The 133,236-nt window shown below is 42.2% G+C and overlaps 1 protein-coding gene across 1 annotated transcript; it reads right to left on the bottom strand.

Moving 5' to 3' along the window:
* Positions 1–13,140: 13,140 nt before the first annotated feature.
* Positions 13,141–60,940, bottom strand: KLHDC8A (kelch domain containing 8A). Its single transcript, XM_075850707.1, has 6 exons — positions 60,663–60,940; positions 23,139–23,565; positions 22,437–22,601; positions 19,093–19,308; positions 15,754–15,855; positions 13,141–15,269 (listed from the first exon to the last, which is right to left on the bottom strand). The coding sequence occupies exons 2-6, from the start codon at positions 23,512–23,514 to the stop codon at positions 15,076–15,078; spliced, it is 1,053 nt and encodes a 350-aa protein (XP_075706822.1). The 5' UTR covers positions 23,515–23,565; positions 60,663–60,940; the 3' UTR covers positions 13,141–15,075.
* Between the last annotated feature and the right edge of the window lie 72,296 nt (positions 60,941–133,236).

Genomic DNA, 133,236 nt, shown 5'->3' on the forward strand with positions numbered 1-133,236 from the left:
GATGATAATCTGCAGACCGCCTATGTAGAACTGGTATCTGACCAGTATATTGTCACTATATGGCTGTAAAATTAGTTGTATTGGTCTTTGTATAGTGGTAGTATACACTTCTCCCTGACTATAAGAGCGAGAGTACGCCTGTCCCTGACTGTGTGATTAGATGTTCTACTTTTATTTTCTTCTCGTATTGATGGTATGGCTTACATACACTATATGGACAAAAGTATTGAGACACCTGCACGTTACACATATGGGAGCTTTTATGACATCCATTTCTAAATACATAGGCATTAATATGGAGTTTTCCTTTGCAGCTAAAACAGCTTATGCTCCTCTGGGAGGGCTTTCCACAAGATTTTGGAGCGTGTCTGTAAAAGTTTTGCCCATTCATTCGAAAGAGCATTTGTGAGGTCAGACACTGATATTTGATGAGAAGGCCTGGCTTGCAATCTCCATGCCAGTTCATCCCAAAGGTGTTCAAAGTGGTTGAGGTCAGGACTTCACTTATTCCACACCAAACTCATCCAACCATCTCTTTATAGTTCCTGCTTTGTGCGCTGGGGCACAGTCATGTTGGATCAGATAAGGGCCTTCCCCAAACTGTTCCCACAAACTTGGAAGCATCCAATTGTCCAAAATGTCTAGGTATGTCTGAATTAATGTCTGAAGCATTAATATTTCCCTTCACTGGAACTAAGGGGCCTAGGCCAACTCCTGAAAAACAACCCCATAGCATTATCCCTCCTCCACCAAACTGTACAGTTGGCATAATGCAGGTAATGTTCTCTTGGCATTTACCAAACCCAGACTTGTCCATCAAACTACGTTTCCACTGCTCCAGAGTCCGGTGGCGGTGTGCTCTTCACCACTCCATCCAATGCTTGGCATTGTGCTTGGTGATATAACTTGGTGACTTTTATGCACTATGTGCCTCAGCACTTGGCGACCCTTCTCTGTAACTTTGTGTGGTCTGCCACTTTGTGGCTGAGTTGCTGTGGTTCCTAAACACTTCCACTTTACAATAACACTCAAAGTGAAATGGGAAATATCTCGAAAGGAAGACATTTTACAAACTGACTTGTTGCAATGGTGGCACCACCTTCATATTCAGTGAGCTCTTCAGAACGACTCATTCTTTTGCACATGTTTGTAAAGGCGACTGCATGGCTAGATGCTGGATTTTATACACCTGTTGCAATGGGACTGAATGAAACACCTGAATTCAATGATTAAGAGCTGTGTCCCAATACTTTTGTCCATATAGTGTATTTGAGAAAGTGTCCAGAAGCATAACCAAACATAGAACAATCTGTTTTGGGGGCGCTTACGTGCCGAGACTTTCACATGTGAATACACATAAACATATGTCTCTCAGAACAAGTTAATGGTTAGGCCATCCCTGAATAAGGCACGACGCCTCCAAGGGAAAGAACATAGTAACTTTGATAGAAACTCCTATTATCATTTGCATACAAAAGAGAAAGAAGGGAGTACTATAAATAGTATGAAAAATTTGAAAAATCTAAATTTTTATTAAATACAAAGAAACAAAGTAATATAAAATATATAGGAGGACCAAACACAATCAACTGTATAAGGGCCACACAAAGCGACAAGACATCAGTACCACGTAATTGTTGGCTATATATAAAAATACATGACAGGTGAGAAAGAGGGTGTGATTACAATAGTCTGATACAATGGGTATGGAATACCATATACAGATGGCAGGTCAATATATGAATGGTAGTACAAATACACAAACGTGGATAATGTAAATGGACAAGGTAATAGTGTCTATGTATATCCATAGTGAGAGGCAGACGGGATAGTATTTGCGATAGTATTTTTCTCTTTTGTATGCACATGTCAATACAGTCTTACTTGATTGGTGGGTAGGGGGCACATTTTTGATGTTCGCCCTATCAGCAAAAAACTGCCCTGCCTCCAGCGACGTGCGCGCCCACTTTGTAGTGCCTGGTCACCCAACATCACCGCAGCCTTCACAGCCGCCGTTGCCTCCTCATCCTCCTCTTTATTGTGCACAAATTATTTGGGTGTTAGTCATTGAAGGCTATCTGATTTTTCTCTTAGGAACTAATCTACCAATTTTACCTCATTATGTGTGGGAGACATGTCCCTTTGCGAATGTGTTTATTCCATATGGGGGAATACATGACAAGGCCCTGCTACTGCTGTATTGTGTAATTTTCATATAGTGGTAAAGCTGGTAGCCATTTTATGTGTTTCCATCATATATATTTCATAAGGATATATATTATATATGTATTTTTTTGTTTAGCATTGCTTGGAGAGGTTTCCGCTTTACCACTATTTAAAAATGTATATGGAGGGAATTTATAAATTTTCCGTCTGCTCTACCACTACAAAATAGTGGTAGAGCAGGTGGCCATTTCATGTATTGCCCCTATACTGTGTAACCGAGGGTCAAGTCTCCACTCATGAGGTAAAATTAACAATTAGTAGATTAGTTCATAAGATAATTTCTGCATGACAAAACTAAAACCCAACGTCCACCGTACCTGAAATTTATATTGGGTAGTACATGAAATAGCTGTCTACTCGACCACAATATATATTAAATATATATAGGGTAATAAATGAAATGGCCGCCTGCTCTACCACTATGTAAAATGTACATGAGGGGAGTACTACTAATAATAGTAATTGTAAAAGGGGTGGTGTAATAATAGTGGGGTTCACTGGCTCGTGTCGCCCACCACTACTACTACCTCCTTTATATCAGGGTCACTAGGGTTATGCCTATACTAATGCTTATACTAATTTCAATCTAATTGCTTTGCTACCAAGGGAGGGAATACAATTGCATAGTAAATAAAAGGTAATATTTATTATTACAAACAGTAATCACTCTTAGTTAAAATACACCAAACACAGTTCACCGTAATCACAGTATGTTATCAGTGTATCCCAGTACACATAATAACTTAATATGTACTGAATACACGGACACTACACGTGGTACAGTGTAAACACGGTATCACAACACTATTCTATACCCCCACCCGCTTATCTAAACATACATATATACGTTGCGTTACAATACATACACGCTCACTATTTCTGTTCCACTCCCACTTAAGTATTACTGTCCCTGTATACTAAGGGTTAATAAGGGATGTGGAAGATAAAGGGTTACCAGGGAAAGATGCCATCTTATCTACCACCGTAGATGCCACCTTATCTTTAAATGCATTGATCACAGCATAAGTCAGCTGTACATCAATATCATCACCATGTTTTCTCAAAACTATCACCTCCGATTGCAGCATGCATATCTGCTGATCTCTTATCTTTGGGGAATCACTAATTTCTGTGTTTTCAGGCTTCCACATCTCCTCATAAACACAGATCAGTTTAGCAAGCATGAGGAGCCGTTTAGAGGTTTTATTAAAAACGCTCTCCTTGCTAATGCACATCTTATCATGTGCATAAGCCTCGTCCATCAGAGTGGACTACAGCATTCCTACTGAATTATATGTAGTGGGTGTTACTGGGTTGAATGTACTGTTTTTGGCCAGGTGTTTAAGTGTGGAGAAGTCGATACTCACTGTTCCAGAAGTCATTTCAGTCTGTGTTGTCCTTGTCCCCCGCTGCTTTGAAATGGTCCTTTTCTTCCGGAACACCTTTTTCCGATCAGCTGGACTTCACCGGAAGGACACCGACGCCGATACTTCTGCAAACTCTTTTGTATGTGTTGCTCGCTCGCCCGACCATTCGTCGTAGAGCAGCACGTCGCAAAGTAAAATAAAAGTCGTTAATAACTAAGCCTTGAATAAAATTGTGTTACTCGTCCAAACTTCAAAAGGTCTAGGCGCACAGTACAACTTAATATGTATTGAGTACACTGACACTACACGGCACAGTATAAACAAGGTATACAATCCTAATCTATACCACCACCCACTTACCTAAACATACATATATACATTGTGTCACAATACATATACGCTCACTATTTCTGTCCCGCAACTTCCGAAATATATCTGTCCCTGTACACTAAGGGTTAACAAGGGATGTGGAGGATAAAGGGTTACCAGGGGATAATCAGGTAAAGGGTTAACTAGGGCAGGTAATGTGAGGGTTAACTAGGGACCAGGGAATGTGCAGGCAGGTGGGATAGGGGTGAAATGGTCGTTGTATAGGGGAGAAGGGGTTAAGTGTAGCTGGTGGAGTCGGGGAGCAGGAGTGATGAGGAGTCGGAGCAGGAGGCAGGAACAGGAGAGCCTGTTATTGGTGGTGTGGGGAGCGTTGAGCTGCCGTTGGTAGAGAGAGGCAGGACCCATCTGAGCTCGTTGGTGGAGTGGTGAGGGTAAGCTGCTCTGTTGAGCGTACCGACACAGGGTTATTTAAACCCTGTCTGTACTCTCGGAAATGGGGGCGAGTGGCGCTCGCCCCCGGCTAACATGGGTCGGGCGGTGATATGACGTCAGCAGCCGATACGGGGCGCGGGAGGACGCCCGCGCGTCGGAAGTTAAAAATGGAGACAGGAGATCAAAGCAGTATCTCCTGTCTCCATCGCTTTCAAACAAAGCAGGACAATAACTAATTGCCCTGCTTTGTTTGTACAACGGTTATTCATGACCAGGGCGGTGTCTCTACAGCCCTGGCTCATGAGACATTAGATATATATATATATATATATATATATCCAAAAAGAAAATTCAGCAGCACTCCAAAGATCCAAGTAAAAAAGTGAAGTTTATTGAGCCAACATGGCAATGCAACGTTTCCGTCCCACCTTGGGACCTTTCTCAAGGTGGGACGGAAACGTTGCATTGCCATGTTGGCTCAATAAACTTCACTTTTTTACTTGGATCTTTGGAGTGCTGCTGAATTTTCTTTTTGGATATACGTATGGTCTTTGGATCGGGACTATCAGCTGGCACCCTGCATTACTGGAATCTATATACTGAATTAGAGTGCTGCCGTTTTTTCTACTGGTGTATATATATATATATATATATATATATTTATTTATTTTTTTTATCTATATATGTATATACATATATATATATATATATATATATATATATGGAAAAAATAGAGCAAAGAAGCAGCACTCAATAGCAAAAAATGAAGTTTATTCACCCAACACAGCAACGTTTCACTTCCTCCATGGAAGCATTTTCAAGCAATTAGTGAAAAACACACACAGGTGTATATAGGGAGCACAAAGCTCAATTAACAAATACTCTAAATAGCAGCAATTATACAGTTCATGTTGAAAAAATGCCCCGTGTAACAGTGTATCAAAATATCATATATATGTGTAAAAGAGTCAATCATTGACAAATGGTATAAAGAACTTTAAAATTCTAACAAGTGTAATACGTGCATATAAAATAGTGTAATGCATTAATTGCATATCGATTAATAATCACATTATAATACACAATAGCTGGCACTCACCAATCTTGAGAAACAAGGACATCCTGAACAAAACATGTGTAGATTACAATTTTCGGCGTCACAAGCACCGAACTGCGCATGCCCCAACTCTATCTGTCCATTGGGTAAGGCTATCCCATGTGATCTGACTCGCCGTGACGCTGCACAGCGACGCAACAGCTGACATGATTACATCACTAGCAGAGGCCCATCGAATCGCACAGTAGTGCTAGGGTCAATGCATCATAATACGCCATGTTTGTTAAGGGCAAATCTGCCAATACTACAAACTACAGGGTAGGAATATCACTAAAATACTTATAATGAAGTCGTGAATAATGCGTTCCGCAATTCAAAACGGAGTATGTGAAAATATACAGTAGTGGGTTTTACTCAATTTAAATGCCTAATGTCCCAAGAGCCAAGAGATCGCCCGCACACATAACGTACAAGTCTCAAGTCTCACGAAGAAATACTCTACCAATGTGATGATATATCATCAACACAGAGGTGTATAGTATTACTCCTATTAAGGGATCTCTGGAGAAAGAGCAGAATCCCATACCTTCAGATCAAAACTCCCCAGTTGCGGAGCTATCATTCACGGCTCTAAAAATATACATAAAGGGTCAATAATCAACCCAAATGATAATAAACAAACATAGATGGCAGATGTGATGGAGCTGTGCATAATCAACAACATTCTAACAGTTCACATAGATAAAAATATAGAAAAACATTTTTTTAATTCAAAAACACTCTCCTTTGACAGAAAAAAGAGGCCACATGTGTACAGAATTCCTTGTTCCAGTTGGCAAGTGTCTTCCAATATCAATATCGAGACTTCAATCTATAAAAAAGAAGAAGAAGAAAGAAGAAACGGGTAAGTATATTAAAAATTATTGCAGTATAATTGCTCTCCTATTCCTATACATCAGACTATATCTAGAGAGGTGAAGGGATCATGAACAAATATCACTAGGCAAAGGAATCCCCAAGGAACGCAAAGGCCAAATCCAAAAGGCTGTACATACAGAGAATGACCTATCAAAAAAATTTGGACCACAATGTCCTAGATGTACATAAAATAATTATTTGAATACATTCAAGGGGTAATCAATGTTGAGACCGTTAGGGTGGAGGGAATTTAATCTATTGATCCACTGAACCTCCCGTTGTTTAAGGATCAATTCCCTATTTCCTCCCCGTTTAAGGGGGGGAACCCTATCAATAATGCAAAATCTAAGTTGTTGTACACTATGACCCATTTCCACAAAGTGTCGCGCTACAGGGAGTTCAACCTTCTTCGTACGTATGCTGGACTTGTGATTGTTTAAACTCAGTCTACATTCAGTTGTGGTCTCCCCCACGTAAATCAAATTACAAGGACATTGTAAAACATAAATAACATAGTCACTTCTGCATGTGTAGTAGGAGGTAATCTTATAAGCTTTACCGGTGGTGGGATGCATAAAAGAACTGCCTTTGAGAATAATCGCACAGCTATCACAGGACAGGCAGGGAAAACATCCATTCCGTGTCAAGTCCTGTTGTCTACCTCTAATCTGAATATTCCTTGCACTGACATCCGTTACGACCAGTCTATCCCTTAAATTACGGGGTCTTCTGTACGAAAATAAAGGAGGGGATTGGAATTCTACCACTTTATCATAGTAGTTACTCAAAATTCCCCAATGTTTTCTGATAATACCTGCCACATTTGGACTGCATACACTAAATGTGGAAACCATAGGGAGTCTATCCATTTTCCGCTGAGTTTTCTTCTTATCCTGACCTAGTTGGACCCTATCAACTCGTTTTACTCTTTCCAGATGTGTCTTAAGAAGACGCTCTGGATATCCTCTGTCTATAAACTTCCTTACCATCATATTGAGTTTATGGTCTAAACTAATGGGATCATCAACAATCCGTTTAACCCTCAATAGCTGACTATACGGTAGGGATTTGATCATCCCCTTAGGGTGATGACTATCAAAACTGAGTAGATTGTTGCAGTCCGTGTCTTTAACATATAGATCAGTTACAAGTTTATTGTTCTGTATGCAGACCAAGGTGTCAAGAAATTGGACATGACTATCAGAAACCACCATTGTAAATTGAATGTCGGAGTCTATCAAGTTTAAATATTCAAAAAAACTATTCAAACCAAGCAGGTCCCCTGTCCAAATGAGGAAGACGTCATCTATGTATCGCCACCACCCAAGTACCGAAGTAAAGTGGTGGGATACATAGATCGACGTCTCCTCCATATCAGCCATAACAATATTGGCATACGTAGGGGCCACATTGGACCCCATAGCTGTTCCGCGAAGTTGCATAAAATATTCATCATTGAACAGAAAGTAATTACAGGTTAGCACTATATCCAACAGGCCCATCAAAAATTCTTTGCACTCACAGGAAAATTCAGTTCCATCAAGTACTTTGCCCACACTCATCATACCCCTCGTATGGGTAATGGAAGTATACAGGCTGGTCACATCAAATGAGACCAGCAAAGCCCCATTGGGAATCTCAATATCTCTAATTCTGCTCAGAAAATGCGCCGTATCCCTTATATATGATCTAGCAGATACGGCAAAATTTCTCAAAACTTTATCAAGGAAAATGGCAGGGGGGCTAAGAAGCGACTCCCTACCTGAGACTATGGGTCTCCCTGGGGGATTGACAATACTTTTATGTATTTTGGGCAGACAGTACAGTATAGGAGTTATCGGATATGCAGGTGTTAAAAAGGTATATAAATCCCTGTCTATCATATCATTAGCAAAGGCATTGTCAACCAGCACTCTTATCCATTTCTGAATATCCTTCATAGGATCTGTCGAAATCCTCCTATATACAGCTGTGTCATTCAGCTGTCTATAGACTTCCTGTAAATAAAGGGATCGGTCCATAACAACGACCGCTCCACCTTTGTCGGCGGGTTTAATAATAAGGTCGCTGTTATGGATCAACCCCTCAAGTGCCACTTTTTCTCTAACAGATGGATTGTGCGGAGTGTGCAAAGATAGCCCAAAGCGACATTCACGTTTAAAATCTACAACATCCTTAAGGACGGAAGAGATGAATGTTTCAACCACCTGTATACAAGTTGGCGGCTGTGAACTGCTCTTATTAAACAAACCCCAACGTTTCAAGCATAATTCATATTCAGGTTCTTTATTAACAATATTCACAGGATCAGGCTGTTGGGAATACCATGTCTTGACTCTCACTGACCTGAAAAAATTATTCAGGTCAATGTCAAGCTGCAGCCAGTCCATATTTTTAATGGGGCAAAATGATAGCCCTTTACATAGAACCGACAATTCATCTGTGGACAAAACATGGCTAGAAATATTTACCACTAGTTGGTGGTCAGAGGATACTTTTTCTTCAGTTGTGCTGTTGATCTTAGATGTTTCACATTCCTTGTTTTTGAATCCTCTGTTGTACCTTCTGCCCCCTCTCCTCTGGTGTTGTTTAATTCCGGTGTAGTCGTCTCTTCCCCATAAAAATCATGTGCAGGAGAGTTCTTATTCCTTGGGTACCTTTCTTTCATATCCCTCCAAGTAGGTTTCTTCTGTTGTGGCTGCTGGTCTTTTTTCCAGTATATATTCTGCCTGTAGCATAATCATCTCTGTCTCGGAACCATTTATGGTGTTTTACTTCTTCCTGTTCTCTTTGAAATTTTTGTAAAATGCCAAGGAATTTATCATGATAAACAGAAAACTCGTCACCATCCATAAGTGTATGTAGTTTTTCTTCCAATTCAACTTTCTTAGAACTGCAGCTCTCAATCTCTTTCTGAAGAAATTCAATATTTTGTAAAATTACATCCAAGGCATACTTATTGGATAAACCCTCCAAACTAGTGCAAAAGTCCAAGTTATTTGGAAAGAGATTAGGTTGCAAGTGTGACCGTAATCCCCGTGGGATAATCTGATGTCTATAGTATTCACCCAAAATAGACAAATGCAATCTCAAATTGATATATCTACTAGACTCATACTCAAAACAGCGTTTGATGTCGATTGATGTCGACCTTGCACGTGCATACAACATGGAGCCATCGGGGGCTCTGAAAATTTCACCCAACATTTTTTCCTACACCACTGAGGATGTGAACAGGATCCTGAACGGCTCATTGGGAGATGGGACTTTCCTTGGAATTCCAGCAAAGGTCGACATCAAACGCTGTTTTGAGTATGAGTCTAGGAGATATATCAATTTGAGATTGCATTTGTCTATTTTGGGTGAATACTATAGAAACAATTTACTTTAATGGGTTCCGGCACATTTCCGCCATGGTTTCCGTCATTTTGCTAAGCATGCTGTGATGTAAATAGGACTTTAAATGTACAAAAAAAAATTCAATTCAAACATTATTTAAAAAAGAAATATATAAGGAGTCCTAAAAAGAGGTTTTATTGTTTATTCTTTCTTATAACCATACCTGTGCAGACCTAGCAGTTGAACAAGTGGTTGTCACTACCTACAGTACATCTACCTCTTTGGACCTAGTCATATAGGCTGTAGCAAGTAAATCAGTGAAAGGGTTAGTTGCCAAATGTCTTATCTAATCATCTGACCTGGGGAAAGTGATAGAAAAATAATAAGCTTTCATGTATGAAAGGGAAAGGGTTACTTGTCAAGTGTATGATCTAATTATAATTTAGATTGATGAATACATTAGCATGCAAATCTTCACATACAAAGCGTGAGAATCTCTCTTCTCACCCTCTTCCTGAGTGTCCATCTCACTTCCTCAGAGCCATGTAATAAAAAACAGATTAGCATCAATATATGTGGGAACAGGAGAGGTGCTGCTGCTTGAGGCATAATACATTAGTTGTGACAGGTGGGAAGTGAGAGCGAATGAGTGTAATAACAGGCATAAACTTGGAATCCAGAGCAACATGACATAAAGGACAGAAGAATAAGGGAGCGCTTACACGTGGCGTTGCATTGTTTTTCAGCAGCGTAAGAATATGCTGCCGAAAATGACAATGTATGCCTATGAGAAAAATACTCCGCAACTCAGACAGATTTCTCTAGTTTACGGCATTGCGGCATATTTTTCCTATTGGCATGCATATTGTAACGTTTTCCACAAAGTATGTTTACACTGCGGAAATACAATGCAAGTATGCCACATGTGAGCATATTTTGCCTCCAAACGCCTCCATATACGCCTGAAAAAAATGGTAGCTAAACGCCTACAAACATCTGCCCATTGTTCTCAATGGGAAAATCTGCATTCCGTTTAAACGGGGCATTTTTTACACAGCAGTTTTAAAAAAACGCCCCGTGAAACGGAGTATGTCACTTCTTGAGATGTTTTTGGAGCTGTCTTTCATTGTGTCAATAGAAAAACAGCTCCAAAAATGTCTAGAAAAAATGCATCAAATTTTTTTTTCAGCTTCAAAAACGACTGAAAATCAGAGGCTGTTTTCTCTGAAAACAGCTCCGTAATTTTCAGCCGTTTTTGATTCTGCGTGTGAACATGCCCTTATACTAGTGCTGTGTAACACACACTAAGGCCTTATTTACACGAACGTGTTTAACGTCCGTGTGATGGCCGTTGCAACAACAGCCGTCACCCGGACCTATATAATTCAATGTGGCCGTTCACACGGCCGTTGTTTCAACGGACTGTGTGAAGGATCCGTGAGAAAATAGGACATGTCCTATATTTTTAAGCTTCACGCATCACTCCATAGACTCTAATCCATGTGGATGCATGATATCGCATCCCGCAGCGCAGTGCACAGATGCACCTCGGACGTGAAAAACTACAGTTTTTCACGTCCGAGATGCGCAACGCCCATGTGAATCCGGCCTTAATCATATGGCATCATGGAGATCACAGACAGACACCATTTATATTCTGTTTATTTTATGGACATGTATGTGTTTGGAATGAGGCATTTGTTATTAGCTATGTGCATGTCATTTTAAGAACCACCATGTCATTCCATTCCCTCATCCTTATTGGGAGCTCTTGTGAGGGGCCCCTTCCCAGATAACAACACCAAATGCCATATCACTAGCAGGAGTACATGTTTATAAACATAAAGTGGAGTGTACAGTTGGCATTTCTGCTAAAATGACTACTACGCTATTGTTTCCGCGAATAAAATGGAAACTAACTGCAATGGAAGCATTACCATTGAAATCAATGGTAACGCAAACGGAAGCTTTGGTTTCCGTTTGTCTCTCCGTTCATCGGTTCCTCCAACCGAAAGGTCGAACGGAACCGATGAACGGAAGCCCGACGCTGATGTGAACATGCCCAAAATTGTTTCTACCATGAAATATCTAGAAATTATTCAACTAATGCAGACTTTCAAATTCACGTCTTGGTATAATATAGAATCGCTGAAAGATACTCTGGGACGCTTCAAGGTATAATTAGGAGAGGTAAATACACTGGAAATACCTTTCTTTTTTTGTACTTACCTTTTATGTACCAATTGTTATTCTACTACTGCAATTGGTCTCCTAAACAATATATGTATTGATACTGGAATATTGTACAAACGTTTCGCCAGTCTCTACCTTATTGCAGCGTTTGCCAGATTGATAATTGATAATTCTGTTGTCATCTTAAAACCATGCCGGTAGGGCCTAGCATTGTTTTACAACATTTTTCTTAGTAGAAAAGTGTCGGAAAACCATGATAAATGAATCCTGCTCTCAATGAACACCACAGCTTTTAATGTATTTACTCCAGAAAACTGGAATGCATTGACAAATCTGCCCAGTGTGTGTGTTATTCCCCCACAGAAAGAAGACTTCTTGCCTATGATACCATATGGGTATGTGCACACGATATCGTCAATTACGGCTGAAATTACGGAGCTGTTTTCAGGAGAAAACAGCTCCTGCATTTCAGACGTAATTGCTCGTACTCGCGTTTTGCGAGGCGTCAATTACGGCCGTAATTTGGAGCTGTTCTTCATTGAAGTCAATGAAAAACGGCTCAAATTACGTCACAAGAAGTGTCCTGCACTTCTTTGACGACGCTGTTATTTTACGCGCCGTCTTTTGACAGCGACGCATAAAATTACAGGTCGTCGGCACAGTACGTCGGCAAACCCATTGAAATGAATGGGCAGATGTTTGCCGACGTATATGAGCCGTGTTTTCAGGCGTAATTCGCCTGAAAATAGGTTGTGTGAACCCAGCCTATAAGTGTAGGGCTACATATAACAGAAAGGTCTTGTTCAGGCCTGCTGTATAATAATAGACATGACACCAGGGTCTTTCAAGTACGCATCAAAGTTAGCCTTCAACACCTGTAGGACAATGAGTCTAGATAATGTATTCTTCCATGCCTAGCAATCCGCATCCTCTGTACTTACAAGTGTCAATTATTGTGCATTCATATGTACTCGTTCCCATCATCGCTCTATGTAAACAGGGCAACGATCAGCCAATGAACGAGCAAACACTCATTCATTGGCTAATCGTATCGTTTATGCAGCACAAAATATTATCATTGTCGGCACCACATCTCCCTGTGTAGACATGGAGATGTGCTGCCGACATTACGGAAATCCATGGAGATGAGCGATCGTAGTAATGATCGCTCGTCCCCATACATTACTGATCGTAGCTCCTTGTGAAAGGAGCAAATGAGCGCCGATCAACGAGCTGTCTCGGTGATCGGCGCTAGTTTTTACGGCCCATTGTGTCCGGTGTAAAAGGACCCTTACTGCATCGTTTTATTGCAAACAGTGATAAATCAAGCTCTGCATTCAATAGATGTGGTAGCACTTTATTATTAAGTACACAAGAAACAGACGGCTGTGACCATTTCTATTTCTAGATCAATTTTATTAAACACACTGCCCTCATAGTTTATGTATATTTATACTGTAGAAATGGATCACATCAGGTCTCCTGTGATTATTCCTACAGTGAAGAATGACATATTTATACCTAGTTGAGAACATTGTATCAAACAAGAGAAATATATTGCAAGTTTATTTTTTATTTTTTTAAAGTACATAAAGCTACTGAAACTGTTAATACTTTATACATGGAAGTGAATAGAAGAGAACTGTCCATCAAAAGTAATAATTTAATATTGGGTCAATTAATATGGCCAATGATTATACAATTGTATATACAAAAATCAGGGCTAGCTCATTGGTATCACCTCCAATACACATTAGATGATTGTTGGCAGATCAGTAGAGAATCTAATGTTTATGTAAGCCCCCCCCCCCCCACTGTCCCCCGACTGCAGATGTTGGGGTAGACAATAATGGGGCATGTTAGATTTGTTGTCTCCCTTTTCCCATTGAATAAACATACATGCCCAGCTGAGCCAAGCGAGCATGTTTATCAGGGTCGAGGCTGACCACGATCTTATGTGTTTGGCCACCTTAAAGAGGTATTTACATCTCAAGTATAAGAGTGAATAAATAGTGTCAAGAAAAAAAATCTAAGTATCTCATATGTCATAAAATAAGGGCAAAGCCTTGTTTACACAGCGCAATTTTGTTGTCCTATTTGTGATGCAATTTTATCTAGTCAAAACAGGAGTAAATCAGAAACAGAAAAAAAACATTTTGAATCCGAGTTTTGCTGCAGAACATGCATTAGAAACTGCACTAAAAACTGCGCTGTGTAAATGTGGCTTGAGTGTGTGTGCATGTGATCTATATGCGGTTAATACAACAGTGTTAATATGTACACAACAATGGGCATAGACAGGCTACATGAACACTAGTCTGCACTTGTTTTGTTCGTCTACGTGACACTATGTGGATATTTATGATTTTGTAGACCGCAAAAAAACATCTACAGAAATGAAAACTTAAGTTTGGAATTCTCCTTCTGCTAAAACACTATTTATTCAGTTTCTTTTAATTCTTTTCTACCATCCGGTCTGACATTGGCATTGAGTTGCAGGGGGCAGGCTGGGAGGTACATAAAAAATCTTGTGCATGGCACCTATAAGAATATGAGTAATAGGGACGCTGAGTAATGTCATATAATTCTTGAAAGTAAGTATTTGCTATGGGTTGAGTTCATATCAGGTCTCGGTCTAGCTTTCGGGTTTATATTCATATAAACCATATTTATATGTGCCATGAAAATTATTGGATATAAATCTTGTATTTCGAATGGTACAAACTCTGCCCTGGTCTATCTGGGCCTTTCATGTGGTATAGGTTTGTACACAAATATGTTTGTGGTATGTAAAACTAAATTCAAATCAATATAAAAACATTTTTATGACATCACAAAAAAATTGAAACATTTAATAAGCATTTTTCGTGTTATTCAGTCACCCCCAAATCACGTGGAAGTTCTCTGAACTGATTAGGAACAGTCCTTGGTAGTAGATATTATAGACGTTGCCCTAGTTTTGCCTTTGGCAATAGCAACCTCTCTCTTCGAGCATGCACACAAATTTCAGATGCCTTGCACACATCACCAAAGACGGGTGGATGCTTTGGCATACATGGCTTGGCATTTCGAAAACAGTCTGATGCCCCCGGTATAAAATACATACACTCTGAAACTCTTTCAAACTTACTGTGTGGTACCTACAACATAATATAAATATATATATATACATATATATATATATATATATATATATATCTATAAACACCTTTGTCAAGACTCTACCAAACTCAGCATGTCTACTGCAGAGCTGGGGCCCTGGTTTACTCCCCCTATAGCATACAGCCTGTTCTTCAGGACAATAGTAGCACAGGCACATCGTGGGTTGGGCATGGGATTTATATATTCCCACCTATTCTTCAAAGGATGGTAGATCTCTGCTGTTTCCAAAACTGAAGGTTGATTTCCTGCATGATGAAGAGATACAGAATTCATTTAAGACCATGATGAAGAGATACAGAATTAATTTAGGACTTTTCATGGAATTTCTCATATAAATACACAATAGACTTGTCAATGTCCTTATTCTCAAGTGGTGACTTCTATCTCACATTAGTTAAAGTAAAGCCTTCGGGAATAATCTGGGTTCTTGTGCATATCTGAGTATTTAATGCAATCAGAATGCTGTGTTAATTCATTTGTATTAGTGTTACACCCATCGCCTCCAAACCCTGTGTATTCTATGCAGACAATCTGCATTCTGTATGATGTGCCCATCCTTCAGGCCATGAACGGAAGTATTTTGTCTATTCTTGTTATGTAATGTTAGGTTCAATGGAAACTAGATACTGCATTAGTGAAAATGTGTTTAGTATTAATCCTGTAAAGAATGCAGTGAATATTCTCCAGGATCTGATTATGATTGAATATAAAAGACATTTGTGTCCTTACCAAGACCTCCAGCCACAACAACTCTCCCATGTATTGCCCCTGAAACAAAATCAGCTCTTCTTTTTCTTAGAAAACAGGAACGATCGGTCTTCATCCAGCCCCCTAAAAATCACAGATATTTGGACTAGTAAAATATTTAGAATGATCTAGCACACAAATCTGAGAATGCTACCTATCTGGCAATTCAGAAATACCAAATATGTCTTGAATAAAGTTAGACTGAGCCCCTAGTCCAGACAGGTACACTAGTCCTTTGTATGTCATTTATACTAACTGGTTGTGGATGGATATCAAAATGTATTATTTTATAAATGTTATATATATATATATATATATATATATATATATACTGTGTGTATATATATACTATTTATACATATAAATATATACACACACACAAATATATATTTATATATACACACATATATATCTATATATATATATATATATATATATATATATATACAACGAAGTAAAAAAAATAAATAAATATATATATATATATATATATATATATATATAAAATAACCATTTTCAGTTAAATGGATCTGTCATCAAGAGACAAGGTCATGTAAAGGGGTGTTCCAGTTATATGTAAAAAAAAATTAAATAAAAATGTCTCTGTTTCAGTTCAGCAGCTTCTATTACACCATTATAAATAGAAGCTGCTCAATTCTGTTGTCAGCCTAAATCCATCAGGAAGCAGGTCAGACATCTAGGTGTACAGGGCTTCCTGTGTGCCTCTGACACCTCATCTAAGTCTAATACTGATAAAATTGAAGTAGATCAACTTTGATTTAATCAGTATGAAGTTTGCATGATGGCTCAGGAGCACACAGGAGCCACTGTCAACCCAGTTCAATGACGGATTCCGCTTTTGCAGCTTCTATGTAAAGTAGATAGGTAGAAGCTGATGAACTAAAACTGAGAATTTTTTTTCATAAAAGTATATTACAAACGTGATTTTTATGCACTAATACATATATTTTATTAATTAAAAAAAAAAAATGGTCCCTAGCTTTTAAGTAGTCCAATCCATTATGGTGCCGCCATATTGGCATGAATTAAATAATTGTCACTTTTTACCGATTGAACATGCTGATATAATTCAAAGGACCAATATGGATGATCAATAATGTTCAATTTCCCTGCAGTCTCACCACAGGGGAAATAAAGCATTACACAGTGCTGATTCAGATCAAAGGGTTCTCTGTGTAATGCAGGACAAGACAGGTCTGCCAGAGCAAGGGATGCTCTCTGTGATGTCACTCTCAGGTCCTGCATCGTGTCAGACGAGCGAGGACACCGGCACCAGAGGCTTCAGTTGATTCTGCAGCAGCATCGGCGTTTGCAGGTAAGTCGATGTAGCTACTTACCTGCAAACGCTGATGCTGCTGCAGAATCAACTGTAGCCTCTGGTGCCGGTGTCCTCGCTCGTCTGACACGATGCAGGACCTGTGAGTGACGTCACAGCGTGATCTCTCGAGAACACGGCTGTGTCTGCACTGCCAGAAGCTGGGCGTTCTGAAGAGAAGTGGATGATACTTCTCTTCAGAGCGCCCAGCTAGTAAAAGTATTAAAAACGCCCCGATGTACGCACATAATACACGCCCACTTGGACTTTTACTTTTAAACACACCCACTTGGACTTTTGCAAGCCTCATTTGCATAACTACAAAAATGGTCATAACGTGGCCAAAAATGCTCGTTTTTTAAAAATAAAAACGTTACTGTAATCTACATTGCAGCGCCTATCTGCTGCAATAGCAGATAGGGGTTGCAAAATCTGGTGACAGAGCCTCTTTAACTTAGAATATAGGGTTGATTCTGCAGCAAGCACATGGATTTCTGAGGGTTTGGAACAATTGTATTAAAGGGGTTTTCCCACGAGGGACTTTTATGACATATCCACAGGATATGCTACGCTGCTTCTGTAACTGCCACTCACTACTATGGGAGTTACGTAAACAACGCAGCTCAGCGACCTACGCTCTTTTTGTAACTCCCGACCATAAAGTCAGGAAGTGTCCGGGAGTCAGCGAGAGCAGAAGAAGGTAGAACGGGGTTTAGGGCGCCCCATTCTAGAGATAGCGCGGGTCCCAGAGGTGCGACCCTCATCTATTTCACAAATGTCATAAATGTGCCTCATGGGAAAACTCCTTTAAGTTTAGACAATCCTCTCTAAGGCCCCATGCACACGACTGTGCCCCTAATCACGGGCCGCAATTGCGGGCACGGACGTCACAGACAGCCACCCGCATTTTCAGTATGGGAGCACGGACCGTAAAAAGCAAAATATAGGACATGTCCTATATTATGCAGTACACTTCTACGGCCCAGACACCTTCCGGTAAATAAACGGGAAGGTGTCCGTGGACAATAGAAGTGAATGGGTCCATAATTGCGGACCGTAATTGCGGTCAGCAATTGCAGACGATTTTTACGAACGTCTGCATGGGGCATAAACTAAATGATTTGGACTCTAGGCTGATACATTTTACCTACAATGATACATTGTAGCAAACAATCAGGCCAGTAGAGGGAAATTCTAACCATTCAGCACTTGTTCCATTTCTACTTAGAAAGGGAAAAATATATTATAACTCCCACCTATATCTGTGGATATAAATTTCTGTTTCTGTAACCCCCTTAAACTTGAATAGCGAGAACCATGCACATGTGGTGGGTGGTGGGGGTCCAAGAGGTTGGACTAGCACCTATCAAACATTTCTGGTACATCTTGAGAATAACCACATTAAGGAGGCTTAGTTGATAAGCATTGCTATTAAATATTCTATAAAATTGGTAGTAAAGGAGGATTAGTGGTTTAAAGAGGCTCTGTCACCAGATTTTGCAACCCCTATCTGCTATTGCAGCAGATAGGCGCTGCAATGTAGATTACAGTAACATTTTTATTTTTAAAAAACGAGCATTTTTGGCCAAGTTATGACCATTTTTGTAGTTATGCAAATGAGGCTTGCAAAAGTACAACTGGGCGTGTTGAAAAGTAAAAGTCCAACTGGGCGTGTATTATGTGCGTACATCGGGGCGTTTTTACTACTTTTACTAGCTGGGCGTTCTGACGAGAAGTATCATCCACTTCTCTTTAGAACGCCCAGCTTCTGGCAGTGCAGACACAGCCGTGTTCTCGAGACATCACGCTGTGACGTCACTCACTTCCTGCCCCAGGTCCTGCATCGTGTCGGACGAGCGAGGACACATCGGCACCAGAGGCTACAGATGATTCTGCAGCAGCATCTGCGTTTGCAGGTAAGTAGAAGTTTACAAGAAATTAAAAAATTAAAAAATAATACCCTAAGTTGGTATGTTTAAACTTGCCTTGTTCCATATCAAATATATCCACAGTCTTTGTAAACTTTGGCCGACGGTATGTCCCCCCTTGTCGCAATCCTCCCAAACTGTAGAGGGACCCTTCACTTAACACATATCTTGAGTATGCCCTTTTGTTGGGAATATTGGGGAATTTGGTCCAGGAACGGGTGTCAGTATCAAAAACTTCAAAGGCATTCACCGCATACTTAGACTGCCTACCCCCTGTGGATATAGAAATATGTGTTACCTGAGATAAAAGTATAGTATGTATTAACAAAATACAATATATAACAGCACAATATGAATCAATAAAATTATTCAAATGACAGCGCTTTCCCTGTATGACCTTAGAATCACTTCAGTATCCATACCCAATATGAAACCTGGAAGAGCTCACATAAAATAAAGTCACACGAACTTTCACTGTCTCCAACAGGATGCTGGGAATGTTGCCAGCATTCCTATAATCCTTTGTGGGATAAATAAAACAATTTAGGCACATTTTGGACACCTCTTTCTGGCAATATCACATCTCTAAATAGATAACATTGGAAAATGTCCTAAAATGTTAGAGAATTTTTTATAGAATCCTTTTTTCAGTATAATCTGGAAAGTGTTAGGGCTCCTCTAAAACCAACATTTGTGAAGAGTGTACCAATAGGAAGACAGATGTTGCTGAGCTGTATAAAGTCCTGAAGCTACACGGAATGCAGAACTTCAGGTTCTGGTAGGATTATGCAGATCCACAATGCTTTATAATTCTACTCAGGTTTTATATATTACCCATGATTGCTTGCAGCTAAGCATCTCATAGACATAGGCAGATGCGTATTGTTCTAAGAAATGCTGTAGGGAATGTACCAGACAAAAAGCTGACTGCCTAATACAATAATTCTCACACGATGTAGACTGAGCAACATTCCAATACAACATCAAACCTTAGTCTAGATATTAAGATCAGGCGATCGCCACTCCCCATTCTCCTTCAGGGTCACAAAATAGTGTGCTTTTTAATGCCGCCTCTTTGTCCTTCAATTGTTATGGTATTTTATGTCACCAATTTAAGGAATGCAAGCAATGTACCAGCTTCTTGTTTAGTCTCAAGGACCTGTAAGGTATCTCTATAGAAGGCCTTGACAAAGTGTGGGTACACGCGAAACGGCCGTAGGCTTGTGCTCCACATCTATATTGCCTTGCTTTGCTGAATAAAAGAAGAATGTTCTAACTGGTTGGTGAGTCCCGTTGTTTTTTTTCTTCTCCTTTTTTGTGTTATCCTTAGGATAGACCATCAATATTAGATTGGTGTGGGTCCGAATGTCGGCCCCCCTAACAATCAGTTGTTTGAAAGGGGGAGCGCACGCTTGTACGAGCTCCGCACCCTCTTAATTGTTTACATGGTTCTCCTCTCCGTTCCTACTTGCACGGACAGTGGTGCAATACTTTGCACGGCCGCTACAAATGTAACGGCACGTGCAAGTACGAACGGAGAGAAGAACCATGTAAACATTGACGAGGCTGAGCATTGCAGCCCCTTCAAACAGCTGATCAGTGGGTGCCGATTGTCGGACCCCCACTGATCTAATATTAATGGACTAGCCTAAGGGTAGGCCATCATTTTTAATAACATGGATAACTCCTTTAATGGGGTCGTCTCATCAAGACAACCCTGTTCATTCCATTGGAACTACTGGGGCATATGGACATCATAGAGGGGTTCCCCCACTTCGGACACTCGCTATTAGCCAGAGCAGAGAGCCGCTAATAAAGAGTGGCTTAGTATCGGCCGTTCTTTTGAATATCTGGCATGTAATACTATATTTATCATAAATTGGCCACTCCAGCAAAAATTTATAAGTGGCTGCATCTTCCCCCAGTGATCACAGTTGATTACCAGGGGTTTTTGAAGCTGGCTGTGATCAGTTTAGTCAGAATCAGTTTTGTTTTCTAGACCCAAAAGAACACGAATAACCCCCTCCCTCCAAAAAAAAACAACAACATCACAATCAGTTTAATATATCATTAAGGTCAATTGGTGATGGATTGGACCACTGATGCACCTATTGACAACAGTTTGCAACCTATGTTTTCATTCAGATGGCAATAATGAATTTTTGTGAGGCAGTATTTTTTCTAAACAGATTGTAAGAACTTGAGGAAAAAACTTTTGCAAACTGATATAGTTTTGTTTTAAAGGCTATAGAAACCTATGGTGCCATTTTTAATGAAATGTATGCATTTTGCTTAACTTTTGTAATATACTTTAATACAAAATTTAGCTCTATTACAGTGCTGTAGCTTCTATTGATGTTTCAACTTTGACTTTATCAGTATTAGGGTATGTTCACATGGCTTAGCAAAATACATCTGAAAATACGGAGCTGTTTTCAGGCGAAAACAGCTCCTGATTTTCAGACGTTTTTGTAGCAACTCGCGTTTTTCTCAGCGTATTTTATGGACGTTATTGGAGCTGTTTTTCAATGGAGTCAATGAAAAACTGCTCCAAAAATGTCCCAAGAAGTGACATGCACTTCTTTTTCGCGGGCGTCTTTTTAGCGACGCGTAAAATAACACCTCGTGGGAACAGAACACCGTAAAACCCATTGAAAGCAATGGGCAGATGTTTGTAGGCATAATGGATCCGTTTTTTCAGGCGTAATTCGAGGCGTAAAACGCCAAAATTACGTATGAAAACAGTGCGTGTGAACATACCCTCAGGCTTAGATGAGGTGTCAGAGGCACACAGAAGCCGCTGTCTGCTGAGCCATCAGACCGGCTCACTGACGGATTTGGGTGACAGCTGCATTCTGCTGCTTCTATGAATATAGGATACATTGAAGCTGCAGCACTGAAACTGAGCAAAATTTGTGCGGCATGCAAAGTATGTGACATCACAAGACTTCCTGAAATTGATTTTTAAGTAGTCAAATATATCTAATAAGAAGAGGCAAGGTGCCTAACCAGTGCTCAAACCATGCTTCGTTCTATCTCTTGCTGCTATAAAACAAAAACATAAAAATAATATGCTGATGCAATAATTTGGAAGTATAAATATACCACATTTTGTATTGTATATTATATAAGAGCAGTGTTATTGGATTTATTTTACTTGAAAATCCAAGACTTCATGAAACTAAAATTTTTGCTTTTGAATACAGAAATTTTATTTTCTCTCTATATTTACACTTTTAAATGAACCTATAGACCTGCATATTAAGCTGTTTTAATTCATTTTCCAAACTCCAACAAAAGTACCGGTACATACTAGAAAGCAGGCAAGCAGTCTATATACTCGTCAGGATCAGTATAGAAAGAGATTTCATACACCAGTGAGTGATTGCCATAGTACTTACCTAACACATAAATCTTGGTACCTTGGAGAAAGGATATAGCACCATAGCGAGGTGTTGGCATTGGCGCAAAATAGACCCAAATATCTTTTAACATGTCAAACTGCTGAAGGAAACAATGTGGCCGCAAATCTGAACCCATTCCTCCTGCAGCATATACCCTGCAATCTGAGAAAAGATGAAACCAGTAAGCATTAGATACAATTTTCCATTAGATATGGAATTATTAAAAATAAACTATGTTCACGTGATCATTATCAGGATCTGTGAGTCCTGATGGGTTTGCTCCATTACTCACGTAGTGGTTTACTGTTGGGAACTGCTATTAAGAAGTACAGGTGATTTGGTTCAGATTACAGACATAATTAATAAGTATTGGTCATAGTATATATAGATCTATTTTCTTGGTTTATGATAAGTTAATTTTGACACTTCTTAAAAGTCAATTGAATTTTTCCTTGAAATAATATCTAGTCTTAGCAGAAATAGTTGAGCTGGGGAATCCTCTCAAATTGCTATGGAAACTGCAAAGTTCAAAGAGCTTGGAGATTCTAGACCTTTTGTCAAATAATATTTTCTATTAGGAAGGATATGTGTTTTTTTCTAGGATGATATACGTTCTACCGTCTTAGTACACACATTTAGCTTTAGATCACACAAAAAGTTGGAAAACAAAGGAGATGGGAAATAGATCCTAATGTTTACCTCTAGCAGTGATTGATATTCCCATGGCTGGCTCACGTAAAGAGCTCTTTTTCTTCCACTTTCCTTCGTCAATATTGTAGACCTCTACTACCTTAAGTGGTGTTTGGTTTTCCCCCACTCCTCCAACTACCATGACTCTCTTGCCCAATGAAACCACCGCAACTCCAGCTCTAGCAGAAGGCATGGGCGCCAAACTAGTCCAACGGTTGACCTCAGGAGAAAACACCTCAAAAGTCTTCATTGGGTTTCCGCCATCATCACATCCTCCAATAGCAAAGATCTGTCCTCCAGCTTCTACCAATGAACAATATACCCGTGGACTAGAGAGGGATGCTAATGACTGCCACTGGAAGTCTTTGGCAAGTGGTACCTCCATGTTGGATCAATACAACAGCAGACATTCATCTGTCTGTTCAGCAGCTGACTCCTTGAATGCAAAATAAGAAGACAACAAAAGATGATGTACGAGTAGTAGCAACAAGGAAATGATCAAAATTGCATTTCAATTGCATTTTGTTATTATATGAAATCTGGCTTTAGCAGAGATAATCAATCCTCAATTTATGAGTAACACAATCTGCATATTCTAAATTATGAACATTTCTGAAGATGCACTGCAGATGTAGACTTCATAATTGAGAATGATTTAGTTGATCATATCAATTTCCCATTAGAACATATTGAACCACATTTTTCATATGTCCAACAACATCTAAACCTTAAAATACGGAAAAACACAAAAATATTTCACATATACTATAAAGTAGATAAACAGAAGTCAGTTTGACATTAATATACTTTAGTATTTTTTTTGGGGGGGGGGGGGGGGCGTAAAAGGGTACTACTATTTTATTGTTCTTGAAGACTAAAGCTGGTGCAGTAAAGGTGGTGCAGTATTAAGTGTCTGATGGAATTATTTTATTCAAATTGCATGAGGAGGTTAAGGATTTTGTTTTTTCCCTTGTTGGGTAATGTGATGGGAAACCATAAGTCCTGCTGGTACATTATGTGCCACAAACTATCCCAAACGTTAATCTTGATTTAGCAGAAAATCAACGCTTCCAATATGAGCTGGTTTTGAGAATGTAAATTAGTCAGCAAGGAAAATCCACTGTAAAAATTTTCTGTTACATGCCCTTAATCAAGCATGCACATGAAATATACTGCAATCTGCATAAACCTTAAAGGGTTATGCCCAGCTCCTGTGGATATGCCATAAATGGCGGATAGATGCCAGTTCCACACCCCTGTCTATATAAGGTCTCACGGCTGACAATGCATATCAGAGCAAAAACCAAGCCATCAGGAGGAAAGAACTGCCTGTAGAGCTCAGAGACAGGATCGTGTGGAGGCACAGATCTGGAGAAGGGTGCAAAATAATTTCCGCAGCACTGAAAGTTCACAAGAGCACTTTGGCCACCATAATTCTTAAATGGAAGAAGTGTGGAACAACCAGAACTCTTCCTAGTGCTGGCCACCCCAACAAACTAAGTAATCGGGAGAGAAGGGTCTTGGTAAGTGAGGTGACCAAGAACCCAATGGTCACTCTGGCTGAGCTACAAAGATCCTGTGGACAGATGGGTGAAACTTCCAGAAGGTCAACTATCACTGCAGTACTCCACGAGTCTGGGTTTTATGATAGAGTGGCCATAAAGAAGCCTCTCCTCAGTAAATGACACATGAAAGCCAGCCTGGAGGACTCTCAGACTGTGAGGAACAAGATTCTGTGGTCTGATGAAACCAAGATTGAATTTGTTGGCCTCAATTCTAAGCGTCATGTCTGAAGGAAACCAGGCACTGCTCATCACCTGTCTAATACCATCCCTAAAGTGAAGCATGGTGGTGGCAGCATCATGCTGTGGGGGTGTTTTTCAGCGTCTGGGACAGAGAGACTGGTCAGGGTTGAGGGAAACATGAATAAGGCAAATTACAGAGATATCATTAATAAAACCTGCTCTGGACCTCAGACTGGTCTGAAGTTTCACCTTCCAACAAGACAATGACTCTAAGCGCACCGCCAAGACAACACAGGAGTGACTTAGGGACCACTCTGTGAATGTCCTTGAGTAGTCCAGCCAGAAACCTGACTTGAACCCAATCGAACATCTCTGGAGAGACCTGAAAATGGCCGATGGTCCCCATCCAACATGACAGAGCTTTCGAGGATCTGCAGAGAATAATGGCAGAAAATCCCCAAATCCAGGTGTGTGAATCTTGTGGCATCATACCCAAGAAGACTGGAGGCTGTTATCGCTGCCAAAGGTGCTTCAACTAACTACTGAGTAAAGGGTGTGAATACTTATGTCAGTGCAACATTTTAGTTTTTCATTACCAATAAATTAGCAAAGATTACTAACATTTTATTTTTACTTTGTCATTATGGGGTCTTGAGTGCAGAATGATGGGAACAAACTTGAATTTTTCTTATTTTAGCGCAAGGCCTCAACATAACAAAATGTGAAAAAATTGAAAGACTTCAGACTTTCCGAATGTACTGTACAGTCTGTATGTAATTTTGATTTCCATCTCCTGGTGGAATATGAAAATTTTATAGGAGATATTCATTCACCTTTCACCAGCAAATCGCAGACAGAATTAAAAACAAACAATAGTTGAATCAGACCAAAAGGGGAGGAAAAGCCCCAGCTTCTCCATCTCACTTCTGGCTGGAGCAGTCTTGTCCTTCTGTGCCGAGCCCCTCTTTGAAAGAAATTCAGCAGAGAAGTATGTGTGTCTGTATATGTCACAATGTGTATGTGTCAGTGTGTATATGTGTGTGTCACATTGTGTGCATGTGTTTGAATGTACAGTATATATATATTTATATACACACGTGTGTGTGTGTGTGTGTGTGTGTGTGTGTGTGTGTGTGTGTGTGTGTGTGTGTGTGTGTGCGTGTGTGTGCTTTTGTTAATTTATGCATATGTGTGTGTGTCTTTTTTTTTTACAGATGCGCATTTACCATGCAAGTATGGCCGTGATCCCCCCCCCCCCTTACAAATTTCTGTGTACGACCCTGGTGCCACAAATCCAATTACCAAGCAGCAATACTGTGCTCGCTTTACCACAATTTACTGTAACTTTGCAAACAGTTTTTTGGCTGCCTGAGTTACATAGAAAGCGGAAAGCACTTATTCCACCTGTACAAGTCACGTGGCCAAAAACCGCATTGCAAAATTTTGTTAAAGTGTGCACGGTTTTGCCACACGGTAATTGGACATGTGGCAGACTACCGGTGGGACACTGTCTCACCCTAATGTGCCTACGTATTTAGTACCTAATGGCAATTTAGTTTGCACCTTCTTGTCCAATTACAAGGTAAATGGTATACAAAGGATATATGGAACATTCTGTTACTTTATTCAAAAGGGATGCACTGCAACCATCATATTGCTGCATTCGCAGTTTCTACAGGTGATGATATCTAGAGTACAAAATATAAAAGAAAAATTGGTCCGCTCACCACTCATTCGAAGTAAAGACGCCACATTCCATGATTATTCGGTGCACGGACAAGAGAGCTACGTATATATATGATTAAGAACTGAAAAGTTGGAAACGCGTAGGCGTTCTCTCCCGGGATTTTTTAATTTCTTGTTTTAATTTTGACTTAAATAAACAGTTTTGAATTTTTTCCACATCATATCGTGTGTTGGACCTCTAACTTTTTTCCTTGGATGATATCTAGACTCTTTCTTTCTGCAAAACAAAACACCTATCCTGGACTGGTTTGATTTCTGAAGGAAGCATTGGTATCGTCCCTAATACTATTCCAGGATCTGGGTGACAGATAATCACAAATAATGTGAACATAGAACTTTATGATTTTACTAATCTCTTACAATGTTTGTAAGTAAGAGTTTATTTTACTCTTGTGGTTTGGGTATGATACTGGGGACGACGACGATGACAGCTCATTCATCAGATCAGAGAGAAGAAGCTTAGCTTTCTGATTCCATCTATGAAATAAGTACAAATAATATTTTTGTAGGCCACAGGAGGTCACGCAGTAAATACAAGAAATGTTTTTTGTTTTTTTTTTAAATCATGAGTGTAGGTAATGGAATAAAACACATTAGTTTTATGACAGCATGACAAATTTTAGAGATAGCAATGTGACTGGTTTTCTAAAGCTAAAAATAAGAAAGTACTTTTAGTACTTGATGTGCAACTAATATGACTAAAGATCATCATAGACATTAGATACCTGCTGTCCAGAGGTTCATTCAAATGAAGAAGAGCCGCAATAACTGGCACTGTTTCTGGCAAAAACAGCGCCATTTAATACTAAATTGCTAAAAGTTTTTCCATTATTAAACATATGTTGCTGAATCTACAGGGTGGGCCATTTATATGGATACACCTAAATAAAATGGGAATGGTTGGTGATATTAACTTCCTGTTTGTGGCACATTAGTATATGGGAGGGGGGAAACTTTTCAAGCTGGGTGTTGACCATGGCGGCCATTTTGTATCCAACTTTAGTTTTTTCAATGGGAAAAGGGTCATGTGACACATCAAAGTTATCGATAATTTCACAAGAAAAACAATGGTGTGCTTGGTTTTAAGGTTACTTTATTCTTTCATGAGTTATTTACAAGTTTCTGACAACTTATAAAATGTGTTCAAAGTGCTGCCCATTGTGTTGGATTGTCAATGCAACCCTCTTCTCCCACTCTTCACACACTGAAGAGGGAAGCAATGGGCAGATGTTTGTAGGCGTATTAGGGGCGTTTTTTTCAGGTGTAATTCGAGGCGTAAAACACCCGAATTACGTCTGAAAATAGGCCGTGTGAACATACCCTAAGATCTGTTGCGGATCTGCCCAAAATGTGCAGTAAATTGATGCGGACTGGCCGTTGCGTATTGAGGTGAAAGTACTTCCCTTCTCTCTATCAGTGCAGGATAGAGAGAAGGGACAGCACTTTCCCTAGTGAAAGTAAAAGAATTTCATACTTACCGGCCGTTGTCTTGGTGACGCGTCCCTCTTTCGGCATCCAGCCCGACCTCCCTGGATGACGCGGCCACTCCATGTGACCGCTGCAGCCTGTGATTCACTTAGACTGAAACGTCATCCTGGGAAGCCGGACTGGAGAAAGAAGCAGGGAGTTATCGGTAAGTATGAACTTCTATTTTTTTTACAGGTTGCTGTATATTGTGATCGGTAGTCACTGTCTAGGGTGCAGAAACAGTTACTGCCGATCGCTTAACTCTTTCAGCACCCTGGACAGTGACTATTTACTGACGTCGCCTAGCAACGCTCCCATAATTACGGGTGCACACACATAGTCACCTGTAATTATGGGTGCACACACATAGTCACCCGTAATTACTTCCTCAGTCTGGCTGTAGACCTAGAAATACATAGGTCCAGCCAGAATGAAGAAATGTCATGTTAAAAAACCAATACGCTCCGCAGCACACATAACATGTACATGACATCTGTGGACTTCATTGCGGAATTTAGAATCTCCATTTAAGTCAATGGAGAAATTACGCAATGAGTCCGCAACCAGTCCGCAACATCCATTGTATGCTGCGGACACCAAATTCCACACCGCAGCCTATGCTCCGCATCGGAATTTTCTGCATCGTCTAAACGAACACTACTAAAAAGCAGTGGAAGGCAATGGAGAAACGGGTCCGCTGCGGATTAACGATGCGGAGTGTCCGCAGCGGAATTCCAGAGCAATTCCGCCACATGGGGCTTTGCCCTAAGGGTGCAGTCATATGCAGCACATTTTGTCGCAGAAATTTTCTAAGACTAAAAATTTGTTCAATTCATCTGAATGAAACTTTCAGAAATTCATGCACTTGCTGCAGCAAAAAAACAAAAAAAAACAAACACATTCAGATGAATGGAACTAATTTTCAGTCGCAGAAATGTCTGCGACAAAATCTACCGCATGTGACTGCACATTAATACCGAAAAAATCTAAGTTCATCAACAGTTCATGATCAGTATTAGGCTGGATTCATATGGGACGGAGATGATGTGGATTTTTCTTGCAAATTTCCATGTCTCAGCCATGTAGATGCGATTTGAATAAGGGTATGTTCACACGGCATAGCAAAATAGGTCTGAAAATACGGAGCCGTTTTCAGGCGAAAACAGCTCCTGATTTTCAGACGTTTTTGTATCAACTCGCGTTTTTCGCGGCATATTTTACGGACGTTATTGGAGCTGTTTTTCAATGGAATCAATGAAAAACGGCTCAAAAAAGGTCCCAAGAAGTGACATGCACTTCTTTTTCGCGGGCAACTTTTTACACGCCGTATTTTTACAGCGACGCATAAAATAACGCCTCATGGGAACAGAACATTGTAAAACCTATTGAAAGCAATGGGCAGATGTTTGTAGGCGTAATGGAGCGGTTTTTTCAGGCGTAATTCGAGGCGTAAAATGCCCGAATTACGTCTGAAAACAGTGCGTGTGAACATACCCTAAATCTCATCCACATGCTGCTGAACATTTTATGGTCGAAAGTCAGAGTATGCTGCGTTTTGTTTTAAAACCACAGCCTGCTCATTCTGTTTTGGATGTTCCTTGCAGATTTCAGCCTTTTCAATGTAGAAGAGGTGAAATCCACAGCAAAATACGCACATAAAATGTGAGCATTTTGTTGCGGAAACGCTGTGGAAATGCTGCGAAAATGCTATGGAAAAATTTGCCGCATTTCCGTCCCATGTAAATCCGACCTTAGGGTTTTATTTGGTGTTAGAGGCATACAGAAGCCACTGTCAGCCGAGCCATAGGTCCAGCTGCCTGGCGGATTCGGCTTACAGTAGCGTTATGCAGCTTCTATATATATATATATTGAACACATAGAAGCTGCAGCGCTAAAACTCAATAAAATTTTTAAATACATACTAACAAAATATTTAAAATCACTAGACATATACATTAAATAAAAAAATAAATAAAAAAATGCTTTGAAGGTTTACATAGCCTTCAGGCTGGGTTCTCACATATCAATTCAAATGCCATTTTTTGCTGTGATCATTTTATTGCAATTTTAGCATAGCTCCCAACCGTCCCGGATCCGGCGGGACAGTCCCTGAATTTCACAACTCTCCTGCCGTACCGGCTAGTCTGATAAGTATCCCTGCTGTCGCCAGCCCCCCCTCCAACGTTACTTTGCCCTTACTGTGTTAGTCCCGTGAGCTGCCTCAGCGTGACCACGCTGTAACAGCGTTCTGCCTGAAGAGGGAGCAGGGCGTACAGGAAGCACGGCACCAGGCGGAGCACAGTAAAAGACACTGGATGACAGCAATTGGAGGAAAAACAAAAATGTGCCGATCAGAGTAAAAACAATCTAGTGCCTGGTTATACAAGCGTTTCTAAAATCATAAAATAAATTACATTATTTTATCATTTTAGAGACGCTAGTGTCTCCAGGCACTGACTTTTTAAATATAAAAAGGCCCAAGTGGATGCCCCATATGGAGTTAAAGGGGTTTTCTCACAAACACATGTATTCCCTGTCCACAGGATAGGGGATACATGTGTGATCGCTGGGGGTCTAAACACATGCCTACCAACCGTACCGGATTCAGTGGGACCATCCCGAATTCTGGGCGGTGCACCGCTGTCCCGGGAGGCCGGTGGTGTGTCCAAGTGTAAACTGCATCTCCTCAGGACGCAGATACAGTTGAATCCAATGCTGAAGCAAGGAACTGTTAGCACCCTGCTTCAGTATTATACTATGGAGTCCCGGGCCAGAACAGCGGAAGCTCTCTGGTCGGGGACTCCTGTCTTGGGAAGGCCCTTGACGTCACTGTCCATATAGGGATAGCGATGTCAGTGACTCTTCCTCTGTTGCTGACACTCTGGCCGGTAATTCCGCTCCTGTAGTGAGGTCAGGGGATCCCTCCAGGAGCGGAATCCCTGGCCAAAGCATTGCCGACACTCTGACCGGAGCCCCTATCCCTATGTGGACAGTGACGTCAGGGGTTACTCCTGGAGCGGAATTCCGGCCACAGCGTGGCCGATGCTCTGGCTGGAGATTCCCCACTTAGAGGGAGCCCCAATGGTGCAAACTACAGGGATTGCTTTCTATAGGGGGGTGGCGCTATCCAAGGTGGTGTGGCACTATACATGGGCACTGTGGCACTACATGGGCACTCTCTACTGGGGACACTGGCTCTATCTACATAGGCACTGTGTGTGGCACTATGTGACTTTATATGTGGACACTGTGGCACTATGTGGGCACTGGCACCATCTATGTGGGCATTGTCTCCAATGGGCACTGTGGCACTATCTACAGCGGCATTGCGGCATTACATAGTTACATAGTTAGTAAAAAAGACACATGTCCATCAAGTTCAACCAAGGGACGGGAAAAGGGAAGGTAAAAATTTCTACATATAGGCGCTAATAATTTTTTGTTCTAGGAAATTATCTAAGCCTTTTTTAAAGCCATCTACTGTCCCTGCTGTGACCAGCTCCTGCGGTAGACTATTCCATAGATTTACAGTTCTCACAGTAAAGAAGGCTTGTTGCCTCTGCAGGTTGAACCTTTTTTTCTCCTGACGGAGGGAGTGCTCCCTTGTTTTTTGAGGGGGTTTTACATGAACCAGGATTTCAACATATTTCTTGTATATGCCATTAATATATTTATATAAATTAATCATGTCCCCCCTTAGTCGTCTTTTTTCAAGGCTAAATAGGTTTAATTATGTTAATCTTTCCTCGTAACTTAGATTCTCCATGCCCCCTATTAGCTTCGTTGCTCTTCTTTGTATTTTTTCTAACTCAAGGGCATCCTTTCTATGAACTAGAGCCCAGAACTGAACTGCATATTCTAGATGAGGCCTCACTAATGCTTTGTAAAGTGGTAATATTACATCCCTGTCCCGTGAGTCCATGCCTCTATTAATACACGACAATATCCTGTTGGCCTTTGAAGCAGCTGATTGACACTGCATGCTGTTAGTTAGTTAGTTTATGATTTACAAGTACACCCAGATCCTTCTCAACAAGTGAATCCCCCAGTATAGCTCCTCCTAGGACATATGATGCATGCAGGTTGTTGGAATCCAGATGAATAACTTTACATTTATCCACATTAAACTTAATTTGCCAACTGGATGCCCAAACACATAGTTTGTTTAAATCCGCTTGCAAATCACGAACATCTTCCATAGACTGAACTATATTACATAGCTTGGTGTCATCTGCAAAAATAGAAATAGTGCTATTAATCCCATCCTCTATATCATTAATAAATAAGTGGAATAATAGTGGCATTATGGTGCATTATACTGTATAGGGACAGCTATGGGGGCATTATACTGTATGGTGGCAGCTAAGGGGCATTATACTGTATGGGGCAGCTAAGAGGGCATTATACTGTACACGGGCAGCTGTGGGGGCATTATGTTGTATGGGTGCATCTATAGGGGCATTATACTGAATCGGGCAGCTATGGAGGGACAGTTATTTTGCATTATGCTGTGTGTGGGACACTATGGGGTATTATACTGTGTGGGAGGCAGCTATAGTCGCATTATACTATGTAGGGGTTCTATGGGGGGCATTATACTGTGGGGAAGCACAATGGGAGCATGATACTGTGTGGGCTAAACCGGGTGTGTATGGGAGGGGATTGGGCGGCATTAAAGGTGTGGCTTAAAAGGAAAAACAATTGCCGCAGCGCATAGGTTGTCCCTCTTTGCGATACTTGAAAGTTGGGAGGTATGATCTTGGTAATATTGCAGCAAAATGGTGCGGTTCTACCGAAATTCGGGGCAAAAACGCATTTAAGCTGTGACGCGAGAACCCAGCCTTAAGCAGACATGCACAGTGGATGCCATTTACATCATCATTGATTTGCAGATGCTCATGAACGTATTCATTTAATTAAATTCAGAGTTTTTAAATACATTTCCGACAACTGAAAAATGAAGGAAACAGGGGGTTAATCACACCAACGTTGAGTATTGCACCTATCTGCTCGATCGTAAGCACTCAGCTTGATGAATTCTGGTTACCAAGCAACCAACGCCCACATGAACTCACCACGCGGTACAAAAAGGACAGCATGAACGAACAGAAACTGGGCCTTATATCAAACAAATAAAAATATTAAGACTAGGCATCATTTTACCAAGGGAGATAATGATCTGTATTATAGTGACACATTCTGTATTTACAATGTGTAGATTCAAAATGACTGACTGTTTAAGAGCCAAACAAATATATGATTCCAGCAGAGAATAGGTGGGTAGAGACGGAGGAATAGATATTGTAAGGGAGACTTAAATCCAGGTCACTTCACTATTGTTTAAAGCCCCTGGGGGGACTGCTATGCATTAGTCACGTGTATTCTTTGGTGATGTGGCCTCTAGATCTAAATCACAGATACAGTATTTTTATACTAGGACCTAGATTCAGTAAATAACATGACCTAGAAAACAGGGACTAATAATGCCAGGCTGCCTCTAGTTAATTCCGACAAAGTAATTTGTACAAGATTGCAGTCTGTACACGTCATCTCCCAGACATTGACAAATAATGTTACAGGACCCAACCTCTGTCCTCACAGAATACATACTTTAGTTATTGTAGTATTAAGTATACATGTCTTTACACACACCCTAAAAACTCACCTATTCCGATAGCTGTATAGCCTGGACTAAGGTCTTCTTCAATATTGACAAAGCAACAATGCTTATTTATTGCCCTACCATTTATATATTATACCTGTTACCTGTAAATGTTTTACATTGTACAGCAAAATGAGAAATCTCAGAGAATCATAGTACTATCAAGAAACATTGCTATTGTAACAGCCAATAACAATTCTCAACACAGGAACGGACTGAGAATAGACGGAGCCAATGGGCAATAATGGCCATGAGCCACTTACTATGCAGTAAGTCATCACATACAGTACATTGTATAAAAAGAAAACAAAGGTTATTTAACCCCTTAATGACCAAGCCATTTTTTCTGTTTTTCCATCGTCTCATTCAAAGAGCTATAAGCTTTTTATTTTTGCGCAGCTGTATAAGGTCTTGTTTTTTGCGGGACAAGTTGTAATTTTTAATAGCACCATTTTGGAGTACATAGAATTTTTTGATTAACTTTTATAAACTTTTTTTGGGGGGGGGGAATAGAAAAAAAACAGCAATTTCGCCACACTTTTTTGCATCCTAAATTGACGCCGTTTACCGTGTGGTATAAATAACAGAATAACTTTATTCAGTGGGTTGTTGCGATTGCAACGATAGCAAATTTGTATCGTTTTTGTATCTTTTACTACTTGTACACAGTGAAAACACATTTTTTTCAAAATTATTTTTGTGTCTCCATATTTGAAGAGCCGTAACGTTTTCATTTTTTCACCGATGCAATTGTAGGAGGGCTTTTGTTTTGCGGGACGACTTGTAGTTTTTATCGGTACCATTTTGGAGTAGATGCGAGTTTTTGATCACTTTTTATCACATTTTTTTTAAGGCTGGATTCAAAGAAAACAGCAATTTTTGCATGTTTTTTTATTTTATTTTTTACGACGTTCACCGAGCGGGTTAAATGATGTAATAAGTTTATAGTGGGGTCGTTACGGACGCGGCGATACCAAATATGTGTAACTTTTTTACTTTATTTTGTTTGTTAATAATAAAGCAGTTTGTAAGGGGGAAAAGTGTTTGTTTTTTTCACTTTTAATTAAACTTTTTTTTAAACTTTTTTAATAGTCCCACTAGGGGACTTCACTATGCGATTATCCAATTGCATATACAGTATAATACACTGCAATACTTCTGTATTGCAGTGTATTATGCCTGTTCGTGTAAAACGGACAGGCATATGCTAGGTCATGCCAGAGGCATGACCTAGCAGGCATTCACTACAGGCAGACCTGGGGGTCTTTATTAGGCTCCCGGCTGCCATCGGAGACACAGACACTCGGCGATTTTATCGCCGGGTGCCGGTGGGATGAGAGGGAGCTCCCTCCCTCTCTCCAAAACCACTCAGATGCGGCGCACGCTATTGAGCGCCGCATCTGAGGGGTTAAACGGGTGAGATCGATACTAATATCGATCTCACACGTTGGAGCAGGGATGCCCCCAGCCCTCAGCTACATCTGGCAGCTGAGGGCAAGGAGATTTGACAGCTCCCTGCTCTGTTTATTTATTCCGGTGCAGTGACGTAAAAAGTCTATTGCATCGGAATAAAGCCCATTAGTGACCGACGTAAAAACACTATGGGGCGGTCACTAACGGGTTAAAGGGCTTGTCTTACATGGCAACCCCTGCCCATAGTGGGGGTCCCCTGCTCAGAACCCCCCTCTCTATTAGCCAGAGCGGAGAACCAATGCAAATATCCACTCTTGCTCTGGCAGAATCGGCCTGTCCATGTAGCTTTCCCCAGCAAATTCATGCAGGGGAATTACATATGTGTCCTTCCTTACCTTTCCTCTTATCTCAACATATCCTTATATGTGTGTCGTGAGATGACCAGCTTTAAAAATAACTTTATTCTGCAATACTCTGTCACGAGATGTCTATGCTATATGTGTCTATGTGTGACCACACAGTGGTTGTAATGTGGATTACAGCCTGTCAAGTGTTTTATTAGCATGTTGCGATATTGTATTGAAATAATTAAATGAGAAATTAGAGTCCTTAAAGTGGTTGTCCGATGACAAAAAACAGCATTCAATCAGCTATTCAACAGTAATAAAGAACTTTACTAATTTACTGTTCATCTAAAAAATGTACATTTACCCCGTTTTGTCCGCTGGTCACATGATGCAGCTTTCTAAAAAATCTTGTTGTTCCGCTTACATCACCCAAACATCCCCCTTAATGCTGTTAGCCGCTGTGTGGGATTGCAGTTCCATTCCCATTCAAGTGAATGGGACTGTTACAATCCCAGGCACAGCCACTACCATGATGTCAGGGGCTACCTCTAGTAGCGGAATCCCTGGCGAGAGCATTGGGAACGCTCTGGTCAGGGATTTTGCTCCAGGAAGAGCCCCTCACGTCACTGTCCATATATGGACAGGGACGTCAGGGAATTCCTCTAGGAACGGAATACCCTGCCAGAACGTCGGCAACTCTCTGGAATTGCGATCCAGGAGGAGCCCCTGACGTCACTGTCGATATATAGACACGGACGTCAGGGGCTCCCTCTAGAAGCAGAGTACCCGGCCAAAGTGTCTGCAACACTCTGGCCAGGGATTCCACTCCAAGAGGAGTAAATGCCAGAGCAGGAAGTGGATAGTTTTCTTCTCTGCCATAATAATCAATTGTATCTGTGTCTTGAGGATGCAGATACAATAGAATATGGCAGTTGCCAGAACACGTCCGGAACAGTAATTTTCCGGGACTGTCTCTGTAAATTCGGGATATTCCCGGCAAATTCTGGACTGTTGGCAACTATGTCAATGCCGCCCCGCCGCCCCCCTACCTTCCCTCCTAGTTTCTCATGCACCACCTGCCCCCAATAGCTACGCCCCTGTCCAGAATCTAGTACTGATAGCTTGTAATATTATATTTTTCAAGAAAGGCATCCAAGCTGTCCTTAACCCCTTAATGACCTAGCCATTTGTCGTTTTTCCATTTTAGTTTTTCATTCCCCGCCTTCCAAGAGCCATAACGTTTTTATTTTTAGTTTTTTTTTTTACAGTGTTCACCGTGCGAGTTAAATAATGGTATATTGTAATAGTTCTGACTTTTATGAACGCGGCGATACCAATTTTTTTTTTTTTACACACCTTTTTTACCTTTTACTTCTGAAAAATGTATTTAACTTTTTTTTACACACCTTTTTTATTAGTCCACCTAGTGGACTTGAACCAGCGATTGTTGGATCGCTGATACAATACTGATACAAATGTATTGCAGTATATTGTAATTTTTACAGGCTTCTGCTAAGCCGTGCCGGAGGCATGGCTTTGCAGAGGCAGACCTGGGGGCCTTTATTTGGCCCCCGGGCTGCCATGACAACCACCGGCGCCCCAGATCGCTCTGCAGGGGGCCGTTGGGCTGTCGGGGGGGCCGCCTCCCTCCTTCTAATGGTTTAAATGCCGGCATTTAACTAGGTAAACGGCCAAGAACAGCGCAATCGCTGTTCCTGGCCGTTAGAACAGTGTGTCAGCTGTAATACACAGCTGACAGCTGCGGTGTATAGAGCGGGCTCAGCGCGTGAGCCTGCTCCAAACATCGCCCCCGCTCCATGACGTGTATTTTCATCATAGGTCGGTAAGGGGTTAAATTTGCTCAATGAACCAACCATCACAACATCTCGTGTCAGAGATTACCATAGTCTCACTGCTCTCACAGTATAGAATCCCAGTCTGTGATTATGGTAAAACCTTCTTTTCTCTAGACATAAAGGATGCGCCCTTGTCATGGTTACAGGCCAAGGTGTGAAAAGATCATTAGAAAGATTTCTGTACTGTCCATATGTACATTGTAATTAGATCGCCCTCTAAGAAGAACCCTAAGTTCACGTACGTCAAATGTAGGGAAGGTGTTAAGATGCCCATTAGAAAGAAGATACTGACCCCTGTGGAACCCCACTGGTAACTGTGACCCAATCTGAGGATGTACCATTAATAACCACCCTCTGTATTCTCTCACTGAGCCAGTTGTTGACCCAATTACACAGATTTTCCCCAGTCCCAGCATTTTTATTTCATGTACCAACCTTTTATGTGGCACAGTATCAAACGCTTTTGAAAAGTCTAGATAGACCACATTCACAGCCTTACCCAGGTCCAGTCTAGAACTTACCTCCTCATAAAGGCTGATCAGATTAGTTTGACAGGACCGATCCCTCATAAACTCATGCTGATGCTGCGGAAAAAGTTTTTATTGAGATACTGCAGCATGGCATCTCATTTGCTATGCACAAGTCCTGTCAAACAGACCCTGTCATTATAAAATCCTAAAAAAATTAGAAACAAGGATCTGTCAATCACGTTACTTAACTCCTGCAGAACACGGGCGTGTATACCATCTGTACCTGTTCATTTGCCTATTTTAGTGTTTTCAGGGCGACGCTGCACTTCTTGCTGGGTTACGCAGGTGACATTTAATGGAGAATTTACCAAACCCTAATCATGTCACCTGTCACTGGATTTTCATGTGTTTATACAGTAGAGAAAAAGACGTTTAAAAGATTGACTTTTTCCTCATCCGCCTCCATCATTACACCTAGATTATTTTTGAGAGGGCCAACACATTCAGTTATCAGTTTCTTATTGTTTGTGTAGTTAAAAAATAATTTAAGTTCATTTCTAATTTCTTTGGCAACAAGTTTCTCTGTTTAAATTGTTGCTGCCATTATTTGTCTTGTACACAACTTATTTATTTCTTTATACATATTTATTGTCTCTTCACTACTGTCTTGCTTTAGTAGTTTAAAAACTTTATTTTTATAATTTATTGCCCCCTTACTGTTTTATTTAACCATAACGGTTTCCTCCTGTTAACTTGTTTATTCCCACAAGGTATATATCTGTCACAGAACCTATTTAAGAGGCTTTTTAAAAATGTCTCATTTAGGGCTGATTCAGACGTGCGTGGCGTTTTTACGCACACAAAACATGCAGCGTTTTGCCTGCGCAAAAGCCACTTACCTGCTCCGTGAGGCAGCATCATATGATGCGCGGCTGCGTGGTTTTCGCGCAGCCGCCATCACTATGACACGCCATTCGGATGTTTGTAAACAGAAATGCACGTGGTGCTTTTCTGTTTACATTCATCCTTTTGAGAGCTGGTGCGCGAAACAGGCAGTTCGGCACGGAAGTGCTTCCGTGCGACCTGCGTGGTTTTCACGCACCCTTTGACTTCAATGGGTGCGTGATAAGCAAAATACGCCGAGATATTGACCATGTCGCGCTTTTTGCGCAGCGGACAAACGCTGCACAAAAAGCACGGACTGTCTGTCTTGCCCCATAGACTTGTATTGGTCTGTGCGTGGCGCGTGAAAACCACGCGGCCCGCACGGACGCAATACACTTTCGTGTGAATCCAGCCTTAGGCCTCATGCACACGACCGTATTTTTTCCCACCCGTAAATACTGGCGTAAATACGGGTCCGGTGTCACACTTATTCGACCCGTTCTGCACCAGTATTTACGGACCCGTGCCCGTAAATATGGGTCCGGTGTCACCCGTATTCCACCCGTATTTACGGGCACGTTTTTGGCTGCAAAATAGCACTGCGCTAATCGGCAGCCCTTCTCTCTATCAGTGCAGGATAGAGAGAAGGGACAGCCCTATCTGTAATAAAAGTTAAAGAAATTCATACTTACCCGGCCGTTGTCTTGGTGACGCGTCCCTCTCTTCACATCCAGCCCGACCTCCCTGGATGACGCAGCAGTCCATGTGACCGCTGCAGCCTGTGATTGACCTGTGATTGGCTGCAGCGGTCACATGGGCTGAAACGTCATCCAGGGATGTCGGGCCGGATGTCGAGAGGGACGCGTCACCAAGGCAACGGTCGGGAGACCGGACTGGAGGAAGCAGGGAGTTCTCGGTAAGTATGAACGTCTTTTATTTTATTTTTTTACAGGTTGCTCTATATTCTGATCGGAATTCACTGTCCAGGGTGCTGAAAGAGTTACTGCCGATCAGTTAACTCTTTCAGCACCCTGGACAGTGACTATTCTATTTACTGACGTCGCCTAGCAACGCTGCCGTAATGACGGGTGCACACATGTAGCCACCCGTCATTACGGGAGCTCCATAGACTTCTATGGACTGTCCGTGCCGTTATTATGGCCTGAAATAGGACATGTTCTATCTTTTTCAATGGCACGGGCACCTTCCCGTAAGAAAACGGGAAGGTACCCGTGGCCAATAGAAGTCTATGAGCCCGTTATTATGGGTCGTAATTACGACCCGTAATAACGGGAGTTTTTACGGTCGTGTGCATGAGGCCTTAGTTTGTATATTTTTATTTTCAAAATAAAAGTCAATGTGGACGCTTTGCAATCCGCAAGTTGCTGCGGCCGTGACGCTGCAGTCACTAGAAATCCAAACCCACTGGACTTCTTGCGATCTTAATTAGATAACCCCACCACAAAATAATTACCTATGCAATACCCTTAGAAGCCAGAACAAATAACAAGGGAATGAGTTAATAAGTTTTAACAATGTAATCCACAATATACCCCTAAACAGTTTACAGGTTTAAATTCTATGGATTCTAACAATTCTGGAACATCTTTTCTTAGAAGTCTACGTTGTGCCGTTCCTCTGTTATTCCTAGTAGAAATTTATGAACAAATTAACAACTGGGTTTTACCAGTTGGAGAAGGGGTGTCCCTACACAAACTTACAATATCAGTGCTGACCGAGTGAGGGTATGTTCACACAGCAAATGAAAAACGGCTGTAAAATATGTAGCTGTTTTCAAGGGAAAACAGCCTCTGATTTTCAGACGGTTTTTATGCATCATGCGTTTTTTACAGCCGTTTTTGGAGCTGTTTTTCTAATGACACAATGAAAAACTGCTCCAATAACGTCTCAAGAAGTGACATGCACTTATTTTTAACGAGCGCCACTTTTACAAACGGCCACGTAAAAAAAACGCCCCGTGGGAACGAAACGCCGTTTTTCCCAGTGAAATCAATGGGTAGATGTTTGGAAGCGTTCAGCCTCCATATTTTTAGCCATTTTTCTGAGCGTTTACGCCCCAAAAAAAGGCTGAAAATAAGTTGTGTGAACATACACTCAGACTGTGTAGGGACACACCCCTTTGACAAGAGAAATGGTAACACCCAGTTCTCAATTCATACATTTCTAGGAGGAATAACAGAGGAATGGCATAATGCAGGGTTATGAAGAAAAGATGTTCCAGAATTGTTATTCATGGGGAATACTAGTATTTACTAACATAGACCTGTCAGTAGAGGGGACAGGTCCTCTTTAAGTCACAGTTAAAGTGGCTCTGTCACCAGATTTTCAAACCCCTATCTCATATTGCAGCAGATCGGCGCTGCAATGTAGATTACAGTAACGTTTTTTTTTTTCAAAAACGAGCATTTTTGGCCAAGTTATAAGCATTTTTATATTTATGCAAATTAGCCTTTCTTAAGTACAACTGGGCGTGTTTAAAGTTATGTCCAAGTGGGCGTGTATTGTGTGTGTACATCTGGGCGTTTTTACTTGTTTTACTAGCTGGGCGTTGTGAATAGAAGTGTATGATGCTGACGAATCAGCATCATCCACTTCTCTTCGTTACCACCCAGCTTCTGGCAGTGCACAGACACACAGCGTGTTCCCAAGAGATCACGCTGTGACGTCACTTCCTGCCCCAGGTCCTGCATCGTGTCGGACGAGCGAGGACACATCGGCACCAGGCGACAGAGGCTACAGTTGATTCTGCAGCAGCATCGGCGTTTGCAGGTAAGTCGATGTAGCCTCTGGTGCCGATGTGTCCTCGCTCGTCCGACACGATGCAGGACCTGGGACAGGAAGTGACGTCACAGCGTGATCTCTCGAGAACACGCTATGTGTCTGTGCACTGCCAGAAGCTGGGTGTTAACGAAGAGAAGTGGATGATGCTGATTCGTCAGCATCATACACTTCTATTCACAACGTCCAGCTAGTAAAACATGTAAACACACCCAGATGTACACACACAATACACGCCCACTTGGACATAACTTTAAACACGCCCAGTTGTACTTAAGAAAGGCTCATTTGCATAAATATAAAAATGCTCATAACTTGGCCAAAAATGCTCGTTTTTGAAAAAAAACAACGTTACTGTAATCTACATTGCAGCGCCGATCTGCTGCAATACAAGATAGGGGTTTGAAAATCTGATGACAGAGCCTCTTTAACCCGTTAGTGACCGGCCCATCGTGTTTCTACGTCGGTCACTAACGGGCCTTATTCCGATGCCATAGACTTTTTACGTTGCGGCATCGGAATAAGTTTACAGAGCAGGGAACTGTCAAATCTCCCTGCTCTCAGCTGCTAGAGGCAGCTGAGGGCTGGGAGCGTCCCTGCTCTGCCGTGTGAGATCGATATTAGTATCGATCTCACACGTTTAACCCCTCAGATGCGGTGCTCAATAGCGAGCACCGCATCTGAGTGGTTTTGGAGAGAGGGAGGGAGTTCCCTCTCTCCCCCACCGACACCCGGCGATACGATCGCCGAGTGTCTGTGTCTGCGATGGCAGCCGGGGGCCTAATAAAGGCCCCCAGGTCTGCCTGTAGTGTATGCCTGCTAGGTCATGCCTCTGGCATGACCTAGCAGATGCCTGTCCGTTTTAAACGGACAGGCATAATACACTGCAATACAAAAGTATTGCAGTGTATTATAAATGCGATCGCAGAATCGCATATTATAGTCCCCTAATGGGACTAGTAAAAAAGTTAAAAAAAAGTTGAATAAAGTTAATTTAAAAAAAAATGTGAAAAAAAATGAAAAACCCAGCTTTTCCCCTTACACAATGCTTTACTATTAAAAAACCAAAATAAAGTAAAAAAGTTACACATATTTGGTATCGCCGCGTCCGTAACGACCCCGACTATAAATCTATTACATTATTTAACCCGCACGGTGAACGCCGTAAAAAAATTAATAAAAAACTATGGAAAAATTGCTGTTTTCTGTGAATACTGACTTTAAAAAAATGTGATAAAAAGTGATCAAAAAGTCGCATCTACTCCAAAATGGTACCAATAAAAACGACAAGTCTTCCCACAAAAAAAAAGCCCTCATACAACCGCATCGGCGAAAAAATAAAAACGTTACGGCTCTTCAAATATGGAGACACAAAAACAAATAATTTAGAAAAAAAAGCGTTTTTACTGTGTAAAAGTAGTAAAACATACAAAAACTATACAAATTTGGTATCGTTGCAATCGTAAGAACCCGCTGAATAAAGTTATTGTGTTATTTATACCACACGGTAAACGGCGTAGATTTAGGATGCAAAAAAGAGTGGCGAAATTTCAGATTTTTTTCTATTCCCCCCAAAAAAAAAGTTAATAAAAGTTAATCAATAAATAATATGTACCTAAAAATGGTGTTATTAAAAAAATACAACTTGTCCCGCATAAAACAAGACCTAATACAGCGATGTCAACGCAAAAATGAAAGAGTTATAGCTCTTGGAATGCGACGATTGAAAAACTTAAAAAATAGCTTGGTCATTAAGGTCCAAAATAGGCTGGTCATTAAGGGGTTAAGACTGCACACTTGAGGCCAATACTCAGTCCCATGCTCCCACACTCGCTTTAGCTGCTTGTTTTTAAGAGGTTTTTGCTACTTGGCTGCTCCTTCAAGTCAGTCCTCTGGCTGCAAACTACAGTACCTAGGAATTGATGGTTGTCTGCACCAGAAGTAAAGCTATACCTTGACTCCTCAGTCAGCAACTCTATTCATATAGTCGCATGCATATGAACTACTTAGCAGAGATAATGTGTATAAATATTCTAACTGTTGTTTTGTAGGCAATGAACCGTTTAGGGAAAGTGCCAGGGACTGCAAGGGATGGAGGAGGAGAGGTAAAAAGTTCAAGGAATGCCCAGGGATCCAGGATTGGTTGCAGGATGGTGCGAGGGGTGTGGTAAAATTAATAAAGCAGAGGGTCAAATGCATTTTTCCCCCTGTTACCTTCTGCTCCAACGAGAAGTACACCCACCCTACCTCCCCTGGGGTTATGGCGGTTTTTGGATAATACTGAGTACGGTGGTATTTGGCATTTTTCTTTGGCTTTTTTTCTTTTGCAGATGTCACAGTGGGCGGAGTTAGCTTGGAAGGCGGTTTAGCACCCTACATGCCCGCTGGAATAGCGGTTCGATGGCATCTCAGGCTTTGGAAAAACAACAAAATGAGGATGAAGCCTTCAAGCTGAATTTAAGTGTTAAAATTATTCAATAAAAGTGTTTTGGAAAATAAAGCTGTGGCCACTCCATTTCCCATTAAAATGTGTCTTGGTTTTATTATAGTGAGTGAGGGTATGTTCACACGATGAGAGGCATTTACGTGTGAAAAGACAGACTGTTAACAGCTGCCTCGTTTCACACGTAAATGCTCCTCCTCGCATTTTGCGAGCCGTCTGAGACGCTCGTAAATCTTAAGCTGTGCTTCATTGAGTTCAATGAAGAACAGCTCAAATTACGTGGCAAAGAAGTGCCCTGCACTTCTTTGCCGAGGCAGTCCATTTACGCGTCGTCGTTTGACAGCTGTCAAACGACGACGCGTAAATCACAGGTCGTCTGCACAATACGTCGGCAAACCCATTCAAATGAATGGCCAGATGTTTGCCGACGTGTTGTAGCCCTATTTTCAGGCGTAAAACGAGGCATAATACGCCTAGTTTACGCCTGAAAATAGGTCGTGTGAACCCAGCCTGAGAGTGATGGACCCTGGGCGGTGATGGGATAATGTGGATATCCTTGCAGTCTCTATTACATAGCCTTGGGTCACTAGCTACGCTGTCTTCCCCTCCCATACTGTACTTATTCCTGGTGATCAGCATTTGGTAGGTTAGAGTCTCTTATCAGTGTTGGACTGGCCCACCAGAGTATCAGTTGAGCTTCTTGTGGGCCCAGGTTCTGATACAGTAATGTTTCTCAAGGGTCCAACACAGGGGCGTAGCTAAAGGCTCATGGGCCCGGGTGCAAGAATTGAGCTTGGGCCCCCCTACCACTCCCCAACACCACCACCATCATCATCAGACCCCTGCGCGCGCCTATGCCCAGACGCCTTGCCCAACAGCCCCCATAGTATAATGCCCCCACACAGTATAATGCTCCCATAGCTGCCCCCACACAGTATAATGGCCCATAGCTGCCTCCACACAGTATAATGGCCCATAGCTGCCTGCACACAGTATAATGGTCCATAGCTCCCTGCACACAGTATAATGGCCCATAGCTGCCTCCACACAGTATAATGGCCCATAACTACCTCCACACAGTATAATGGCCCATAGCTGCCTCCACACAGTATAATGGCCCATAGCTGCCTCCACACAGTATAATGGCCCATAGCTGCCTCCACACAGTATAATAGCCCATAGCTGCTTCCACACAGTATAATGGCCCATAGCTGCCTCCACACAGTATAATGGCCCATAGCTGCCCCCACACAGTATAATGGCCCATAGCTGTCTCCACACAGTATAATGGCCCATAACTGCCTCCACACAGTATAATGGCCCATAGCTGTCTCCACACAGTATAATGGCCCATAGCTGCTTCCACACAGTATAATGGCCCATAGCTGCCTCCACACAGTATAATGGCCCATAGCTGCCCCCACACAGTATAATGGCCCATAGCTGTCTCCACACAGTATAATGGCCCATAGCTGCCTCCACACAGTATAATGGCCCATAGCTGTCTCCACACAGTATAATGGCCCATAGCTGCCTGCACACAGTATAATAGTCCATAGCTCCCTGCACACAGTATAATGGCCCATAGCTGCCTCCACACAGTATAATGGCCCATAGCTGCCTCCACACAGTATAATGGCCCATAGCTGCCTCCACACAGTATAATGGCCCATAGCTGCCCCCACACAGTATAATGGCCCATAGCTGCCTCCACACAGTATAATGGCCCATAGCTGCCTCCACACAGTATAATGGCTCATAGCTGCCCCCACACAGTATAATGGCCCATAGCTGCCTGCACACAGTATAATGGCCCATAGCTGCCTGCACACAGTATAATGGCCCATAGCTGCCTGCACACAGTATAATGGCCCATAGCTGCCTCCACACAGTATAATGGCTCATAGCTGCCTCCACACAGTATAATGGCCCATAGCTGCCTCCACACAGTATAATGGCCCATAGCTGCCTGCACACAGTATAATGGCCCCCATGGCTGCCTCCACACAGTATAATGGCCCATAGCTGCCTCCACACAGTATAATGGCCCATAGCTGCCTGCATACAGTATAATGGCCCCCATAGCTGCCTCCACACAGTATAATGGCCCATAGCTGCCTCCACACAGTATAATGGACCATAGCTGCCTGCACACAGTATAATGGCCCATAGCTGCCTGCACACAGTATAATGGCCCATAGCTGCCCCCACACAGTATAATGCCCCCATAGCTGCTCCCACACAGTATAATGCCCCATAGCTGCCTCCACACAGTATAATGGCCCATAGCTGCCCCCACACAGTATAATGACCCATCGCTGCCTCCACACAGTATAATGGCCCATAGCTGCCTCCACACAGTATAATGGCCCCCATAGCTGCTTCCACACAGTATAATGGCCCCCATAGCTGCCTCCACACAGTATAATGGCCCCCATAGCTGCCTCCACACAGTATAATGGCCCATAGCTGCCTCCACACAGTATAATGGCCCCATAGCTGCTTCCACACAGTATAATGGCCCCCATAGCTCCTTCCACACAGTATAATGGCCCCCATAGCTGCCTCCACACAGTATAATGGCCCCCATAGCTGCTTCCACATAGTATAATGGCCCCCATAGCTGCTTCCACACAGTATAATGGCCCCCATAGCTGCCTGCACACAGTATAATGGCCCCCATAGCTGCCTGCACACAGTATAATGGCCCCCATAGCTGCCTGCACACAGTATATTGGCCCCCATAGCTGCCTCCGCACTGTATAATGGCCCCCATAGCTGCGGCGTTCATGGCTCATGGGCACGGCACAGTGAATTCTGGAGCAAGCGGCCGTCAGCTCCTTGCTCCAGTATTGAATTAAATTGTATCTGTGTCCTGCACAGATACAGTACTTGGAACATGAACATCGTTTAGTGGCTCGCGACCCCCCCCCAGAGGTCTTCACACAACGCCCCAAGGGAGTCGCGACCCACAATTTTAAACACAGAAAGAACAATACGATACGATACGATACAATACATTACATATACACACACACCTCCTCACCAAGTCTCGTTGTTTTCTGGTGATCGGCTCCAACTTGCGTCCAGGCTCTCTTGCTCCGTCCGCACCACGCTGCGTCCTCTTCCTGAATGCATGGAACGCCCCTCACGTGATGTCACATGGTACACTAAGTGTACCATGTGATCGTGATATCACGTGAGGGCCCTTCCTAGTGCGCTCACCAGAAGTAATTGTTTTTAAAAATCTGTTCTACTACGTTTGGCAACTGCGACCGCTGCGACCCCTATAGCTACGCCAGTGGTCCAACAGACGACAACTCCAGAATCTTTTTTTCTGGTGAGCCCAAGGTACCCCAGTTTGACACTGGTCCCTGTTGACTAATGGGGAGAGGTGTAGGTTATAATTTCTTGTGCACAGTGGAAGAATAATTTTTTGTATCCCTTATTTTCCCATATGATTACTACAATTTCGATGTAGGAAAGAACGATTTAAAAGATCTTTTAAGCCAAAAGCAATTGCACTTTATAATATGTCTTTATAGTGTCATGATGCTTTTTTTATTACATTTTTTATCTATCTATCTATCTATCTATCTATCTATCTATCTATCTATCTATCAATCATCTTTTACGGAATCTAGGTTATATTCCGTGGTGTCCAGTCCGGAGGTAGAATGTTACATTCCCGGATGTCTATTGGGAAGGAGAAAAGATTAAGATGTTACTTGGTACACAGGGATTGGATATTTTCTAGTATCTAGTGGGATGCGGGATAATTATTTTTTAACAGATTACACATATTACCTATAGTATCTACATTACATTATATCGTGTCCAGTGTATCTTTAAGTAGGTAGGTACTCTTTCCTAGTGTAACTACAATGATGATAGGTAGGTAGGTAGTTATTACATAGGGGTGGAAGGACAATTAGGTTATGTCTACAGGGGTGTAGGGTGGGTACATACAGGGTGTATACAGTAGAACAGGGGATAGGAGCAGCACTGTGTAAATAGCCAAGAAAACGGTTGGTGCTAGCTTCAAAAATAAGGAGTGACGTGCTCCTCATGCATATATCCAAGAAACGAGACTGGAAGCAGCACTCAGCAACAAATGTGAATTTATTCACCCAACACAGTTTTGTTGGGTGAATAAATTCACATTTGTTGCTGAGTGCTGCTTCCAGTCTCGTTTCTTGGATACAGGGTGTATACAGGTGGAAGGGTAGGTAGGCAGCTAAGACTAAAGTAGCTGCCTACTATTCGTTAAATTGAGAGCTGCATAGCATTTAACAGTGGAAGACCGAAGTATGAATTAAACAATATTAAATAGTTAGTCATTGAGCACTCTGATATGCTTTGTTTAACCTCCGCTCCACACCCACCCACCCACATATAAATTGTTGCAAAAGGCAAAAATAATTATAATCAACTACATTATGTAATGGAATGTAGCTTTGTGCTGTTCTCTGAAACTGTACTTTGAATGATCAGTTTAGATACACTAGTACACAAGATAAATAATAAATCATTGAGGGTTAAAACCGTAGGGCATTCCCTGTATCTACATAGTTGACTGTAAGTAGTCAAAGTGGATCTACAACATACCAAGAATGACTTAAACTTATCTATCTTGTCTTATCCAGGAATTGAACTTCCCGAGCTTGAAATCTGAACTCTCCAGTCCTGCTTGATGATTTGTTAGTGATTGCTCATGGTATGTAGCCAATCACAGGGATTGCTGCCCATATTTACCCTCAGCTTTGTACCCCCTGTGCCTGACTATTCTGGCTTGAAAGTAATCCAGCTTCCCTGTGCCTATCCACTATTGTTCTTGTTTACCGAAATTTGCATACGTTTGACCCCGGCTGATCTTCCATTCGTCCCCTGGGGCAGCCATACGTTCAAAAATGTATGGGTGGCCCAGTAAAGCTCAATAGGACAGTCAAAAGAACGATGAGGAGGTAGCTTGTCAGCATTGCTCTTCTAACAGACATCTTTATAGGGTTAAGGCAGTTCTGCGGAGTTGGTAATTGTATCTCCAGAATCTGAGAGAAAATAGGATTCTTTAGATGACAATTTATTTGACAATATTCAAAATAAACGTTAGTTCTCTAACATTGCATTCAGTTTTATAAGATTTTTGAGATGATTCCTTGCTCTAGTTGTTGATTGTGGAGTATTATTTTTTTCTGTCTGCTCTTTAAGGCTACGTGTACAAGTTGTGTAATTTGGTGCGGAAAATCCTCATCAAAACCACAGGTAAACACAGGTAATTTCACAGATAAAATCTGCACCAAATAGTGCGGTTTTATTCATTTTTAGGTACGGATTTTACAATTTGATGCTGAAATATGCGTGGTTTAATGCTGCGGATTTTGGTGCGTTTCTTTTTATAAACTTGTCACATACAATTCTGAGGCAGAAACGCACCTCAAGTCAATTTACGCAGGGGAAAATTCTGCTACGTGTAGGTGAGATTATTTGATAGCTCATTTACTTTGCTGGTTGTGTACTACACAGAGGATTTGCCGCGAGAAAATCAGCATGACAAATCCGCACGTGTGTAAGTGGCCTACAGCTAACAAAATAAAAACTAAACTTACAATCAATTGAGGGGTTGCCAAGCCAAGGATTTCCAAAATTAGGAGATTAAGTGAAAACATATCTTCTCATGATTTTCAAGACCTATCATTAAATTCTGCTCAATAGTCTCATGGGTAACTAGACCAGAGCTTAATGTTGACACGTCAACAGTCACGATTTCCACAGGAGAAGATATTAGACTGTGGTCAGTATGGCGTAGATTTCTCTCTGTGGGGTGTAGCAAGGTAGAGGCCCAAGGCCCTTACCGCTCTCCCCCACCGCCTGCCTCAGCATGCTGTGACTGATACAATGTCCAGACACCGGGCAGCGCCAGGACATTGTATGTGATAGAGCAGTGATGATGTTGAGCATGTAAGGGTCTGACGCTGCCCGGTGTCTGGACCTTGTATCAGCCGCAGCATGCTGAGGGAGCCTGAGGGGACACGGAGGGGAGAAGAGGAGAGGTAAGTATGCTTCTTTTTTATTTTATGGCTGATGGGCGCAATTGTGGCACACGGTTGGCTAAAAGGAATTCGCATCTTAATAAATGTGTCGCAGTTTTCTCCAACTTTCTTTTTATTAAGACTGGAGAATGAGTTGCCAGGCTTAATAAATTCCCCCATCATTTTTCAGCAATACATTGTCGCTTCTCTGCATCAGAAAAGTGGTTCCCAATAGTATCTACCCACATTGTTTCTTGAAACGGATCTGTTTGGGGGGATACCTGAGTTCTATGAAGTGAGAGAAAAACTGGTGAATAGACCCTTTCGGCCCTTGTCTTGTCTCCCTCTTGTTTTGTTTTTTTCTTTTCCTTACTTTCGTTTCCTTTTTAGGTGGTGTTTTATTCCCTATGACTCATTACAATGTATGTAGATATAATGCGTTGTACAAAGGAGCCTATACTGTTATGTTTTTCTCCCATTATCTCGTAATACTTCTTCTCAATGTACCTATTCACACTGATACTTAATATTATTATTTGTAAAAGGATGTAATTCTCACCTTCCCATTGGGCTGTACCCCTATTGATGTTCCCTTAGTTCTAAGGAAGAATGTACTTCCTCTGTGTTTTGATTTTTGTTGGTTTTAAAAATCAATAAAAACTTTGAATACATTAAAAACAACAACTGGTGAATATAAGAGAGTGCGTGAATCATAGTTACTCTGCTTTTCTCGCTTTTTCTCCCACTCTTTTGTCAATATGAATGTACAACCGTATATATAGTCTTTAAGTTCTGCTGGAAGATCTACTTTAGCAAGCTTATCTTTAACCTGTTGAGAAGGACCATCATGGAAATGCCATTTTAGTGTAGAAGACTTCCATGAAATATCAGAAGCACAGCGATGAAAGTCTGCAGCAACTGAGCTCCTTCCCTGGCACAAATTATGTAATGCCCCCTCAGTGGTAGCAAATCCAGTATTGCATGATCTTGTTTCAGATAGGATGATGCAGAGACTTGCGTTTCATCAACTAGCAGGGCAATGATCAACACCAACTTGGACCTATCAATAGGGAACTAAAAGGCAAGAGTAGGAAAAATCAACCAGCAGTGGTTAAGAATACCCACAGTACAAGCATCTTTTCCCCCCAAACTTTTCGTGTAGAGAGGTCCGATATATTTGACATGCAGCATCAACAACAGTAGAATTATCACACATCTCCTGTACTTGTACTTCTAATTTCTTGACTTGGCAATTTATTTCAGTTAATTATACACCGGGGTTGAAAATAATGTTATGCAATTCAGAGATCTGAAAAGCATGCCAAGACAAAGCAGATTCTTCCCCGCAGAACTCACATGTTTCAGCCTGATTATTATGTAATGCTGCTGGTTCTCAGATTTGGAATCAAATAGGCAAGGCAATGGCACAGTTCACAATAATATTCAGTGGTAATGCTTTGTTTGTAGCACTTCAGTAGTAGCGCTTGAATGAATTGTACATCAAGAAGATGTAATTCAGTAAGTTAATAAGGAATAGCCTTAATTAGGTTCGCACAGGCTAACCTGGGGTGTGAAATCTAAGGAATTACCTTCATCCTCAGAGGCTATGGACTTTGCTGCAGGGGGATTCCCAGGTCGAGGACCCCATGATAGTCTCCACATGACGCCTGGGGTGCAGGTGAAAGAGTACAATGGAGAGAGGGATCAGATGTGGTCAGATGTATACAGAGTTATTACACAGGAGCTAAAGATCAGTCGTAGTGAAATGTATGCAGAGTTCGCTACACAAGACAGCAATAGTGGTTTAAGAAAAGGGAAACTGGATTACTGGCAACCAAAACAATTAGGCTCAGGAAGCACAAAGCTGCAGCTAAATATGGGCAGCAATTACTGTTATTGGCTATAAAGCATGAGCAATCCATAACTAATCACCAGAGCAGTCAATGCTTCAAAGCAAGACTGGAGAGTCCAGAGTTCAAGTCCAAGAAGTTCTGTTCTTGACAACTTACTTATTGTGTATTCCCAGAATCAGACAGTCCTTTGAATATTTGGAGGGTTGGTGGTAAGACATCAAAGGTGAGAAGAAACCTTGAACTGAGCTAATCTTTAATATTAATCACGTCTATGAAAAGTTGGGATATTTATCAGAGCAAAGATACCAGTTATAGTGAGACTAACCTGAAAAATCTTCTTTGGCATGTCTTCCACAGATGTATACTAATATTATCATCTCTGGTGGTCTAGCAGATTAGACCATCTGAGGTGGTCTAGTGGTTTAATATTATCCTTGGTGTTCTAATTGTTTTTTCATTTATAAAAACCTGGTGAGCTAGTGGTTGTTAATTAACATCTTTGCTATATGTACCTCTGGTGGTTTGGTAGTATAATAATAATAATAATAATAATAATAATATCCGTGATAGTCTAAAGGGTTAGTCTAATAGATGATAGATAATATCATTTGTGGACAAGGGGGTTAATAAATAACATTATTGTTTATTAAGTGGCTTGTAAAGGACATCCTTGTTGTCTAGTGGTTTAATGGTTGTTGTCTAAAGCCCCTATTACACCAGCCGATAATCGTCCGATGCAGCGAGCTCCGATCAACGAGACATTATTGATTGGCATACGTTTGCTCCGGTCACAAGGAGCTATGTATAGGTACGAGCGGTCATTACTCCGATCGCTTTACATTATTATTATGCCTGCAGTGCATCTCCCTATTTACACAGGGAGATGTGCTGCCGACAACGATATTTAACTTTTTTTAAATGATACGATCAGCAGTTGATCGAGCATTTGCTCGTTCATCTGCTGATCGCTGCCCTGTTTACACAGGGCAATTATTGGCAACAAGCATTCTATGAACGCTCGTCTGCCCGATAATCACCCTGTGTAAAACCCCCTTCATGGTTGTCAAATTCTGTAAACTGGTCTGGTGAGTTTTTGTATAATATCTTATACTAATATACCTGATCAGTAAACTCAGAGAAGGCGGCTGAGCTGTGAGGCTTTACCCATTGTATTGACAACAGCCTAAACATTTTATGTTGTAATACAACACAATAAAAGAAAAGATACATAATAGGGATTTATGCAGATGTAAAGAGAAATAAAAATGACATAAAATAATAAACACAATTTTAACTCAAGTTTTACATGACTGAATTCAGTCAACATACAACTGAATATATCTGATCTTAATCTAACCAGACATGTTATGCGACAAGCATTTATCTTTATTTACTTTGTTTTAGTCAAATTCAATACACAATTCTGGCAAGTCAACATACATCACATGAGACTAGAGAAATAAATCACCACAGTCATATTCACAGTCATATTGTTAGGAAACGTCCATCCCTTTAAGATTGATTTTCCTTGTCTACAGGTGTTTGGTGAAGCTACTGATTATACCCTGTACCTTTGACTATTTGCTCTTTTTGGAACTGGACCTCGGCTTGTCTCTGGATTACTTTTTGCATACTGATTTGGACTTTCTGCTCCCGGCTGGTTTTAACCTCTGCCATCCCTGATATCCACTAGCTTTGTGATTTGAACTTTCTGTATACCCTCGGGCTGTCTTATTATCTGCTCTGGTATTGCCTGCTTGGCACCTCTTATCCAACACTGAACTCTGTTAAAACAACCTGGGTTCTATGCTGCAAAATCCAACCTGTCCTGCGGTGGGCTCTGGCGAAAACCCTAGAGTAGCCTTAGATTCTGTTGATCAGTGTTGTGATTGATTTGGGGTTGAGGATTTATTTGCACGCTCATTCCTGACAGTCTACAGCAGCCTTTGGGGAATTGCTCACCTAGCAATTCCATAAAATCCCACCCTGGGAATTGCTCAACTGGTGATTCCATAACACATAAACAGTATATCAGATGCTAGGAATGTTGACAGTATTCCCTACCATCCTTTGTGGTGTAAATTATCCAACTGTCATCTGAGAGGTGCATCATTTACATATTAGGCACAGAGATTACATTATATGCTAACACAACTTTTGTTAGGAAACCATTTAGAATGTAATCTACTTCAAAAGTACTGTCATAGAAAAGAAAATTATAACAAGGATTATACAATTATCCCTTACTATCCCAATACGGGAGATTAAAGGGGAAATAAAAACGAATCGAGTTAATTACATTTTTAAATGTTTGTCTGAAAAAAACAAAACTTAATAAGTAAAATAATTATGCTTTGTAAACAGTGATTGGAGGGCTTTGTTGGTGTTTACTGGCTTTCAATCAAGATTTCTATATATTCTAGTTAGTTGAGGTTAAGCTAATATCAGTGGATACAATTTGTCAGGTTGACTTCTGTGTCTTGCTTGCTGAATACACTACCACTAGTTGTCATCACACCTGTTGTTATGGAATAATTGCCTTCGATACTTCAACGCACATGACCAAAGTTTAACTAACTGGTTTACCAAGGATGTGTCCAGACACAGGTACCTGTATATAGCATTATAGTAGAGTAGCAGCCAAGGCCAGACCAAGGTTGGTGGAGGTCTCAAAGCAAAAAAAAAAAAGGAGTGTCAAATAATGCTTGGATAATTTGTGCTGAACATAAATGTTACATAATTGTCAGCAGATCCCACTTATGTCAACAGAATCTGATGACAATCTAATATTTATGAGGGCAGCCCTACTGTCCCCTTTGCATTCTATTGGGTAAAACAAGGTTTGGCATGTTGGATTTATAAACATACCCAATCCCTTGTTCAAACAAATGATGGTAATCTGGTGACTGCCTTCCCTATGACAAATATGCATGCCCAACCACTGGGTTAACAAGTGCAGGGAGGAAAATAGAGCGCCAACCCCTAGAAATATATGATACATGTTAAATCTTTTTCAAAATCCATGATTTGTCCGAAGGACCTGAGGGACCTGATTGGTGGAGGCAGGGCCGCCATCAGGGGGGTATTAGGGGTACTGGTGTGAGGGGCCCGGCCAAACCTAATTGAAAGGGGGGCCCGGCAATGCAGACACACAGCGTGTTCTCGAGAGATCACGCTGTGACGTCACTCACTTCCTGCCCCAGGTCCTGCATCGTGTCGGACGAGCGAGGACACATCGGCACCAGAGGCTACAGTTGATTCTGCAGCAGCATCGGCGTTTGCAGGTAAGTCGATGTAGCTACTTACCTGCAAACGTTGATGCTGCTGCAGAATCAACTGTAGCCTCTGGTGCCAATCTGGCCGACACGATGCAGGACCTGGGGCAGGAAGTGAGTGACGTCACAGCGTGATCTGTCGAGAACACGCTGTGTGTCTGCACTGCCAGAAGCTGGGCGTTCTGAAGAGAAGTGGATGATACTTCTCATCAGAACGCCCAGCTAGTAAAAGAAGTAAACACACCCCGATGTAACACACATAATACACGCCCAGTTGGACTTTTACTGTAAACACGCCCAGTTGGACTTTTGCAAGCCTCATTTGCATAAATACAAAAATGGTCATAACTTGGCCAAAAATGCTCGTTTTTTAAAAATAAAAACGTTACTGTAATCTACATTGCAGCGCCTATCTGCTGCAATAGCAGATAGGGGTTGCAAAATCTGGTGACAGAGCCTCTTTAAAGAATTTGGAGGCAGATTTTGACCTGCCCACACTATCTTGCCGCGTTTTTTTGCTGCACTTTTTGCCCGCGGCGATTGAGGACAGCAGACAAAAAACGCAGCGAAAAATGCATTTTCTGCCTCCCATTGATTTCGATGGGAGGTCAGAGGCGGAACAGCGGCAAGAAAGGACGTGCTGCTTTTTCTTTTTTCTGCGACTGGCTCCCATTGATTTCAGATTAAATCAATGGGAGGCGGTTTTGGAAGTATTTTGGTGCTGATTCTGACGCAGTGTCCGAGTCAATATCAAGGCCCAAAAACTCTGTGAACTGGGCCTTATTGTTAGGGCTTATTCAGACGAACGTGTAATACATCCGTGCAACGTGTGTGATTTTCACGCGCCTCGCACGGACCTATGTTACTCTATGGGGCCGTGCAGACTGTCAGTGATTTTCACGCAGCGTGTGTCCGCTGCGTAAAACTCAGGACATGTCCTATATTTGTGCATTGTTCGTGCATTACGCACCCATTGAAGTCAATGGGTGCATGAAAATCACGCTCAGCACTTTCGCAGCAGTATAAACTATGAATGAAAACAGAAAAGCACCACGTGCTACAAACATACAAACAGAGTGTCATAATGATGGCGGCTGCGCGAAAATCACGCAGCCACGCATCATACGCTGCTGCCACACGGAGCAGTTATGGACCTTTTGCATGCGCAAAACGCCACGTTTTTTGCGCACACAAAAACCACACGCTTGTGTAAATCCGGCCTTAGGGTAGGAACACACTAGGCATGAACACTGCGGATTATATGCAACACATTTTATTGCAGAAAATCCGCAGCGGTGTTTGACGGCCCCCATGATGAGAGGGGGGTCCCGCAGCTCACGACATTCTTTTGGTGAAAAAAACGGGCCCCATTGCAGGGGCCTGTTTTTTTTCTACCAAAGGCAAAGTCGCGGCAGTTGCCGGGCCCCCCTTTCAATTAGGTTTGGCCGGGCCCCTCACATCAGTACCCCCAATACCCCCCTGATGGCGGCCCTGGGTAGCATGATATAGTGCTGGACGGAGTACCGTTAACAGGCAGTGCCACGGTAGGGGGGCCCAGAAAATTTAGCTGTATGGGGCCCTGAAATTCCTGATGGCGGCCCTGGGTGGAGGCCCCTGGTCAATTGTTCCTTTTGCCCTGGTAGCAGAGTACATTGCAGAGAAGTAAAGTCTAGGACTCCAAGGAATCCATGTCACTTTTTTTGGCAGCCAGCCAAGGCGGCTATGTGCTGTACAGAAGGTTGAGTAGTTAAAGGAACAGTGTCACCCAAAAAATTTTTTGATATCAGTTTGATGTTAGTGTTTTATTAAAAACATTTATATTTATTTGTGTGTTTGTGTGTTACTTTTTTTTATTTTTTTACTTTTTCTTCCCTATGGGGGCTGCCATATTTTTTTCCATTTCTGTATGTGTCGATTAACGACACATACAGACATGGAATACGGCAGCTACAGTCCCATAGTGAATGCGAACGGGGCCCGTTCCATCCACTATGGTGTACGCCATCTGTGTGGGAACGGCGCATGCGCCGCTCCCACACAGTCCAAGTTGAACTGAGCGCCGTCCGGCGCCATTTTCCTGTAGACCGGAAGTCGCGGCCAGACAGTAAGATTACTACTTCCGGTCGCGGCTTCCGGACTTGTGCACTTGGAGCAGCGGCAGCAGATGGAGCGGACGGACTGGAAGGAGCGGCGGCGGCAGGAGCAGGTAAGTGATTTCTATGTATGTTCATGTTTCAGTGTGTGTTTACTAGTGTATTTAAACCTACTACACTGTGTGTTAGCTCAAAAAATGGCGACACACAGTGTAGGAGATTTGACCGTTCAATCCCCTCGTTTCTCCCAGCACTAGCCAGGATAAAGGAGGGGGGGGGGATTCTGAGAGCTCACTAGAGCGAGGGATTTTTTTCCAATTTTGCAGCATAAAGCAATGTGGTTGCTTTACCACATGCAATGCTGCAATTTTGGGAATTGCTCCATCTAGTGACCAGTGCTGGGAAATATTATAAATTAGAATCTAATTTATAATATTTCCTGACTCGTGAAAATAATAAAAAAAATTAGAACAATGTTTAATCACCTACACACTAATTGTTTAACTAAAAAAAAAAATACATTTTTTGCTAGCAACACATTCCCTTTAACTTTTGGACTCAATAACTCGGACATAACGTCTCCATTATGTTTTGACGGGGTATCAGGGAAGAAAAGTTACACGTTCTTGTAATCACTGATGACAAACAGAGACAATACTTCAGATGACAGAATAAGAACAGTAAGAATAGGGCCTGCCCTATTTCTACTTATCCAAGTTTGTCATCAATTTGTATGTGCTCCGGTTTCTATTTACAGATCTATGTGTTCTAAAAATGTAATTGACCCAATATCGAAATAATGGACTCTAAACAAGTCTAATCTTCCGTGCTCAATATAGAATAGATAATCAGAGTATGTCAAGAAAAACAGGCCTTATAATATGTATGTGGCACAAACAAAAACTATTGCTATTCTTGTACCCCAGGACTAGGCCTTGTAAGTACACATCTAACATAAATATGTTTAAGTGCTAAAATCTTAATGATGGAGACAGCATATATGTTTCTTGGTGTGATTCATGTGTTCAACAATTTTATCCTTCGCCCAACCTGATCTGCCTATTATCCATATGCAAACACCTGCTAATGAGTATTTATATGTTCATTAAATACTAACATTGTTGAGGGGATGAGAGGAGGAATCCCAGGGAGGGGCAAGGGCGAGACTGTAGAGGGCGCTAGATGCTCTGAGAAGCACACCGCAATGTTCTGCTTTATTCTGTAAGCGCAGATAAAGATGTTTAAACCATACATAGCTTAAGATGTGGTTTACCTGACGGGCGGAGTTTAAGGCTTCGTTCACATCTGTGTCGGGACTCCATTCATGGGTTGCGTCGGACCTTTCCGTCAGGGGAACCCAAGAACGGAATCCAAACTGAAACAAATGGTAACCATAGGTTTCCGTTTGCATCACCATTGATCTCAATGATGACGGATCTGGAGCAAATGGTTTCCGTTTGTCACCGTTGTGTAAAGGTCCAGTTGTATTGACAGAATCCATAGCGCAGTCTACTATGGTATTGATTCTGTCAAAACAACGGAAATGTTTTTGCTTTTGCTTTTGAATTTTATAAGTGACTTTAAGTATTAACATGTTTGCAGAAAAAAAAAAGACAGAGACATGACTAAGAGCCTTCTCAGTGATTGACAGCCTTCCCTGTATGAGTGTGAGCACAGAGGTACCTGTCAATCATGGGGTAGGACCGCCCACTGGACTCAGCCCATATGAGAAAAGGTTTAAATGAATAAATTACAAGTTGTACTGAATCTTTTGCTACAAACATATATATCAATCTCCTCAGCTCCTCTTGCTCTATAGCATGCTGCCTGCGGGTTGGACTGTATTTTCAACAATTCAATTGCTCTTTCAAGAAGACATAGTTATCAGTTATGCATTTCAATGAATAAAGTGTTGGCTAATATCTAATTATCATAAGAACTTAGTTACTAAAATATCAGTGTAAACGACAGCACTAAATTATATAACAAATGTAAAATTCTAGTAGTATTTACTGCAGGTCGATATACTAGGCGTCATTTAACAGAAAGAAGGAATGCAGCAGCAACTTTAACTGTAAGTTTATAACAGCGTCCTGTTTAGACTGGACCGAGACTTGTTCATGATGAGAACCATTCACATCGACATATTTCATCTTTACGGCTTTGATTTACGTTCGGCTTAAATCGCCTGCTTATCTGGTTACGCAAAATAAAACACGACAATTCCTCCTAATGAGATCTTCTTTGTGATCACTTTATGATGGTAAAGATAACCGTTATATAAAGCTCTCCTGTTGGAAATGAAATTTTTCCCCTTTTTTCTGCACATTGATCATGTTCTACAGTCTCATTGTAGAAAAAAATCACTATGTTGAATAGCAGTCTGTATATAGAAGACTAGTAAAAAAGCTGAGTGCAGACAGGGTTAAATTGAAAGCGTGCACCAGCACACACATTATTTAATCAGGGAGATCTAGGGCTCATCTGCAGTAGATAAAAACTCGCAGAAGCGTAAAATATCTAATTACATATCCGAAATTCTCTCTGTTGCACCTATTTCATCCTCAAGCGTGACTTTTTTCACTCCATGTAAAATATTTGGCTATACTCAGAGCTAGAGACTTCTATAGCAAATCCTTTTAAAAGTGAAAACCACACATAATACAAGAAGGGTTCAGGGACATGTCACAGCCGCCACAACAAAGTGTAGGTGTTAGTGGCATTCACTTATACGGAGATAGTGATGCCAAGAACAGCTTGGGCTCCTATAATCTGCTTTCATCCAACAGACTAAAACATCAAACCCTGCTTAATCCTAGGTCTTTATTCGGGATTGCCTGCTGTCTAGATTTCATTACCAGTTTCTTCCTAACTGCATAATATGGGAATCTTTCTATAGACAATTGTAAATTAAATGTGGTGCAAAATTATATATTTTTTTGTTTTATTTCAGGGAAAATAGTAATATTATGGTGACATTAAAACAGGTTTATAGGTCTTTGATAACTGTACTGTACCATCTACAACACTTTCAGTGAACATTCATCAACATAGCCATAAAGTAAAATTCATTCCCATGTGTTAACTATAGCATCTCTATATTAAAAAGCATTGCTTTTTGAGAAACCCAGCGATGTTGTGCCCCAGATATAGGAGACCTATAATATAGCCTGAGTCTGAAGGGCAGCTTGTAAAACCATTTAACTGGTGCATACCGCTGTCTGAAAGATGAAATTAAAAATTGTCTACTAATGACATGGTTAGAATGCACCATCAAGGGTTTGTATCCATGACACCCAAGGTGACAGAGCCGGCAGACTACAACGTTAAGCACGATCCCTGTGACGGCACCGCAAGATTGGATAGCCTTCAGCATCGTAAATGCACAGCTTAGTAAAATGTTGAGAACTGGGACCTGTAGGGGTTAATACGGAAAGCCACTGTACTCACCGTATTCTCCAGTATGATCAGTTTTCTTGGTGCTATCGCCAAGTTTGATAGTGAGAAAGTCCAAATCCAATGTCTTCCTCAGAGCTTGTCTCTCCCAATATTGTGCTCCTTTCCTCTCAAAGCAAACATGCCTCCTCTCCCTCACAGCATGCTTCCTGCCAGTCCCCCTATTCCTCACATGCATACTACGTTGTGAAGTCTGTGCTTTTTTTCCTCCCTTCTCGCAGCCCTTAGGGAATGACACAAGCTGTGATTGAAGAATGCTTCAAAAAGGGAAAAAAAAAGCCTGGAGAGAAGGAAGTGTATGAGCAAATGAATAGTCAATTCCTCAAGCATCAAAGCTTGATTTATGCTGGCAATAGATGGAACGATTTTTGTTACAAACGACAAACACTTCAATATAAAAACATCACACCAAGATTGTATCAAATTAACGGAGTGTCTCAGAAATATAATAATTTATATTATGGATGCCAATGATTTACTATGAACTGAGATGGTGAGTTGTGAAACAGTAGGTCCTGAAAATTGAAGGTGCCTTGCTCCATATTTAGCAAACAGTTGCACCATGACACTTGTCTACTGAAAGGGGGCGCTATAAAGGTACAATGGATATCAAAAGTCTACACACCCCTGTTAAAATGCCAGGTTTTTGTCATGTCAAATAATCAGTACAAGATGAATCAATTCAGAACTTTTTCCACCTTTAATTTGACCCATAAACTGTACAATTCCATTGAAAAACAATCTGAAATCATTTAGAGGGGAAAAATTTTAAAAAAAGTATAAGCATAAGTGTGAACACCCTCTTTTAATTGGGGATGTGGTTGTGTTCAGAATTTGTCAATCACATTTAAACTCATGTTAAATAGTAGTCAGTACACAGCTGCCATTATTTAAAGTGATTCTGAGTAACCCCATATAGAGCTCAGCTGTTCTATTAGGCTTTTCCTGACATTTTCTTTGTTGCATGTGACACCAAAAGCCATGGTCCGTAAAGAGCTTACAACGCATCAAAGAGATCTGATTGTTGAAAGGCATCAGTCAGGACAAGAGTACCAAAGAATTTCCAAGGCATTAGATATACCATGGAATACAGTGAAGACAGTCATCAAGAAGTGGATTACATTTGGCACAACAGTGACATTACTAAGAACTGGACGTCCCTCAAAACTTGATGAAAAGACAAGATGAATATTGGTCTGGGAGGCTACCAATTGGCCTACAGCAACATTAAAGGAGCTGCAGGACTTTCTGGCAGGTACTGGTTGTGTAGTGCATGTGACAATAATCTCCCGTATTCTGTATATGTCTTGGCTGTGGGGTAGGGTGGCAAGACGGAAGCCTTTTTTAACAAAAAAAAAACATCCAAGCCGGATAAGTTTTGCAAACACCTACATCAAGTCTGCCAAAAGCATGTGGTAAAATGTGTTATGGTCTGATAAGACCAAGGTTGAACTTTTTGGCCATAATGCCAAAAGGTATGTTTGGCGCAAAACCCACACTGCACATCACCAAAAGAAAATCATACCCACAGTGAAGAATGGTGGAGGCAGCATTATGCTTTGGGGCTGTTTTTCTGCAGCTGGAACTGGGGTTTAATCAAGGTGGAGGGAATCATGAACAGTTCCAAATATCAGTCAATATTGGCACAAAACCTGCAGGCCTCTGCTAAAAAGCTGGAGATTAAGATGAATTTCACCTTTCAGTACGACAATGACCCAAAGCATACCTCCAAATCAACAAAAGAATGGCTTCACCAGAAGAAGATCAAAGTTTTGGAATGGCCCAGCCAGAGCCAAGACCTAAATCCCATTGAAATTCTGTGGGGTGACCTGAAGAGGGCTGTACACAGGAGATGTCCTCGCAATCTGACAGATTTGGAGTAATTTTGCAAGCAAGAGTGAGCACCAATTGCCAAGTCAAGATGTGCCATACTGATAGGCTTCTACCCAAAAAGACTGAATGCTGTCAAAATCAATGGGTAATTCAACAAAGTATTGTCACAAACAAATACACAGTAAACAGTGACATCACTGTTCTTCCCAAACCTCTGTCCCCACCTACTTGTACGACCCGACCTAAACGACGGCGCACAACTGGGCGGCGTTCCCTATACTAGTACACGTGAAACTGACAAACGGATAAGACAGAGACAGTACGAAATAACAAAGGGTAACTTGGGAATTACACGGAGGGAGAGGCAGGGCAATTGTGCCACGGACAAGACCGGGCGCAAAAGGCGGAGTCAGGCAGGAAGGGTCAAACCGGGAGAGTGCAGAAAAGACAAAAGTCAGAAGGCAAAGAAAAGTCAGGAGTCCAGCCGGGGTCAGGGGTCAGGGGTCACAAAGGAGTCAAAATGCTAGTCGATCAGGGAAGTCTGGAACAAGGGAAAGCACCAGGCTAGGTAACTCTCATTACAGGCAAAGGCCTACTACCCCCAGGCTGAACTAAATAAGGAGAGGGCGGGAGCTCAGGAACATCAGCCAGGCTTTGATTGGCCTGACGCTCCTGAGCTCCTATTGGCTTCAGACTGCCTCAGTCTGCCAGGCCGGGCGATGCCCGAGCGAGTAACTCTCGACAACCTGGAGACCGAGGGAGCCGCAGGCAGAGAGTACGTGACAAGTATTAGTTTAAGGGTGTGCATATTTATACAACCACATTATTTTTGTTCTTCATTTTTATCTTTCCACCCTAAAATATTTCCGTTTGTTTTTCAATACAATTGTACAGATTATAAGTGATATTAAAGATGGAAAAAGTTCTAAAATGATTCATCTTGTACTGATTTTGTAACATGACAAAAACCTGGCATTTTAATATGGGTGTGTAGACTTTTTATATCCACTGTATTTAAGGGGCTTGACTTGTAAATCACAGTTATGGGACATATTTATCAATGTCTTATGACAGAGTTTTGTTGTACAAAAGTAGAGTACACGTTCGAGAGGTCACAGCTTGTGTCTGGTTTACTACATTTGTTAGTATTAAGGTGGCCATACACATGGACACATGCAGCCGGAATTTTATTGTTAACTATATGGCTGTGTGAAGAAAAGCATTTGGAGCAAAAAGGATTTGGAGATTTGTTTCAGAAAAATGGAGCACTGACACCTATAAAGATATATTGGACCTGTAGATTTGCTGTTCAGGGGATGGTTATCTAGTAATAGATATGACTGAAAAAAGACTTAATAAAATTTTTCGACTTGACAGCAAAACACTAAAGGACATATAGTGACGATTTTTCAGTTTTTTTTACGATGACAATGAGTGTGTAATACACATGCACTGTATCACAAGCTCAGATTTGCGTTACTAAAGACTTGTTCAGACTAATGTATCTCAATCCATATTAAAAAAAAAATCTTCAACTAAGAACATGGTAGCATGCCACAAGGAACAAGATGGTTACAAGTTACCACGATGGTTCGGCAGAATTTGTTAGCCATGTAAAACATCAAGATAGCTCAGAAATACTTAAATATTTAAGAGACAATCCAGGGTCTTATATATGTTGGTATTTAATTAGGGTAAATGTGCTTAAATATTTAAAAATATCTTTATATCCTACTGCCTTTGACTCAATCTGGCCATACATGAGCAATTTTCCTCTGATCTGAATAGTGTTCTGTTACAATACACAAAAATATACTCTGATCTACAGCAGAGCAAGAGTTATGTCAGTGTTAATCCTATAGTATACCATACATATAGTACCCGTTTCTTAATAGAGTTTTCCCAGGACAGACATTGATGACATATAAATGGCTTTGACCCCTTCCTAGGCAATGACTGACCATGATGATATGATATTATAAGTAAATAAGTGAAACCTCCCCAGAAGACCACCCCTTTGAGAAGCCCCCTAATCCAGACTAAATTTTTCTGTGACCGTTTTTCCCCACCACTATAGTCTATGAAAGCTACCCCTCCATAAGCAGACCACCACCTAATCAAACCAAAGACCGCTTCTTTTAAACAAATTTTTCACTGGAACCCTTTTGAAAACACCACAAATTGCACTTACATGCGCTGTAAATCACCTACACGTGGGTCTGCCCCACGGTGCATCATCGGACCGGAGAGAGCAAGAGGAAGAAGCTTGCTTGGCACATCAGGGGAGAGAAGCTGCCAGCATCGCGCAGCAGAAGGAGGAGCATTTCCAGCACGACAGAGGGGGAGGCTGTCAGAGAAGGGGAGGGTGCAGCAAGCACCGTGAACAGCCTGCGGACTGCTGAGCAAGGGAGCCTGCTGACCTCCATTAGGGTATCAGGGTTAGCAGTGAGGGGGAATATGGAGTGGAGCCTGACTGGGGTCTAAAAATGAGGTGTACTGGTGTACTGTACAAGAATGAGAGGAGTAATAATGCTGGTGTACCGTACTGTATAAGAATCAGGTGGGAGCCATACTGGGGACTGGGAATGAGAGGGGAATCCACACTGGGCACTAGGATTAAGAGGGGAGCCATGCTGGGACCAGGAATGAGAGTGAAGCCATGATGGGGACTAGAAATGAGAGGGGGAGTCCTAATAGGGATTAGTAATAAGAGGGGAACCATGCTGGGGAACAAGATTATAGGGGAGCCATGCTGGGGACTAGGAATGAGAGGGGATTAATGCTGGGGACTAGGAATGAGAGTAGGCCATACTGGGACTAGTAATGAAGGGGGAGCCATGCTGGCAACTAAGAGGGGAACCATGCTAAAAAAACAGGATTTAGAGGTTAGCCATTCTGGGGACTAGGAATGAGAGGATGAGCCCTAATGGGGACTAGGAATGACAGGGAGCCATGATGGGGACCAAAAGGGGAACCATGCTGGGACACAAGATTTAAAGGTTAGCCATGCTGGGGGCTAGAATGAGAGAGCGAGCCCTAATGGCGACAAGGAATGAGAGGGGAGCCATGCTGCGAACCATTAGGGGAACCATGCTGTGGAACAATATTTAGAGGAAAGCCATACTGGGGACCAGGAATTAGAGGAGGCCATGCTGGGGACCAGGAATGAGATGGAAGCCATGCTGGGGACTAAGAATGAAAGGGGCCATGCTAAGGACTAGGAATGAGACGGGAGCCATGCTGTGGACTAGGGATGAGAGGGGAGCCATGCTGGGGACTAGGAATGAGAGGGCTGTTATTTGTGTTCTGTAAATGTTTGCTGACTGCATTACACACTTTAACCTGCATTCTGTGGTCTTTTTTCTTTGACAGGACCACCTGCATAAAAGACAATTTTTCTGTGCAATTTTGGGTGGTCGTTTCAAAGATGTTTCACTGTATTTAAAAATTTAGAATTTGACTCCTATCACACCACAGTGTGGCACAAATGCTTTTTTTTTTTTACCCTGATACAGGGGTGCATCTACCATATGTGCAACTGAGGGTCAGACCAACTGCCACCCTAAAAAAGGCAGATTCCAACTGTCTATTATAATGCATCTAGGGGACTGAGCCAATACATTTCATAGGTCACAATTACTAGAGAATTATTAGAGATATATAAGGAGGGTAGTGCTCTATCATGAGCTATCAGAGAGCAGGGAGCCCATATACTGTACCTGCACATGGGACCCCTGCTATCTGTGTCAGCCCTGAGAAATGTTTGTATGATCTGCTTATAGGACTGGAAGAAGTGATATTACAACTGCATTGAAATGAGGGTAAATATATTTAGTAAACCAACACAAACCACCATAATACTAAACCCTATGGACAAGAATGTGGACCTGAATGTGAACCAGATTCATATTTTATGGGAAACCACAACAACATTACTAGCGGCCATATTTTGCAGGAAGCCCAGAGTAAGAAAATTTACTGAAGCCAGTGACTTGCTGGTTTAGAAGATGGGATAATCTTACATAGGAATTGTTGGTTTCCATACAGGATAAGTGAGATAGCTGCCTAAAGGCCCTTTTATACGAACAGATATTCTGCCCGGTAAATGGGTGCTGATCAAGAATACAGCATGCCAATGCTGGTCTGTTCCATTTAAATGAATCAATGATCGGAATGTATGGGTACCAACGATCACAAATACCATAGGTTTTCCCAATATATTTGCATTTTGTGCTGCCAACAAGCGACCATTTTTCTGGCCACATTTACATCCGCATTTTGTGCTGCCAACAAACGAACGTTTGCTTGTTTGTTGGCTGATTACTGCCCTGTGGCCTGTGTAAAGAGCTGCAGAACGACTTGGCAAGCACCTGGTACTTTATGTAGAAGTTTACACAGTGTGTGATAATAAAATAGGCCTCCATATTAGCTTCAGTGAGATCATAATTCAAAGTGGAAGAATGATAATTCTATAACCAAGTGGGAGCAGAGACCATAAGTAGAATACAACTCAAGAATAGGCTTAATCCAAAGAGGTCTATGAAATATCAGGCTGGAATCTCTGTATCAATTTTCCTCTGAGAGAAGAAACAAAGGGTGCAACATGAATTCTGTATAAATTGAAGATTCTCTGTAATTAAAGTTGCCTTTGTTGGAAATGACTCCTTAAAATTCATCTTATTTATATTCAAATTATATCCTCTCATAAGAAGAAGTTAATAGAAAATTAAAATGTGCTGGAGACTGATTGTGGAGCAGCTGCATTGTGAGCGCTTTCACTGTATGTCTATGGCCCCTAAAGGATAGTGTATGTCACATCATTTTGTATATATAGAAAAATATTCTTGCTGACAAGAAGTAGAATCAGACTACATTTCAAAGAGAGCAAATGGCTGTGCCACTCATATAAATATAATCTCAAAGAAGGCTGTTTTACACTGGCCAATTTATCGGGCAAACGAGCGTCCAAAGAACGCTCATTCCCGATAATTGCCCTGTATTAACAGGGCAGCGATGAGCAGATGATCGTATCTTTTTAAATGTGTAAAGTATTATCATTGTCGGCTGCACATTTCCATGTGTAAACAGGAAGACATGCTGCCGACATGATACAAATGTATGGGGACGAGCGATCGGAGTAACGATCGCTCGTCCCATATTAACTCCTTGAGATAGGAGCAAACATCAACGAGCTGTCTCATTGAGGGTTGCTCGTTGCACTGGCCAAAATGTGTAAAAGTACCTTTAGAGTGCATCTATCATGAGATAAATCACTATAAATATGTAATATATGGATATGCGGAAGATGCCCTTAAAAGAAGGGCCTTAGGTACAATTCTGGGGTTGCACATTCCTTCTACCTCCTCATTGGATTGGTCAAGTAGACGGTGGGATGTGAGGCTATCCCAATGTCCCTTTTTCAGAAACTCAGCATTGATGTGAGGTGTCTTGGAGATGGTGACTTCAGGGAGCCTGGAAAAAGAAATTCCATCACATTTTGTTTTTGGGGGGACATACCCAGTGCCCACTAGTTTAATCCTTTATGGACATCAGTGCAGAGAGTCCTACAGCAGTGACAGGCCCAGTATGATAAATTGAAAAAGTTATGTGAGACATTTATAAAATTTAATGCAGAAGAAACTGTACAAAATCAAATGTGCTAAATAAATATGATGGAGAAATATCATAAGATGAACCAGCAAAATATATCAAAAGGATGACAGTAGTAGTTACAAAATTGCTGGTTCCCTCCATTGTCCCACATAGGTTCTATCAGAAGACAAACACTTTTTTTTTTACACTTTTATTTTTCTATTTATATATACTATATGGACAAAATTATTGGGACACCTGCACATTACACCTCTCCCATTCTAAATCCATAGGCATTAATATGGAGTTGCCCACCCACCGTTTGCAGCTCAAACAACTTCCACTCTTCTGGGAAGGCTTTCTACAAGATTTTGGTGTGTGTCTGTGGGAGTTTTTGCCCATTCATCCAGAAGAGCATTTATGAGGTCAAACACGGATGCTGGATGAGGGTACCTGGCTCACAATCTCAGTTCTAGTTCATCCCAAAGGTGTTTGATGGGGTTGAGGTCAGGGCTCTGTGTGGATCAGTCAAGTTCTTCAGCACCAAACTCACCCAACCATGACTTTATGGCTCTTGCTTTGTGCACTGGGGTATAGTCATGCTGAAACAGAAAAGGGCCTTCCCAAAACTGTTTCACAAAGTTCGACGCTTGCAATTGTGCAAAATGTCTTGGGATGCGGAAGCATTAAGATTTCCCTTCACTGAAACTAAGGCCCCTAGGCCATCCCCTGAAAAACAACTCCATACCATTATCCCTCCTACACCAAACTTTACAGTTGGCACAATGCAATCTGCCAGGTAACATTCTCCTGGCATTCGTCAAACCCAGACTCGTCCATCTGACTGGCAGATAGAAAAGGGTGATTCGTCACTCCACAGAACACGTTTCCACTGCTCCAGAGTACAGTGGCTGCGTGCTTTACACCACTCCTTCCGACTCTTGGCATTGTGCTTGGTGAAGTGCTTGGAAATGTATGCCATGAAGCTCCTGACGCACAGTTTCTGTGCAGATTTTAATGCCAGAGGATGTTTGAAACTCTGCAGTTACTGAGTCAGCAGAGCATTGGCGACTTTTATGCACTATGCGCCACTTTGAAAAAATACCACTCACAGTTGATTGTGGAATATCTCGAAGGAAAGAAATGTCACAAACTGACTTGTTGCAATGGTGGTATTCTATAGCAGTACCACGCTCGAATCATGTGAGCTCTTTGGAATGACCCATTCTTTCACAAATATTTATAAAGGCGACTGCACGGCTAGGTGCTAGATTTTATACACTTGTGGCAATGGGACTGAATGAAACACCTGAATTCAATGATTAAGAGGTGTCCCAATACTTTTGTCCATATAGTGTATCAAGAATTCTGATAAGGACAACTCCTGATAATGGCAACATAGCAATACACAGTTTTTCTACATAGAGATGCTACAGGAGCAGAAAATTTTACTACTTTATATACACTGGTAAAAATGGAATTTGAAACTTAACCCTTTCAGGAGCAAGGGTCATTTATGCCTCAATGACCAGCCCTAAATTTAAAGTTTTGGCATACATTCTTTTAAACTGTCATAACTTCTGAACTACTTCGGATAACTTAACCATGTTTTTAGGTGTTTTTTTCCTAAACAAATCACACTTTCAAAAAATATATATTTTTACTACATATGCAACACATATTTTATATTACAACGAAACAATTGATCAAAAAACTGCCAGATTTAGTGTTATTTATTAAATGACACTAAATAGTTAATGTATGACCCAATTAACTAACAATTTATGCTAATGCTAACTAACCTACTATTCCTGCCTGCCTATTCAAACACTAAGGGGCACAGGGAATACAAAGTATATACTTTCCATATACTTTGTAAATGTATATATATTTATAGGTGTGTGAGAGTGTGTGTATGTATGTCTATTTATGTGTGTGTGTGTGTGTGTGTGTGTGTGTGTGCGTGTGCGCGCATATATATATATATATATATATATATATATATATATATATATATATATATGTGTGTGTGTGTGTGTGTATATATATATATATATATATATATATATATAAAAATAAAAATTATATCTATATATATATATATATATATATATATATATACACATACACACACACACACACACGCACGCACGCACGCACGCACGCACACACACACACACACACACACACACACACACACTTGTATGTAATGCTTTTATTTACTTGCGTTCTGTCTTCTCCCGATCGGTCTCCTTCTCTCTGAAATACTGTGACAGAGTGAAGGAGGCTGGAGGAGGAGACAAGTGGGAAAAGTTTGTTTGTAGACAAACTTTTCAGAGATCACCATGATTGGTTAATCATGGTGATCACATGCTCTGTAGCCGAACCAATCGGTTCGGCGGTCAAAGAACAGGTTACTGGGAAGCCGGGGACACTGACACCGCCGGCGTCATAGCGATCTCCCCAGTGCTATGCCGGCAGATGCAGGGGTCTGTAGATTCACGCCCTGGCTGCACGGGGTATATGCGGATAGGACGTGAATTTACAGATTGTCGGAATGAAAGGGTTAAAGGCTATGTACATCTTTAAAAACGTGTTGTTTTTTTAAATAAAAATGTGTATCAGTGTTTGGTGCAACTTTCTAATGACTTTTTATTAAAAATTAGTTTAACTTTTTGAGATACAGCTGCTTTGTATCCTGTATAATTTGAGCTTGATCCTCTGATCTAGTACACCTTTGAAACCTTTAAAAATAAATAAAAAAGTGTTTGGTGCAACTGTCTAATTACTTTTTATTAAAAATTAAGGTCAGCGGGACTGATAGGTTCAGTGTCAGAGGGTATCCTGTCTCTCTGACAAGCAGGAACCACCTGTTATCAATCACATTTATGTTATGAACTTAGATGTGATCGGAAACATCTCCATCCTGCGTTTTAGAGACACACAGGACCCGCTGACACTGAACCCGTCAGTCCCGCTGACCTTAATTTTTAATAAAAAGTAATTAGAAAGTTGCACCAAACTCTTTTATTTATTTTTAACGTTTTCAAAGGTGTACTAGATCAGAGGATCAAACTCAAATTAGCATACAATGACATGGCATTGTAGGAACACTTGCTCGAGATCAGGCACAGTAGAAGAAAGTTGGCACTACTAGTCAGTCTTTGAGGTAGGGAACAGATATGTAGAACAGATGAAATAGGAGTTTCTTATCGAAACCTTGGGCGGCGCTCAGTAAAAAAGAGTGGAAGCAGTCTTTTATGTAACAAATAGAGAGGAAAGTGAAATTACGGCACTCACCCATGTGGTTATATTTCTTTCTTTTATTTTAGCATCCAGCAAAAAGTTAAAGGCGCTACCAGGTCAGAAGAAGCGCGACTCTTAGCGCAAAACAAGCTGTAACCTGCCATGCAATCTGCTACGTCCTCCCTTGAAAGCTTTCAACTTTTTTCTGGATGCCACAATAAAAGAAAGAAATATAACCACTTGGGTGAGTGCCGTAATTTCACTTTCCTCACTATTTGTTACTTGCTCCAGATCATTCGCTCCAGATCATTGCCCTGTGTAAGCAGGGCAGCAATCAGCCAATGTATAAGCAAATGCACGTTCGTCAGCTGGTTGGATCTTTAATACGGCCAGAAAATCATTGCTTCATTTGAATGCTGTGAATTTACTCCTTAAAGGGGTTTTCCCAGATAGGGAAAATTGATGGCCTTACCTCAGGATAGGCCATCAATACCGGATTAGTGGGGGTCCGACTTTCGGCACCATCACCTATCAGGTCTTTTAAAGAGGCTGCTACATTTGTGCATGCACTGCTTGACATTAATTCCCTTTACTGCTCAATACTGTGAAACGCCGACACACTTTTAGAAGCGTTTTACAGTGTCACAGGCTTCGAGATTCTTCAAAACAGCTGATCGGCGGGGGTGCCGAGAATCAGATCCCCACTGATCAGATATTGATGGCCCTGGATATGTCCTTGTGGAATACTGTTCAATTACTGCATTTTTTAATCAATAAAATTGTTCAACAGTAAAGGGATTTCCCAGAACAGACGCTTTGTTGAAACTGCATTGGTGTGTGTCCCAGTGGTTAGACCACAATCAACAAACATTGATGGCAGATACAGTGGATATAAAAAGTCTACACACCCCTGTTAAAATACCAGGTTTTTGTCATGTTACAAAATCAGTTCAAGATTAATAATTTCAGAACTTTTTCCACCTTTAATGTCACCTATAATCTGTACAATTGTATTGAAAAACAAACTGAAATAATTTAGGCTGGAAAAATAAAAATAAAGAACAAAAATAATGTGGTTGCATAAATATGCACACCCTTAAAATAATACTTTGACTTTATGACAGCATTCAGTCTTTTTGTGTAGAAGTCTATCAGCATGGCACATCTTGACTTGCCAATTGCTGCCCACTCTTCCTTGCAAAAGCGCTCCAAATCTGTCAGATTGCGAGGGCATCTCCTGTGTACAGCCCTCTTCAGGTCACCCCACAGATTTTCAATGGGATTCAGGCCTGGGCTCTGGTTGGGCCATTCCAAAACTTTGATCTTCTGGTGAAGCCATTCTTTTGTTGATTTGGAGGTATTCTTTGGGTTGTTGTCACGCTGAAAGGTGAAATTCCTCTTCATCTTCAGCTTTTTAGCAGAGGCTGCAGGTTTTGTGCCAATATTGACTGATATTTGGAACAGTTCATGATTCCCTCCACCTTGATTAAACCCCAGTTCCAGCTGCAGAAAAACAGCCCAAAAGCATAATGCTGCCTCCACCATTCTTCACTGTTGGTATGATGTTCTTTTGGTGATGTGCAGTGTTGGCTTTGCACCAAACATATCTTTTAAAATTATGGCCAAAAAGCTCAACCTTGGTCTCATCAGATCATAACACGATCTCACATGCTTTTAGCAGACTTGATGTAGGTCTTTGCAAAATATAGCCGGTCTTGGATGTTTGTCTTTGTTATTTATAATAATAATTTTTATTTAGATAGCGCCAACATATTCTGCAGCACTTTACAAGTCACGGGGTACAAGTTAGGGGGTACATTGTAAGACAATATTAGACATTACATATTAACAAAACTAATTTACAATTCAAAGAGGAGTGAGGACCCCGCTCACAAGAGTTTATAATCTATGAGGAAATAATGGAGACAGAAAGTGTAAAAAATGCTTAAGTACAACGGTCCAGCCATCTTTTATACATATGGGGTAGTACACATAAAGCTGCATGAGCCGGTCACCAGCCAGTATCTGTGAATGACAGTGTAATAGGATGCAAGGAGTGTGGAGGATACTACTGAATAAAGGGGCCTCATGACTAATGTAAAGGGGGCGATTACGGAATATTGTTATATTATTGGTATATTGTTATATCATTATGAATAATGTTAGAAAAGTCTTCCGTCGATGGTGCTTTCCCCAAGGAAATTATCTCAGCCACTATAGTTACCCTCCCTAAACCTGGAAAAGACTCTACATCCCCAGCTAAATTTCACCCTTCTTAAATTCGGATATTAAAATTTATGCAAAAATTCTCTAGAATAGGCTTTTCTGTATAATTCCTCAATTGGTTAACTCGGATCAGGTCAGGTTTGTGGCAGGACGACAGGCCCCACATAGAACTCGTAGGTTTATGAACTTAGTGCAATGTGCGGAGGCCTCCCGAACACCTTCTCTGCTCCTTGCCCTGGATGCGGAGAAGGCTTTAGACAGGGTCCATTGGGACTAATTGTCCATTGGGACTACCTGTCCCAACTCCTGGAACATTTTGGACTTAGGGGTCTTATAAAGTCCTCTATTCTTGCATTGTATTTGTCTCCCTCATCTAGGGTTCTATCTTCGGGGGTTTTATCAGATCCCTTTATGATAAAAAATGGTACGCGCCAGGGTTGTCCACTTTCTCCTATTATATTTGCTTTAGTGATGGAACCCCTGGCAGAGCTAATACGATATAATCCAAGAATTCGGGGTATTAGAGTAGGATCTAAAGTTCATAAGGTATTTATGCTGATGATGTACTTTTGGCGGTCTCTGACCCCCTTAATTTATTACCTGCCATACAAGACACCTATTCACATTTTGGTAGGATATCATACTACAAAGTTAATCCGAACAAGTCTCAAGTGTTGAATGTGGGAGTGGACCAAGCTATTAAAGCCTTCTTGATTTCACAATTCCCCTTTGATTGGAGAGATCAGGGGCGTAGCTAGGGGGCAGGCGGGGAATGTGCCCCGGGCGCTACTTAGAGGGGAGTACTAGGTCTGCGCCGTCCATGACGGCGGCCTGCTGCCACTCTGAGGGGTCGGCGGCGCCACTGAATCCAGCCGCCGCCACCCCCTCCTGCACTATAATTGTACCTGCGTCTATAGGACACAGGTACAGTTAGAAGCACTGAATGGGCGGGTACGAGTGAAGCAGCCCGATACTTTGCACCGCTTTCATAGACGCAAGCGGCGCGATCACGTCATCGCGCTGCTTGCGTCTTTCAACCCCAGGAGACCTACGCAGAAGAGAGCAGGTCTCCATTGCCGCATGGCATGAGAACGGGATTAAGGTGAGTTTGTATCGGGTTTTTTTTTTAATTTAAAAAAGTGTGTGGCATTATCTATGGGGGTGGCTTTATCTAGGGGGGGGGGCTTTATCTATGGGGCTATATACTGGGGTGGGCTATATGTAGCGCAATATACACAGAGGTGGGCTATATCTACAGGGGGCTATATACAGGGGTGGGCTATATGTGGAGCACTATATACAGTGAAGGAAATAAGTATTTGATCCCTTGCTGATTTTGTAAGTTTGGCCACTGTCAAAGACATGAACAGTCTAGAATTTTTAGGCTAGGTTAATTTTACCAGTGAGAGATAGATTATATAGAAGAAAAAAAAAGAAAATCACATTGTCAAAATTATATATATTTATTTGCATTGTGCACAGAGAAATAAGTATTTGATCCCTTTGGCAAACAAGACTTAATACTTGGTGGCAAAATCCTTGTTGGCAAGCACAGCAGTCAGACGTTTTTTGTAGTTGATGATGAGGTTTGCACACATGTTAGATGGAATTTTGGCCCACTCCTCTTTGCATCTGTAAATCATTAAGATTTCGAGGCTGTCGCTTGGCAACTCGGATCTTCAGCTCCCTCCATAAGTTTTCGATGGGATTAAGGTCTGGAGACTGGCTAGGCCACTCCATGACCTTAATGTGCTTCTTTTTGAGCCACTCCTTTGTTGCCTTGGCTGTATGTTTCGGGTCATTGTTGTGCTGGAAGACCCAGCCACGAGCCATTTTTAATGTCCTGGTGGAGGGAAGGATGTTGTCACTCAGGATTTGACGGTACATGGCTCCATCCATTCTCTCATTGATGCGGTGAAGTAGTCCTGTGCCCTTAGCAGAGAAACACCCCCAAAACATAATGTTTCCACCTCCATGCTTGACAGTGGGGACGGTGTTCTTTGGGTCATAGGCAGCATTTCTCTTCCTCCAAACACGGCGAGTTGAGTTAATGCCAAAGAGCTCAATTTTAGTCTCATCTGACCACAGCACCTTCTAACAATCACTCTCAGAATCATCCAGATGTTCATTTGCAAACTTTAGACGGGCCTGTACATGTGCCTTCTTGAGCAGGGGGACCTTGCGGGTACTGCAGGATTTTAATCCATTCCGGCGTAATGTGTTACCAATGGTTTTCTTGGTGACTGTGGTCCCAGCTGCCTTGAGATCATTAACAAGTTCCCCCCGTGTAGTTTTCGGCTGAGCTCTCACCTTCCTCAGGATCAAGGATACTCCACGAGGTGAGATTTTGCATGGAGCCCCAGATCGATGTCGATTGACAGTCATTTTGTATGTCGTCCATTTTATTACAATTGCACCAACAGTTGTCTCCTTCTCACCCAGCGTCTTATTTATGGTTTTGTAGCCCATTCCCGCCTTGTGCAGGTCTATGATCTTAGATCTATGATCTGACATCCTTAGAAAGCTCTTTGGTCTTGCCCATGTTGTAGAGGTTAGAGTCAGACTGATTAATTGAGTCTGTGGACAGGAGTCTTTTATACAGGTGACCATTTAAGACAACTGTCTTTAATGCAGGAACCAAGTTGATTTGGAGCATGTAACTGGTCTGGAGGAGGCTGAACTCTTAATGGTTGGTAGGGGATCAAATACTTATTTCTCTGTGCAGAATTCAAATAAATATATATAATTTTGACTATGTGATTTTCTGTTTTTTTTTAAATATAATCTATCTCTCACTGGTAAAATTAACCTAGCCTAAAAATTCTAGACTGTTCATGTCTTTGACAGTGGGTAAACTTACAAAATCAGCAAGGGATCAAATACTTATTTCCTTCACTGTACAGGGGTGGGCTATATCTACAGGGGGGATATATACAGGGGTGGGCTATCTGTGGAGCACTATAAGGGGAGCTATATGTGGGACACTGTATACAGGGGTGGGCTATATGGGGGGCACTATCTACAGGGGGCTCTGGCAGGCACTATCTACAGGGGGCATGGTGTGTGTGTGGGACACAGTCTATGGTGCTATTATAATTAGAGGTGCAATGTATGGCGCTATTATATTTAGGGGCATAGTGTGTAGTATAATGATAACAGTACCTTTGTTTATAGGTGTAGAAATATTTGAAAAGTGAGAAGCTGAAGACATCTGAGCGGAAAACTGCAGAAATGGGCTTTGACCGGGAGAAGTCATCATAAAGGTCTGGACCGGATGGAGAAAAATGACTAGAATCTGAGACATCACCGGTGAGTGACTTAATGTAAATGTTTATTCTGCCTCTAATGAGTACTGTAGTCACTGTACGATCTGCAGCGAGATGATGGGTGGTATGATTAAGATATGATTTTTTTGCGAAACAGCAACTCCAAGCATATCCATATCATTGTTCGGGCCATGCTGGGAGCTGGAAACAATTTAATGCAAACCTATACGGTAAGGGTAGCACAAAATTGAGCTGTATTTGTGCTGGTATTGTATATATGTACTGAGCTTGCCTCTGGTACTATATATATATATATATATATATATATATATATATATATATATATGTACTGAGCTTGGTTCTGGGGCTGTATTTATGTACTGAGCTTTGTTCTGGTGCTGTATATATGTAATGATCTTGTACTGGAGCTGTATTTATGTACTGAGCTTTGTTCTGGTGCTGTATATAGGTAATGAGCTGCGTTCTGGTGCTGTATATATGTACAGAGCTTGGTACTGGAGCTGTATTTATGTACTGAGCTTGGTTCAGATGCTGTATTTATGTACTGAGCTTTGTTCTGATGCTGTATTTATGTAGAGCTTTGTTCTGGTGCTGTATATATGTAATGAGCTTTGTTCTGGTGCTGTATATATGTAATGAGCTTTGTTCTGGTGCTGTGTATAGAATTATATTGCTTGTAAAATGTACAAATGTTTTTATGCTCGAGTTACATAAAAAAATGTGGAAAAGAAATGACACGTCATTGATTGGTAGGGAAAACAAACATGGCGAGGGGGAAGGAGATGTCGGGAAAGAGGTTGGGGGGGCGCCAAAGTGACTCTTTCCCCGGGTGCTGAAGAACCTAGCTACGCCTCTGGGAAAGATGATAATATTAACTATCTAGGGATTTCTATTACTAGTCCTAGTTCGGCATTATTTGCAAAGAACTATCTCCCGCTTCTTTCTAAAGTATCCAAACTATTAAAAAATTTCTCAAAGCCAATGATCTCTTGTGCTGGTAAAATTGCTATTGTGAAGATCATGAGCTTGCCTATAATATTATATGTGCTCTGCATAGTAATTATTCCGGTCCCTAACAAATACCTTTCTAAACTTCAAAAACTACTCACAGCCTTTATATGGGCTGGAAGAAAACCAAGGTTACGGCTTTCTACCATGGCTCATCCTTGGTCCTCTGGGGGATTGGAGTTCCAGATATTAAGAGGTACTTTCATTCTACTGTCCTTACTCACATTTACTATTGGTGGAACATACACAATGATCTTAAATGGGTGGAGATTGAAAGGATCACTTTGGGGTCTCCTCTCATTTCTCTTTTGTCAATTGATGGACCTAAACGGCCCATTTAAGCAAACCAAGCTCTCTATTGCTGCCTCTATGGCCTCTTGGAATTACTTAGTTTCTAACACACCTACCTCTGAGCGTCAATCCTTTAAACTGTTACCTCTCCTCCTTTTTACCGGGATTAAACTTGAATAATTGGGAATCCGCCGGGATTGATAGTATTGGCTCCATTTATAATTCCAAGGTACTGATACCCTTTAACAGTCTGGTACAAAAATACGGTATACCTAACCACAATATGTGCAAATATTTTCAGATGCGCCACATTCTGATTTCTAGGTCTTTGGATACACCACTATTTCCCAGCAGTGCATTTGCAGCCTTCAATTCTGTAACACCTAAGCCTAAAGGTACCTCTATGTTTTATTCTAATGCTTCCCAATCACAGGCTTTGGTTAAACCATGTTATCTGTTAAAGTGGGAAGCCGAGCTAAATTTGACCATCCCCTTTCAAGAATAGTATTCTGCTATAAATTGGGTTTCCAGGATTTCCAAGGGTGCTAGCCACAGAGGAACAGTGCATAAAATATTGCTTAGATGGTACAGAACCTCCTCGCTAATAGCTAAATTTAACCCTTCCTAATCTCCTCTTTGTTGGAGAAATTGTGGCATGTCAGGGAATTACGTGCATGTCTTGTGGAATTACCCATTTGTATTCAATTTCTGGAAAGCTGCTTTTGCATTTCTGTCATTTATTTTGCAATACTTAATTTTCCCCTCCCCTGCTTTGGCGCTGTGTTTTATTGGTCTTGCTGAGGTTCCTAAAGATTTCCGGAGCATAACAGGTGATGTAATCTTAGCTGCCAGATTGAGGATACCCAGGTGCTGGAAATCTTCAGACCCTCTCACTTTAGCGGAGTTAATTAATCTCGTTCACTTTGACTATATCATGGAAAAGATTATGGCTGTACGTTCAAACTCATATGGTCAATTTCTAGTAAATTGGGCATTATGGTCTGATTATAAGGCTTCTGGAGCTCCTCCATCTTAGTAGTATAAGTATTAGAGAATGTCCGAGAGGGTTTATTTATCTATTATTCCTTGTAGATATAATTCACACTTTATTCTTTGGATAATGTTCCCTGAATAAATCAAGAATCTCTCCCATCTCAGAGGGGGCCTTGGTGCATAGGTATGTTAGGATCGCTATTATTTACTGTATGTGTGGTCAATCCTTCAGAAGTGGTATCGGGTACGACCCATTGCATGGTAACAACTTCCTGTTCTCCTTTTATGCTATGTCGCAGCCAAAGTTCTGGTTTTGTTTATACTTCTTTCTTTAATTTCCTTTATGATTCTCACTAAATGGCTTATTTGAAACTTGTGTACTACATCGTATAAAGAATTATGACTGTATGCTTTTTCTTTGACAATTTCATGGCAGCATTGATATTGTGATATTTCTGCAGTTACATTTGTACATGTCCTTTTTATTGCTTTGAAAACCTAATTAAAACTTAAAGTTAAAAAAAAAGAAAAGGCTTCCGTCTTGCCACCCTACCCCACAGCCCAGACATACGGATGTAGCCATCTTTATCTTGACTCTGATAACTTGCTGCAGCGTGATATCATCCAAAAGACATTGAAAAGTCATTGAAAAACTCAAGATAAAGGATCTTGCAACTGTTTATTTAATGCGTTAATAGTCAAGGTAAAGACAGCTACATCTGTATGAAGAATACGGAAGATTGTTGTCACATGCACTACACAACCAGTACCTGCCAGAAAGTCGTGCAGCTCCTTTACTGTTGCTGTAGGCCTCTTGGTAGCCTCCCGGACCAATTTTCATCTTGTCTTTTCATCAAGTTTTGAGGGACGTCCAGTTCTTGGTAATGTCACTGTTGTGCCAAATGTAATCCACTTCTTGATGAGCGTCTTCACTTTGTTCCATGGTATATCTAATGCCTTGGAAATTTTTTGGTACTCGTCTCCTGACTGATGCCTTTCAGCAATCAGATCCCTTTGATGTGTTGTAAGCTCTTTACGGACCATGGCTTTTGCTGTCACATGCAAAAAAGAAAATGTCAGGAAAATCCTAATAGAACAGCTAAACTTTATATGGGGTTAATCAGAATCACATTAAATAATGCCAGCTGTGTACTGACTATTTAACATGAGTTTAAATGTGATTGACTAATTTAGAGCACAACCACATCCCCAATTATAAGAGGGTGTTCACACTTATGAAGCCACATTATTGCAGTTTTGTTATTTTTATTTTTCCCCTCTAAATGATTTCCGTTTGTTCTTCAATGGAATTGTACAGATTATGGGTCACATTAAAGGTGGAAAATGTTCTGAAATTATTATTCTTGAACTGATTTTTTGACATGACAAAAACCTGGCATTTTAACAGGGGTGTGTAGATTTTTTTATATCCACCTTATACTAGAGATGGGGTAAGCAACGTTTTTTTGCATAGCGTACCAATAAAAAAAAAAATCAATAATGAAGTACTCAGTGTGCCATGCAAATCTGAAAGTCATATACGATAAACTGTTACTACGTACGTGACATAAACCAATTAATGAGGTAATAAAACTTACATTTCAGTGTGACCCTTGTTCCTGACATTCTTAGCAAAGATGATCCATCTGAGGTGCATGTGAGGCTACTGAACACCAGCTCGGGGCGTGCACATAGGAGAGACAGTGGCTACTAAACACTAGCTAGTGGGAACTGCTCACAGGAGAGACTGTGGCTACGGGAAAACCAGCTTGGGGGTGTGCACATAGTATAGACCGCAGCTTCTAAGCACCAGATTTGGTGGATGCACGTAGGAGAGCAGAATACTGGACACCAGCTTGGGGGGGAGGGGTTGTACATAGGAGAGCTGACAACTTTTGCTAACTTTTTCTTTTACAGAGCAGTTACTGAACTTTGTCCTTGCGTCGCTGATCACCAGGAGAGAACAGCGCTTCAGTATGTGCTTGGCAACGCTGAGCATCAGGAGATTGAGAAGTGCTGCATTATGTGCTTGCCAAGTGTTCAGCAGCGACAAAGACAATGAAGCACTGCTCTCTCTCCCGGCAATCATTGCCGCCAAGCGCATAATGAAGCGTCACTCTCTCTCCTTGTGTTCAGTGCATACACTGGGAGACGGAGGTGTGCCAGCAAACCATGCCCCACGTGCCGGCTCTGGCATCAGTGCCACAGGTTACTGACCCCTTTACTAGAGATATGTCATCAATGACTGTGCTGGAAAAACACCGCCTCTAAAGGGGTAGATGAAGAGAAGCATTTAAGCTATTGTTCCTTGTGACAATAATGAGTTAACTTTAATTTACTAGGTACTGTCTTATAAGGAAGGAATGTCTTTTATAGCATTTATGCTTTACACTATATATATATATATATATATATATATATATATATATATATATATATATATATATATATACACTACCGGTCAAAAGTTTGGGGTCACCCAGACAATTTTGTGTTTTCCATGAAAACTCACACTTATATTTATCAAATGAGTTGCAAAATGACTAGAAAATATAGTCAAGACATTGACAAGGTTAGAAATGATAATTTTTATTTTAAATAATAATTTTCTCCTTCAAACTTTGCTTTCGTCAAAGAATGCTCCATTTGCAGCAATTACAGCATTGCAGACCTTTGGCATTCTAGCTGTTAATTTGAGGTAATCGGGAGAAATTTCACCCCATGCTTCCAGAAGGCCCTCCCACAAGTTGGATTGGCTTGATGGGCACTTCTTGCATACCATACGGTCAAGCTGCTCCCACAACAGCTCTATGGGGTTGAGATCTGGTGACTGCGCTGGCCACTCCATTACAGATAGAATACCAGCTGCCTGCTTCTTCCCTAAATAGTTCTTGCATAATTTGGAGGTGTGCTTTGGGTCATTGTCCTGTTGTAGGATGAAATTGGCTCCAATCAAGCGCTGTCCACAGGGTATGGCATGGCATTGCAAAATGGAGTGATAGCCTTCCTTATTCAAAATCCCTTTTACCTTGTACAAATCTCCCACTTTACCAGCACCAAAGCAACCCCAGACCATCACATTACCTCCACCATGCTTGACAGATGGCGTCAGGCACTCTTCCAGGATCTTTTCAGTTGTTCTGCGTCTCACAAATGTTCTTCTGTGTGATCCAAACACGTCTCGTCTGTCCATAACACTTTTTTCCAATCTTCCTCTGTCCAATGTCTGCGTGCTTTTGCCCATATTAATCTTTTCCTTTAATTAGCCAGTCTCAGATATGGCTTTTTCTTTGCCACTCTGCCCTGAAGGCCAGCATCCCAGAGTCGCCTCTTCACTGTAGACGTTGACACTGGCGTTTTGCGGGTACTATTTAATGAAGCTGCCAGTTGAGGACCTGTGAGGCGTCTATTTCTCAAACTAGAGACTATAATGTACTTGTCTTGTTGCTCAGTTGTGCTGCGGGGCCCCCCACTTCTCTTTCTACTTTGGTTAGAGCCTGTGTGTGCTGTCCTCTGAAGGGAGTAGTGCACACCGTTGTAGGAAATCTTCAGTTTCTTGGCAATTTCTCGCATGGAATAGCCTTCATTTCTAAGAACAAGAATAGACTGTCGAGTTTCACATGAAAGCTCTCTTTTTCTAGCCATTCTGAGAGTTTAATCGAACCCACAAATGTAATGCTCCAGATTCTCAACTAGCTCAAAGGAAGGTCAGTTTTATAGCTCCTCTAAACAGCAAAACTGTTTACAGCGGTGCTAACATAATTGCACAAGGGTTTTCAAGTGTTTTCTAATCATCCATTAGCCTTCTAACACAGTTAGCAAACACAATGTACCATTAAAACACTGGAGTGATGGTTGCTGGAAATGGGCCTCTATACACCTATGTAGATATTGCATTAAAAACCAGACATTTGCAGCTAGAATAGTAATTTAGCACATTAACAATGTATAGAGTGTATTTTTTATTAACTTAATGTTATCTTCATTGAAAAAAACTGTGCTTTTCTTTCAAAAATAAGGAAATTTCTAAGTGACCCTAAACTTTTGAACGGTAGTATATATATATATATATATATATATATATATATATATATATATACACATATATATGTATGCTCTTTTATAGATTAAATAACAAGTGTTGTAACATGACAAAAATTATAGAAAGAATAGCGATGGGAGAAACGCTGTATTTAGAGCGTAGGTTTATACTTGAAGGGAATATCCATGATTTTCAGAATATATATATATATATATATATATAGTCGTCCAATAAGAGACAGCACTCCAAGTAGTAGTGAAAAACTGGCTTTTTATTAGCCCTTGTGCGACGTTTCGGCTCATTACATGGGGCCTTTTTCAAGCATGCTAATAAAAAGGGCTAATAAAAAGCCAGTTTTTCACTACTACTTGGAGTGCTGTCTCTTATTGGACGACTATAGAGGATTTGGAGTTGTGATCGGGCTCCTGGGACGTGCACCCACCCGTATTTTGACTGGTGCTGCTGGACGGTGGACTTTATATATATATATATATATATATATATATATATATATATACACACACTAGTCCTTCTCAATGAATTAGAATATCATCAAAAAGTTAATTTATTTCAGTAATACAATTCAAAAAGTGAAGCTCATATATTATATAGATTCATTACACACCGAATGATCTATTTCCAGCATTTTTTTTCTTTTAATGTTGATGATTATGGCTAACAGTCAATGAAAACCCAAAATTTAGTCTCAGAAAATTGGAATATTGGGTAAAAGTTGAGGATTGTAGACTCATGGTGTCACACTCTAATCAACACAAAACACCTGCAAAGGTTTCCTACACCTTTACATGGTCCATCAGTCTGGTTCAGTAGGCTACACAATCATGGGGAAGACTGCTGACTTGACCGTTATCCAGAAGACAGTCATTGAGACCCTCCACAAGGAGGGTAAGCCACAAAAGGACATTGCTAAAGAAGCTAGCTGTTCACAGTGTGCTGTAGCCAAGCATATTAATGGAAAGTTGAGAGGAAGGAAAAAGTGTGGTAAAAAAAGGTGCACAAGCACAGAGGCGTAGCTAGGTTCTCCTGCACCAGGGGCAAAGATTCAGATTGGCGCCCCCCCCCCCAACTTATTTCCCGACATCTCCTTCCCCCTCGCCATGTTTTCTATCCCTACCAATCAATGAGGTGTAATTTTTTTTTCACAATTTTTTTTAATGTAACTCGAGTATAAAAGCATTTCTACATTTTACAAGCGATACAGTTCTATAATGTAATTAACATAAAAATAAATTAAAAGAAAATAAATTAAAGAGGCAACACACAGCCCCCTGTAGATAGCGCCACACAGCCCCCCTTGTAGATAGTGCCACACACAGCCCACCTCCCCCCTAGTAGATAGCGGCACACTCCCCCCCCCCCTTGTAGATAGTGTCACACACAGCCCGCTGCCCCTTTGTAAATAGCGCCACACTCCCCCCCTTGTAAATAGCGCCACACTCCCCCCTTTTAAATAGCGCCACACTCCCCCCCCCCTTGTACTTAGCGCCACACTGTGAACAGACCGGTGAGCGGTAGCATACCGCTACCAGTCTCCGCTCTGCCTGGTGTGACTTACCGGAGGAGTCGAGGAGGTCATGCGGCGCAGGCAGCGGCAGAGTTTCTTCTGACTAGGGTTGTGACAGCCAGGGCCGGCCTTAGCTTGGATGGCGCCCTGTGCGGGACTCTCTATTGCCGCCCCCTACACAAACCAAAAATTAACCACATATATGGACACGGTGGAACATATATACTGTACATACATAAACATAGATATTTAGACATACAGGCAAATATACATACACACATCTGGAATATATACATACAGGTAAATATATATACGTACAGACACATATACACACACACACACACACACACACCGGCAGATAAATACACAGACAGGAACATATGCAAATACATAAAAGGCACATATATACAAGCACAAAGACACATTCAAAAACAGACCCATATATACGTACACAGGCACATATGTACACAGCACAGATAATGTAGCTATGTCACCTGCAGTCCTATGTAACACCACAGATAACACAGTGATCACTCTCTAAATACAGATAGTAGTGTTACCTACAGTCCTATGTAACACCACAGATAACACAGTGATAACTCTCTAAATACAGATAGTAGTGTTACCTGCAGTCCTATGTAACACCACAGATAACACAGTGATAACTCTGAGTACAAATAATCTAGTAGCTGTTTCCTGAAGTCCTGTGTAACACCACAGATAACACAGTGATAACTCTCTGAGTACAGATAATGTAGTAGTGTTACCTGCAGTCCTATGTAACACCACAGATAACACACAGTGATAACTCTCTGAGTACTGATAATGTAGTTGTGTCCCCTGCAGTCCTATGTAACACCACAGATAACACATTGTGCTAAATTACAATCTCAGCTCTGCTACACAGTACAGATAATGTAGTAGATGTTACCTGCAGTCCTATGTAACACCACAGATAACACAGTGATAACTCTGAGTACAGACAATGTAGTAGATGTAAGAGACAAACACATGCAGACACTGACAGACAGAGCGACACACACACACACACACACACACACTGTAACATACACACACACACACACACACACACACACACACACACACACACACACACTGTAACATATACACACACACACACACACACACTGTAACATATACACATACAAACACAGAGACACACACTGTAAACACACACATACACACACTGTAACATATACACACACACACACTGTAAACACACTACACACACAGACACTTACCCTCCTTGCTGACAGCATCACAGGTCAGGACGGGCTGTGGGCGGAGCTTCCTCTCTGCTTCTCGGCTTGTGTGCAGCAGAGCACAGAGTAGAGGCAGATGCTGGAAGGCTGCAGCCCGGGAGTGGACCTGTCCCCTGACCTGAGTCATCTGACCTCATGTCACTGATGTGAGGTCAGGTGACAGGTAAGGTGACTGGACTGGTCCACTCCCTGGCCGTCACAGACCCCAGTCAGAACGCCTTAATTTCCTGGCTCTTCCTAAGCTGCTGCAGTTGTGCGATCAGCTGCTCTTCGGCGCCCCCCTCTTCCCTACCACCGGGTTACGCCCGGGGCACATGCCCCGCCTGCCCCCCCCCCTAGCTACGCCCCTGACAAGCAGCAGGGATAACCACAGCCTTGAAAGGATTGTCAAGAAAAGGCCATTCAAGAATCTGGGGGAGATTCACAAGGAGTAGACTAAGGCTGGAGTCAGTGCTTCAAGAGCCACCAAACACAGAGGTATCCAGAACTTGGGCTACAACTGTCGCATTCCTTGGGACAATGACAGAAGCGTCTTTCCTGGGCTAAGGAGAAAAAGGACTGGTCTGTTGCTCTGTGGTCCAAAGTCCTGTTTTCAGATGAAAGTAAATTTTGCATTTCATTTGGAAATCAAGGACCTAGTGTCTGGAGGAAGAGTGGAGAGACACTCAATCCAAGTTGCTTGCTGTCCAGTGTGACGTTTCCACAGTAAGTGATGGTTTGGGGAGAAATGTCATCTGCTGGTGTTGGTCCACCGTGTTATATCAAGTCCAGAGTCAGCGCAGCCGTCTACCAGGAACTTTTAGGGCACTTCATGCTTCCCTCTGCTGACAAGCTTTATGGAGATGCTGATTTCATTTTCCAGCAGGACTTGGCACCTGCCCACACTGCCAAAAGTACCAACACCTGGTTTAATAACCACAGTATCACTGCGCTTGATTGGCCAGCAAACTCGCCTGACCTAAACCCCATAGAGAATCTATGGTAGATTGTCAAGTGGAAGATGTAAGACACCAGACCCAACAATGCAGACGAGCTGAAGGCCGCTATCAAAGCAACCTGGGCTTCCATAACACCTCAGCAGTGCCACAGGCTGATCACCTCCATGCCACGCCGCATAGATGCAGTAATTAATGCGAAAGGAGCCCCGACCAAGTATTGAGCGCATATACTGTACATACTTTTCAGTAGGCCAACATTTCGCTATTTAAAATCATTTTTGAAATTGGTCTTATATAATATTCTAATTTTCTGAGAGACTAAATTTAGCGTTTTCATTAACTGTTCGCCATAATCATCAACATTAAAAGAAAAAAATGCTGGAAATAGATCACTCTGTGTGTAATGAATCTATAGAATATATGAGTTTCACTTTTTGAATTGATTACTGAAATAAATTAACTTTTTGATGATATTTTAATTCATCGAGGACTAGTGTGTGTATATATATATATATATATATATATATATATACACACACACACATATGTATATACATATATATATATATATATATATATATACACATATATATATATATATACACATTTATATATATATATATATATATATATATATATATATATATAAAAAAGTAATCTACATGAAAAGTTGAGTAACTTTATAATTACTTGTCTTATACTGATCCCGAGTCATAGCCTGCATTTACAAGCAGCAAGACTGTGAATGCAGCTCTAGACTATACAGGCTGTAACTGAGGATCTGCACCTGAAAAGTAATACAATGTGTTATAAGCTCACCTCTTTATGTACATGATATATACGGTATGTATAAACTGTAAAATGATGTTCAAAAGTGATTATATGCTTTAAGTTAGACCTTGTAGAAGCCTCTACAGTTTAAAAAAATATTTTAACATTAATACTGGAATGTCTACAATGCCCATGTAGCGCCAGTGGCCGCTGGTCTCACTCACCGCAGCAGCCACAAGCCTCGTTGTTTTCTGCGCCGGCATCTCCCTGCTCTCGGACACAGGCACACTTTGCTCTCGCCACTGCTCTGTGCCCATAAGGTGTGCGCGCTCACCACAGATCTTAAAGGGCCAGCGCGCGCACCAGGAAAATGTAATCCAAACCTATCCCAGCACTTCCTGGACTTTAAAAGGAACTCTGTCCACTTCCCCATTGCTTGAGCAATCTTGTGTCTTACCCTGTGTTTGTCTGCAAATGTTCCCTAGATGTAACCTGTATCTCGTATCCAGTATCCGTGTCTGGTGTCCAAGCCAAGTCAAATGTCCAAGACGACTGCACTACCCGTGTCCAGTGTCCTTGCCAAGTCCAGTGTCCGAGATGACTGCACTATCCCTATCCGGCGTCCGTGCCAAGTCCAGTGTCTGAGACGACTGCACTATCCGTGTCCTGTGTCCGTGTAAAGTCAATTGTCCGAGATTACTTCAGTGTCCATGTCCAGTGTCCGTGTCAAGTCAAGTGTCCGATATGACTTCAGTGTTCGAGTCCGGTTATCCAGCACGAGCCTGCTTCCCATAGTCTGGTTCAAGCCAGTTTCCAATAGTCTGGCACAAGCGTGCTTCCAATAGTGCGGCACAAGCCTGCTTCCGATAGTCCGGTACAAGTCAGTTTCGTGGAAGTCAATGGCTCAAAATATATTAGACTGAAACTTAGACGAGTGTTCCAACAGACACTCACGCCAGGCACTTTATCCAGCATCCTAATCAGTAATTTTCATACCGATATATATCGAGAGAGGAGAAATAACACACAGACGCTGCTGGTATGCTCAAAATACTCCTCTGGGGGTTTATTGCCAAACTCAATTACAATACTATCATTCAGAAGGGGTGAAGGCGTGGGGTTAACCAATCAGAGACAATGTGACAATATTTGTTAGTCAGCCAATTACAGACATACAATACATTCCAGATACATCATTATAATTCTTCACACATCAGGTTTGCAGGTGCCTTATCTCTCTTGGCAAGAATATTCCTGTAAGATGGGAGAGGAATTCCCACATGCATAAGTGAGTATACCTCCACCTCCTATCTCACACTCCCCTTTCCTTCTTCCCTTGAATTTCGCATGAGAACCAAGGTCAAAGATAACTAACTTTTATAACATCAAAACCTGTCTTAAAGGAGTAATGACTTTTTTATTCATTACAAAAGAAACAAGATGGGAACTCCAGACAAGATGGCCGATGCACGAAATTAAATCATTTAATACATATCTTAGGAATTTGGCATCCTGCTTGATAATTCATAATGTAATTTAATACAGAGAATATAAGCAAATAAACCATCCTTCACATCAGCTACCCAGGTACTCTCGCCCTAGGGTCTGTCATAGACTTTCCAATTGACCAGCTGCTACTCCGCTGCAGCAAAGCGGCCCAGTGGGTCCACATACCCCGACAGTCGTGACCACAGTAGATGCCTACCACTACAAGTCCCATAAAAAGAAAACTTATACAAGTAACTAAAACTGCAATTAAAAAAATAAACAGAATGAGAGGTATAAAATACAACTTCAAAAACAATGTAATTGATTCTTCTAGAAATTCAGACATGTCTCATCTGCTCACTCAAATATAAAAAAAAAAATTTTTGTATGTTCCAGTTTTAGGCGTCATGCACACGACCGTAGTTTTGCGGCCGTATATTATCAATAGTATAAAACACATGCTAACCTATGAGCTAATGCACACGCGTGGTTTCTACAGTCTGTGCATTGCCGGAGCCCGGACCACAAAAAAAAATAGGACATGTCATTAAATGGTTCACAATTGCGTTACAGGGTCATTGAAATCAATGCACATCTTGTGTGTGTGCACGATCCATGATTGTAGCTGGCCCGCGGATGACACTCCACTGCCCGTCAGTGCCGTAAACATGGACCGTGCACAAAGCTACGGCCGTGTGCAGAAGACCTTAAACAGTGATGTAGAAGGTGAGTGATATTTTTATGTTAAATTTGGTTCACGTTCTAGAATTGCTAAGAGCCTTGTGATAAATGTTATTGGAAGTGGGAATGTTTATGTAGGAATACAATATCCAGAGACATGAAGGAGCCAGGAAATAGCAACATTGTCACATTAACCCATTTAAATTAAACAAGCAGTTACATTGAATTCTATTAGTAAATTGCAGTAGGATGCATGCACTCATTTATTCAAATACGAATAGGGATCTGCCGCCATGTTGTGGTCCATATATGAAGTTACTGCAAAACATATAATACATTGAAGTATTGTATAATTTTCAACATTTGATTGTTCAAAGAAGGATTAATAAGTGTAGATATTAGACAGTAGAAGGAAAAAATATGGACCATATTTAATATCACAAAGTGGGAATATAGCAAAATTTCTTCATTATTTATGTTCTATTATATGCCATTTTTACATTCTATACTGCAAAATGCTCTAGAACAAATTCTAAGCTATGTTCATCCTTTCTCCATATCATTATAAAGTGAAGAATCAAGACTTTTACTGGATACTAATAGTAAATCTAATTCCTGAGCTCTTCTAGTTTAAAGGGGTATTCTATTCTAGTTACTTTTACAAGCTTTCACCTATACACTGGATAGGTCATAACTGGTAGATCGGAAGGGGTCGAACCGCTGGGACCCCCAAAGATCGCCAGAACAGGAGGTCCCATTTCCACCATTTGAATAGAGCGGCGGTCGAGCATGCACACTGCCACTCCATTTACTTTCTATGGGACTGACAGAGATAGTGCAGTGCTCAGCTATCTCCATTGACACACAGGTTTGGCCCTTCTTAAAGGGGTTACTCGGGAAGTGAACCTGTTTTTCTTAGGGGTTTCAAATTAAATAAAACCAAAAAGCAATACTTATCTATCCTTGCCACCGGCGATCAAGCGCTGTCGCTCCAGCAAGTAACCACTGCAGCCAATCAGAGGGCTCAGCGGGTGAAGAATAGTAATTCTGGCATAATGTTGAAATACAACATATGATTGCTAAGCTCCTGAAAACTGCAGCGGTCACAAGCTCTGTGCATGTAAACAACCACTGGGACTGCCACTGCTGCAATAGCGCTTGGATCGCGGGGGGCAAGGATAGGTAAGTATTGCTTTTTTTTATTATTATTTCATTTGCAGCCCCTAAAAAAAAATGTTCATTCCCGGATAACCCCTTTAACTTTCACATCTGGTCCTCCAAGGCTATTAACCTAAATGTTTTTAATAGGATTAAACACTTCTTAGGATATGAACCTCAGTGATCCACTTAAAAACCTCTTAGGAGCTGCACCTCTGTGTAGATTCAAGTTTCTAATCTAGAATTAAAAGATGAATTCTCTTTGCTGTTAGGTAGCTTCATTCCGTTGCAGGCGGCACAATCCATTCATTTCAGTATTAGGCAGAGTAGGAGAAGACTTGAATTAGTGCAGCCCTGTAGCCTTTACCTCCCTGCAGATGTCATCTACAAATAGAGCGAGATCGAGATAAATATCATACCCAACCTGAGAATTCAAAGCTGTTTGTGTGTCTGTATTGGGAACTTGTTTGTTAATAAAATCTGAAGCACAGTCTTGGCACTGATTCAAGAAGTGTGTAGCTAGGGGTTTAGCACAAAGGGGGCAAAACATATCTGAGGTCTGAGAGAGCCCCCCTCTGCACCATCCGACCCTGAAGATTGGGCCTGATGATAGATGGTTTTAAAAGGGAATTCCTGCTTAAATCCTCTGTCAGTGGAGGACTGACCATGGCAGGACTGGGACATAAAATCAGTCCTGGCATTTTAAAGCACACAGGTCCACCTGCTGTCCATTAAATATGTTTGCGTGGTTGCGGGCCCACCCTTCAGCTATACAAAAACAGTGAACATTGTTTCTTAAATGTTGCCTTTCTGTTGTGCTACACACATATTTTATAAATCAGTAAATCCCAGAAAAAAGCTAAATGGGAGCAGCATGAAATCGGCTTAATATATGCACACTGCTCGCAACTCTCTTACTGGAACGGTGTCTGATTAACCATTATAAAATTTTAGAGCCGATCAGAAGGAAGACAGCGGGAATGGGGACCTGATGGAGATGAGTCAATGGTGATGACACCTGGAAATGAACTCTCCCCTGTAATAATTACATTTCTAGTAATAAATATTACAGAAATATTAACATTTGTGTGCAATAAATATACTACATCATACACCACAAAGATATATAATATGTGTCCCTTTGTTTATGGGCAGCAAGAATAAATGAAATATTAATTTAATCATTAAGTGGATGAAATTAATATTTTAGTAATCATTGCTAACCAAATTCATCATATTCTTTATGATACCATTATATATTGTACACAATAGCATTGTAGCCATATATATTGTACACTAGAACAACACCACTATATACTGTACACATGAATAATGCTGCCATATATATTGTACACATAAATAACAGCAATATATACTGTACACGGGAATAATGCTGCCATATATACAGTACCCATGAATAACACCAATATATACTGTACACATGAATAATGCTGCCATATATAAAGTACACATGAATAACACAACTATATACTGTACACATAAATAACACCAATATATACTCTACACGTGAATAATGCTGCCATATATACAGTACACATGAATAATCCTGCCATATATACAGTACACATGAATAACACCAATATATACTGTACACATAAATAATGCTGCCATATATACAGTACACATGAATAACACAACTATATACTGTACACATAAATAACACCAATATATACTCTACACGTGAATAATGCTGCCATATATACAGGACACATGAATAATGCTGCCATATATACTGTACACATTAATAACGCCACTATATTGTACACATAAATAACGCCACTATATACTGTATACATAAATAATGCAACTATACACATGCATAATGCTGTAATATATAACGTACACAAATAATGCCAAAATGTACAGGGTATCTATATACAGATAATGCAGAGTATTTATACTGTTGCGGCTGACACGTGAGGAGAAATGAAATGAAACACTTGAATAATTCCGCCATATATACTGTACATACGATTAATGCTGCTACACACATGAATGCCGCCATGTGTACTGTGTACATATGAATAATTCCACTATATATTGTATACTTTATACATGAATAACACCACTATATACTGTACACATGAATAATGCTGCCATACATACTGAACACATGAATAACCTGGGACAAATGACGCACCTAGGACACGTCGCACACGTGTCACTCAAACCTAGGACGTTGACTTACAATGGCGTTCATTGGCGTGGTGTCTGTCGTTATCACAGGAAAAATAACACTGCTTTTAGCGCAATTTTTCACATAAAATCTGACAGAAACTGCGTCAATGACTTTGATGCAAATGTGAACAGAACCTAATTTCCCTGCAGCTATTGCTGTATGTATGAGTGGCTGCTGTATGCCAGGTCCAGTGGCTGCTTATTGGCTGAGCAGTGCCATTCTCTTTCTATTATGTAATGCGGTCTTTGAAATCTGCTTGTTGCGTACGAAACAGTGAACCATTGCTGGGCTGTTTAATGGGCTCTTTCCTTCTAGGGACAAGAAGCACTGATTCCTCTCTGCCACTTGGTTGTTGCTCGATAATACATCTCTATTTTCCCCCTTGCCATCTGTCTAAGCTTTATCAGTGTGAATAGACATCGCGTCCTGGCTGGAGGCAATGTCTATTCACTCTCAAGACACTTCGGTAAAGTTAATGTGGGAGTATGTGACAGTACAGCATGATCTCGCGAGATCACGCTGTGTTGCGAGTACTGCTAAAAATGAATGGAGAGAAGTGTATGACGCTGATTGGTCAGCGTCATACACTTCTCTTTACAACGCCCAGTTGGTAAAAAAGTAAAAACACACCCAGTTGTCTATTAAGAAAGTAATTAGCATAAATCTAAAATTGTTCATAACTTGCTCAAAATTGATTGTTTTTTTTCAAATAAAAAACACTGTTGTTACCTACATTACAGCGCCGATCATATTATGTAGGAGATAGGGCACTTATAATCTGGTGACAGAGCCTCTTTAAAGGGGTTGTCTGGGATCAGGAAAAAACAGGCCAAGGGGACATGGCAATGTGGACATGGCATAAAATAATAAAAAGTAGTACTACTTACCTTTTAAATCCCGCGCTGCTGCAGCGCCGCTGTTCCATAGATCCCCGCCGGCCATTTCTTACTGAGCTGCAACAATGATGTCACGTCAATGCTTTTATTATTGTATGCTTTTCCACCCAACCCCCATGTGGCCTGTTTTTTTCTTGATATCCTATTTAATAAGAACTGTGTGGGGGCTGCCAACCAGCCCACTGTGTATCAGCCCATCTAGCATTTGCCAGATGGTCAGTCCGGACCCGGTCCTGATAGCCGAGGAGGTCTGGGCGCTAAGACTTCAGTTATGCGATCGGGCTTTGGTATATGGCAGCACCCTCCGCATGTAGTGTCCAGTACCGGGCAAATCACAACGCAGAGACTAGAGAGGGAGCTGGAGGCTCCTGAGCCACAGGAGCTTCCTGGTTTCCATGGTTATGGCACCTGTTGAGGGCCATGGTGCCGCAATGTGGAGAGGTGGCGCTCCAGTGATAAGGGGAAAGGGAGGGTTAGGAAGGCGTGCCGTGGCTCCACTCTCCCTCTTCAAATCAGCATGCAGTCTCATGCGAATAAAGACGCACGAGGATGATTTTAAAGTGTGAAAAATGCCTTTACAGACGTCAATGACATATATTCAGGCATTATTGCGACCTCTATTGTTTGCCATCTTGAGCCCTGGTAGATAGGCATCAGCATGTAAGGCCTCGTGCACACTTCCGCCACAGTTTTCACGGCCGTTTGTGACGGATCCGTGTGCCCGTTTTAGCGGCCGTGTGCACTCCCGTGTGCACTCCGTGTTTCCGTTTCCGTGCGCTGAGCATGGTACTGTCCAGGGTGCTGAAAGAGTTAATGGGCTGCACTGATCGGCGGTAACTCTTTCAGCACCCTGGACAGTACCATGCTCGGCGCACGGAAAATAAAATTTTAATGTAATTAAAAAAATAAAAAATTAATTTCATACTTACTTTCCTCCTGTCCGGCCTCCAGCGATGACGTTTCATCCATGTCGCCGCTGCAGCCAATCACAGGCTGTAGTGGCGGTCACGTACGTCAGGATGACGTTAGAAGGCCGGCCTCCAGGGATGACGCTTCATCCCACGTGACCGCCTCTGCAGCCAATCACAGGCTGCAGCGGCCTCTGCAGCCAATCACAGGCTGCCGCGTCAGAAAGGAAGGCCGGACTGGAGGAAGAAGAGGGACTCGTCACCAAGACAACGACCGGGTACGTATGACCTGATTTTTATTTTATTTTTAATCAGCAGCCTGTTTTCTCTATCAGTGATTGAAAGAGACAAGTGGCTGCTGATTAGTGTAATATTTCTGTTATGTTTTTCTGCCCGCCCGGCCGTTGCTAGGCAATGGCTCCGTCACACACGGACGCAACACGCATGGCACACGGATGCCTTCCGTGTGCCTTCAGTTTTTTTGACGGCCCCATTGACTTGCATGGGCCTCACGGTCACGGAATCCCGGACCAAAGTAGGACATGCTCTACTTTGGATTGGAACGGAGCAACGGGACCGTCAAAAAAACTGAAGTGTGCATGGCCCCATTGAAATGAATGGGTCAGTCTGATAGCCATCAGAAAAACGGCTAGCACCCTGAAGGAAAAAACTGAAGTGGGCATGGGGCCTAACAGGGGAAGAGGAAAAGTGAGGAGTAACAGCACTTGCACACGACCAAGATCTGGCCGTGAAAAATGGTCCGTGTGTCGGCCGGATTTCCCAGCCCGACTGTGGTACAGGTGAACGGGACTCCTGGCATCATAGACATTTATGATGCTAGGAGTCTCTGCCTCCCCACGGAACTGCTGTTCCATACTGTATCATTTTGTTCAGTACGGAACAGCAGCTTCGTGGAGAAGCAGGGACTCCTAGAATCATAAGTGTCCATGATGCCAGGAGTACCGCTCACCTGTACAGTGGTCGGACTGTTTTTCACGGCCCGATCTTGGTCGTGTGCAGGAGCTGTAAGAACAGTAAGGCTGTGTTCACACAGAGTTTTTTGCAGAAGGAAAATTCCCCCTGCAAAAACTGCTTCAGACGTTTTTTGCACAGTGGTTTGACAAAAACTGGTCAAAACACTCGTCGAGGCGTTTTTTTCCAGTTTCTGACTGATTGAAATGGGGTTTTGGAGGCGAAAACCGCCTCAAGATGGGTCATGTCACTTCTTTTTACCGCGACGCGGTTTTTCCGCTTGCGGTAAAAAAGCTCGTCCGTCTCCGAATTGAAATCAATGGGAGGCATTTTCGGGCGGTTTTTGATGAGTTTTGCGGAGTGGTTTCCGCGCCAAAAAACTCGTCAAAAAATGCAGTGTGAACAGGGCCTACTGTGAGCTAGCAGGCTTGTAGACACAGTAACCAATGATCAGGCTGCAGCTCCACTATATCTGTACCATGACAGTTTTTTACTTATTTACAGTAAATGGAACATTTACATATTTTTTATTGAGACACTCTGTTGGCACTGTTTATGTATTATTTATGAGGGTCATTCTGACAGTGAACACATCTCTCCACATCTCAATTGTCCCTAATTTAGTTTACATATAGAGATATTATTTAGGAATTGTGTAGTTATTACTTCGTAACACACTCATATCAAGTCAAGCCCGTCCAAATCAAGCCACACCTATATTTGCAGCACCCTATTATGCGAGCTACTTAGTGATCCCCCTACAATTGAGCTTCTGAGGTTGACACCTTTAGCAGTGTCAGGGTAAACTTCCTTTTCCCTGTTATTTCACACCGAATAACCACCTCCGTAAGTTGGAAACTGAGTGCATGCGTGGAAGAAATATACCAGGCAGACAAGTTGGTAGAGATCCTCCCTCAGTGAAGTAGGAAGTAAAGACTAAACTTTATTGAACAAAGAATTACAAAAATCTCCTCCCTATAGATGTGGGATGTGCTTAAGCCCCATTGGCTCTATTAAGCTGTAAGTTCATCTGTACACTCCTCTTGCATTCCAGGGGCGGTGTCTCCATAGGCGTGTTCCTGATACAGACTCCCTTGTGTTCCATAGATTCAATTTCTTTGTGTAATATACTGATATATATATATATGTAAGGATAATATTTTTGCAAACAATATATATGGTAATGATCCCTGACAGTCCCCCCTAAAAATATTATTACTCTATCCCTGAGTCTTACCTAGCAACCTACTACTGACCACTCGAACCAGGCGGGTAGGGGTTTTGGATTTCTTCACCAGCTTAAGACGAGCTACTCCTTATGAGTAACCCCCCGTTGTACCTGGACTTCCAAGGTTTCGGAGTGGTCCTAACTTTCCCTATTCTCCTCAGGATACAGGATGGTTGTCTTGGTATAATTTACAAACCGCTGCTGGTTGTAATATATATAATTAATCCAGTCTACATTTTATTAACGGTAATAATTGGGATAAGAGACTCAAATTCAAACTGGTATGTAGCTACATGTGTATTAGAAGGATTATACCAAAAAAATGGTCACCACATCAGCCAGGGTGATTGCTACATGTCCCCCCTCAGCACTCTGTGCAATAACACGAAAAAGGATAAGGATGAATATGGTGATAGTCATTCTTTGGAAGAGACCCTCTTGCAGTTCGAGGCGTGGATCCATGTCGGCCTTCCTTCCGGCTTGACTGCAGTGGGCGAGATCAGAAGGACCTGGTATGGACCCTCGAATCTGGCTTCTAAGCCCCTCGCCCTCTTTACTGTTAAACCTACTAATATTGGCAGTAATCTAAACTTCTCCTCCACGGCACATGTATTGGTCATTATTGTGTCGCACTGTCACTTACTGTCCTAATGGGACTTTTACCCCTGCAGATATAACAGGTCATGGGCAGCATCTTCCCCAAACCTAAAGACACCCGAGTAACATAACCTCCGGGCTCTCATTGCTGCCATGTACTTCTTACATATGAGTGACAACAACCGGTGACCTTCACCTCATAACTCCACATAAAACTCCTCAGATTGTAATTTGCAGCACCGTGGCATATTTACACACATTATAATTATAAACCTCAGACAATATAAACAATAGGTCATCAAAACCACAAAAAAGGCCATACTCACTAGGTAGGTGGGTGGGTGAAAACCCGTTCCCATCAGGACGCAGACGGGTCAAAGAATGCTGCAGAAGGAGTGTGCATTAAGTAGTGATAGCCCCTCCCACTAGTCTTGAGGGGAGTGGCGGACTAAGTGCTCAAAGGTGTGCGATAAATGAGTGTCAGTGTAGTGCTAGGGTGTGAATGGATGGTAAAAAATAAATATGTATGTATGAAAGTGTGTAATAATATAAAAAAAATAAATAAATAAATAAATGTGATAAATAGGGGTCAGTGCTGTGAATAGTACATGGGGTGTCAGTACTATGTGTAATACGTGGAGGGATAATGTGCTGGTCGTCAGGCATGGCGTATCTTGCCGAATAACAGCCTATTTGTAACGCCGCTAGTGTTAGCTAAAGCGGGCTGCTCTGCATTCCAAACCAAACGCCAGCACATCATGCCCTCCCAGCATATAAGACCCGGCTGCGTCCTGAAAAAAAGTGTAGTATACGTAGTAAGAAATATCCATGAAACATGGGGTATTAGTTGTTATTTTGGCCAAAATACGCAAAGCTCGCAACCCAACGTCAAGGGTCCCCAGTGCCTTGCGAGTCCCTAACCAGAACTTTTCGTTCCTAATTTAAAAACACAAACAGAAAAAATGGGACATAAAGATCATCAAAACCACAAAAAAGGCCATACTCACTAGGTAGGTGGGTGGGTGAAAACCCGTTCCCATCAGGACGCAGACGGGTCAAAGAATGCTGCAGAAGGAGTGTGCATTAAGTAGTGATAGCCCCTCCCACTAGTCTTGAGGGGAGTGGCGGACTAAGTGCTCAAAGGTGTGCGATAAATGAGTGTCAGTGTAGTGCTAGGGTGTGAATGGATGGTAAAAAATAAATATGTATGTATGAAAGTGTGTAATAATATAAAAAAAATAAATAAATAAATAAATGTGATAAATAGGGGTCAGTGCTGTGAATAGTACATGGGGTGTCAGTACTATGTGTAATACGTGGAGGGATAATGTGCTGGTCGTCAGGCATGGCGTATCTTGCCGAATAACAGCCTATTTGTAACGCCGCTAGTGTTAGCTAAAGCGGGCTGCTCTGCATTCCAAACCAAACGCCAGCACATCATGCCCTCCCAGCATATAAGACCCGGCTGCGTCCTGAAAAAAAGTGTAGTATACGTAGTAAGAAATATCCATGAAACATGGGGTATTAGTTGTTATTTTGGCCAAAATACGCAAAGCTCGCAACCCAACGTCAAGGGTCCCCAGTGCCTTGCGAGTCCCTAACCAGAACTTTTCGTTCCTAATTTAAAAACACAAACAGAAAAAATGGGACATAAAGATCATCAAAACCACAAAAAAGGCCATACTCACTAGGTAGGTGGGTGGGTGAAAACCCGTTCCCATCAGGACGCAGACGGGTCAAAGAATGCTGCAGAAGGAGTGTGCATTAAGTAGTGATAGCCCCTCCCACTAGTCTTGAGGGGAGTGGCGGACTAAGTGCTCAAAGGTGTGCGATAAATGAGTGTCAGTGTAGTGCTAGGGTGTGAATGGATGGTAAAAAATAAATATGTATGTATGAAAGTGTGTAATAATATAAAAAAAATAAATAAATAAATAAATGTGATAAATAGGGGTCAGTGCTGTGAATAGTACATGGGGTGTCAGTACTATGTGTAATACGTGGAGGGATAATGTGCTGGTCGTCAGGCATGGCGTATCTTGCCGAATAACAGCCTATTTGTAACGCCGCTAGTGTTAGCTAAAGCGGGCTGCTCTGCATTCCAAACCAAACGCCAGCACATCATGCCCTCCCAGCATATAAGACCCGGCTGCGTCCTGAAAAAAAGTGTAGTATACGTAGTAAGAAATATCCATGAAACATGGGGTATTAGTTGTTATTTTGGCCAAAATACGCAAAGCTCGCAACCCAACGTCAAGGGTCCCCAGTGCCTTGCGAGTCCCTAACCAGAACTTTTCGTTCCTAATTTAAAAACACAAACAGAAAAAATGGGACATAAAGATCATCAAAACCACAAAAAAGGCCATACTCACTAGGTAGGTGGGTGGGTGAAAACCCGTTCCCATCAGGACGCAGACGGGTCAAAGAATGCTGCAGAAGGAGTGTGCATTAAGTAGTGATAGCCCCTCCCACTAGTCTTGAGGGGAGTGGCGGACTAAGTGCTCAAAGGTGTGCGATAAATGAGTGTCAGTGTAGTGCTAGGGTGTGAATGGATGGTAAAAAATAAATATGTATGTATGAAAGTGTGTAATAATATAAAAAAAATAAATAAATAAATAAATGTGATAAATAGGGGTCAGTGCTGTGAATAGTACATGGGGTGTCAGTACTATGTGTAATACGTGGAGGGATAATGTGCTGGTCGTCAGGCATGGCGTATCTTGCCGAATAACAGCCTATTTGTAACGCCGCTAGTGTTAGCTAAAGCGGGCTGCTCTGCATTCCAAACCAAACGCCAGCACATCATGCCCTCCCAGCATATAAGACCCGGCTGCGTCCTGAAAAAAAGTGTAGTATACGTAGTAAGAAATATCCATGAAACATGGGGTATTAGTTGTTATTTTGGCCAAAATACGCAAAGCTCGCAACCCAACGTCAAGGGTCCCCCGTGCCTTGCGAGTCCCTAACCAGAACTTTTCGTTCCTAATTTAAAAACACAAACAGAAAAAATGGGACATAAAGATCATCAAAACCACAAAAAAGGCCATACTCACTAGGTAGGTGGGTGGGTGAAAACCCGTTCCCATCAGGACGCAGACGGGTCAAAGAATGCTGCAGAAGGAGTGTGCATTAAGTAGTGATAGCCCCTCCCACTAGTCTTGAGGGGAGTGGCGGACTAAGTGCTCAAAGGTGTGCGATAAATGAGTGTCAGTGTAGTGCTAGGGTGTGAATGGATGGTAAAAAATAAATATGTATGTATGAAAGTGTGTAATAATATAAAAAAAATAAATAAATAAATAAATGTGATAAATAGGGGTCAGTGCTGTGAATAGTACATGGGGTGTCAGTACTATGTGTAATACGTGGAGGGATAATGTGCTGGTCGTCAGGCATGGCGTATCTTGCCGAATAACAGCCTATTTGTAACGCCGCTAGTGTTAGCTAAAGCGGGCTGCTCTGCATTCCAAACCAAACGCCAGCACATCATGCCCTCCCAGCATATAAGACCCGGCTGCGTCCTGAAAAAAAGTGTAGTATACGTAGTAAGAAATATCCATGAAACATGGGGTATTAGTTGTTATTTTGGCCAAAATACGCAAAGCTCGCAACCCAACGTCAAGGGTCCCCAGTGCCTTGCGAGTCCCTAACCAGAACTTTTCGTTCCTAATTTAAAAACACAAACAGAAAAAATGGGACATAAAGATCATCAAAACCACAAAAAAGGCCATACTCACTAGGTAGGTGGGTGGGTGAAAACCCGTTCCCATCAGGACGCAGACGGGTCAAAGAATGCTGCAGAAGGAGTGTGCATTAAGTAGTGATAGCCCCTCCCACTAGTCTTGAGGGGAGTGGCGGACTAAGTGCTCAAAGGTGTGCGATAAATGAGTGTCAGTGTAGTGCTAGGGTGTGAATGGATGGTAAAAAATAAATATGTATGTATGAAAGTGTGTAATAATATAAAAAAAATATAAACAATAGGGCCTCAATTAATAATATAATGCTATCACCAATCTAATGCTATCACCCTCAGGTTTTGGGTCCCATCAGTTCATTGCAAGTCCTGTACATCATCGTCATCTTCTTCTCCTGTCTTCTGCTCTTCACTGACTGTCGCCCTCAGGGTAACCCACACAATTGTGGAGTCAGACTGCACAGTGGTGTCCAATGGGGGATTTATTATTATCCTCCACCTGGTCACTTACTTATTAAGACACTTGATACTGCTGACAGATTCACTCAGGTCTTTGGTCTTTACTTTGATCTTTGCTGATGTCATCAGGACTTGGTTTGGTCCTTCTCATCTGTCAGACACCGTCTCTTTTAGTATACGTCACCGTGCTGTACATAGCACCTCATGCTGTGAGCCTAGGGTGAGATCCCACGTAGACGGAGTAGTGGAGTTTTATTGTGACTACCACAAACCCTCCACATCTGTCCTCTTCCTCTGGCAAGTTACTTGTCTGCACAGCTGCTTAGAATTGTGACACTGCCGTAAGTTCATGACAAACGCGTTGTACTGGCTCAGGCTGCGCCTGCCGCATCTCAGTGATGGAGTTCATCATATTAAAAGTCTTCTAGTTCATGTTTACTGGCACTTGCTGGGGTCCCCCAACCCTTGTCAATTGTTAAAATAAATACTAATCTGGTGATAACATCATCCACATACATTATAAACGTTGTTCTAAGTACATACAATAATAATGACAGGCCCTTAAACTACATCAAACAAACACCTTTATATAAGAAAAACGAATCTGTTCCACTGGACAGGGCACCTAGACAATGTGTATTTACTGGGTACATTGTATTTGCACTTGGTGTTACACTTTCCAGCAGGATTTATATCTTATTCTCAGCTGATTACCTGGAACATCTCCTACTCACAGAAATATACACAGATTCCACATGTTTATCTGACAAGTGTCTCAAACCAATTTTTCTCCCCCTACTCTGGTTCGTTTTACCTGGGAAGGCCTCTCAAGGTCTGTTCTCTTCGTGGGAGGCGGGTATGATAAGGTTGGCACCGGTCTGCCAGGACTGTTCTGTAGGCAAATCAAACAGCTCTAACAAAATTTAGCAGCATCAGCTGTAAAACCTGGGACATACCAATTAGATCTTACCACATTGATCCTTGCAGTCTTGGCGCATATGTGAGGTCATACACAATCAATGCAAGTGCCATCAAGAGTGCCTTGGGTGCTACCGGTTTACCTTCCTTTATCCGTCCACATTCTGTCAGAATCTGGTTCTCACGCCTTCCGCTCCCAGTTGGACCCTTCCTGTGGAGAACAATCTTTTCATCGCATAATCAGTAATTGATCTTAATCAGATAATTAATTTGAAGAAAAACATTAACAATGACAGATTTATGTTAAACGTTCACACTTAGCAGTAACTAAACCTGATATATACAAACTGATTCTTCTTCTCTTTATATATATATATCTATACATACACATATACACTGCACAGAATTCTCTGCTCTAAAATTTTCCTTTCACAACAAAAATATTTTCAAATGGGAATCTACTTGCACTGAGAAGTTATCATTTACACAAACATAATACTGACGCCTCTAATAGTCCAATGCTAAGGCTGATCCAGAACTTTACATAAAACTTAACCTCAGTATTTAATATTCCCACAACACTTCTTGAATACAGTTATTAAACAAACTAACTTTGGAATAACATCTGGAGAACTGCTGACATCTTATCATTGTACAAACACCAGTTCAATACTTGGGATAACACTGTTCCCCTGTCACTACACACAACGTCTGCAGTGGGGAAGATACCGGCCGGGCTTCAGGCCCCCCTGAGAACAGATCTACACATACGACCACATTTTCATACACTTCTTCCTCGGGTAGTTGTATGTTCTGCAGTCGCTGGGACGGGTAATCTGGCCAGGGTTGCACTTTCACAGGTACCTTTGCTGTTTTACCTATGTCATGCTGTGTGCACATCATGCAGGCTGCTACAAACCTAGTGGTGGCATTATTGTATCCAGGGACAAGCCAATTTACTGACACCTGGCTGCACATACTCTATTTGCCGGCTCTTTCTTCTCTTGCTCTCTCAATTGGCTTACCCGATGATCCAATAAAGTTCCTACTACCAATGGGCCCATAATTGTGGGCGATGCCAAAAGTGCACCTAGAGTCAGTGTAAATGTCGGCCGTATTACCTTCTGCCAGGTTACAGCCTCAACGAGCACCTCCACCTCCGCTCCTTGAGATGAACAAGAAGGTGAGAGTGGTTTCTGGATGATTTACCTTGTGCCTCGTATCCTGTCTTGTACATACTGTATATGATGAAGTATTTCTACATTACAAATTTACATTAAAAACCCATGTCACATATAGATAGAACATTTAAAGGGGGGCATCTACATTCTTTAAAATAAAAACAAATGTTATACACTTCTCCACACTCATCTGATAATCCAGAACACTTTGAGAATCTCACTTTTATCAGGTTCTCTAAATACTTGACTAATACAAAAACAAATAAAAATTACAAAAATCTTTCCATAAAATTAACAATGCTCAGATAATTTTCACCTCCTTCCCTACTAAATCTGTAAAGACTCATCTGTGAGTGACCTCGGCCTCTTGTGTAAATTTGCTGGAGGGGGATGGTCTCTTACACATTTTGTAGATCTCCTGGAACCAAATTCATTAATTCAAAACAAACCAAAATTGTACCTGATCAGTCCCTTCACCATTCCCCCTTTTTAGACTCTGTGAAAGTAATGTAGCAGGGTTCAAACTACATGTCAACATAATAAGGTTGGGCACTCTATCTGTGGGGGCACTAGTTTAACCCCCTGTAATACACAACAGCCTGGAACAAAAATGACTTTCTCCTGACAAAAATAAATTTTATCTTTAAAATGACTTGCAATCATTTACCTGTAAAACATCTCACATTTCCCAAAATAACATTTAGGCCGCACTATAGCACGTGCCTCATGTGTGAAAACAAAAACAAAACAATTGTAATTAGTTATCCAATAAAACAGAAAATAATATATATCTGCTAATATTAATTACTGCAAACCAATAAACTATATATAAGAATAGGGAACAGTGGGGGTACATACATTTTCAAGACCCCGTGTCTCACAATATCTGTATTTTAATTCATTTGAATTAACATCAAAACACATTAAATCTTATCACATCATAACACATAAATATGCAGCGTAACTTTTATCATTTTGCAGACAAATCCAGCGGTCTGTAATATTTTTCTCGCTTGGTGAAGTTACGGACAACAGCGCATGCGCAACGATAAGAAACTTTCCTTTACACAGAAAAAAGAAACTGATTTTAACCCCATACACAAAACACTAAGAATTTTTTTAGACATTACTGCTGTTAAAAATAAGAGCATACAAGATAGATCTAAAATCAGTTCAATATTGTAAACACTTGTCTCATCAGTCCACGCTCTATATACCAGTCTGCTTTTCAGACTTCACACATCACACAGCCCCCCTCCCCCACACAATCGATATCAGTCATCGCATTCTACAGGAGGGTGTCACGCACTCACTCCTCACAGCTTCTGTTCACAGAATCTTAACAATTTCAATGCCGGCAAAAATTCTCCCATACAATGAACCTCCAAGAGTCACACATCTGTAGTACAACACAAGATAATGTACGTATCTGCAATCATTCATCACACTATTGTATAGGAATTATCTACGTTCAAAACATCAAACACACAATCTGTAACAGTGTCCAATCTGTCGGCCACTATCTCTATATGATGATGACGTGTCTTTTCACCAGTACGCAGCGTCCTGCACCCCTGGGACGGAATCTAGAATAGAAGAAAACTCTGCAGCATGTGTTACTGTCAGCTCTTTACTGAGGGAAATGACAAAATTAACAAGGCTATCATTTCATACTGATTTGATTGTGCCGGGGGCGTGACCTCATCAGGGGGTGGGGGGCAGCCTCTCCGACAGGAAGCACATTGCTCAGCTGTGAGGGGGTTTTGCTGCCCACAATGAGGACACACCCAACATGAGGGACTGCCGCCATTATAGGGCGGTGGCTGGTCCTGTGGTTTATAATACATATAACATACAATGCCTTTCTTATTTCCAACTTCCCTTTGTTCTCTCGAATACCTTTTGCCCAGTCTCTGGCTTGTAGCTGCCCTCCCCTATGCATCGCGCACACTTCCATCAATTTCTTCGTTTTACTCACATACGGTTTCCCTTCCCTTCGCTTCACCAAATCATACGAATAGGATCGTCCGGCTATGGGTGATCCTGATGATTTGAGTATGGACCGTAAACCATCCATTCTAACCGTCTATATTCTTCACGTAATTTATATAACACCTTTTGGTCTGCAACCCTCTAGTGACCGGTTCACCGTGGTCTGGCCAAAATATTACAATTTCTCGTGTGCAACTCATTAAGTCTCGCTGGAATATTACAATTCCTCAGTCTGCAACTCATTAAGTCTCGCTGGAATATTACAATTCCTCAGTCTGCAACTCATTAAGTCTCGCTGGAATATTACAATTCCTCAGTCTGCAACTCATTAAGTCTCGCTGGAATATTACAATTCCTCAGTCTGCAACTCATTAAGTCTCGCTGGAATATTACAATTCCTCAGTCTGCAACTCATTAAGTCTGACTGGAATATTACTCACGACTTAACACACGTCTTATTGTGCCCCTGTATAAAACAGGTTATATTTTCTATCTAGTCCCTAATTACCCAGAGGATGGTTAGTGGGGCGCGACCAATTTCTTACGGGTACGTGACCACACAGCGGGGATGTCGCTCCTGTCGCCTGAGCTAATCCAAGCAATCGACCAGGGTTCTACAGATCACCACAAGACCGTCCACTAACACAGATAAGTCGAAGATTTATAAAATCAACTGACTTACCGTGTTATTGTGGAGGTGATCAGGGTCCTTCAGTGGGCAGTCCTGGGTCGTCTGTTTCGCCCTGTGATTGTCGGTTGTCCGGATTCCGAGATCCCCTCGAGTGCAGCCCCACGCTTCGGGCGCCAATTGTCAGGGTAAACTTCCTTTTGGTAGAGATCCTCCCTCAGTGAAGTAGGAAGTAAAGACTAAACTTTATCGAACAAAGAATCACAAAAATCTCCTCCCTATAGATGTGGCCTGTGCTTAAGCCCCATTGGCTCTATTAAGCTGTAAGTTCATCTGTACACTCTTCTTGCATTCCAGGGGCGGTGTCTCCATAGGCGTGTTCCTGATAAAGACTCCCTTGTGTTCCATAGATTCAATTTCTTTGTGTAATATACTGATATACAGTGAAGGAAATAAGTTTTTGATCCCTTGCTGATTTTGTAAGTTTGCCCACTGTAAAAGACATGAACAGTCTAGAATTTTTAGGCTAGGTTAATTTTACCAGTGAGAGATAGATTATATTTAAAAAAAAACAGTAAAATCACATTGTCTAAATTATATAGATTTATTTGCATTGTGCACAGAGAAATAAGTATTTGATCCCTTTGGCAAACAAGACTTAATACTTGGTGGCAAAACCCTTGTTGGCAAGCACAGCAGTCAGACGTTTTTTGTAGTTGATGATGAGGTTTGCACACATGTTAGATGGAATTTTGGCCCACTCCTCTTTGCAGATCATCTGTAAATCATTAAGATTTCGAGGCTGTCGCTTAGCAACTCGGATCTTCAGTTCCCTCCATAAGTTTTCGATGGGATTAAGATAGACCTTAATGTGCTTCTTTTTGAGCCACTCCTTTGTTGCGAGCCATTTTAATGTCCTGGTGGAGGGAAGGAGGTTGTCACTCAGGATTTGACGGTACATGGCTCCATCCATTCTCCCATTGATGCGGTGAAGTTGTACTGTGCCCTTAGCAGAGAAACACCCCCAAAACATAATGTTTCCACCTCCATGCTTGACAGTGGGGACGGTGTTCTTTGGGTCATAGGCAGGATTTCTCTTCCTCCAAACACGGCGAGTTGCGTTAATGCCAAAGAGCTCAATTTTAGTCTCATCTGACCACAGCACCTTCTCCCAATCACTCTCAGAATCATCCAGATGTTCCTTTGCAAACTTCAGACGGGCCTGTACATGTGCCTTCTTGAGCAGGGGGACCTTGCGGGCACTGCAGGATTTTAATCCATTACGGTGTAATGTGTTACCAATGGTTTTCTTGGTGACTGTGGTCCCCGCTGCCTTGAGATCATTAACAAGTTCCCCCCGTGTAGTTTTCGGCTGAGCTCTCACCTTCTTCAAGATCAAGGATACCCCACGAGGTGAGATTTTGCATGGAGCCCCAGATCGATGTCGATTGACAGTCATTTTGTATGTCTTCCATTTTCTTACTATTGCACCGACAGTTGTCTCCTTCTCACCCAGCGTCTTACTTATGGTTTTGTAGCCCATTCCAGCCTTGTGCAGGTCTATGATCTTGTCCCTGACATCCTTAGAAAGCGCTTTGGTCTTGCCCATGTTGTAGAGGTTAGACTCAGACTGGACAGGAGTCTTTTATACAGGTGACCATGTAAGACAGCTGCCTATAATGCAGGCACCAAGTTGATTTGGAGCGTGTAACTGGTCTGGAGGAGGCTGAACTCTTAGGGTATGTTCACACGGCCTATTTACGGACGTAAATCGGGCGTTTTTGCCCCGAATTACGCCCGAAAATAGCGCCTCAATAGCGCTGACAAACATCTGCCCATTGAAAGCAATGGGCAGACGTTTGACTGTTCACACGAGGCGTATATTTACGCGCCGCTGTCAAATGACGGCGCGTAAATAGACGCCCGCGTCAAAGAAGTGACCTGTCACTTCTTTGGGCGTAATTGGAGCCGCTATTCATTGACTCCAATGAATAGCAGCGCTAATTACGGCCGTAATTGACGCGGCGTTCAAGCGCCTGCACATGCCGGTACGGCTGAAATTACGGGGATGTTTTCAGGCTGAAACATCCCCGTAATTTCAGCCGTTACGGACCCCCGCCGTGTGAACATACCCTTAGGGTATGTGCACACGCTAGCTGGCTTTTACGACTGAAATGACAGACTGTTTTCAGGAGAACTCCTCCTCGTATTAAGCGAGGCGTCTGTGACGCCTGTAATCCTGAGCTGCTCTTCATTGAGTTCAATGAAGAACGGCTCAAATTACGTTGCAAAGAAGTGCCTTGCACTTCTTTGCCGAGGCAGTCAATTTACGCTTCGTCGTTTGACAGCTGTCAAACGACGACGCGTAAAATACAGGTCGTCTGCACAATACGTCGGCAAACCCATTTAAATGAATGGGCAGATGTTTGGCGACGTATTGTAGCCCTATTTTCAGGCGTAAAGCGAAGCATAATACGCCTCGTTTACGTCTGAAAATAGGTTGTGTGAACCCAGCCTTAATGGTTGGTAGGGGATCAAATACTTATTTCTCTGTGCACAATGCAAATAAATATATATATCATTTTGACTATGTGATTTTCTGTTATTTTTTTTATATAATCTATCTCTCACTGGTAAAATTAACCTAGCCTAAAAATTCTAGACTGTTCATGACTTTGACAGTGGGCAAACTTACAAAATCAGCAAGGGATCAAATACTTATTTCCTTCACTGTATATATATATATTTATATATATATATATATATATATATATATATGTAAGGATAATATTTTTGCAAACAATATACATGGTAATGATCCCTGACAGCAGCATGCTACATCAAATGGCGTATAACGGCCGTATTTCCCCCATGAAAGTTTACAGAGCCCGAAATAAAAGTATGTGTGGATGTGTATTCGAGATTAGTATATGTATATATATATATATATATATATATATATATATATATATATATATATATATATATATATATATATATATATATATATATATATGTAATATGGTAGAAAGTACTGTTTTGACATATAGAGCTTGAAAAATCTAAGTATCGAACGACACTATATTATTCCTGAGTGTGGTTACTGCAGAATTATGTGCGCAACTGGTATTTGGCATGTGTCTTTAATTTATCCTAATAATGCTTGATTGTCATAACTTTCAACAAAGTGCAAAGCTGAACTGGAAACAAGATGTGTAATAATTTGCCTTTATTGACCAGTTGTGTATTGTACATTCTTGACATTTGTTCATGTATCATCGGTTGATAAATGCTCGCTTAGACCATGTTCCCACAGGGCGAATACGCTGCGCAAAAACCCTGAAGCGTATCCGACCTGTAACCACATTGTAGTGAGTTTTTTCGGACCGAATTTCCGCTGTGGAAAGCAGCGTAAAAACTGCTCATACTTACATAAGTCGTTGTTATGGCGATGTGTCCCTCCATCGCGGTCCGGTCCGGCCTCCTTGGATGACGCTGAAGCCCATGTGACCGCTGCAGCGGCTGTCACATGGGATGTAACGCCATCCAAGGAGGCCGGCCTCCTGGGATGATGTATCAGCCAATCACAGGCTGCAGCGGTCACCTGGGATGCAACGCCATCCCAGGAGTCCGGACTGCAGGAAGGAGGAGGGCATTCTGGGTAAGTAAGATTTTTATTTTATTTTCCATAGTTCCAATTTTTGTGGCATAATCGCTACGAATACGCCGCAAAAGTCGCAACACTCGGCTTTCTGTGCGGGTTTTGCATCCCCATTGAATTCAATAGGGAAAACCCGCAACGGAAAATCAACAAAAACGCTGCTTTTATTGACATGCTGAGGAATTAAATTTCACACTGCAGGTCAATTTATTAACATTTGCGCTCTTGTTTTTCCGCAGCAGGGGCATGAGATTTTCTGAATCTCATCCTCTTTGCTGCTACTGTAAATGCTGCGGAATTCCCGCACAGAATTCTGTTGCGGAAATTCCGCAGCATTTATGCTACGTGGGAACCCGGCCTTAAAGTTAGGACTAATGCACACAAGTGTTGTGATTTTGCGATACGCAAAACCACGGATCCATTGTCTGCATTTACGGTCTATTTGCCTGCAAAAAACCTTCCGTAGTACATCCCTGTGTCATCACTATTCACGGATCCACAAAAAAAAGGAAGGCTGCAATTGATGCTACCAGTTTGTCCCAACCCCCTGAGTTTGCATGATCTGCAAATACGGACAGTAAAATAATATGCCCTGAGTTTTTGCGGCCCGGACTCACAGCCCCTCCACAGATCCATTAATATCACGGTCGTGTGCATGGAGCCATATAAATGGAAGGGTCCATGTGCTATCCGCAAAATTGCGGATAGCACACGGATAAAAAAAATACCATCGTGTAAATTAGACCTAACAGTTTTAGTCATTCTCAGGTGTTTTGCTAGAATCTCAAACACACCTTGGGGCACTACTGCCTGGTACTGCCTTATCTTCCACCCTGTAAAACTTTGCTCATTATCACTGACTAAATATCACCACACAGTGACTGAATAATACCAAATAATACCACCATAAAGCGATTGACAAATAGAGATTAAATCCAATGACTCAAGGTTGACATCTCTCTGGTTGACATCTCTGATTATAGTTGTTTTTCCCCTTTCTTCTTCATCATGACTGTCATGAAGGCCTTTTCAAGCTATGAAACTCCCCTGTAGATTTTGATAGGGACTTCTTTGGTTTCTTTTTAGCAACACATCCACACCCTCTCTGGCAACCCACACAGATGAAACAATACCGCATTAGCTGCAAGCGTCCTATAACGGACACTGTGTCCCTATAAAAAGCACCTGCCAGAATGCTTTAATTTGTACAGTGCCTGTCACTGAATACTGCCCTGTACACTGTGCAAATATACACACTTGTGGACTTACTGGGACCGGGATATGCAGGATTTCCGCAGCTACCCCTACCACCTCCTTCCAAAAAGAGGAGATGACAGGACACTCCCAGATCATATGCCAAAAGTCTGACCTAGGGTGCCGGCATCTGTGACATTCTGTGCTCGGGTATCTACCCATTTTATGCATTCTAACAGGTGTCAGGTAGCTTTGGTGAACTATGAACAGTTGTATCATTCTATTGTTGGCAGCTGGCGACACGTATAGTGGAGAGGATAGGATTTCATCCCAGTCCTCTTCCGCAAGGTCAGGTACCCTCGCAGTCCATTTATCCTTGTTCAGCAGGGGTGTACTGGCTACTTTGGCCGTAATGAGAGATGTGTATATAGCGGATATCAGACCTCTAGGGCCTTAGGACCTAAAAACTCCTATCAGAGGAAGCCGAGTGAATGCCGTGTCAGTGGAGGGGAACTGGGCACTAAGAGCATGGTGCAGTTGTAGATATCTGTAAAAAGCAGTCCTGGGTATTGCCAAATCCGACTGCACCTGTGAAAACGATTTAAGAATATTATCCGTATACATGTCCCCTATAGTGCATATCCCGTGTTGAATCCAAAAGGAGGGAGCCAGTTCCTCCGACATCTGGGGGAGGAGGGGGTTAGACCATAATGGCATGTCAATTTGTACTCCATAGTGACTGTATATGCTCTTCGCAGCCCTCCACACCTGGGATGCCACCCTATGAATGGGCAATACATTTTTAATTTTGGTCAGGGACCCCTCCAATACTGGCCATAGAGTGGACATATGCATATGAAATGCCAGATGATGTTCTCTATCTGGCAAGGCCATATTGGCGACCCAGATTTTCAGATATCTTAGTTGCCCCGCCAGATAGTAAAGATAAAGATCTGGCAAGGCTGCCCCTCCTAATTTTTGGGGCGCTGCAGAGTAGTGAGACTGAGCTTTGGGATCGGAAGTCACTCTCCAGGGTGCTGAAACAGTTTAACTCTTTCAGCACCCTGGACGGTGACTATCTCCTGACGTCGCGTACCGGAAAAAACGAGTTCGGCCGAACCCGGTGAAGTTCGGTTCGGTTGTCCGGGTTCGCTCATCTCAAAGACACTCCGTTTGGATGTTTGTAAACAGAAAAGCACGTGGTGCTTTTCTGTTTACATTCATCCTTTTGACAGCTGGTGCGCGAAACAGGCCGTTCGCACGGAAGTGCTTCCGTGCGACCTGCGTGGTTTTCACGCACCCATTGACTTCAATGGGTGCGTGATGCGCGAAATACGCGGAGATATTGAACATGTCGCGCTTTTTGCGCAGCGGACAAACGCTGTTTGTACTGCCCCATAGACTTGTATTGGTCTGTGCATGGCGCGTGAAAACCACGCGGCCCGCACAGACCCAATACACGTTCGTGTGAATCCACCCTTAGGGCTTATTTACGTGATATACATCCGTGCAACGCACGTGATTTTCACGCGCCTCCCACGGACCTATGTTAGTCTGTGGGGCCGTGCAGACAGTCAGTGATTTTCACGCAGCGTGTGTCCGCTGCGTGAAACGCACGACATGTCCTATGTTTGTGCGTTGTTCGCGCATCATGCACCCATTGAAGTCAATGGGTGCGTGAAAATCACACGCACCACACGGAAGCACTTTCGTGTGACTAGTGTGATTTGCGCGACAGCAGTGAAAACTATGATTGAAAACAGAAAAGCACGTGCTTTTCTGTTTACAAACATACAAACAGAGTGTCATAATGATGGCGGCTGTGCGAAAATCACGCAGCCGCGCATCATATGGTGATACGACACGCAGCTGCTAAGTGCCTTTTGTGCGCGTAAAGTGCCAAGTTTTTTGCGCGCGTAAAACGCACACGCTAGTGTAAATCCAGCCTTAGGGTATGTTCACACAACGTTTTTTTGTAAGGCAGAAACTAAAAATCTGCCTCCAAATTAATTTAGGAATTTTGAGGCAGATTTTGAATTGACAGCGTTGTTTGACTTTTTATTTTTGCTGTGTTTTTTGCAGACAAAAAAGCACCAAACGAGCGCCACAGGTTTTTTCTGCCTCCTATTAATTTCAATGGGAGGTCAGAGGTGTAAACCACTCGAAGACCATCAGCCACCCACTCACATTAAAATGACCATCAGCCCCAACTCACAGTAAAATGACCATCAGCCCCCCACTCACAGTAAAATGACCATCAGCCCCCCACTCACAGTAAAATGACCATCAGCCCCCCACTCACAGTAAAATAACCATCAGCCCCCCACTCACAGTAATGACCATCAGCCCACAACTCACAGTAAAATGACCATCAGCCCCCCACTCACAGTAAAATGACCATCAGCCCCCCACTCACAGTAAAATGACCATCAGCCCCCCACTCACAGTAAAATAACCATCAGCCCCCCACTCACAGTAAAATAACCATCAGCCCGTTACTCACAGTAAAATGACCACCAACCCCCCACTCACAGTAAAGTTACCATCAACCCCCCACCCACAGTATAATGACCCCTCAGTAAAGAGACCATCAGACTCACCCCGCCCCCCCCCCCTCCCCGTAAAATGACCATCTGCCCCTCTACTCTAATAAAGCCACCATCACAGAGAGAATGTGTGCTTACTCCTGGGGATGGAATAAACAAGAAACAACAACTCCCAGCATCACCAGGCTATTATGTGATATCAATGGACATTACAGGGAGGAGATATAAGAGGAGAGAACTACAACTCCCAGCATGTCCAGGATGTTATGTGATATCAGAGGACATTACAGGGAGGAGGTATAAGAGGACAGAACTACAACTTCCAGCATGTCCAGACTGATATTATGGGATATCAGAGGACATTACAGAGAGGAGGTATAAGAGGAGAGAAGTACAACTACCAGCATGTCCAGGCTGTTATTATGGGATATCAGAGGACATTACAGGGAGGAGGTATAAGAGGAGAGAACTACAACTTCCAGCATGTCCAGGCTGTTATTATGGGATGTCAGAGGACATTACAGGGAAGAGGTATAAGAGGAGAGAACTACAACTACCAGCATGTCCAGACTGTTATTATGGTATATCAGAGGACATTACAGGGAGGAGGTATAAGAGGAGAGAACTACAACTTCCAGCATGTCCAGACTGTTATTATGGGATATCAGAGGACATTACAGAGAGGAGGTATACGAGGAGAGGACTACAACTACCAGCATATCAAGACTGTTATTATGGGATATCAGAGGACATTACAGAGAGGAGGTATAAGAGGAGAGAACTACAACTTCCAGCATGTCCAGGATGTTATGGGATATCAGAGGACATTACAGAGAGGGGGTATAAGAGGAGAGAACTACAACTTCCAGCATGTCCAGACTGTTATTATGGGATATCAATGGACATTACAGAGAGGAGGTATAAGAGGAGAGAACTACAACTTCCAGCATGTCCAGGATGTTATGGGATATCAGAGGACATTACAGAGAGGGGGTATAAGAGGAGAGAACTACAACTTCCAGCATGTCCAGGATGTTATGGGCTATCAGAGGACATTACAGAGAGGAGGTATAAGAGGAGAGAACTACAACTTACAGCATGTCCAGGCTGTTATTATGGGATATCAGAGGACATTACAGAGAGGAGGTATAAGTGGAGAGGACTACAACTTCCAGCATGTCCAGACTGGTATTATGGGATATCAGAGGACATTACAGAGAGGAGGTATAAGTGGAGAGGACTACAACTTCTGGCATTCCACTGGCTCCATTTCTCACACAACTGCTAACAAACGAAAGAAAAAAAAGACTTACCCTCCCCAGTGTTAATGGCTCCTATCCCTCCGTCAGGCTTCTAGTGAGAAGCGGTGGGCGGTACTAGTAACAGACGTCTGCGCGTCACGTCTGCTACAATGTCAGGGGCGGAGCTTGTAGCAGTGGATGAGCGGAGTGCCGTGGCACCACGGGACGGTTCTCGTGGCACCACGGTTGGGAACCACTGACGTAGAGAATAGGTCTTGCACAGTAAATTTCAGGGTTAGAGGTGTGTCTGAATCAGTTACGGCTGTGAAGAACTTTGTTGACAGGATCACAAAACATCTTGTTCCTTAGGGCTTATTCAGACGAACGTGATATACGTCCGTGCAATGCGCATGATTTTCACGCGCCTCGCACGGACCTATATTAGTCTATGGGGCAGTGATTTTTGCGCAGCGTGGGTCCGCTGCGTAAAACTCACGACATGTCCGTTCTTTGTGCGTATTTCGCGCATCACGCACACATTGAAGTCAATGGGTGCGTGAAAATCACGCGCACCACACGGAAGCACTTCCGTGAGACGTGCGTGATTCGCGCAACACCAGTAAAACTATGAATGTAAACAGAAAAGCACCACGTGCTTTTCTGTTTACAAATATCCAAACAGAGCGTCATAATGATGGCGGCTGCGCGAAAATTACGCAGCCGCGCATCATACGGCGCTGACACACGGAGCTCACCGTCGGCCCCTAGTTGGGACGGATTACCAGGTAATACCGTCGTTAAACCATCTATTTATTCTGTCAAAGAGAAAGTGCTCCAGGCTTCCAGAGACCACCCTTCCATAACTGTGGAGGGTCATGAGATTCAAATATATGCTGAAATTATTACTCACGGTGCTACAAGAAAAAGACATTCGCTACAGATGGGCTTTCCCATTCAAGCTTTATTTCTAATACCAGAACAGACCTCACTACTTTACCACAGTCATCATTACATCGCCTAGATCTCCTGCCTACCGTTATGGAAACTCGCGACCAGCTGCACCTCTGTGGACCAAAGTCTCTAAGGGTATGTTCACACGCACTAATTACGGACGTAATTCGGGCGTTTTTGCCCCGAATTACGTCCGAAAAAAGCGCCTCAATAGCGTTGACAAACATCTGCCCATTGAAAGCAATGGGCTGACGTTTGTCTGTTCACACGAGGCGTATATTTACGCGCCGCTGTCAAATGACGGCGCGTAAATAGACGCCCACGCCAAAGAAGTGACCTGTCACTTCTTTGGGCGTAATTGGAGCCGTTATTCATTGACTCCAATGATTAGCAGCGCCAATTACGTCCGTAACTGACGTGGCGTTCAAGCGCCTGCACATGCCGTTACGGCTGAAATTACGGTCATGTTTCCTCCTGAAAACATCCCCGTAATTTCAGCCGTTACGGACGCTGTCGTGTGAACATACCCGAAGTTGTTCAGACCATGCAAGACTACCTCTACTTGAGGACTGAGTTGTATCGGTCTAGGATTATTCTTCGACAAAATCCATCTATGGACCCCTGTGGACTCTGATTGCAGTCTTTATTTGGAGAACTCTATGCTTGGTTGTGTATCCTTTATGTTGGACTGCCAAACTCTACGGTCCCTGGATAGTAGCTTATGAAACCTAACGACTTCTCTTGACTTACACGCTCGTGTAAATCCGGCCTTAGGGTATATCGACTAAGCGTAAACACTGTGGATTTTCCACAACGGATTTCATTGCGGAAAATCCGTAGCATAATACAGTAAAAGCAATGGGGATGAGATTTGGACAAATCTCATCCATGCGCTACATAAAAAAACGCGCCGAAAAAACGTTCATAGATTGACCTGTGGTGTTTTTTTTAATCTGCAGCATTTAGAATTATGCTGCAGAAGTGCTGCATTTCTGTTGAAGGTTTTTTTCCATTGAATTCAATAGGGAGCTAAAACCCGCGACAAATAGATGTTACACGTTTTTGTGGCGAAAAAGCTGCAATTTCGCTGCAAAAATTACAACTCAGAAAAAAAAAGTCTAGATTTACTCAGATCTCTATGCTCCTGCGTCCAGCCCGGCCTCCACGAATGACGTTTTATCCCATGTGACTGCTGCAGCCAATCGCAGGATGTCATAGGCATGCGTCGCCATGACTACAGGTACGTATGTTTTTTATCTGTTTTTCACAGCCGACATTCTGACCGAAAAACTGCACCACAATTTGGTGCGGTTTTTCAGCCGGCATTTCCTGTGGGTAACAGGGCACATACGCTGTGTACTTTGATGCGGGGTACTCACACTGTGTGAACATACCCTTATACTAGAATAGATTATCCATGGGTGGTCTCACCCCTATTAAATCAATCGGCTATTCTGACTACACCATGGTCTGATCACTTGCCAGTTTGTACCATTTTACATGACATACGCTAGATGGACAAAAGTATTGAGACATGTTTAATCATTGAATTCAGGCGTTTCATTCAGTTCAATTGCTACAGCTGTATAAAATCTAGCACCTGGCCATGTAATCAGCCTTTACAAACATTTGTGAAAGAATAGGTCATTCTAAAGAACTCACTGAATTCGATTGTGGTACTGTAATAGGATAATAGAATATCTTTACAAGCCCCCCAACTTTCATTTACTGAATGGTGCTGTTACTGTAATACCCTTTTAGGCCGCAGCTGAAGCCTGTACTGGCCATAACAGAACAGTGCTGTCCTATTGGGAATAAAGTATAGGAAATATACACAAACACAATGACATAATTTATCAATGATGACTACCCCCCTGCAGAATATTAATAGAAATCCAGTAATGATTAGACTTGGACAGTGTTAAGGCCAGGGCTACACCTAGACTTTTTGGAACAATTGAAGATTATGTCCCTCTTCACTCGTTCTATCAGGGTGACATAAACTTCACTTGACTTTTTGTAGTGATACTGATTGATTTTAAAGAGGCTCTGTCACCAGATTTTGCAACCCCTATCTGCTATTGCAGCAGATAGGCGCTGCAATGTAGATTACAGTAAAGTTTTTATTTAAAAAAAAACGAGCATTTTTGGCCAAGTTATGACCATTTTTGTATTTATGCAAATGAGGCTTGCAAAAGTCCAAGTGGGCGTGTTTAAAGTAAAAGTCCAACTGGGCGTGTATTATGTGCGTACATCGGGGCGTTTTTACTACTTTTACTAGCTGGGCGTTCTGACAAGAAGTATCATCCACTTCTCTTCAGAACGCTTAGCTTCTGGCAGTGCAGACACAGCCGTGTTCTCGAGAGATCACGCTGTGACGTCACTCACTTCCTGCCCCAGGTCCTGCATCGTGTCTGCCACATCGGCACCAGAGGCTACAGTTGATTCTGCAGCAGCATCAGCGTTTGCAGGTAAGTAGCTACATCGACTTACCTGCAAACGCCGATGCTGCTGCAGAATCAACTGTAGCCTCTGGTGCCGATGTGTCCTCGCTCGTCCGACACGATGCAGGACCTGTGAGTGACGTCACAGCGTGATCTCTCGAGAACACGCTGTGTGTCTGCACTGCCAGAAGCTGGGCGTTGTGTAGAGAAGTGGATGATACTTCTATACACAACGCCCAGCTAGTAAAAGTAGTAAAAACGCCCCGATGTACACACATAATACACGCCCACTTGGACTTTTACTTTAAACACGCCCACTTGGACTTTTGCAAGCCTCATTTGCATAAATACAAAAATGGTCATAACTTGGCCAAAAATGCTCGTTTTTTAAAAATAAATAGTTACTGTAATCTACATTGCAGCGCCTATCTGCTGCAATAGCAGATAGGGGTTGCAAAATCTGGTGACAGAGCCTCTTTAACTCGAGTGACAGCTGTAGTCCACAAAATTGCAAGCAACTCAATGTATTCATTTGGACTGAAGCTGTATCTCAATAGTTAAAATCAATAAGTAGCACTACAAAAAGTCTAGGCTTTACAGACATATCAACCTCTTTTTTGTCAGCCAGGCTCCATGAAGCATACATTTGCCAGAGGGGCTTAGTTGTGTACACTGCCCACTGCCATATATGTAAGGAGAGGTCATTAACATTAAGATGACTCAATGGGCTTAAAAGATGCCTGTCAGAATCACGATATACTGCAATACATTCCATTTTGGAATCTACACCCCTCAAGGAATTTTTCTAGGGGTATAGTGAGCATTTTGGCCCCTCAGGATCTTTTTTAGAGCTAAGGTGACCAAAAAACAGCGATTTTGACGCTTTAAATTCTTTATTTATTACAGCGTTCACCGCTCGCAATAAATTATGTTTTAATTTATTCTGCCGGTCGGTACGATTACGCCGATACCATATGTGTATAGTTTTTTGAAAGTTTTGCAGCGTTTGCACAATAAAATTACGTTTCTATAAAATAATTTATTTTCTGGGACACGCTATTCTGAGCCATAACTTTTTTATTTTTTCGTCAAAAAAGTTGTGGGAGGTCTTGTTTTTTGCGGGACGGGTTGTAGTTTTTATTGGTACCATTTTGCGGTAAATGCGACTTTTTGATCACTTTTTATTCTATATCTTGGGAGGGGTGGTGACCAAAAAATAGCGATGCTGACAGTTTTCCGTTTATTTTGTTTGCGGCGTTCAGCGTGCGGAACAATTAACATTATAGTTTCATAGATTGGGTCGTTACGAACGCGGCAATACCAAATATGCGTACTTTTTTTTAACGTTTTCATTTTTCCCCTATAATAAATGACTTATTATAGGAAAAGAAAACCTTTTATTTTTACACTTTTATAAAACATTTTTATTAACTTTTTTTTACTTTTTACACTTTATATTTTTGTTTATTAACTTTTTTTTTACTTTTTACATTTTCTTTTTTTGACCTGCAGCTCTGATCACTGCTAGAATACATTACACTACCTAGGTAGTGTAATGTATTCCAACTGTCAGTGTGACGTCACAGTCACTCTGACAGTTGGTCTACGAGGATCAGCAGAGGCTGATCCTCATAGGCTGACTACATGGCAGACTTGGGGGCCGTTGTCTGGCCCCAGGGTGCCATCACAAGCATCAGAAGCCCCCACGATTGCATGGGGGCTGCTGATGCGCTACAAACCCGCTACATGCGGAGATCGCAATCGAGCCCCGCATGTAACGGGTTAATTGCCGAAATCAGCGGCGATGAGCCGCTGATCGGCAACACTGGAGAGTGTCAGCTGTCGGGGACAGCTGATCTCCAAGTTCCCGATGCACACTGTCGCCGACAGTGTGCATCGGGAACGACACAGTGACTTCCTGTCACTCTGACAGGAAGCCTATCAGGACCAGCCGAAGGTTGGTCCTGATGGGCTTCCGTCCATGGCAGACCCGGAAGCCATTGTTTGGCTTCTGTTTTCCATACTAACTATCGGCAGACCCCGCGATTTCGGACGGGGGTCTGCCGATATGTTAGAAACCCCTAAAATTCGGCGATTGCACCCGATCACCGAATTTAAGGGGTTAATGCGCCGAAATCAGCGGCAAAGGACCGCTGGCCGGCAAGAGGGGAGTGTCAGCTGTTGGCGACAGCTGACCTCCCGGTTCCCGGTGCACACTGTCGCCGACAGTGTGCACCGGGATTAACTCAGTAACTGTACGTCCTCGTGCGGGAAGTAACCTCCCGCAACGACGGACAGTTACGTCCTGGTGCGGGTAGGGGTTAAGACTAATGTATGCTTCACCTGGGAGACCAGGTTCACGATTTTCACTGGTTGGAATGGACCATGTGATCATTTGTATTCACCTATTTATAACGATGTTTTTAGACATGATGTTAGGCTTGACAAAGACCCCTCACTCACTATGGGTCGAAACGTTGCCTGTCGTTTGTGGATGTCTTGACAATAAAACCACTTTGATGATTTGAAGACGTGTGCTGTTGTCCTACTACTTCTTTGAAATTTACATCGTGCCGTAGTGAGTTTGCCTGGCTTGACAGCGTGCACCGCATCATACTCGGGAATAGTGCTGCTTCAAAAATCTTTTTTTTCTTGATATCAAACCACAGAAGCGTGCATTTTGGAGGATGAATCCGAATCCACCCAGTGCCATGGGTTTGATTCCCCGAGATACTACTGCACCAATTTTACAAGGTATGTCAAAGACATTTGCATACAGCAATGAAGATGCGGTGAGGATTGTACAGAGTGCAACTTATGATTCAGCGTTTTTAAGTACTCCATCAATGGATGCCTTAAAGAGGCAATATGAAAGTGAAGCTAAAAGAAAGATTTCACTGGAGCTACATTTATCCACATTATTGGAGTACTACAAGGCACAGAGAATTCCCAGAGGCTTAAGATCACATCTACGCCCGAATCTGTTTCCTAATAATGAATACTTCTGTACGAAGTTCGAACACATATCCAATAAATATGCCTTTGATTTGATACTTCTCAATGTGGAATATCTGCAATCAGAAATCGTATTGATTGAAAACAAATTGAAGGAAGTTGAAGCATCAGTCGTGCAATCCCCTAATGAGCAGACCTTCGGTTCTCTAAAGGAGAAAATCTCCATTAATTTGGATAGAGTGAAGACCGAGATAGAGAAAACGAAAAGAGATAAGTGGCATCGTGATCTGGAGGACTATCGAAATGGAAAAATTTATAATTGGCAAAACATCAATACATATGGTCCTTCCCAGAGACGGAGAAAACCAAGGAAATTGGGGAGTGGCAATCTTCTATACACCACAGGTGATTCTGATTCAACCGATGACGCCAATCATGTACCTTTTTTAGACAAAGGTCCACTTGGAAGCATGGACGGTCTAGGAGGGGTGGACGGAAGCATCAACGGCAACGCAAGAGGCCGATTCCGTTCGAGATCGAGACCCCCAATGAGGAGGAATCCTCCAAGAACGAAAACATAGTGGTAAATATTTCGTCTATAGATCTTACGAATGACCAACTACAAGTGTTACAGAAGGGTGTCTCATTTTGTCTTGATACTAATGTTGATTGGTTCCAATTAGATCTTGACCTAAAAAGTTTTTTTAGACGTCTGAACCTTAAAATAATGTTTTCTAAAGAAAATGATACTGTCTGTGATAAAATTTATTCCAATTGTATGTTTCAGTCTAACAAATTAGGTCTTAGACCAACTAGTACATATATGCCTCCCTCTGGCCCAGTCATTGATACATTCTCAAAGATTGTGCTAGATGAGATTAGGATATTAAAAGAGAGTACCATCCATGATACAAGGATTAATTTGAATCTTACAAATAAGGAAAGGAAGGCTTTGAAGGAACTTATGAGTAATAAGGAGATTACCATAAAGCAGGCCGACAAAGGTGGGGCTACGGTCATTTTGGATAGCATTAAATATGAATCTGAGATTTATAGTCAACTGGCAGATAGTGAGATATATCAATTGCTACCTAGAGACCCTAAGTCAGAGTTACTGAAAGAGATTAAAGGGATTATTGATGTTGCAGTGGAACAAGGTATTATTGACCAACAACTAGGGAAGTTTCTGAAGGTGGAGGAACCAATCACTCCAATATTATATACACTGCCTAAGATTCATAAAAATTTGCATGCCCCCCCAGGCAGACCAATTGTGTCGGGGAGAGGTTAAATTTTTAACAATATCGCAATTTTTCTTGATAAAGTCCTGAGAGAACATGTTTTGAAGGCATCGTCTTATATCAAAGACACAACAGATTTTTTGAACAAATTACATCATATTGAGGCTAGAGGTCCTATATTACTTGTATCATTTGATATTATATCCTTGTATACTAGCATTGAACACAATAGAGGTTTAAGGGCAATAGAGAAATGTCTCGCCAGCACCGGATGTGACCCAGGGTGTAGACGCTTCATCCTCCAGCTGCTGGAGCTGGTACTAGGGAGGAATTATTTCCTCTTTGGTGACCAGTTCTATCTACAGCTAAGGGGGACGGCGATGGGGTCCAATGTGGCCCCAACGTATGCGAACATCTTTATGTCCACCTTTGAGGAGGAGCATGTCTACACCTCCCCGTTTATGGGCCACATCCGCTGCTGGTGGAGATTTATTGATGACATTTTTGTCATATGGGAGGGTGATAGGTTGTGTCTAGATCAATTTTTGTTAGAACTTAACACTCATATTCCAGCTCTTCAGTTTACCATGGTTTGCTCTGACCGAGCGTTACAATTTTTGGATACATTGGTACAATGGAAAGATGGAGTATTCTCCACAGATTTATTTGTGAAACCCACAGACAGAAACAATCTCCTCCTGTATAGCAGTAACCATCCTAGACACATGATTGAGTCTTTACCATGGAGTCAACTACTGAGAGTAGATAGAATTGTATCAGACACTACACAGAAACAAATTAGGTTGACTCAGATGTGCAATAAATTTAAGAGGAGAGGTTATCCTAGGAATCTTGTGCAGAAACATAAGGACAGACTAGACAATGGTTTGGAGTCCAAAATCAGGAGTACACAAGCTGAACGTATACCGTTCATCTCAACCTTTGGCAATTTGAGTGGTCGCATAGGCAATATTCTGCGTAAAAATTGGCCAATAGTGTCCAAGGGGCATAATGAGATTGACACGTTGAGAACACCACCTATTATGTCATATCGGAGGACTAAGAATATCAGAGATACATTGGTTAAGTCAGACGTGGGAAGCAGGAAGAAAAACACACAAACACTACTTTGCCCCCCCAAAAATGGAAATTTTCCAGAATTGCTGCAATTGCAATAATATTTTGAAAGGGAATAAATTTCAGCACCCATATACTGGGAAGGTCTTCAATATCGGACACAGGTTTACGTGCAATTCAGATTATGTTGTGTATATGATCACATGTCCCCGTTCATTAATTTACGTAGGAGAGACGACTATGCCTATTAAATTGAGAATTAATAAGCATAAAAGTACAATCAGGAAGAAAATTATGGAACTTCCATTACCGAGGCACTTTATTGAGAAAAATCATCAGTTAAATCAATTGAGATTTAGGGTAATAGATTGTGTCCCGGTACTCAGGAGGGGAGGGGATAGACAGAAGCTATTGAAAAAGAAGGAATTACGTTGGATCTTTGAATTAGATTCCCTATACCCCAAAGGCTTGAATCTAGAATATAAGATAATACCTGGACTCTGAGATCCCATTGCTGTTTTTAACATTTTTTTATTAACAATGTACACATGATGGGTGATTTTTTGGATAAATTTTATTGCATCTATTTTTCATCTTCTTGTTTTCATGATGTTTTTCTAAACATATTCTGAATATTTCTTACAGTTTGAGAATATTCTTGATGGAGGCTTATTCACCACACACCAGCGGATGTATGACTAGAATGAAGATTATAATGGCTCCTCTCATGTTTGCATCCATCGGGAGTTTTTGTGCATTGATTTTGAGGTTAGAGGGACCCTAATAGGGAGGGCACAGATGATGTTTGATCATCATTCTATAATCTTGTGTTTCTTTTGCGACATAATTGTCTGATGTGATTCGTCTGACATATATTACGAGCATTCCCCAAAAAGTTTTTTTGGTCACTCCAGTGATCTAATTTATGTAGGCGATTTAACACAATAAATTATTTGATGATAGTATCACTTTGTGATCTACATTATGAAGTAGTAATAACCTGACCTTTTCCCCCCTTTTTCTGACTCTTCGGAGACCTATTCACACGTGACTTATCACATAGTGAAGGCGTCCATAACAACCGAATTGAGTTTGCCTCAAATTACATAGAAATATAGCTGCATTTCGATGGATTCTTGTCATGATTGAGGATATTATTATATCTACGTATATCCGATTGTGATTCTTTTTGATCAAATGCTGGTTTATGCAGCAGAGACGACTGATTGTGGAGCAAGCGCAGTAGCGCCCTTGGATCGTAACTGGAACCTGGAGTGTGGTGAACTTCCCTCCTTCATTTTTTCATTACAACAAAAGTGACTGACATATTGTTGTTGATGATGTATTGAAGATGGTACTGTATGTTGCATTTTTACACTTTTTTGAGGATTATATAACTATTCGAAGGAGGTCATTAAGACTAATGTATGCTTCACCTGGGAGACCAGGTTCACGATTTTCACTGGTTGGAATGGACCATGTGATCATTTGTAATCACCTATTTATAACGATGTTTTTAGACATGATGTTAGGCTTGACAAAGACCCCTCACTCACTATGGGTCGAAACGTTTGCCTGTCGTTTGTGGATGTCTTGACAATAAAACCACTTTGATGATTTGAAGACGTGTGCTGTTGTCCTACTACTTCTTTGATCCTTAAGGTGCAGTCACACGTGGCGTTCTTGCTTTGCAGTTCAAAGCGTAAATACACAGAAAGTAAGCCATGTGTGTCTGCACCCTAATATTGCTCTCTGGGTTCACTTGACTAGATTGACTGCTGAACCATGAGCAACGTTTGCTAATATCTTCCTTATCAAATCTGCAATTCAGCTTCCTGGACTACCAACACTTTCACCACACTCTAGTGGTTGGACGATTAGAAAACCCTTTGGCAACAATCTGCTTGCAGGAGTAAGGCTGCGTTCACACGAGCACATTAACGTCCGTAATGGACGGACGTATTTCGGCCGGAAGTCCCGGACCGAACTCCGTGCAGGGAGCCGGGCTCCTAGCATCATAGTTATGTACGATGCTAGGAGTCCCTGCCTCTCTGCAGGACAACTGTCCCGTACTGTAATCATGTTTTCAGTATGGGACAGTAGTTCCACGGAGAGGCAGGAACTCCTAGCATCGTACATAACTACGATGCTAGGAGCCCGGCTCCCTGCACGTAGGGAGTTCGGTCTGGGCCGTTACGGACGTTAATGTGCTCGTGTGAACCCAGCCTTAGGGGGGATTCACACGAGCGTGTATTCGGTCCGTGCGGGCTGCGTGGTTTTCACGCGGCACGCATGGACCAATACAAGTCTATGGGGCAGTACAGACAGTCCGTGCTTTTTGCGCAGCGTTTGTCTGCTGCGCAAAAAGCGCGACAGGTTCAATAACTCTGCGTATTTCGCGCATCACGCACCCATTGAAGTCAATGGGTGCGTGAAAATCACGCGCACCACACGGAAGCACCTCCGTGGGACGAGCGTGATTCGCGCAACAGCAGTGAAAAGGATGAATGAAAACAGAAAAGCACCACGTGCTTTTCTGTTTCCAAGCATCCAAACGGAGTGTCTTTGCGAGGAGCGAACCCCGACAACCGAGGCAAACTTCACCGGGTTCGGCCAAACTCGTTTTGGCCGAACCCGGCAAAAAAATTTCCGGTCCGCGACGTCGGGAGAGATTCACTGTGCATGGTGCTGAAAGAGTTAAACTGTTTCAGCACCATGGACAGTGACTTGCGATCCCAAAATACATGAACCTGTAAAAAAAAACGAAGTTCTAACTTACCGATTACTCCTGTCTCCTTCCTGCAGTCCGACCTCCCGGGATGACACTTCAGTTCAAGTGACAGCTCCAGCCAATCACAGGCCAAGCACAGGCTGCAGCCAATCACAGGCTGCAGCGGTCACTTGGACTGCCGCGTCATCCAGGGAGGTGGGGCCCGATGTCGAGAGGCGCGTCACCAAGGACGCGTCACCAAGGACGCGTCACCAAGGCAACGGCCGGGAAGTTCTCGGTAAGTAGGAACTTTATCTTTTTTTTTTACAGGTTTTTCGCTGTTGTGTTCGGCATTCACTGTCGAGGGTGCTGAAAGAGTTAGCTCTTTCAGCACCTTGGACAGTGACGGGCGTCGACAAGCCTCATCTCTATGATGCCGGCTGCGCGAAAATCACGCAGCCGCGCATCAGACACGCATGACACACGCAGCTGTCAAATGGTTTTTGCGCTCGCAAAACGCCGCGTTGTTTGCGCGCGCAAAAACGCAACGTTCGTGTGAATCTCCCCTTACACTGGTGGGACCACAGTGTTCAGCTGTTATTGCCAGGGGAACAACATGATAAATGTTCACTAACTTTGTGGTACATCTTATTAGGCAAAGTTCACACTTGCATTGTGTAATTCATTACTCTGATCCATTTTTATAGCCGAAGATAAAAACGGTATCAAGATAAGGCTTCGTTCACATCTGCGCCAGGGTCCGGTTGCGACGTTGCGTCTGAGCTTTCCGTCAGAACGGGACCCTGACTGACACAAACGGAAACCAAAGGTTTCCATCACCATTGAATGACGGATCCGGTGCGAATGGTTTCCGATTGTCTCCATTGTGCAAGGGTTCCGTCATTTTGACAGAAGCAATAATGTAATCGACTGTGCTAATCTATCTGTCCAAACGACAAACAGAACCATTCACACCGGATGCATCACCATTGAAATCAATGGTGATGGAAACTGATAACTATGGTTTCCGTTTGGGTCTGTCAGGGCTCCGTTCTGATTGAAAGCTCTGACGGAACGGAGCCGTATCGCAGATGTGAACGAAGCCTAACGGATGTAAACGGATTACAAGAAGTTTGTATTGGGTTATTTTTATCATTGGTGTAAATGTAAAAGCATCTATTATACATCCTTTTTTTAACAGCGAAAAAAAGACTTGTACTCTGTACTTTTCTCTCCGTAAAAAAAACAGATGACAACATAACGGACGCGAATGATGCAATTAAAAATCCTATTTATTTCAATGGAATTTTTACCGGATTTATTTTTATCCACTATTCTGATCTAAAAACGGATCAGATTAACGGATTATACAACGCAAGAGTGAACTTCGCCTTAGAGAAAAATGCCTGTGGAGAACACTGATGAGGTTCCTCGTCCTTCCCCTCCGAACTGTTGACTCACTCTGAATTTACTGATAAAGCCATCTCCTCCAGACAAGACAGAGTTCATGCTGCTGCTGCAGATTCTGAAAATGTGTGCTATAAAAAGAGATATGGGAGCAAAGTCTTCTCTTACCTATGTGTGCTTTGTATGGGAGACATGATAGCAGTTAGGGTATGTTCACGCGCACTGTTTCCAGACGTAATTTGGGCGTTTTACGCCTGAAAAAAAACGGCTCCATTACGCCTACAAACATCTGCCCATTTCTTTCAATGGGTTTTACGATGTTCTGTTCCCACGAGGTGTAATTTTACTCTTCGCTGTCAAAAGACGCCGCATAAAAAGACGCCCCCGTCAAAGACGTGCATGTCACTTCTTGGGACGTTTTTGGAGCAGTTTTTCATTGACTCAATTGAAAAACAGCTCCAATAACGTCCGTAAAATAAGAGTTGTTAAAAAAAAAGTCTGAAAATCAGCTGTTTTCAGGCGAAAACAGCTCCGTAATTTCAGACGTATTTTGCTACTACGTGTGAACACACCCTTAGGCCTCATTCACACGACAGGGTCAGTGGTGGCCGGGAAAATCGGCCGTTTTTCCCAGCCGGTTTGCATTCGTTCCGGACCGTGTTGCCGTTTTTACCGGCCGATTTGCATCCGTTTTTTTCCCTGTCAGTTTTAAAATCGGATGAATTTCATTTAAATTTGTTGCCACACACAGCTCTCTGTAGGTAATGCCACCCAGACACCTGTAGGTAATGCCACCCTGCCCCCTTGTAGGTAATGCCACCCAGCTCCCTTGTAGGTTGCACCCACCCCCACCCCCCTCCACATTCCAGGAGAAGTCACTGACTTCAATGTCCATATATGGACAGTGTAGTCACTGACTTCTCCTGGAGAGGAATTCCCTGCCACAGGTCGGGAATTCCGCTTCAGAAGTGAGTAACGTCACTGTGTCCATATATGGACAGTGTAGTCACGCACTTCTCCTGTAGCGGAATCCCCAATCCCTGGCCGGGGATTCAGACTCCTACAGGGAGCAAAAAAAAGACCCTCCTCCTCCTCCTCACATGCACTCTGCGCTGTGAGGAGGAGGAGAGAGTGCGCGAGCGACGGTCGACCCGGCCATCACTCGGAACACATTCCGGTGATGGCCGTGTATTACCCGGCCCCATAGACTTCTATGGGAGCCGGGTACCCGGCCGAAAATAGGGCATGCCCCATTTTTTGACGGACGGTTTTCCCGGCCCGTCAAAAAATCTGTCGTGTGAATAGCCCCATTAGGGGTCTATTGTTCCTAATGCAGCCGGGTGACGGACGATTTATGAACGGCCGGGAAACCCTGTCGTGTGAATTCCGCCTAAGGCCTCATTCACACGACAGGGTCCGAGTGTCGGCAGTGAAAATCTGCCGTTTTTGGCCGATTTTCCAGGCCGGTTTGCATCCGTTCCGATTCCGTTCCGTGTTGCCGTTTTTACCGGCCGATTTGCATCCGTTTTTTCCCCTGTCCGTTTTAAAATCGGATGAATTTAATTTAAATTTGTTGCCACACACCGCTCTCTGTAGATAATGCCACACAGCACCCTGTAGGTAATGCCACCCTGCCCCCTGTAGGTAATGCCACCCTGCCCCCTGTAGGTTACACCCATCCCCCCCACACATTCCAGGAGAAGTCACTGACTTCTATGTCCATATATGGACAATGTAGTCACGGACTTCTCCTGGAGAGGAATTCCCTGCCACAGGTCGGGAATTCCGCTTCAGAAGTGAGTGACGTCACTGTGTCCATATATGGACAATGTAGTCACTCACTTCTCCTGTAGCGGAATCCCCGGCCATAGAGTCGGGGATTCCGTGGCAGAAGGGAGTGACATCGCTGTGTCCATATATGGATAGTGGCACTTCTCCTGTAGCGGAATTCCCGGCCATAGAGTCGGGGATTCCGCTGCAGAAGTGAGTGACATCGCTGTGTCCATATATGGATAGTGGCACTTCTCCTGTAGCGGAATCCCCGGCCATAGAGTCGGGGATTCCGCTGCAGAAGTGAGTGACATCGCTGTGTCCATATATGGATAGTGGCACTTCTCCTGTAGCGGAATCCCCGGCCATAGAGTCGGGGATTCCGCTGCAGAAGTGAGTGACATCGCTGTGTCCATATATGGACAGTGTAGTCACGCACTTCTCCTGTAGCGTAATCGAGTGACATCGCTGTGTCCATATATGGACAGTGTGGTCACGCACTTCTCCTGTAGCGGAATCCCCAATCCCCGGCCGGGGATTGGGGATTCCGACTCCTACAGGGAGCAAAAAAAGACTCTCCTCCTCCTCACATGCACTCTGCGCTGTGATGAGAGAGTGCACGAGCGACTGTAGACCCGGCCATCACTCGGGACACATTCCGGTGATAGCCGTGTATTACCCGGCCCCATAGACTTCTATGGGAGCCGGGCACCCGGCCGAAAATAGGGCATGTCCCATTTTTTGACGGCCGGTTTTCCCAGCCCGTCAAAAAATCGGTCGTGTGATTAGCCCTATTAGGGGTCTATTGATCCTAATGCAGCCGGGTGACGTCCGATTTATGAACGGCCGGCACCCGGCCGGGAAACCCTGTCGTGTGAATTCCACCTTAGGCTCCATGCACTAGGTCAGGAAAAACTAAGATAGAGCCTGCAAAGGAAAAATGCAAAAAAATGCAGATGACAGGTCATATAATGGCCACAAATCATATTTTTCCTCATGTACACGACAGCTTATTCTGAAAAGTCATCTAAAAAGATTAGGTATGCTTTAAATCTTGAATATTGCCTACAATGACAACACAGGCAGAAATGATGACAGTTTTCATAGAAGTCAATTGGTGGCCATTTATTGCAACTAATGCCAGCAAATATCTAGGAGAGAGATCTGTGTTCGCTTACAATATTGCAGCTTTAGCTCCAATAAACTCCGGAGCCAATGATCTACATATTTGTGAATATTAGCTGCTCTCGGAAGCACACACAGCGTTTACTCGTACTTCGGTGACTTTTTTTTGCCCAAAAATGCTTTGGAAAGATGTTACTTTAAAGTCTATCATAAAATCTGAGAAAGCCAACACAGCGTTTTGGTTTGCTGCATTTTTGGGGTCGTTTTTTTTATCCCCAAAATGTAGCATGCTTTGGGTATTGTGTTTTTTCTATACACTATTCTGTAGTACTTAAAGAGGCTCTGTCACCAGATTTTGCAACCCCTATCTGCTATTGCAGCAGATAGGCGCTGCAATGTAGATTACAGTAACGTTTTTATTTTTAAAAAACGAGCATTTTTGGCAAAGTTATGGCCATTTTTGTATTTATGCAAATGAGGCTTGCAAAAGTACAACTGGGCGTGTTGAAAAGTAAAAGTACAACTGGGCGTGTATTATGTGCGTACATCGGGGCGTGTTTACTACTTTTACTAGCTGGGCGTTCTGATGAGAAGTATCATCCACTTCTCTTCAGAACGCCCAGCTTCTGGCAGTGCAGACACAGCTGTGTTCTCGAGAGATCACGCTGTGTCGTCACTCACAGGTCCTGCATCGTGTCAGACGAGCCGGCACCAGAGGCTACAGATTCTGCAGCAGCATCGGCGTTTGCAGGTAAATCGATGTAGCTACTTACCTGCAAACGCTGATGCTGCTGCAGAATCAACTGTAGCCTCTGGTGCCGATGTGGCCGACACGATGCAGGACCTGTGAGTGACGTCACAGATCTGCACTGCCAGAAGCTGGGCGTTGTGAAGAGAAGTGGATGATACTTCTCATCAGAACGCCCAGCTAGTAAAAGTAGTAAACACGCCCGATGTACGCACATAATACACGCCCAGTTGTACTTTTACTTTTCAACACGCCCAGTTGTACTTTTGCAAGCCTCATTTGCATAAATACGAAAATGGTCATAACTTGGCCAAAAATGCTCGTTTTTTAAAAATAAAAACGTTACTGTAATCTACATTGCAGCGCCGATCTGCTGCAATAGCAGATAGGGGTTGCAAAATCTGGTGACAGAGCCTCTTTAAAAGACCGCAGGAAAACACGCGTGTACAATATTACACTAGATTTTAAAAAAACAGCAACAAAATTAGAACAATAAAAAAAAACATTAAAAATGTTTGGAAACACATGGTGTTTTTTTTACATGCATTTTAAAATGTTGAAATTAAAGTATGCATGAAGGCGGCCTGTAAGGCCCCCTTGCACACAGATTTATTAGTTTTCCTTCTGGAGTGACATGCGGAAAAACCGCCATGGAAGACTGTTGCAGGCAAGTGGATGAAATTTATAAAAAAAATCTCATCCACATGCTGCTGAACATATTCTGCAGAAATCACAGCATGCGGTGGATTCTGAAATTTGCACCATACTCATTCTGTTCTGGAGGTTTACTGTGGATTTCACGGTTTTCAATGTAGAAGGGGTGAAATCCGCAGCAAAATGTGGATTTTGCTGCACAAAATCTGCTACGCGTGTGTGGGCAACCTTAGGGTATAAACACACACACGGCGTAACACTGCAGATTTTCCACAACAGATTCAATGCGGAAGAGCCGCAGTGTATTGCAGAAGCAGCAGTGGGTGAGATTTCAACAAATCTCAGCCAAACAGCGCGGAAAAAAGCAGCCGAAAAATGCAAATAAATTGACCTGCGGTGCAGTTTCTTCAGCCGCAGCATGTCAATTGATGCTGTGGAATCACCGCTCTTCTGTTGCGGATTTCCCTTATTCAATTCAATGGGGTGCTTAAACCCACAACAAAGTAGTGTGTGTTGCGACATTTGCAAAAATCGCAAGAAAAAAGTTATACTTACCCAGCGTTCCCTCCTTCTCCAGTCCAGCCTCCTGGGATGACTTTTCATTCCATGTGACCGCTGTAGCCAGTCACAGGCTGCAGCGCTCACATGGCCCGTAACGTCATACCATGAGGCCGGACTACGTGCAGAGAAGAGGGAGGGGGTAAGTATGAACGTTTTTCTTTTTTTTCCTGGTGCTGCTTTACGCAGCGGAAATCCCGCCGGAAAAACGCACCACAAAGTGGTGCGATTGTTCTGACTGCTTTCCCTGCAGTGTT

Source organism: Rhinoderma darwinii, chromosome 2, assembly GCF_050947455.1.
Source record: "Rhinoderma darwinii isolate aRhiDar2 chromosome 2, aRhiDar2.hap1, whole genome shotgun sequence".
NCBI lineage: Eukaryota > Metazoa > Chordata > Amphibia > Anura > Rhinodermatidae > Rhinoderma > Rhinoderma darwinii.

Excerpts from the sequence above, each read along its gene's own strand:
- KLHDC8A (XM_075850707.1), bottom strand. The coding sequence starts at position 23,514 with ATGGAGGTACCACTTGCCAAAGACTTCCAGTGGCAGTCATTAGCATCC. Across the intron at positions 19,309-22,436 it reads TACCAAGATTTATGTGTTAG|GGGGTAGGCAGTCTAAGTAT; the intron begins GTAAGTACTATG and ends CTATATCCACAG. Across the intron at positions 15,270-15,753 it reads TGTTGTGGCTGGAGGTCTTG|GAAATCAACCTTCAGTTTTG; the intron begins GTAAGGACACAA and ends TTCATCATGCAG.